General features: G+C 41.3%; 7 protein-coding genes across 9 annotated transcripts; 2 read left to right on the top strand and 5 right to left on the bottom strand.

The window, feature by feature from the left end:
• Positions 1 to 12,777: 12,777 nt before the first annotated feature.
• Positions 12,778 to 14,975, top strand: LOC308087793 (diencephalon/mesencephalon homeobox protein 1-A-like; the record flags this gene model as incomplete). The annotated part of the gene is made up of 4 exons (XM_080431959.1): positions 12,778 to 12,931; positions 13,478 to 13,656; positions 13,827 to 14,274; positions 14,551 to 14,975. 4 exons carry the CDS (start codon positions 12,778 to 12,780, stop codon positions 14,973 to 14,975), a joined length of 1,206 nt encoding a protein of 401 aa, XP_080288085.1.
• A 10,097-nt stretch (positions 14,976 to 25,072) lies between these two features.
• On the bottom strand, positions 25,073 to 58,822 carry LOC308086916 (uncharacterized protein). Its single transcript, XM_080430559.1, has 30 exons — positions 58,425 to 58,822; positions 57,879 to 57,992; positions 57,285 to 57,425; positions 55,262 to 55,395; positions 54,868 to 55,074; positions 53,836 to 53,876; positions 53,615 to 53,739; positions 52,649 to 52,774; positions 52,430 to 52,527; positions 51,575 to 51,674; positions 51,314 to 51,357; positions 51,168 to 51,207; positions 50,776 to 50,884; positions 50,295 to 50,440; positions 49,521 to 49,639; positions 34,009 to 34,219; positions 33,804 to 33,917; positions 32,567 to 32,707; positions 32,016 to 32,149; positions 31,290 to 31,496; positions 31,099 to 31,139; positions 30,860 to 30,984; positions 29,898 to 30,023; positions 28,588 to 28,685; positions 28,374 to 28,473; positions 27,866 to 27,909; positions 27,603 to 27,642; positions 27,216 to 27,483; positions 26,766 to 26,917; positions 25,073 to 26,433 (listed from the first exon to the last, which is right to left on the bottom strand). The coding sequence occupies exons 1-30, from the start codon at positions 58,629 to 58,631 to the stop codon at positions 26,302 to 26,304; spliced, it is 3,684 nt and encodes a 1,227-aa protein (XP_080286685.1). The 5' UTR covers positions 58,632 to 58,822; the 3' UTR covers positions 25,073 to 26,301.
• Positions 35,498 to 46,929, bottom strand: LOC308086548 (fatty-acid amide hydrolase 1-like). The gene is made up of 15 exons (XM_080430130.1): positions 46,525 to 46,929; positions 46,305 to 46,416; positions 46,082 to 46,222; positions 45,338 to 45,471; positions 44,696 to 44,902; positions 44,444 to 44,484; positions 44,209 to 44,333; positions 41,679 to 41,804; positions 40,198 to 40,295; positions 39,953 to 40,052; positions 39,637 to 39,680; positions 39,501 to 39,540; positions 38,642 to 38,750; positions 38,397 to 38,542; positions 35,498 to 37,187 (listed from the first exon to the last, which is right to left on the bottom strand). Exons 2-15 carry the CDS (start codon positions 46,311 to 46,313, stop codon positions 37,047 to 37,049), a joined length of 1,461 nt encoding a protein of 486 aa, XP_080286256.1. The 5' UTR covers positions 46,314 to 46,416; positions 46,525 to 46,929; the 3' UTR covers positions 35,498 to 37,046.
• A 1,871-nt stretch (positions 58,823 to 60,693) lies between the features above and the next one.
• uqcrh (ubiquinol-cytochrome c reductase hinge protein) lies at positions 60,694 to 63,991 on the bottom strand. The gene is made up of 4 exons (XM_080430910.1): positions 63,873 to 63,991; positions 63,571 to 63,612; positions 62,061 to 62,222; positions 60,694 to 60,956 (listed from the first exon to the last, which is right to left on the bottom strand). The coding sequence occupies exons 1-4, from the start codon at positions 63,915 to 63,917 to the stop codon at positions 60,924 to 60,926; spliced, it is 282 nt and encodes a 93-aa protein (XP_080287036.1). The 5' UTR covers positions 63,918 to 63,991; the 3' UTR covers positions 60,694 to 60,923.
• An 872-nt stretch (positions 63,992 to 64,863) lies between these two features.
• Positions 64,864 to 74,154, top strand: LOC308086915 (cytochrome P450 2J6-like; the record flags this gene model as incomplete). The annotated part of the gene is made up of 17 exons (XM_080430558.1): positions 64,864 to 65,076; positions 65,506 to 65,668; positions 65,826 to 65,975; positions 66,168 to 66,328; positions 66,477 to 66,653; positions 67,112 to 67,253; positions 67,871 to 68,058; positions 68,176 to 68,317; positions 68,474 to 68,596; positions 69,435 to 69,547; positions 69,737 to 69,899; positions 71,462 to 71,622; positions 72,136 to 72,312; positions 72,914 to 73,061; positions 73,231 to 73,418; positions 73,535 to 73,676; positions 73,973 to 74,154. 17 exons carry the CDS (start codon positions 64,864 to 64,866, stop codon positions 74,152 to 74,154), a joined length of 2,733 nt encoding a protein of 910 aa, XP_080286684.1.
• Positions 74,155 to 76,382: 2,228 nt separating this feature from the next.
• On the bottom strand, positions 76,383 to 98,414 carry LOC308086231 (uncharacterized protein). 3 transcript variants are annotated; one of them, XM_080429688.1, is made up of 22 exons: positions 98,346 to 98,414; positions 96,860 to 97,033; positions 95,955 to 96,021; positions 94,671 to 95,105; positions 93,112 to 93,231; positions 91,277 to 91,417; positions 87,154 to 87,279; positions 86,323 to 86,445; positions 85,735 to 85,857; positions 85,470 to 85,592; positions 84,883 to 85,005; positions 84,306 to 84,428; positions 83,951 to 84,076; positions 83,325 to 83,453; positions 82,982 to 83,074; positions 81,642 to 81,737; positions 80,105 to 80,200; positions 79,833 to 79,928; positions 79,364 to 79,465; positions 79,027 to 79,132; positions 77,970 to 78,086; positions 76,383 to 77,148 (listed from the first exon to the last, which is right to left on the bottom strand). In XM_080429688.1, exons 2-22 carry the CDS (start codon positions 97,022 to 97,024, stop codon positions 77,073 to 77,075), a joined length of 2,706 nt encoding a protein of 901 aa, XP_080285814.1. In that variant the 5' UTR covers positions 97,025 to 97,033; positions 98,346 to 98,414; the 3' UTR covers positions 76,383 to 77,072. The 3 variants fall into 3 exon arrangements, 2 of the variants coding, with proteins under 2 accessions (XP_080285814.1, XP_080285813.1); XM_080429687.1 differs by lacking the exon at positions 98,346 to 98,414 and adding an exon at positions 98,115 to 98,237; XR_013933232.1 differs by lacking the exons at positions 76,383 to 77,148; positions 77,970 to 78,086; positions 98,346 to 98,414 and adding an exon at positions 98,115 to 98,237 and having other exon boundaries at positions 79,097 to 79,132; positions 81,642 to 81,751.
• A 2,054-nt stretch (positions 98,415 to 100,468) lies between these two features.
• Positions 100,469 to 141,707, bottom strand: ghrhrl (growth hormone releasing hormone receptor, like). Its single transcript, XM_080431165.1, has 13 exons — positions 141,647 to 141,707; positions 128,366 to 128,471; positions 127,589 to 127,696; positions 126,335 to 126,426; positions 124,872 to 124,975; positions 121,632 to 121,764; positions 120,831 to 120,984; positions 119,395 to 119,455; positions 118,657 to 118,726; positions 107,990 to 108,081; positions 104,344 to 104,473; positions 101,947 to 101,988; positions 100,469 to 101,140 (listed from the first exon to the last, which is right to left on the bottom strand). Exons 1-13 carry the CDS (start codon positions 141,692 to 141,694, stop codon positions 101,039 to 101,041), a joined length of 1,242 nt encoding a protein of 413 aa, XP_080287291.1. The 5' UTR covers positions 141,695 to 141,707; the 3' UTR covers positions 100,469 to 101,038.
• Positions 141,708 to 144,179: the final 2,472 nt, after the last annotated feature.

Raw genomic sequence — 144,179 nt, 5'->3', positions numbered from 1 at the left:
ATCACTGATTGTGCAAACGACAATCAGCCTTCAGTATCCCTCAGTGGAAGTAATTGTTTCAGTTCAAATCATGGTATATTAACGACATAGAAACAAAAATGCATAGTATTTTCTGAAAATGTTATGGCCTCATCCTATGAAAACTGTGTCCTGGCAGCTATTCTCCCATTGTGTGTGTGTGTGTGTGTGTGTGTGTGTGTGTGTGTGTGTGTGTGGGGGGGGGGGGGGGGGGGGGTGCGTGCGTGTGTGTTGAGGTTCCTCAGTCAGTGGTCACTCAGAAGGTTAATGCTGAATGTAGCTCTGTGTGCTTGCCAGCTACAGCTTAAAACAGCATTTTTTGCAGAAGAAAAGCTTAAAACCCAGATTATAGGACAACAATAAAACAATCCTACAGTATATGTGTATTCTGTAATACACTGAAACACAAAGCTTATGGGTGAAGAGCTTGACTAAACAGGGCCTCCTGAGTGTCACAGTGTATGTCGTCCTACTGTAGGTCAATGGAGAGCCTATTCAGATCATTGAGCTCTAGGAACTGGCAGTTTAGAGCGAGGATTCATAGCTGATGAGTGAAGAGATAATGAGCCACTAATACGTGTGTGTGCGTGTGCGTGTGCGTGTGCGTGTGCGTGTGCGTGTGCGTGTGCGTGTGCGTGTGCGTGTGTGTGTGTGTGTGTGTGTGTGTGCGAGAGATAACCCAGCTCCATTCCCTGTGAGATGATAAAGCTTAAAGTGGTGTCAGGAGCAGAACTCTCTGTTCCTCAGCATGTACTGTATCCTGAAGGGAGAACTGGGCGAAGCACTTGGTGCTAAAGAGAAAAGAGGAGGAGAGTCCTCACTCAACAGTGACTTAATCTCAACATATGAGCCTGCAATTCTCTAAAAAGACTGGATCCAGATGACCTGCTGATGTTTTAAAGCAGTGTTGATCAGATTTAGCAACAAAAGACAGATGTTGGGGTTGTGAGGTATCCAGGGAGAAGGCTTTTATCACACAGAGAGGATGAGTTCTCTCCCCTCAACTCAACCAAACCAATCGGTTTAATTGAGAAAAGACTTAGAGCTGTTTCTAAGTGCTCCCAAATCTGATAAAACGGACTGAGAAAATCAACTTCTCCATGTAAGTGTGCTTTGCTCTGTGACGCTGATATGGGAGCAGAGAGGATTACTCCAGGATGGGAGGAAGGCTTTGGGGGGACTATGCAGGAGATGGGAATATAGAGTTTCCTGCTTTATGGGATCATGATAGTCAAATTGTGGATTGAATCCATTTGTCTGCAAAGTACGAATGTTCTTAAAGGGGAATGCCACTGAATTTCAGCAGTGAAACACAAGCATTTAGAGAGTAGTACGATCAGTGGCATCCCCAGGATTTACATTTAGGGCAGGTGAGATTCCCCCCCCCCCCTCTATTACCCCCCCAAAAAATGTTTCAACTCAATCGAAAATCGGCGATCGGAAATGTTTTGGCCATTATCTCTTGAACGGAAGGTCCAATCTGCTCAGTTCAAAGCATGTTGGATGCGTGACTTTGAGGACATTAAGCAAGCAATGACACCTTTTCGGGTTATTTGGGTTTTTAGGGGAGGCGAGATCTTAGTTGGGCAGGCGATCGCCTGCCCTGCCTCTACAGTGGGTACGCCACTGAGTACGATTATGTCTGACTTTTTTTTATCTGTAAACAATATAGGTTTAAAAGGAAGATTGTGCCATTCCCTAACCTAACACTTTCTCTGTCTGTGTTGGTGGTGCAACACCTTTGACTGAGCAGCTTTATTAGTTTTACTACTACTACTACTTACTACTGTCTTATAGCACTATAAGACAACGTGTGGTATGGTATCGCTCTGAGTGCATTTCTAATCATTTAAGAACTTGCTTTGGGCATGTTAACTGACATCAGTGATGACAGGATAGGTCAATAACAACACCTGCTATCAGCTTGGGTATAGCTGTATGGACAGGTTGTCCCAGGCTATACCCCAGGCACCTGCCAGTACGAGGCCCCAGAAAATATCAGTGGATATGCTATTATATTACTCTTAAAGTTTTTCATATAAGCCCAGGTGGGGGGCCTTAACTGGTCAGTCAAGTGGTGCATAACCCTGCCTGTTATGTCTGTGGATACACTTGACAATAGGTATTTTACAATTATTCAAATATGGGAGACTGTAATTGGTACTTGGTTTTAGGTCTAACGAATTGCGTCCAGAGCCATTGTTTAGATCCCGCCCCCTTGGGGAAAAGAACGTCCTCATAGAAGCACCAGACTTATATCCACGCAGTGATATAGTCTGGCTACGCGAGGCTAACTCAACCGTCCCCCCAAACTGCTGAAATACCCATGTGCAAGGCACTGAACCCCCAATTGGCCAACAATGTATAGGCTGTGGAGAAAAAAAATAAGATAGAAACCCTGTTCTCTTATCTAGAGCGACTTTCAAAGTGAGGTGATGCAAGGTTGGAGTAAGCGTCATGAACTGTAGCCAACCATCAACAGTGTAAGTGGTGAGTACTATGCAGTGGTGGAAAAAGTACTCAAATTCTTTACTTAAGTAAAAGTACCAATACTGCAATATAAAAATACTCTGTTACAAGTAAAAGTCCGGAATTAAAAATGTACTAAAGTACAAAAGTATTGGCATCAAAATGTACTTAAAGTCCCAAAAGTAAAAGTACTAAATATTTGTATTTTCAAATAGCCTATAGGTATAAAATAGGGCTAAAGTGGTTAATGTATGTTTAATTATATCATAGTTTATATCTGAAAAGTAACTAGTAACTAAAGTTTTCAAGTATATGTAGTGGAGTAAAAGTACAATATTTGCCTCTGAGATGTAGTGGAGTAGAAGTAAAAGTATTGGAAATTGGAATTACTCAAATAAAGTACAAATACCTCAAAATTGTACTTAAGTACAGTACTTAAGTAAATGTACTTAGTTACTTTCCACCACTGGTACTATGTGCTGCAAGGTTACTTGAATAACAAATACACTTCTAACCTGGCATAACGTTCAAACAAGAGGAAGCATTTCATGATGCTTCTTAGGGCACCACATTTGCTACAACTCCTCTCCCACCCCATCCCCTCCCCTGCCCACCCCACTCCACCCCACCTCACCTCCTCTGCTCCTCCTCTCTAATAGGTGAGAGTAGAACTCTGGGGTGCTGAAATTCCCAGTCCCAGTTCTTTCCCTGGTTGATGGTTAATTACCCCAGATAAATCCACTGGCAATTTGTCAGACTGTGCCAGTATCTCCTCTATTCTCCCCCTACACCACCTCAAACCACCATGCCCCCCCCCCTGCATGGTTCTAAGCTCATGTAATGAATCACTAATCACTCGGTCCCTGACGAGCATCCCCAGCCCATTATCCCTTAATTACCCCATATCAGAGGTCCTAATACAGGCCAAGAGGGGGCGCTCTGTGAAATGTAGTTTGAAATACATTGGAGGTGATTCAAGTGAATCTTTGTTGCATCCTTGTCTGTGAAATTGTTGTAATATCTGAGAATGTAAATTAACGTTGGCTAAAGATTGTTCTTTATGGATGAGCATAATGGTTTCTATGCAAGAGAAAGTGTACATTTTTACACAAAAAAGCTTCTTAAGATGATAGTGAAGAATAAAGAAAAACTGACAGATATTTTACATTGTACTATTTGATAATGTAATATTTGTCTGATGTTTAGTTATGTATAAGATACATCTGATACATCTACTCATTCCAGATAGTGGTGAAAAACACTGAAAGCCCCGGCGCTGACTGATGGTTTATGTTTATGTCATGGAGCCAGAGTGTGAACTAGCTTGTTCTCAATCTCCATTAGGCATTCTAGGATCCAAATGGTTCTCTTGTGGAGCATTTGTGCCGCAGCAGAAAATGGAACCTCTAACTCACAGAGTCATTTGCAGACGCGGCACTTGGGATTCGGAGTGAGTAGCCGCAGAGCAAAGATAGAAATTGGAATTGGCAGCCGACATGAAATGGGGTCAGGGGATTTGTCCCTGACGCACACACTGAACATGTGCGCGAGAGAGGGTCCTCTGATTTACAAGGGGGTCTGTTCAAACAATGGCACTGCAGATGAACTGTAGCTTACAACAGTGCTCCCACTATCTACCATGGGCTTACAGTTCTCATCTACAGAGCTCATCTGCATGAAATTAACAGTTGTCTTTTAACATTTCTTGGAGCATATCCATGCACCAAGTTAATCAAGATTCTTGCTATGGGTTCACGTGAACGTAAAATAGCCTCATAGTTCGCACATACTGTAGGTCAGGGTCAGCTGTGTGGTGTGATGGGGTAGACGGGGAGGTTGTGTGTGAGGTGGGAGATTCCCATACTCCCAGTCCCTTGTCCTAGTCTGAGAAAAGAGCAGAGATCACACACTTGTTGCCTGTTGCCTTAACCCAGCTAGATCAATCAGAAGCATTCTTAAAAATCCAAAGCTGACAGGTGCCCCCTGCCCGCTCTCCTGAATTGTTAATTTTCAGAATTGAATCTCTCTAATTTTCAGCATCTCATCTGAGGATCTTAAAGCTTAACTTTAGACTAAAAAAGAATCCCAACTATGGCCCTTTAGGAATCCTGGTGTCCGTTTTTTTGTCATTGCCTTGCTGAAAGCCTGTCAAAAATGGTTAGCTTCTCCAGTGAAACTACTTCTTTGCATCTTAGCTCCAGGTCTTGCCCTGTGTCTGCACAATTTCTTTCTATCCTCTTGTTTCTCTCCTTTTGTTTAGATAAAGCGAGGGATTAGGAAAGATTTGCCCCCATAAAGTAGTGGTTTGATGGGCTTTTATCCCACCATGTTGCTAAAGCTGTGTAGCCCGTGGATTAGGAGCTGACAATAGAAGCCCTTGTGCTGGGCCGCAGCCTGAGGGGCACAACCAAAGACTGGTTCTCAGAAAATGGGAGGAAACAAACCTGCCAACCTCGATATGTCAAGTCTGCCAGAGGAACCATTCAGAGGACGGGCTCATGGCTGCAGTGCGGGGCGACAGGGTTACAGAGCATGTACTGGGATAGCAGGAGGTGTTCATTTGGTTACATGTGTGCACTCAGAGTTTACAGACCTGCAAGGGTCTCCATGCTTCCTAAATATCAATAATTATAAGTATAAACTATGAGTTGCAAAAGGATACTGGTGAATTATCTGTGCAGGAGTTTAGATTGACCCTTTGGTGAAAATTTGGGATCCTCTTCTAACCATGTAGTTGCATGTCCATCACACTGTTCGATGTGTTCAAAAGTGATACAAGTTTGACCAATCTGCAATGCATTAACAATTTGCTGCTTGGTATAATGTGTTTGTGTATTCTCTCAGAATATTGTCAGTTTCATACCACAATATACAATGTGATTCACTTGATCGTATACTTTATATTGGACTGGCTCCTTCTATACCCAAATAGCAACCTGTATGTAGTACTGCACATGTGCTGAAGCTCTTTCTAAGCTCTGTGTGGGGGGATTTCAAGAAGCTAAACCCCAGCTGAGCCCAATTTAGACAGCCCACAGTTGATGTACTGTATAACTCTGTGGTCAGAAGAACTCTAGATGGCTCACAGCCATGACCACTAAAATCAGACGGACTAACCCCATTTCCCCTTGCACTGAATTTGCCCTAAAAAAAATCAAAATGGTATCATGCATGTGGAGAGAAAAGAAAACATGTGATGATGATCATGTCAAGTATTATACTCAAGCATAATATGTGGTCAGTGTGTCCTCAAGACATGTTTTTATTTGTGCAAGTTAGTGGTGTGTGTGTGTGTGTGTGTGTGTGTGTGTGTGTGTGTGTGTGTGTGTGTGTGTGTGTGTGTGTGTGTGTGTGTGTGTGTGCGTGCGCGCGTGCACACATCATGTATAAATGTAGCCATGTCCTTTGACACAAGGGAAGTGATTTCTGAGAATAGAGGGAGAGGAGAGATTTGTCCCATTAAGTCAGGTATCCGACACTTCAGAGGGAAGTCTTTGAGGTGAATGCCCAGCTAATAACATGGCCAGAGGATTGCTCGTGGCAACTTGCTTTGTTACAGCAGTCACACCAGTCCCCAGGTAGCAGTCAATGCTAAACCATACATCAAAATGATTAATTTCGTCCAAATGAGCACAAGCTAACCTTGACTAAGAGCATGTGTACTTGGTGCAGACTGCAGCGGCTGGATTGAAGCGTATAGGCTAACATATTCATGGAGTTCACCTAAAACGTAATGCTAAAAGTTAATGAGCTCTGAAGGCTGATGGCATTCAGGCACATTTCTCGCTTTGATGTAAAAAAATATATATTTTATTCTTTTATTTGTTAGTGCTCAATTTTCTTTGACGGGTGATGATTTACAAAGCTCTCGCTTGATTTCAAACCTGAACATAATTTAGGCCAGGGGTCTTCAACGTTTTTCAGCCCAAGGACCCCCTAGCTGAGAGAGAGATGAAGCAGGAACCTCCACTACATGTTGTATAAAATTGTGTTGCAGATTCAACTTTTTTCATAGATTTCATAGATAGCTCAGCTGGATTCATGTGTATTTTAAGATAGTTAACCTTTAGACCCTCAATATTTAGTCTGCTCGTTTTCCCTCTACACCTACTATCCAAAAAATAGCCGATCTACAAGCTCACAATGCCTACCAGTGTGAGCTTGTAGATCGGCTATTTTTGGCTAATGTTCCCCACCACACAAAGATGTGGCGGACTCCCTGTAGTTACTCTGAGGACCCCCTAGGGGTCCCGGACCCCCTGTTGAAGACCCCTGATTTCGGGTATAAAGTCTCACAGGCCTGCGGCGCGGCTTGATTCAGATTTCCAGAGTCTCGCTGCATGGATAAAGTTTGATTCCCTGAAAGTGGTCGGGCTTCACGTCATTTCGCGCGGATGATTGAGAGCAAAGACTATAATTCACACCCGAAGAAGCTAATTAATATGATAAAGTATGAATGCAGGCGGAGAGCATGAACAATGAGTGCGCGATCATCAAATCCATGGAAATCTGAGATGAGTTTGGAAATAAAGGGCTTAGAAAGTTATCCCAGAATGGGTGTTTAGAACAGAACGCGATGCTTATAATTATTTATCAGCATCATGATGCGAGCCTGCATGCAGCAGGGGAACATGGAGAGGAGATGAGTGGTGTGGGCCGGTGGCAGGCACTGTATGGGCTATAGCATTGTTTCTCAAACAGTGGGTCGGGGCCTTTTTGTGGGTCGCGGACACATTTTTATGGGTCACGAGTAAATATCCCTTTACTTTTTTGTTACCCAAATTTTTTTTAAATCATTTTTTTTAATCCCCCGCCAAAAAAAAACCAAACTTATTTTTCATGAATTAAAAACAAATGATTTATGAAAAGAATTTCATGAATAATTATTATTTTTTAATCCATTAATTAGAAAAAAAATTCTTAGTGAAAATAGCCGATCTGCTATTTTCACTAGCTTGGAAAGCCGGGGACACATCAAATTTCTCTTTTGGGTCTCGAGCTAAAAAGTTTGTGAACCACCATAGCCTGCGGGGCCTAATAGTGCTCTAATAGCGGTCCTTTTTGACACTGATGTTAAACCCATCAGCCGCGCTGGACATTAGCCAGCATTAAGTTCCTTAGAAAGCTGATTTGGGGAAGAGCAGCTGAGAGGAATTCCTTCTCGGTTTAATTGCTTTAGAAACGGTTCCCACAAAGAGACACTAGCCAGATTTACCTCCAGTTTAAGTTCTTATTTCCATCGGTTCACAAGTTAATCCGATTTTTCTCTCGAGGCCCGAGAATACTCAGTGCTATATTGTAGCCTGCTAACAATAGGGGAGAGAAACATAAGGTCGAAATGAAAATAATTTAAGGTAAAAGCCTATCTGAAAATTATTATAAATATTGTTAATATTATAATTGTATCCGAATATAATTATTGTAGCCTATATCATAATTATTTTGGATATTTATTTTTTATTGGTTACAAAAATATAGAAAATCTACTTATTTATTTATGATCCACATGTTGCTTTAAAATGTCCACTGTTTGGCCATTAAAAGCATCTGTTGATTTTGTCAAATAAGCCTATGTAAAGGCCTATATAACCTGTTTGCTAGAACCTAAAAAAAAACTGCCTGTACTTGAATTTCAACTGAATTTCTGGAAAGAAATACAAACGGAAAACAAATCCTTCAGTCAACTTAACTGCAATGAGTTAAGTTGGGCCTATGGTGGAGCTTTGTAAGCATCCTAAACGGCCTGAGCAGCACACAGAACCATTCTTTTCACACGGGGTTTTGTCAGAAGTCTAAGGTTCTGCGATTGAATGTGGCCAAAGATCAAATTGAGTTTAGGATTTTGTCCCCCCACCTCTCAACAAATATGCAAGCTTTACATTAAAAGGCTACTTTTCGCTGCCCCTAATTCCAGCCTAAACGGTTTTTCTCCGGGAGAAGAAATCTTTTCTAAAAAAAAAACCTTGAAGAAGAGAGGGGGCATTATTGTTTTAATCCTCTTACCAGCAGTCATTTTAAGACAGTTTTTTGGAGGCTGAAATGGCGTCTTGTCTCCCCAATCCTAACCTAAATCCCCCCCTGGCTATAAGGCAGTTATAGCCTGCATCTCTCCATCTCTCACCAACACAAAACACTTTAAGTAAAATAAATAAATAGGCGTAAATAAATAAGGCAAATGCAATTAGCTTTAACCTGCAATTCTCCGTGCTCGTGCACTGTTCGTTATCATTTGCATAAGATTTCCAGACCTCCTCAGAAAACTCTGAAATTATTTAATTTTAGAGAGTCTCTGCTTGTTTGATGTATAGCCTAATTGATGACATTTGAGTATTTGACATGCTGGAAACAATAAATACAAATAAATAGACCTATTTGTCTAACATTTATGAGGAAATTAACCTCAGATCACCTGACTTATCATTCTTGTTGATTTTTAGATAACATTGCACATGAGATACTGCATGCGTGTAACTTTTTATTAACAGATTGTTATTATTAGTTACTTGCCCTTTGACCTCACCTATACATCTGAGTGCTATACCATACACCACAGTCCTGTGTTTAATTTAATACAAATGTGCTGTGCACTGTCTGCACTGGATTCAGTAAAGATGATAAAGTGAATGAGTTAAAGGCCTTCCGTATAAAACAATGCCCTTGCACCTGCAGACATTGTATTACTATGTTCCCACAGTGTTTCCGCTGTTACTCCATTAACAAGCTCTTTTAATTGTATAGCCTGCATCCATCACCAACAACAGCCACAGTGAAAATAACAGCAGCAATAATCTTGAAAATACACTAATAACAATACTGGTGTTACATTATTTTGGCTACAAATGCACACTTCACATCAGATCTGAAACATGAAAATGGCATTTAATGTGTGTGCGAACTGGCAGCATGGATTATAGCAGTGGTTCACAAACTTTTCAGCCCAAGACCCAAAAGAGAAATTCATGAAATTCATGAAATTCATGAAATTCATTGATTTGTTTTTTTGATTCATGAAAAAAGTAAACATTATTTTATTTTAAAGTTTTGACATTTACTCGTGACCCATAAAAAAATGGTCCGTGACCCAAAGTTAGGTCCCGACCCACTGTTTGAAAACCACTGGATTATAGCATGGAGTATTGAGAAAGAGAAGGGGGGGTGTGCTGGTCGACCAGGAGAAAGCGATGTGATTGGCACAGCAAAAGAGCCGTTATAAATCCCGGTGTGACCTCACCGACAGCGCTTTAAAGCTGCTCCGTGTGCCCACATCACCCCCATACACCATCACATCCCATCAGCATACTGTCACCTCACTGCTGGGTCCCACTGAAGAGCCAGGGGACGGAACTTATACGGAATACATATACGGTCTGTTATTTATACCAAGGAAGGAAGCTCTCTTATAGTTATTAGCCTACAATGAACTGCAGCGGACGGAGTTTGGAAACGAATATTTAAAGCAACACTTTTGCAGCAAAACATCCCAACGGCTTCTTTGAGCAGAACTCGATTCGAAATCTATACAAGACTGCAGTGAAAGGTAAGAAAGAACTATTTTTTGGGGGAAATGGATCTCTCTCTCTCTCTCTCTCTCTCTCTCTCTCTCTCTCTCTCTCTCTCTCTCTCTCTCTCTCTCTCTCTCGCTCTCTCTCTCTCTGTCTATATATATATATATATATATATATATATATATATATATATATATATATATATATGCTACTTGTCGCGTTTATAATTCTTGAGTTCGCCAACCCACGGACTTACGGAAAACAGTTCAATATTATTGCATTGTTGTTGTAACTTTTTCGTGCTTTTGCTTTATAGTTTTTTTGTTGTTGTTTTGTTTAGTTTTTCTTCACCGTATTTATTTCCACGAAAGCCTATCCATCTGACTAGACCTAATCCAGAAACAGTTTCGAACTGATTAACCGAGTTTAACTTTAGATAATTCGATGTATTAACTCTGAATTATCCCTATTTCGTTTCATATATCAGCCCGACGCTTTCAATGCCCCGACTTGAAGTGATGCCATGCATGGTAGAGCATGATGCCATGGGCCTCCGGCAACATTTAGTCCTGCAAGTCATAAATCCATAACAATTAACATAATGAGGCTTAAATCATCACCCAAGGCTACCGTATATTCTTTGTCCCGAAAGACTGAGCATATGCTCAATATTATGAGCTACACGGTGTATCATATCATCATAAGTAAATAGCCTTCTCTTCTCAAATAAAAAGGACACATTGAAAAGCAATTTGTAACTTATTAAAGGCTGTTGTTGGCACACACACACACACACACACACACACACACACACACACACACACACACACACACACACACACACACACACACACACACACACACACACACACCTTTCACGTGTCAGGACTCAGGACTGATGATAAATTAATAGCCTTGTAATAGTTGAAACCTATTTGCACGTACATTAGACAGGAGGCCAACTGGGGACCCCCATGCATATTTCACTGAAGACTTACCATACATCTCCGATAGGCCCCCGGGCGTTCCAAGCCGGCCTGGGACCCACCACCATAGATTGAAATAAACGGCCCCCATTCATTCTGAAAGTAAATATTTTGCCCCCTCTGTCAAAGCTAATATAGCCGGCAGAAGTTTACGGGGTTCCCTTCCCACCCGAGGCTAAAAATATGTCCTTTAGAAAAATATGCTGACAACTATTCTCATATGATTTTAGGTCATGAGGTATTAAATGCACAATTTGCCAACTGCGGCGCTTTTGCATGAAACGCTTTAGTTCAATAAAGCCTCATGTTGCATGATTGACAATTAATTCCTGTAGGACGCTTTCCTGTTTTTTCTCCCAATAGAGGTTATTTAAAGCGGTAAAAAATATTGGATAGTAGGTAGGTCCTAGGTGTACCCGACGAAGAAACAAATATAATAATAACACTAAGAATAGCTTATTATTATTATTACTACACTATTTGTATTGCAATTTTAGACTATTTAATTTGATCCTGACCGTTCCTAACTAATAAATAGCAAATAATGATAGTACAATTTATGCCATCACTTTAACAACATATTTGTATGGCCTAACAGTGGCATGAAATATAGGCTGGCAGTTTGAAATAATGTAATAATAATAATAATAATAGTAATAATAATTTAAGATACTTTTGAAGGAGAATGAATACTGATCAAAATACAATATTAGGTCTAAGCCTATTGCGTTTTAATTTAATTACATTACAAAACAGTTTAATTTAGAAGTAAAATGGTTAGCCAAATCATCTGCTTGTCTACAAAGAGAATAAATGGCCTGTTATTCGTTGCTTGCGATTGCGAATGTATACAAGTTGTTCACTCATGGTCATTTTTGCAGGTAAAAAAAGAAAACAATTTAAAGACTCCATATCATTCTTTTTAGCCTAGCCTACTAATTTGAACCCTAAGACCCTGATCATTTCAGACGACCGTTTGACACTGACAGTAACATCCGGTTATTCAGTTTTAAATCTAATAATTTCTCATAATTTGTTTGAGCATTCTCATTTTATTACATGCTTAACTCAAGATTAAATGACCAGAAGAGAGTTTTATATATACAATTACCGAATGAGTTTGTGTACATATGCCGTTATTAAGAACTACCGTGCCTACCTGTTGCTTCTATTAGTGCTCAAAATTGACATTGAAAAACAGTGGTTCTCAACCTGTGGGTCGGGACCCCCAGGGGGTCCCCTCACATGATTTTGAGGGGGTCCCCAGATAACAGGGAAGTGACAATTTAAGGACTTTTTAAGACCATTAAAACATTTAAATACCTACCAAAAAAAAAGAAAGAAAAGAAAAAGACCATTACTGCATCAAAAGTAATCAACTAACTATTCTATAAAAACTGGTCAAACATTGGCCAAATTGTCAAATAATATAAGAAAGGGGCACATTTTTTGAAAATAGCTGATCTACAAGCTCACAACATGGCAACGCGACGCGTTTTGAGTTTGTAGATCAGCTGCTATTTTCACAATATTTAACACAATGTAATGCCTCAACTCCTATAATCCAAGTGCTTGTCATTTCAAATATGATTATTTTGCGGAGTCACGGCCTGAAAAGGTTGAGAACGACTGATTAAAAAAGTTTCCTCTTGTCTTGGTTTTATATAGGCCTATAATTACATGGCTTGAAAATGTACTGCTCCATAAATAAACACTATATGAAGGTATAGCAGGCCAACACCTGATATGATATTCACTGTATTTGTATTTCTTTTTGGATCTCCCCTCTGCAGTCAGTCATGCAGCACTACGGAGTGAACGGGTACTCTCTCCACGCCATGAACTCACTGAGTGCCATGTACAACCTGCACCAGCAGGCGGCGCAACAGGCTCAGCACACACCTGACTACAGGCCGTCCGTGCACGCACTCACCCTGGCAGAGAGATTGGCTGGTAAGAACCAATTGCTCGTTTATCTGTTACTTTACCTTGGTTTTCTGTTGTGTTTCTCTTGTGATCAACAACTTATTGTCTGTCTAATTCAGCCATTCCCAACCGGTGGGCTGGGCCCACTAGTGGTCTGCGAGGTTGATGCAAGTGCGCCCCCAAATGATTGGCAAAACACTAAAGATTTATTGATAATATAGCATTAATAAAAAAAAAGTAATGGTATTTTTTCATTAAAACCTTGAAAAAAATGTTTTCATTGTGATATCGATAAATAGGAATTAGGAACTAACTAAGTATATTACATTAGTTCCACTAATCCATAGAAAATTCACATGGCCCACCCATCTGACCAGATGACCAGATGGGTGGGCCGCGGACACTTTCGAGATTGTCAAGTGGGCCCTGATCCAGAAATGGCTGGGAACCGCTGGTCTAACAGATTTCAGTGAGCATTATTTTAGGACCATTGGTCTTGGCTGTTCTTTTTTCACTTGTCCCTCAAGTTAAATTGGCCATGTTTCTTTTCTTTCAACGGCTGCACATTTCAAGACATCATCCTGGAGGCCCGGTATGGCTCCCAGCACAGAAAGCAGCGGCGCAGTCGTACAGCCTTCACTGCCCAGCAGCTGGAGGCCCTGGAGAAAACCTTCCAGAAAACCCACTACCCTGATGTAGTGATGCGCGAGCGCCTGGCTATGTGCACCAACCTTCCTGAGGCCCGTGTGCAGGTGAGAACCCATAGTGATGATGAATACATGCAGTATAATATATTGTCTGGTCATTACGCTAAAAGATATATATAAATAATATCTATATAATATCAGGAAAGTAACTGAGAGTTACTGAGAATACACGACTCAAGATCTTATTTCATTATAATTGTATTCCTTGTAACCAGGTGTGGTTCAAAAACCGACGGGCTAAGTTCCGTAAGAAGCAACGTAGCCTACAGAAGGAGCAGCTCCAGAAACAGAAGGAGGCCTCGGCGGCTTCCGACGGGTCCCAGGATGACGCCAAGGCCGACCCCTCCGCCACCTCCACAACCACAACCTCAACCACCGCCGCCCTGACCTCTGAGGCCCGCACGCCTCCACCACCCTCGTCCTCCTCCTCCTCCACTCAGTCGGACGCCGAGAGGCTGGGAGGAGCGGCGGCGCGGCCCCAGCCGGGGGAGACGAGCGTGGAGGTGAACGTCACCTCCCCCGAGCCCTCGGACTGCGAGTCAGCGATGGAGGACAATGCAGAGGAGGGGTTAAGGGGGGAGACGAGGGGGGATATGAGAGAGGGGACGGCGGGGGAGCCAGGGAGTGTCTCCCCGTCCTGCAAACGCCTCAGCCCCGCACCAGGTAGGGATCTAACATGCATTTCATTTTGCTCTTTGTACATACCTCCGGAGGATATGCTTTCAGTGACTAGTTGCATTTATTTATCAAGTGTTTTAGTTTTCTTCTTTTCTTTTTTCTTTATTTATTAAAAAAAAAACATTTTACAGAGCTACTGATAGAGTGAAGGATTCAATTAAAAACAAGCATAGAAAAACACATTATATTTATAAGTTATGAGGTCAATGTGTTTGTGTGTGTGTATTTGGATTTCAAACCACTCCTCCTCCTTCCCGTCAGACTCTCCGCTGGGCTCCCCCACCCTCCCATCCTCCAGCAGCGTGACGGCCGGCCTGCCCCAGAGCAACTCCTACGCCTCGTCTCCCCTCAGCCTCTTCCGCCTGCAGGAGCAGTTCCGCCAGCACATGGCCGCCACCAACAACATGAACATGGTCCACTACCCTCCCTTCGAAATGAGCGCCCCGCCCTCGCTGCCCTACCTGGGCATGAACGTCAACATGCCGCCTCCGCTGGGCTCCATGCCCTGCCAGTCGTACTACCAGTCCCTGTCGCAGGCCCAGCAGGTGTGGAACAGCCCCCTGCTCCAGACCGCTCCAGGAAGCCTCCCGGGCAACCTCAACAGCAAGACCACCAGCATTGAGAATCTTCGTCTGCGGGCCAAGCAGCACGCAGCCTCCCTCGGCCTGGACACACTTCCCAACTGACCGCAAACCCCCTCCGAACCCATAGGTTCTCCGTCCACATCTCATGCCGCTCTGCTTACCCAACTCTTTGTCATCACAGGGGCATGAAACTCACCACTAGGAGGACACACCAGAATATAAAGTATATATCTCATCCCCGAGGCTGGATGGATGCACTTAAAGAAATGACCATTACTGGAACTTATTAGTTCACGCCAAGTGGAAAAGAAAAAGATACAATTTATGCCACCCAGACTGCAAAGACTGGAACATTGAACAGTGCTGCAGTTGGATACAGCTTGTATGTGAGCTTGTAACATACCGCCACCTCACTGTAATTTGAGCTACCTTAGTGAAGTCAGGGTCCAAGTCTTGAACTACTCATCTTATACTGGGACAGATGGGATGGATCAGATATTCTGGAGGGTAATTCTAACAAGAACTTGTGAACATGAACTTTGCATGCGCCCCACTAAGCCGTGGATTACAGCAGGAGAAAAAAGTATTTGTCACAGTATCGTCAGCAGACTACAGCCATATCAAATCTAATTGCAGAAGCATCTAATTGGCCAGTATAGTGCCAATCCAACATCAGAATATTGAGCTGGTTCTTCCTGTTTAACGTCATGACACTTCCAAGCTCCAAGAATCTATTCCGCATAATGTAAATACCCTTCAGTGTTTGTTCCCCATCTGCCTGGTTAGCAAGTAAGTCCATGTCTCCTTTTGTACAAAGGATTTAAGATGGAAACAGTCAAAAATCCATTTGAATTGCTACATTGCAACTTTGTGTAAAGGACCTGCAGTACACAATAGTACATTTAATGAAAAGTATCTGAGGGGAGTGCAAGTGACCAGTGGAAAAAAAACATTTTGTGGGTATCTGCCTCTGAATTCAATTACATAGTCACCACTTTTACTAAGCCTGTGGTTTAAGCAGAGAGAAAAAGGATGCACAGGCAAACGCTATGTATTATATCAATGTAGATCCAAGACAATGTATTTCTCAATTGTTTACCTAAATGTGAGTAATTTATCTGTTTAATGCAAGGGAATAAACCACACATAAGAATGATGTCCGTTGTCAGTGTTTTCTATAAATGATGTGGAAAGTGAAGCTTTACCATACCTTAATGCTGTCTGCTTATAGATCAGTTATTATTTTCCCAATCATGCAGAAATGTAAACTGAAAAAGGTGAGGGAAAATCAAGACACCGTGGACACGGTTTTGTTTGCTGAAAGCAAACCAAACGTGTTACCTTTACCTGTATACAGTAGAAGGACTTAAGGCATTGTGCTAAATAAAATAAATAGAGGGCAAGTGCTAGAGTTTTTAAGCCAATATACTGTAAATGTATGCTGCCCCGCCAAGGCAAAGTGCAGTAACTACGGAAAAAAAAATCACTGAAAAATTGGTTTAAAAGTGATTCAACTGGTCAGCCAAATGAGATCTCGGCATATAAGTGATATTACACTAATTGTACATCTGTTCTTGAGGTAATTGTTTATCCCCCAAAATCACAAAGGCTAATTTGACCTTTGGGATACACAAATAAGTCGGTGTGTCCAAAAACGTAGTTACTGCACTTTGGCTTGGCAGGGCAGTATGGCCCATGGGCACTATGGTAAAATGAACGGAGTCTGCCCTGTGTCAGGAGAAAAAGGAAAATGCAAAAAAGAGGCTTATGACACAGTGATTTACCTGAAGTGGTGACTGAGAATGTCAAAGCAGGACTGATAAGACTGTGTCAGCGAGAACAGTCCATCGACGACTACATAGAGAGGGATGTTGTAGTACGGTTGCAGTGCATAAACCCATTACAAAGACGACTTCACATTTGAGAGTATGTGTTGCAAAAATCACAGGCACTGGTCCACAGAGATGGTCAGATGAGTCATCCTTCACCATATTCTCCACAAAGTGTGCGAGTGCATGTGTGGCGTACACCAAGACAATGGTACAGGCCTGGATGCTTGACCCCGACAGGGAGGGAGTCCAGACGGTAGCTCTGTTATACTGTGGGGGCATTGTCCTGGCATGGTTTGGGTCCACTTGCCCCCTTAAGAGAGGGAATGTTAAAGGTAGGGTAAGTGATATTTTTGGGTTAAAACTAAAAGTATTTTGTTAAAAGGTTAAAGCACTATATTCTGATAGTAATCATTGCTATAGAGTGTTTGTTCAGTAACAGGAGTCTCCCCGTCTCTCCAGCTCTTTAATAAACAGAAAATACATTTTCCGGTATGTGTCAAAATCAGGAGAAAGTACCCATTTTTAAGCTTCATTTTTATAGTGTTCCCGTTCCAATTTTGCCTGCTCATTTCTTAGTGTCATCACTTCCAATTTCACTTGTTTAATCTATATCCTGATTGAGTTCTCTATCCTGATTGGATAAAATTGGAAATGAAACTGAAACTGAAACGAAAATGCATTTTCTGTTTTACAAAGAGCTGGAGAGACAAGGAGACTCCTTTTACTGAACAAACACTCTATAGCAATGAGTACTATCAGAATATAGAGCTATTTAACACTTATTTTAACCAAAGAAAATCACTTACCCTACCTTTAACTGCAAATCAATACAAAGTTATATTTTCAGTGATCACCTTTATCCTATTATGAAACATTCGTATCCTGATGGGAATGGTCTCTTGCAGGGTGACAATGCCCCCATCCATAGGGAACAAGGGGTCACTGAAACGTTTTATGAGTATGAAAATGATAAATAACGGTATATAACATGCTATGGCCTTCGCTGTCAAAAGATCTCAACCCAAATGAACATCTATATGTCCACCATCAAACCACCAAATGAGTGGATGTCTTTTGTTGGCGGTGATCCATCCCTCCAGTAGAGTTCTAGAGATGTGTACAATCTATGTCAAGGAGCATTGAAGCTGGTCTGGCAGCTAGTGATGGCCCAACACCTTACAAAGACACTTTGTGTTTATGTTGGTTTGTATGTCGCACCTGAGCTTCATGTCAGTCTTTTTATGGACCTTGTAATCACAACCTTGGTGGTCCAGGTACCATGTGAGGTGACTTCCCCCGGTCAGAGGGGCACCAAAAATCTAGTCTGATCCCAGGTGTGATATTGGCCTCCTCCCACCAGCCCACATGTGAAATCCCTTCCACAGCAGGGAGTCTGGCCTATAGCAAATAAATACAACCACACAAATGCACACATACCACATACACACTGATAGAAACATGGACGTAAACATGTATGCACACAGACGCATTGTCAGGCATACATGTGCATGCATGCATTTACACGCACACATGCACGCACACGCACACACATCGTGTGTGTGTGTGTATATATATATATATATATATATATATATATATATATATATATATATATATATATATATATATAATAAAAGTTTCTAGAGAAAGCAGAGGTTTTCAAATGACTTGAAAGGGATTAGTTTAGATTAGGTGTGCCAAATCCAAACACCCAAACACCCCTCCTGGAAGCAGATGGCACTGAGTGGGATCTGGGATTTGATTTCTCCAAACAGCTTTTTCAAACTCCAACAAGAAAAGTGATTTTAATAGGTTGCAGCAAGGAAATCACCGCAATGGACAAATAAATTGGACACAGGAGGACTGAGGAAGTGGTGGCTGTCCTCACCTGGGACATGAGCATGTGCACGCACGCACGAGCGTGCGCGTGCACACACACACACACACACACACACACACACACACACACACACACACACACACACACACACACACACACACACACACACACACACACACACACACACACACACACACACACACACACACACACACAATGCATTCACAGAGAAAGAGGAAGAAATGGTGAGAGATGTGGCATAAGACAGAGAGATCTGAGAACTGATATTGAGACAGAGGGAGAGACTGACTTACTTACAGAGAGACTGAACAAGAGACAAGAGAAAGTACGAGAGACAGACTGGCAGAGAGACGGGGGAAAGAGAGAGTAGAGAGAGAGACCTGACACTTGTTTGCCCGATGCAGAGTAACTAATCCTAAATGAAATGACTGAAGCAGCCCCCCCCCCCTTTCTGCCCCACCCGCCTCCCCCTGTCAGCCAAGGTTTGGCTGCACCGAAACAGAATGCTTTGCCATAAGAAGATTACCTTTGGTTGGGATATCGATGGATTAAGTAAGAATAGAAAGAGATGAAATAGAACTGAAAGGGGTTCCTGGAGTCAGCAAAGTTCAAACACCTGTTATTTCAGCGGTCTCCCCTTCTCTCTCACTCCACGACCGCTGAGATCAGAAATCTGCTCATTGACTTGAACTGCAGGGGTGCAGGTTGCATTGCATACAAATAGTCATGCCGTGGGGAAGGAAAACAACAGCAAATTCACATTTAATGACATGTCATCTGGGTTATTTTTGAACAAATAAATCCATGGTCAATGTGACAACATGAGCGCATGTGTTTGTGTGACTGGGAGCTCGGTATAAATATTTGTATATGTTTAAGTTAATGGGAATGTACTCTGTGTGTGTGTGTGTGTGTGTGTGTGTGTGTGTGTGTGTGTGTGTGTGTGTGTGTGTGTGTGTGTGTGTGTGTGTGTGTGTGTGTGTGTGTGTGTGTGTCTATGGCAGCTAAGCCGCTAAGGGTTTCCAGGAGCTCTTTGATGTGTATCTGGGCAATGCGCTATTAGAGGGATTTTCCTAGTTGACAGCTCGGAGAATGTGTGGAGGAATTGCGATGCCAGCGGGCTAAAAGAATGCTGGAAACAGGATTAGGATCATATTCTGGCAGCTGCTGTCACTTCATCAATGGGCTAAGGTTTCCTCAATGACAGCCCTCCTTCTCTGCCCAGCTAAAACCTTTAGTAGGACCATAAAAGGGGTGAGAGAGTGGAAAAAACAATGATTGAATAGTGCGCTATGATTTCTCTGCTGGGCTTGTTCAAGGGGCTTTGTGTTGGGAGGTCTTGGGGGGTGGGGGTGGTGGGTTGTTCATTTGGAAAGAGGGGTGGCTCAGGGGGGTGAGGGGGCGGGTGGGGCTTGTGGGGAATGACTGTGGACTTTTTTGGAGGCTTTGCCCCCAAATGTCATTGGCAGAGCATGAGAAGGGTTTTACACTGATGCTAGTGGACAGGGACCGCAGCACTGTGTCCCCCCAGGGATGACAGCAGCAGGTGGGGAGGGAGGATGAACATTGTCCTGTGAATCCTGTCTTCACGTGGAACCGTATTTGCCTGTTCTGAGTAGTAATGCGGTTACGCACCACTTGTCTTCACCGTGTAAAGTGAGACCTCTTTCACCTGGTGATGGTGCATCTAATGTGCAGATAATGGGCTCTTTGTATCCACCCAGATGTGTTGGGGCTTTTGAGGTCTTTGCAGGCCTCATGCGCCAGCTTCATGGTCAGTCTTGAGCTCTGAGCCAGTGGACTAGCGTAGACTGAAGGTGACATTTGGTTGCAGGTCCCTGCATCCACCCAGAGAGAGAAGGTTGTCTTGACATGGCTTACTGTGGTCTCATTCTGCAATGATGACAGTAAAATCGTTAATGTTAATTAAACCCCAAAGAGAGTGGCGGGTCCATTTGGTTCCATTTGTATATTCTCTGGAGTTCTTCCACACTCCACCCACCATGGAACCTCACCAAAAACTGTTTTCTCCAACACCGTAACTCCACTGTGTGCTCAGCCGTGTGAAACAATACTTTCACAATACCGCAGGAGTTTGATTGTTGGCGACAAGTTATATAATGCCAGGAATTACAGACTAGCATGCAAATGCTAAATCCTCCTCTCTTTCTCCTGAGAAGTGGATGAGACGGACTATATCTGCAGGCTTCACTCTGGCTCCCCAGCTTTGTGCTTGCAGAGACGCTCTCTCCTTTCTCCCCCTGACTTGGGTGATAATCCTGACACGCACTGTCTGCATTTTTTACTGTACGTGTTTAAGCGCATTTGCAGTGCATTTATCTCTCCAATGTAAACCAATTTGGCTATAAGGGCCGTGGGCCAAGCAAGGCGCCAGAGGGAAGAAAGGAAAAACTCAAACCTAGCAGATGCGCAGAGAAGGGAAGATGGAGAGCTGGTGAGGACGATGGGGGTTGATGATGAACAACTGAATGCAGCATAAAAAAGGAAATCAGGGAAGCAGAGCCGTTCAGGGAAAATGAAGAGTGTCCCTTGTCCAGGGGGTAAGCTTTTGAAACTTGGGATAGTGGCCCTTAAAGCCGATAGAACCTGGATCACCGAATTGTTGAGTCACAGAATCTGCGAAAATTATACGAAGCTCCCCGGATAATCCTGTCATAGTGAAATCGGCAGGCGTAGTTTTGGAGATCGCACCCTCCTCTAAGGAAATTGTGGCGCCTGCTGTATTGACAGAGCTGCTGTTTGATACCGCCTATACACCTGTATCAGCTGTCTGTTAATCTGCCATCCCCTCCTCCCACTGGTACCACGCAGCATGTCGCCTCCGCTGGAGAAATGGCTGGTGAAATGGACCAAAGTCCCTAAAAGCTGCCAATCTCCCTGCTTCTGATGTCTGCTGGAAGTGGCTCTTTGGTTGCAAAGGCAGAACTCGTCACTTTGATCATCTGGAAGGCAGGAGCCCCGCTGTGTCAAACATTACTACCTGCAATTCTATGGCACTATAAAGACTATGGGCTCCTTGGCCCCTGAAATGGGACATTAAGACAGAATCATCCTAGTTTAGTTGGTGGTGATGTCTAGGTGGTTTATTTGCAGTCACACAAGCAGGGTCTGAATGTGTTTGGATGGCTTTTAAAGTACCTGATCTTATAGCCTGAGGTTTCTGTAAATGAGGTGTTTGCTGCTCTTATCAATGAGACGTTACATGAGATGAGAAACCCTGGCTTGACACTGCTGTTAGATGGTCCTGGTGTAGTGTTTGTAGTGTTGCTTTGTAGCCAACAGTAACTCAGTTTCAAACTTCTCAAACTATTTATTTTTTCTTTAAGCATTTTTAAAGCCACCCAGGACATCTTTAAATTTCAAATTAGTTCTGAGAGAGTTTGCTGTTTGGTAGCATTTGTATTTTGTGTAGCATCATGTGATTACCTGAGATGCGATGCATCACGTTTATCACAAAGTTATCCTATCAAGTATAAATTGGGTTTTATATTGTTACTTTTCAACACCATGTGTGTTTCTTCTTTTTCTTCTTTTCTGTTTATGTGTATTATTGTTGCGTACTGATAATCACAGGTCAAGGGTGAACTTCTCAGCCTTGTCTACCAATACTCCATACTTCATTTGTAACAATTAATGTCATTATATTGTAACAAAACACTACTGTATACTTAGATGAATCAAAAACTTCTGTGCCAAATTTCTGTTTGGGAAAAAACATAATGAGGTGTGTGTGTGTGTGTGTGTGTGTGTGTGTGTGTGTGTGTGTGTGTGTGTGTGTGTGTGTGTGTGTGTGTGTGTGTGTGTGTGTGTGTGTGTGTGTGTGTGTGTCATTACTACTGCCTCAGATCCTGAGGGATTTGCAAACAATGTCAAGTTCCCTCAGAAGACCTGAGTCTCTTCACTGACTTTCAGAGCTTAATGCTCCCTGACTGAGTGTCACAGTTGGAGCCAGACGCCCTCTCTCTATGTGCCACAGATAATGCTAAGAACAACCTCTCAATTTCAGCTCTCCTCATAGACTAATGTACTTTCTTTACCCTACCACACACACGCACGCACGTACGTGCACACGCACGCACACACACACACACACACACACACACACACACACACACACACACACACACACACATACACACACACACACAAGCACACAGGCTATTTCCACTCAATGAGACAAGAAAAGCATGGGTGATTGTAATGGAAAACACTGACATTGTCCCTAATGGGTTCCCATCTCAGGAGAGTTTTAAAACATATGTAAATTTATGTAAGCCCAACAGAAACACATATTTACAATAGTTGAGGGTAATCACAATATGAGGACATGGTGCGCTGGCCTTGTAGATGGAAACGCCATGTGTCATTAGTCCCCCTTATCTCTTTTCCTGGTTTCTGTTGTGGCACCAATGCGGTAATCACTCACAGTAAGAATGAAAATTATCTGCACTCATCTGTGGCACAGTGTGCAGGGAAAACATGGAGGGCAAAGTATTATTGTATTTTTCATACATAGAGCTTCGAGATCATGTGAAAGTGTACTGCACAGTGCAAATGTACTTAATTTAGATTTAAAAAAAAACATTTCTCGCTTTATCCCAATTTTAGTCATCCCCAATTCCCACCTGTACTGTGGTCCCTGTCAATGTTGTCCTGGGGTGTAGGGTGCATCTTTTCACCTCGCCAGATGATTGGAGATCTCTGTCTACGATACGTCTGGTGACGTCTGAATTCAATACATTGTCAGAACCAATGCAAAGACCCTAGGGCAGTCCTTTATAATGGGACGGTATCAGGATTATTTCCAAAGCAGTAGGCATAGGTTAGCCTACGTTTTCTCCACTGTTAGATCCCCTGCCCGCTGCACAGGCACCGACCAACCCGCTGTGCAGCAGCAAGGACACAATCCCCTGCTGGCTTCCCTCCCATGAACACTACCAATTGTGTTTGTGGGTGCGCTGGGCCAAGCCAGAGACTCTGCTGCTGAGAATTGAACCTGGGCCTCCATGATGGTAGGCGACAGGCGAGAGTTTAACCCCTATGCCACCTAGATACCCTGAATTTACTTTAAAGGTGTCATGACATTCATTTTCACTTTTTTTATTTTCAATGTTTTATTTGGGGTTTTATGACCTCAATTACACCCAAAAAACCTGAACTTAGAACATTCAGTGGATTTTCTGTGGTCTGGGGTTTTCTGAATAATTAGGCTGAAAAGTAATCTGAGCTTGGCCCTTCGACAGTGAGGTCACAGTCGATTAATCCCGCCCACTCTCCTCCTCGCCCCTCCCCTCCCCTATCCTTTCCTTTGGGGGGGGGCGGAGCAGAGGCGATGATTGACAGGTAAAATCCCTCACCAGCGACACCCGCAGGCAAAGATTTCTTTTTTCATTGCAGTTGAAAAGGCTTTAGAAATGTGAGAGAAAAACACCTGCCATTGATCACTGGAATGGAATTTTCACTTAAAACTTTTTGTACACTTTTGAAGGACCAGGACAAAGACTTTGAATGTGGTGTAAAAGTGAATGTCATTAAACCTTTAAAACGTAATATTAGCCATCCTCTGGTTGCCAGGTCACAGCTGGAATACAACCTCTTGGTTGATCTTTTCAGTTGCTGGTTGGCCTCCCTTCCCCCAGACCACCTGTCACCAATGCTTTTGTAAATACACTATTCCATAGCATATCATATACAGACTTTGGTCTAAGAAGGTATTGGGAAGAATGAATGGCAAGGTGTAAAAGTAAAGGCAAAGCTTGATAGAGTTACAGTGTTTCATAGTTCTGATAATTTTTTTTATCAAAGCTATATTTATAGCTATACAGGTGAACTGGGAAATGATTGAACAAAAAGCTTGTTATTTGCAAGAGCAAACATTAGGAAGGTATTTTCTTATGGCCTTTGAATATGTCAGACAAATCACATGTGTGTGGGAGAACACCAGTGGTTCCTCCATGATCAGCCATGTATTTCATAACATTTTCAGCAATAACGTCACAAAGAAAACTGTACATTCTTGTTAAAGAGGCAAACATGAGAAATAAGAGACAAATATATCATTTGAAATTCCAATGTATCGCCATTTTCCATTGTGTTTTCATTTCTGATGTGTGATGGAGGTGCCTCTTTGCCTAATAGTAAAGAGAATTCAATTTCCAAGACTGTAGCTGTGCCCGTTCATGGTACATTGGCTGAGATATTATAATACTGCCAGTGATGGAAAAGTGGTACAAGGGCAGATACATTGCTACCGTATAGCTTAATTTTCATCACACTAATGGCAAAAGATCCATTCACCAAAGGAATCGTTAAAGTAATGAAATGTCAACGTGTCTGATTTGTGAGAAATTAAGATTATTATTCTTTACTATTCCATTAATGTAAACAAAGGCATGTCGGTTGAAAATTGAATATAAATGAACAAGACTTATTTTGAGTTGTGATTGAATAGAGTTTATTTAGGCTATTACAAACAATTAAAAAACAATTTCCCTCTGGGAGAAATAAGGGGCATCGTGAAATAAAAACATATTTCAGGATTCAACTGTTGTACAGTCATACAGCAAATGTGTTCCAGCTAAAGCGTGAGTTATACTTATAGTGCGATCTGCGATGTGCTGTGAGCTTGTAGATCGGCTATTTTTGGTGCACGACACTGGCGCGCAACTAAGTATAAATCGGGTATTAGTTGTCACCACTGTGCCACTAAGCAAGGCACATCATCCAATTGGTTTGGATCATCCCAATCTTGATTCTTTTTTTAAATGCCACATACCACACAATAGGTTGAGCATTGTGCAGGAGATCATCTGAATCCGGCCTCTATGAGGCCGCCAAGTTGGAACAGATCATTTTAAATGGGGTTAATACAATAATCAACATAGTAATAGTTCAGTTTGCACATTAGTAGCCTAACTTTGAGTTTATATTGTATATTATATATTTATGACAAGATTTATATATAGAACGTGTTGATAAAAAGTGAAATCAGGTAATGCACAGCAGCTCTAGGTGACTTAATCCAATGCAGGCAATTTAAAAACATCTTTTAAAATACAGGAATTTAGAGAATTGTGCACTCTAACACAGATTAGTTTGACTGTTTGACAGTTTGACTGCCAGTCAAATGGGGGCAAAATTGCCTACCTTGCCTATAATTTAAAGCAAATATATTTGTCATGCTACTTTTGTCTTTTTGATATACATCGCTTTTAGTTATTTTAGTTACTTCATAGTGAAAATAACTCAATTTAAGCTTCCATACTTGGATACGTGACAATATGTTCTACTGTTTTAGTGGGTACGTACATTAGCCTGTTACTAACTGTGTACTTGATTTGTGATATTAGGAGATGGTATGTGTATTCAATGATGATTGCACACTATTTTATTTCACCAATAAGGATTCTAAGCACTATACATCACTGTGACAAGCTGTATGCATATGCTATAGTATATTGATTTTTAGACTTCCCATTATACCTACATCATTACAGCAGCTCAGAAGTATGGAAAGAACATGTTTGGGAAAGTTAATTCAAAGATGGAATGGAACGGAACCTAACCGTAAAATATACACATGATCCCTTTTAAAGCAGCAAAGCATGGCTCTATACTGTGACTTTATCATTATTCATATATTACAAAAAACCTATAAACCACTGAGTGAAAAAGTCAGCATAAGCCTAAGGCCCAAGGCTGCCATGTTTCTCACTTAATTCTCGCTTATTTTACATTGTTTGACCAGCTGTTCCACCTCCTTCATAAAGCGTAGGCAGAGTTCATCTTGCCAGGGCAGAGCTACACACTGTACAGCCACAGGCAGCCCCTCACCTCCAGCAACAGCCTGCATGCAAACATAGATAGGAGTCAGTCAGTAGCCTACCATGCACATTTAGTACATCACCCCAGTCAGCATCACTGTACAGGATGGTGCCTCCACCTACTGGCCAAAAGAAGAACTTGTGATTCACAGATAAGCCGATTATTCATAAGAGTTTACTTGATGTAAGAGTTGCGTGAAGCTGATACAAAAGAGGTGAAACTGTTGACTCTCCATTGTAAGTTAACATTAAGACCACTGAGGATAGGATAGAGTAAATGTAATGATTATGATTGAATGAATGGTTTACAGCCTATTGACTGAACATGAAAACCTTACGTCCTCTATGTTCTTGCCTTTTTGAAGAGCTTGTCCAAGGGGTCCTGAAAATTGCCTTTATAGTGTTTAAGTTCCTCCTCATCCTTTGCAGTCACTGTGGAAACAGGCACCACTCCAGCAGGAAAGTTCAGCAGATTGTAGAGAATGGTGTAGGAAAGTGCAGCTGGTGCTACACATTAACAGATATACAAAAGTTAAGTAAGATCATTAAGATATCATATCTCTGCTGTCCGGCAGAAACCAGCTAACTCCAAAATGTCAATTTTTCAGGAAATGACAAAAACAAAATAAAAGTGGAGTTAGGAGGTTTTGTTCATCATTAAACAGCTGAATGGAACTCCAAGCTCACAATGAGGTTGGAGGTCAAAAGGGGGTGGAGCCTGGAGTCAGCAAAACCAGCTAACTCCACCCCCCTTTGGTTGAGTTAGCTGGTTTAGCAGAAAGTTCGAGAATCCAATGGAGTCAGCTGGTTTTGTCAGAAGCGCTTTTTAATACTTTTCCTTGGTTGTTCAATAGCACTGATTTATGTAAAAAATGCAAAAGCGGAAAAATTTTGTTAGCTGATTTCTGCCGGACAGCAACGATATGTTTATATTTTGTAAAACAGCAAAAATAGTGCACCGTACAGTTGAGCTTGCTACAGTAGGAAAGGGAGAAGGCTGGTCCGAGCATGGGGCATAGCAGCACGTCCATCTCACATCTCCTCCATTCAGCTATAGATTCATAAATGTAGTCCTAATAAGGAACACAAAAACTTCATTTCCCATGGATAACACGCATGGGAAATATGCAAACATAACTGGTTGAAAGACCAGAAAGCCGGGTTGTGACCCTAATGTCTATCTGTAGCCTACCTCCACATCAGCATGCTGTTTCCACAGAGCTTGAATGGAGCTGAAAAAGAGCAGCATATTTTGTCTCATGTTGGGAACAAAAAGTGGGCCACAAACTGCACCACACCACATCTGATTAAGCCTGATTTATACGTAGTTATGTGCAGGGGTTACACACCGAAAATAGCAGAGCTACAAGCTCACAACGCGCTGTGCTGTGAGCTTGTAGCTCTGCTATTTTCGGTGCGTGACATCCACGCGCAATAAGTAGTCTCTAGTCTCACCCAACTCCACAGACAGCGTCTATGATTTCCGCCATGCGAGGAAACTGGGGAAGAGATACTTAATGTCAAACATATAGTAAGCAACATTCTCAAAGTGCAGACCTACAGCTGACCCTGAGAAGATGTCTGTATACAGTAGAAGGTCAAAGCTGCATGTCATTTGTCTGTCTGCATGAACTTGTTCCGTGTCCAGCCTGATAACCCCTTGATGGCTTTTTAATGGCGTGGCTCTGCAGGAGGCCTTCAAGATTTATTTAATAGTGTGTGTGTGTGTGTGTGTGTGTGTGTGTGTGTGTGTGTGTGTGTGTGTGTGTGTGTGTGTGTGTGTGTGTGTGTGTGTGTGTGTGAGCTAATCTTGCAAACAGGGACCGATGAGTGCCAAAATTTGTATGCACAGTGCCAGTAGACCACATGCAGGTACACAAGTACCTCCACTATTTCTTCCACGTTTTATACTTTCTGTTACATTTCATAATGGGGCTAGGATTGGGCGAAACCTTGCACTCACCAGGGGTTTGAGCAGGCTAGAGATGAGTCTCTTCACTAATATTGGTAGACGGTAAGTGAAGATCTGCATTGTGATAGCTGGATCCACAGGGCCTTCCCTCCTGAAACATTATGTTTATGCACATTTTAAGCATCCTAATAGAAATGGTGATAGTAGCCCATCTGATTATATTCAGTTGTTTTAGCAAAGCATAACATATTGTGTTTGAACTCACATGCCACTGAGAAAGGTGATAGCACCGTCTGCAAGCATACCCCTGATAATCAGCTCATGCATGGCATAACTGAGTCTAGGTGGAGAGTAGCACACAAACTAGACGGAGAGAACAGACAAAAAAGAGACACTCGTTATTATACTTCATATTGTCACTGTTGGGCATAAAACCTTTATCTCCGTATTTCATTATCTCTTTCGCCCCTGTCTGTGTGTCTGTGCTATGTATCTGTGTGAGCAGCTAGTTTTGGACACCGCGGGACTGATCGGCATGAAACTTTGCATGCACACTCGTAAGTAGGCCAAGGAAAAACCTCCACCACAAATGATTCAAATCGGCCCCACAGGCCGCTTCACATTTTAGCCCATAACACTTGAACCTTAAGCCTTACAAAAAAAAAAAGTTAGGCCCTGGATTCCTTGGATCATGGCACAGCTCTTGACCATGAGTACCTCAGAGAGCATTGTCTGCTGATGGAGCCGCTCCCTCAGGAACATGAATGGGAAAAATCACACCCAGTGTGAAGTGGGCGGTGTGGTCACAGTGGTCATCACAGTGATGGAAGTTCACTTAAAGACAAGTAATATTGTGGACCAACCATTGTACACCCCTAACTTTAAAAAAAACATAAATGTGTTTTTTTTAAGTGCATAGTCCTATTTATAGGGCTATGCACATGTGTCATGTTTCACTAGCCAATCACAGTGCTGAATAGACTGTGATTGGCCAATCACGGTGCAGGGTTAGGGGGGTACACTGATGGCCAATCACAGCGCAGGATTGGGGGGTGCAAATATCCAAACCTCACATATAGGGGCGGTTTCACCGCCCAAAAAGCGTGAATGAGGAAGAGGAGACAGAAATGGAAAAGTGAAAGAAAGGATGAAGTAGGGGCCTGGCATGGCCTGACTAATATCACTGCGTATTCTTTTTTTTTGCACTGGCAGATTCGTCGGGTTTCCTGGCTAGAAGAAGGGGAGGTGGTGGAGTACAAGATAGAGTGCGAGCTAGGCTGTACAGTATGTGCTTCTCCTAATTCATATGAGGGGAGGTGTTGGTTAGCAGCCGTGGTCTTCAGCATGTGAGAATATTGATTGCTTCACTTGTAAAGGCGTGCTATTGGTATAAATCACTACCAATAGCACACATACCAATTATTGACTGAAATTGTGTTGCTCCTTTACAGTGGCGCCATCATAAAATGCCAAAATGTTGCCTGCATGCAGTATATGGGCGTGGCATATACAGTATGTGGTAGATTACATTTTATTGATCACTGGGGTGAAATACATGATGTGAGTGCATCTTACAGTGTGTCCTGCTTTCTCCAACAGAGCCTTGACCTCCCTGAAGGCTCGAGCCATGCTTGGAGATGGTTCCAGGTAACCATCGTTCTCATAGTAACCAATCCTCAACGGGTTGGAACTCTGGTACACCTACACAACAGGGGAAAATTCATAATTTCTATATTCTATAGTCAAGTATCATTCTCACTCCCCACATTCTGCCGCAGTCAGTGGTGTAAAGTTACTAAGTGAATTTACACAAGTACAATTTTGAGGTATTTTTTTCCTTTATTGGAGTATTTCCAATTTGTTGTCACACAGCGCTGCAACGCATTGTGAGCTTGTAGATCTGCTATTTTCAAAATATTTTTATACATTTGAAAACTTGAAATGGGACGTTCTGCATAATGAGTACTTTCTACTTTTGGAACTTAGTACAAGTACATTATGATACCAATACTTTTGTACTTTTACTCAAGTATATTTTGAATTCCAGACTTTTACTTGTAACAGAGTATTTCAATATTGCAGTATTGATACTTTTACTTAAGTAAACAAATGTGAGTACTTTTTCCACCACTGGCCACAGTCTGGTAACGCACACCATAGCACTCCATTTTTAGTATCTGCAGTTGTTGTCTATTTAGATCCTAGTTATGCTCTTCAGATGTATGTCGTTTACTTGTTCACACATGCTATGTACGTTAACATGTCAACATGCTATTCGCTTACTTAAAAGCTACAATAAGTAATTTAATAAATAAGTAAAAATAAATAAGCGCTTTGGATAAAAGCGCTATAAGTGTACCATTTACCATTTATTTAGACAGATACTAGGTTTGATGTCTACATACCTACTATTCCAATTTACTAATTTATATTCTTATCACTATTTACTTGACTGCCTACTCTGTTGGTGGTTCATACCACTTACTCCGATCTTGCTAAATTGAGCAGTAAAATGAACGGTAGAACAGTAGACACACCTCAAGGTTAAAAGGAATGGGTGGAATTGTCGGATCCAGGCAAAACATGTGGTTAGAGAGAAGAGCCTGCATACATAGGGCAAGGCTGCCCACATCTTTAGCCAGCGGCCCAGCAGATGAAAGCACTGAAGAAAGAACAAACAGAAAATCTAATCTCTTAGAGCACTCATATACAGTAGTTTTCACTTTTAGATGAGCCACATGTGACCTGAGGTTTACCCTACTTGATTTGGTCTTACCTGACTTTTGTCCCCGACTGAGGGTCTTTATGCCTCGTGCACTGAGGAGACACAAAGACATCCTGCTGTGTCAATAAAAATTATAACACTACTATTTCATGTTGTACCATTTGTATTATGGCTGACAGTACATGCAGACAGACAAATGACTGCAGCTTTGACCTTACTGTTACTACAACCCAAACACCCACCTCAGCCTCCCAGCAGTGGGCTTGAATCCACAGATCCCACAGAAGGCAGATGGAATACGAATACTGCCCCCTATGTCAGTGCCTATACCTAGCACAGAACCTCCAGCCCCGATGAGAGCCCCCTCACCACCAGTGGAACCACCGCTGGCCTTCTGAAGGTTGTGAGGGTTGAGAGTCTGTCCATAGATGGGGTTGCTGCAGTCATAACTGGAGAAAGGGCCAGGAGGGGGCCAAACAATGAAGCAATGTGCATCACAACACCCATTTCGGATGCTGTAAATGCACTGAATGGACATTATCACGTTTAACCAGACTAATGTTTGGTCAAGTAGGTGAGAAACTGACCTACCGACGGGGCGTTTTGTATAAAGTATAGTTTTGGACCACGACAGAGGCGTGCCGTCTCAAGCGAACTTGAGCCACGAGAGGCACCACCGAGCGAGCTAAAGCGGGCGAGTTGCTGTGCCGAACTTTGCGAAGTTCGCTTGAGCCGACTCAGCGCCGTCCAAGTTATGTACCGATAGGCACAGAATCGCAAATCATGTTTTGGGGTGAGCGTTTACCCCAACTTTCATCAACCCACAGAACAAAGACAAAACACCCACTGAGCCCCGTCGTTAGGTCAGTATCTCACCTACTTAGACCAATCAATAGTCTGATTAAACATGATAATGTCCCATTCAGTGCATTGACAGGATCCTGATACACAGGTTAACAACGAATTACCTTGAAAGACCTTGGGGAAGATTGGTTTTCACAAACGGAATTGCTCCTTGTCTCTTTAGCACTTCTACAATCACACTGTCCATCAGAGCAGGTTTGTCCAGGTTAGAGATCGCACCACATGATGTGTCATAACCCTAAGAAGAAAATACAACAAACACGTAAATCTAAAATAGTTCATCCAAACTGTATATTATGAGCAGTTGGCTGCAATAGGGACACTAAGGAAGCATTTAGGGGTTGTGTCTTGCTCAAGTACATGAAGCTACAACAAGCCAAGATCGAACTGGGGAACTTCCAGAAGTTCCCAGAGGGCAGCTTCAGATGACCACTATACCTCCTGAGCCACTGCCACATTGGTGCTTAAATCAACTGAATTAAGGTTGCATACTTCTCTCCACACAAAAAAGTTGTTTATTACGACACCATTTTTTTTTAATGAAGCATGCAACCGTCATTAATTTGAATTCATCTGATGGTTTGCTCTTATGGGTGTATACTGTTATGCTGAATAAAATGCTCTATTAACTGAACAATAAACCAGCACAAATTACCTTGCAACCTATATTTTCCTTGATGCTGACAGGAACTCCATATAAGGTCCCTTCTTTACGAGAGTCCACAGTTTTTAGCTGGTCAAAACTCTCCACCATAATCTCTGTGCAGCAGTTTACTCTTTTGTCCACTTCCAGGGTCTGTGAAGAAAACATGGATATGTTAATGTTATCTTCATCTTTTACAGACAAAATGTGTTTCATACGGTTATAGATAGCTCGCTTAATGTTACCCTAGTCTGGTAGGTGATCATCATTTTGTTATGAAGCTAAGATTGTCACCCCGTTGGGAGATCTCTATCATTTAGATTAAAAAATAAAGTGATTAAAAAGTGGGATTCATGCAATCCACTGCCCTTAATATGTAAGAAAACCTTTACGTAAAGATAGAAAAGATTATAAGCATTCCATCCCCTGCCCAAAGTAGAGTTGGTTTTGGGTCAGTATCTAATTTATTGGGGAATCTTGTACAATTTGCAGTAATCAAACATTCAGTAAGGAAAAGCTAAAGCAGTGTTTATCTAAATCTTTTGGGCCAGTGCCCTCTATCCAATATCCATGGTACCATGTTGTTTAATATGGTAACATATTACCATCCCTGTCACAGGGATGTCGCACAGTGCTGTGAGAGGGGCCTGATGTGACAGGGCCTGACATCCCTGTGACAGCCTCTAGAGACAACGTGCTGTTAATAGAGATTGAAACTGAGTGATATCAAGGGAGTGATCATTGATTGATTGAATACTTTATTAGACAGAAATGTAAACGGCACAAAGTACAGTCAGACATTTGGGCTAAAAGGATAACACAAAAATGTCCACAATGAGTTTGCTTTCTCTACATTTAAATTATGAACCACAGGCTATAACAGGGTAAACAGCTGTGCAACACTGTACACCTTTTTGCTTAATCATGTAGTTTGTAGAGTATAGTTATCATTGAGGTTTGCAGACCTGAATATCTGTCAAATATCCAATATGAATGAAGCTTTATTGCAGTAATCAACCACAAACCAAACCTGCTCAGCCAGGTTTGAGATCACACCAGGCTTTCCACTTCCACAGGTGAAAGATTTACTGTCCACTGCTCAGATCCGGTCCAGGACCCACTTAATTTATCCAGTAATTTGCACACACACTTGCATGCACACACATACAGACCGTTTCAGTGTCCGATCTAGACCGGATCTGAAATTGTTTTTCAGAATACTGAAAAGTGTTGGAAACTTTTTTCTTACCTTTTCCATATAGCAGTAGAACACATCTTCAGGTCTTAATGACCCTTCCTTCAGATGTGTTGTCAGCTCAGGTAGAGAAAGTGAGAGGATGAGAGAGGTGTCTGTACCAGGATGCTAAAAGACGCATTGTTAGTCCATTAGTGAAATGAGCACACAACTCGCGACGACATGTTATTACTATAACAAACAATTGGTGAAACTTTACCAAGTTTTTGTACTGGTGCACAGCCTGCTCTGCTTGCTGCAGTGTAGCTGCCCTGCGGTTTCTTGCTGTCGAGATTTTCCTTTTCACCTTTTGTTGACTGAACCATTTGACCAGCATGGCCAGTGTGCCGGTCCCACACAGTGTAGCGATCAGAATCGCTGTCCAGGTCGCTTCTGCTCCAAAATGTTTTTGCATTATCTTTTCCTCGACAGATTAGCTCAAGTACCAAGACAACAGCATTCAATGCTCGTAGTAGATCTACTGTAGAAAATGGAGACAGGCAGACTTGACATTTGATACTGTGAGCATTGAGCAACTTCCAACTGGAAATACTAGACCTACTGTCTGCCAATTTGGCCTGCAGGCTGCAGTATAATTAGTATTCATTACATGACTTTTTTTTCCTAGCCAGGGCCCACAAACTTTGGAAGGCAGTCATATACATCTTGATCACATCACCCCAGGGATTGTGTGCGCAAGAGGTGTGAGAGAGAGAGATAATCCTATATGATAGAAAGTCTGAAACCACAGACAGAAATACAGACAGACAGTCATGTAGGACAAGCGACCCCCCAACCCGACAAGCACTTAGAATTGTAGGCATTACGTTTAGTTTGCACTTTAGCACTTCTGAGTTTGTAGATCGGCTATTTTCACAATGTTTGCCCCTTTCTTATGTAATATTTGACAATTTGGCCACATTTGGTATTAACAAGTGTAACTTTAGAAATGTTCGAACAGTTCGATCCCGGGCTCCCCCAGAGTCAGTGTCGAAGTGTCCTTGAGCAAGACACTGAACCCCTAATTGCTCCCGATGAGCAGGTTGGTGCCTTGCATGGTTTCCTCCACCATCGGTGTATGAATGTGTGTGTGAATGGGTGAATGTAATGCACAATCTATGTAAAGCGCTTTGGATAAAAGCGCTATATAAATGCACCATTTACCATTTACCATTTTATATGATATAAAGGTTTCAGCATAATAATCTACATTTATTACAAGTTTTATTTCCGACAGAGACAATTTATATCTGATCTCTGGTAACCTTGAGGTCATTGACCAGCTCAGCATAGCATTTTCCAGTTTTTGTAGACATCATTCTCTGCTATAATCGTGTATACATTTCCAAAATGACATTTCTGTTCTAATAGTGAACAGCCAGCTGGGGGAGCCGTAATACTTCCTGTAAGATGCATGTACAACAAAGTCAAAGAGAAAGACTGTATTTTTGGTTCAAAAATACAAATGTATTCGAATTGAAATGAATTGAGATCAATTAATCTGAGATCAACTACCGGTAATCAAAAATTCATGTCTATGAATTGAATACCAAGGACCCCAATGGAAACAAGACCGCAAGGACTTTTTTGTACAGACCTTTTAGACAAAGTATTATAAATGTAATTGTGCTGTTTACATTTTTTGCCTAATAAAATATTCAATCAATCAGGTTCTTTATTGTGTGAAAACAGTAGTAGCTCTTTGAACACAGAAAATCAATGTTTCTAATTCAGAACATAACAGCTGTAGAAGAACACAAAATTAGATTCAACTGATCATACATACAGTACAGCAAATGGGGATAAATCAGATCTCATAGGAAAACAGGGGAACCAGTACAGTCACCAATATGGCGGGTGGGTGTTGTGACTGACTTTTTGTATTTAACGGGCAGGAGAAGCTAGGGTACACTACAGTATCTGTGGTGAGATGAGTTGGATTATGCTGAATTCGCCAAAGTTGGATTTTAATCAAAGTTTACTCACAGCTTTTTGCTGCTCCGCCTCCTGCCGAAGTGAGGTCACTCCTTGCTCAGAACGTGGAATACCGTCATGTTGTAAAATCATGCATCTCAGTGTAACCAGCTATTATTGGAAATGAATGACTGCCATTCACTTTGACTCTTGTAGTTTCTTTTGGGGTGAGTGCAGGGTTAGGCTAAATAAATGATCAGTGTGTGTGTTGTAGGTGGATTTAATCACAACAAATCAAATGATGGCTTTCATTACAGTACCTTTAAGCGCTATGCTCTGTGCTCAGTGCCAGGGTGTTATGTTCACAGTACCATGGGAAAACCAAAGCCTTGGAAACCAAATTTCACCCAAGAGCAAACTGCTGTCATCAACAACAAATCTACAGTACTTAAAACAGACTAATTATCTTGGGAGTTACATAACATATAATAACGCAGTGAATACATCTTACACTGGTCCTATGAGAAGAGTTTCTCAGTATAAAGCCCAGTTCATAAGCCCAATGCATATCATCAAACCACATGGCCGGACACAAAAGGTTACTGCTGCATGGACCTCCTTTTGGGACAATGGGTAAATATGATAGCAAACCGTGGGCAGAGTTCCGCATAGAACACATTTTTTTCTGTCCATGTGTACCTGTCTGTGTGATTTATCCATCAGAAGTGCTGTTTGTAATGGGGTTGGTACACTCTGAGTATGATTCCAGTACACTAACACTGGACAATTAGTCAAACGTCTGTGGACAGTTCGCTGGACTCTCCGTCCATGTACTAAGAAGGGTAGACAGCAGTAGACCTAGTATAAAACTAATACAAATAACACCACCAAAAATGCCAAAATCATATCATGAGAGAGCTCAAACCTTGGACCATGGGAACATATTCAATTCAGATGTTACAACTGCCATTGTGCCACTAGCAAGCGCATAAACAAGTTTGGACCATTTATAATTATCTTCTGCAGTTTTAGCCATTTGTGAGTATGTACATTATCCTGTTGCTTTAATTGTGATTAGGAGATAGTGTGTATGATGATTGCATGGAATACACGGCGTGTTTCTTGGCTCTCTCCTGTCTCTCTTAACTCTATGAAATAAGAAAGGCTTAAAAAAACCTTCACATTATACCTACATCATTACAGCAATTCAGCTAAAACACACGTGTCCCTTTTAAATTTAAAGCAGTAACAATCTAAATATTTTCTATAATTACTGATAGATTACAGAGGACCTATTAACCACTAGGTTTGTGGACCTCAAGGCAAATTCATCTTAAGGCACCTCTAAGGTTCATCACTCTCGCTTATTTTACATTGTTTGACCAGCTTTTCCACCTCCTTCATAAAGCGTAGGCAGAGTTCATCCTGCCAGGGCAGAGCTACACACTGTACAGCCACGGGCAGCCCCTCACCTCCAGCAACAGCCTGCATGCAAACATAAGAGTCAGTCAGTAGTACAATATACATGTATTGTAGTACAGCATCACTGTGTACACTGATGCATACTAGCGATTCCCTACAGGACTTGACTGAGCTGAATGAACACAGGATGTTACTGTGTACAAAATGGCACATAACACTGTTAAATAAATCTTTTGGTGACTTATATGAGAAGACATTAAATTGATATTTGGATTATTTTGATTTATAGTTCTCATACCTAAACCATTATTAAATGTCTTTTGAAGTCCATTCTTAAAGTCCTCCTCAATTGTGTTGGTCATTTTGTGACCACCACGCACGCACACCACACCACACCACACTAGCAAACAAGCTATACTTGAATAGCAATGCCAGAGTGGAGGGGGACAGGGCTTTTTGAGTGGGTGCTGTTTCCACAAGGTCCTGGACCTAAAGTGTGCCATGTGTATAAACAATTTAAAGGTAGGGTAAGTGATTTTCTTTGGTTAAAATAAGTGTTAAATCGCTCTATATTCTGATAGTACTCATTGCTATAGAGTGTTTGTTCAGTAAAAGGAGTCTCCTTTTCTCTTCTGCTCTTTATTAAACAGAAAATGCATTTTCGTTTCAGTTTCAGTTTCATTTCCAATTTTATCCAATCAGGATAGAGAACTCAATCAGGATATAGATTAAACAAGTGAAATTGGAAGTGATGACACTAAGAAATGAGCAGGCAAAATTGGAACTGGAACACTATAAAAACGAAGCTTAAAAATGGGTACTTTCTCCTGATTGGCTGAGATTTTGACACCTACCGGAAAATTGATTTTCTGTTTATTAAAGAGCTGGAGAGACGGGGAGACTCCTGTTACTGAACAAACACTCTATAGCGATGATTACTATCAGAATATAGTGCTTTAACCTTTAAAAAAAATACTTTTTGTTTTAACCCAAAAATATCACTTACCCTACCTTTAATTAGTATCAACATTGCCGGGAACATTACATATCACTGCTCAATTTGTAGTGGCCATACAGTAAACCCTAGTGGGCATTGGGCATATGGCTGCATATCATTTAACATCTATGACATAGATGAGGACAGGGCAATATAACAAGCAATGAGCAAGCAACAGCCTTCTTACTACAATGTATAGGCTATATTCAAAAGTGACACAATTCACAGGTTATTGACTGAACGTGAAAAGGATATGTCCACTTATACTCTCTTACCCTTTTGAAGAGCTTGTCCAAGGGGTCCTGAAAATTGCCTTTATAGTGTTTAAGTTCCTCCTCATCCTTTGCAGTCACTGTGGAAACAGGCACCACTCCAGCAGGAAAGTTGAGCAGATTGTAGAGAATGGTGTAAGAGAGTGCAGCTGGTGGTACAGAGTTACAGGCATACGAAAGGAAGTAAGTCCATCAGTATGTTATTTGCTATATGTGTTACTAACAGAGAGCAGAATAGTGCACCGTACAGTTGATCTTGGTACAGTAGGACAGGTTGTAGGCTGGTCCGAGCATGGGACATAGCAGCACGTCCATCTCAAGTCTCCTCCACTCAGCTATAGTCTCATGAATGTAGTCCTAATAGGGGTGAAATGATACAGTAATTGATGCGATGCATCGATTTCGAATTCCAACAATCCAACTACAGTACATTGATATGTGAACTGCAGCTACTACTTCTATTGTCGATCTATGGTCCTTTCGTAATGCAAAAAATTGATTGTATCGATACTAAGAACTTGTGCCTTGTACAGTATTTAGCAACGTTAAAACAAGAAAGAGGGGTTTAATTACTTAACGCTTGGTTCCATATCGCTACACTTCATCTACGGTATCTATAAATGAGAGGAATCTCTCTGTGTGACAGCACGTGTCTCAAGGTGCAAATGTGTCCATATGTGTTCAAATAAAATGTCTATATATTTGCCAGTGAATCATTGTGTATACTTATTTATATCCATAATAATACATTTTCTCTTAAACGACAAGTCCTGCACAATTCACATATTTGGTTCACACAGATTGAAATTATGGATAAATAGTTACCGTACTATATCGGTTTTAAATCACTGAAACGTATATCGTATTGCTATAAATGAACGAATATCATCCATGTATTGTATCATCAACCACGTATTGTGATGCGTATGGTATCGCTGTTAAAATGTATTGTTACACCCCTATGTCCTAATAACACAAAGAAAATACATTTCCCATGGATGCCACGCTGCAAATATGCAAGCATTAATGGTTTAAAGACCATAGCTGGTTTGTGACCATAATAATAAAGCTCAATGGTTGTGACCAGAATGTCTATCAGTAGCCTACCTCCACATCACTATGCTGTTGCCACAGAGCTTGAATGGAGCTGAAAAAGAGCAGAGAGAGGGAGGATGTTTACTCTCATCATGCCATAGGACGTTAGGTAGCACAAACGTGCAACACCATGCAAGATTATTCTCACCTAACTCCACAGACAGCATCCATGGTTTCAGCCATGCGAGGAAACTGGGAAAGAGTCACATAATAGTACGAAAAAGATTTGGCAATAATGTAGTAACTTAATAAAAAACTAAAAAGATATGACCACCTTTCAAGTCACATCAAATCACAACAGAAGACTATCAGTACTTAATATAAGTTACCATAAAATCTTTATTAATATGTACATATGTAGCCTGATTTATACTCCATAGTACAACGGTCTCGCTTGTCAACAAGAACTATTCCGTCAGTAGACCCTGCATATCTACCACTTACAGAACAGAGGGAGCACTCACTAGGGGCTTGAGCAGGATAGAGATGAGTCTTTTCACAGATTTTGGTAGTCCATAACTGAATGTCTGCATGGTCAGAGTAGAATCCACAGGGCCTTCCCTCCTGAAACATCATAGTGACTGGTTGTTCTCAAAGAATGTCATTGCAACATTTTGCAATGACATTCCTTTGGAAAATGGAAATTAGGATTTTGATAATTTTTCAAAAGTTGAAATATTGTGTGGCTCAAAGGAAAGTTTTAACTCACAAGCCACTGATAAAGGTGGCTGCACCGTCTGCAAGGATACCCCTGATAATCAGCTCATGCATGGCATAACTGACCCTAGGTGGAGAGTAGGACACAAACTAGATGGAGAGAAGAGATGGAAAAAGAAACATTCATTAGTATATTTCATAATTATACAACATATATTAACCCCTTAAACCCTCTTTAGCTACTTAGTGAAACGGACCTGTGTTGGCTCTGTACTTGGTCTGCTCTCGTTTCCTTATAGCCCATCTATGCAACGCGTTGTGAGCTTGTAGATCGTCTATTTCTGATAAATGTTCCCCCAGAATAGGGGGAATAGTTAATGCATTTCAGTCAGGACAACTCACATATTGATATAACAGGTATATACAATAGGTTTTGTTTTGGGCACTAGAACTGCATTCTTGGCTTGCTGCTGTGTTCATAGAAGGAAATGAAAAGTGACATGCACGGTGCAGACCGTGCAGCAACGCCCTGCACATAGACACACACAGACAGACAGACACACACACACACACACACACACACACACACACACACACACACACACACACACACACACACACACACACACACACACACACACACACACACACACACACACACACACACACACACACACACACACACACACACATTAAAATCAGGGAGTGGGAGCTGACCAGTACAACTACAGTGCACTGGTCCACTGGAGCAGTTGGGGGTTCAGTGCCTTGCTCAAGGGCACTTCAGCCCTCAAGCAAGCTGGCTCAAACCAAGGGGCCAGCCTGAGATTTTTACAGTGACGCCAATACGGAAGAGACAGTTCATATGAAAGGCCTGTAGTTTCGCTGTTTTACCCCTGCGGGAGTCAGAAAGAATTAATTTTAACGCAAGCGGATGGGTTTTTGACAAACTTTGACAGACTCGATTTTCTTACCTTAATAAAAATTGTCATAAATACTATATGCTTCCAGTCGCTAGTTTAAAGTCTCCTTTCAATCATCATGATATGCGTTTTGGTAAACTATGGTCCCATTTATTTTAAAATCAACGATAAAGTAGGTTATGCTCTGGGAGGGGCGGGATGATTTGATTGACAAGCTACACAACCAATAGCATTCATTCCCCGCCCCCGCTTTTGATTGACAAGCTACCCAACTAATAATGGTCTGGTTTCATTCTGCAGGATATGATGCGATATGACGCGATATTGAAAGATGGCGGATTGCACACAGCTGAACAATCGGCTTCATTTATAGAGTCTAGGGGCGTAACGCTGTCCATTCATTTTATACAGTCTTTGGCTTAAACAAGCAGAGAGAGGCTGTACATGGTACTGTAGATTACTCATGACGGATTCTTAGGTATAAATAATTTGTGTGTGCGTGCGTGCGTGCGTGCGTGCGTGCGTGCGTGCGTGCGTGCGTGCGTGCGTGCGTGCGTGCGTGCGTGCGTGCGTGCGTGCGTGCGTGCGTGCGTGCGTGCGTGCGTCTTACAGTGTGTCCTGCTCTCTCCAACATAGCCTTAACCTCCCTGAAGGCTCGGGCCATGCTTGGAGATGGCTGCAGGTAACCATCGTTCTCATAGTAAACAATCCTCAGTGGTTTGGAACTCTGGTACACCTAAAGACAAAGCCCAAAAGAATCATTTCTATATGGTATAGTAAAGTATTATAATAAGTAAACATAGAGAGAAATCATGTGATTGATATGACTTTTGATCACTAATCCTGTGTTAGACGCTATTATTTACAGACTTTCTACATAGACTTTTGACTCATTACATGTGTACAAAATACGAAACACCCATGGATTCTACAATCAAATCCACCAATTCAGTATGTCTCTGCTAGTGGTGATCTGGTCTAGGAATTTCTTGAAGACATTATGAAGTATGCTCTGCTGCCATACAAAGCCTAGTGCAAATGCATATACACCATGAATCAAACTGGAAAAAAGATGTGTGTTTCAACTGGCCAGCCAAATGTGTTATATATGTGGTAAGTGACATTGCACTAATTGTCTCCGCCAGGCCGAAAGGCATGGCGAGAGAGTATGTTTTGCCCCCTGTCCGTCCGTCCGTCCGTCCGTGTGTCCGTCCGTCCGTGTGTGTGTGTGTGTGTCATTATGTCTGTGTACAGCTAATCTCCGGCACCGTTGGCTTGATTGCAGCGAAACTGTGCACACACACTCCCTGGATGCCACAGCAGAACCTCTGCCCCAAATGTTTCACATGGGCCTTTTATAGCGCCACCAGGAGGCCAATTTGTGCAAAACATATTTTTTGGCAGTACTCCTACAGATTTTGTTCAAAAATCCCGCAAATCGGTACACGATATCTCTATAGTCATTCAACAAAACTGGTCTTTCAGATTTTTCATATCCCATCCTGATTGGCTAAAAATGGCTTCCAAAGTTTGCAGGAGTGCTCCGTTTTGAACAAAATGCCTCAAATCATGAGGATGCAATTTCCGTGAAATTTTGCACGCACATTCACATTAGGCAGAGGAAAAAATGACACTTGAAAATGTTCAAATCAGCCTCATGGTGGCGCTATTACAGGCCGATTTGTGTTTTTACCTATAACTGCACGATATGTGTAAAACTTTGTATGTGCACTCTCTAGAGGTCAAGGAAAAACCTTTGCCCTGCATTTTTCACATCTGCCTTTTATAGCGCCACCAGGAGGCCGACTTATGTAAAACCCTTTTTTTATATTACTCCTTCCAATTTTATCCAAATTTCACGCAAAACGGTACACATGATCTCTACAGTCATGTGATCAAGACGGATGTGTTTGATTTTTCATATTCCATCCTGATTGCCTAAGATTGACATCTAAAGTTGCAGTAGTGGCTTGTTTTGAACAAAATGCCGCAAATCATGAACGCAGCGTCCGATTGCGATCACACTTTGCACGCACATTCACACTATGTTGAGGAACAAATGCCATCCTTTTAACATTGGCCTGTTATAGCGCCACCAGCAGGTCTAATTTAGCAAAAAAAAAATTTGAACAAAATGCCTCAAATCACGAATGCAGTGTCCGATTGCCGTGCAAGGCCTAAGAAGAAAGGCACCCTTTCCACACTGGCCTATTATAGCGCCACCAGGAGACCACAATAACCTACCTGACCTGGTGGAGCCCTGTGCTCCGAGGAGCACTTTTTCTAGTTGTTCATGTATTGATGAGGTAATTGTTTATCCCCCAAAATCAAGATGGCTGATTTGACTTTGAGACAAATAATTAAATGTTGACCAAAACTGTAGTTACTGCACCTAGGCTTGTTTAGCTTCAGGAGAGAATTGCCCGCATTCACAAAGTTTCCTAAGCTGGATAAAGATTGTACAGCTGACAAATGGATTTTGTTATGGTGTGGTGTCTTCCCATGACTATATGCAATTTATCATTTGTTGCATCACCATTGCTTGACGGAAATCATTGATGTAAAAAAAATTAAAACGTATCAAAGTAACTGATGTTCACCTGAAAAACATTAGATAGCATCAGTTATCATGTCGTGCAATGTGCAGTTAAGTATAAATTAGCCATTGGCTTGATTACTGTAACTCCCTCCTTGCTGGTCTGCCTGCATGCTGTCTCAAACCTCTATCACTGATCCTGAATGACGCGGCATGCCTATTCTTCAACCTCTCCAAACTTTCACATCTCACCATTCCCGCCCTCCCTTCACTGGCTCCTGTTTGCTGCTCACATCCAATTCAAAAGATTGGTGATGACCTACAAGGCGATCAAAGGCACCCCCTTACTTTCTGGACATGATCCATCACTACACCCCTTCCCACTTAGATCATCTAACACTGTCTGTCTCTCCTCTCCCTATGACACCCTGGCCAATGCTTCACGCATCCTCTCTTCTGTCTCCCAAGCTGTGGAATGACCTCACCCCCCAGTCAGTACTGCAGGCTCACTCCCCATCTTTGGCCACAGTCTGAAAACTTTGCATTAATTGTTAATTGTAAATTGGACTGAGCAGTAACATGAATCGTAGAAAGGTGGACAAACCTCAAGGTTAAAAGGAATTGGTGGAATAGTCGGATCCAGGCAAAACATGTGGTCAGAGAGCAGAGCCTGCATACACAGGGAAAGGCTGCCCACATCTTTGGCCATCGGCCCAGCAGATGAAAGCACTGAAGTAAGAACAAACAGAAAATCAAATCTCTTATGGCACTCATATAGTTTCAATTTTAATGACTAGATGAGCCACATGTGACCTGGGGACAACTTTATTCAGTCTCACCTGACTTTTGTCCCCGACTGAGGGTGTTTATGCCTCGTACACTGAGTGAGACACAAAGAAATCCTGTAAAATGTAACCTGGCTGGCATACAACCTCAAGTGTCATTGATATAATCTAGCTCTACAGTTCAAGATCAGGTCAAGATAACCATACAATGTTATGTTGTGCTTTAAACTTTAAACTTGTGGCTAGTATTATGACTGTAATATGTATTGTTACTCTTACAACCCTGATTGGAGTTAAAACACCTACCTTAGCCTCCTGGCAGTGGGCTTGAATCCACAGATCCCACAGAAGGCAGCGGGAATGCGAATACTGCCCCCTATGTCAGTGCCTATACCCAGCACAGAACCTCCAGCCCCGATGAGAGCCCCCTCACCACCAGACGATCCTCCGCTGGTCTTCTGAAGGTTGTGAGGGTTGAGAGTCTGTCCATAGATGGGGTTGCTGCAGTCATAACTGGAGAAAGGGCCAGGAGGGGGCCAAACAATGAAGCAATGTGCATAAAAAACGTCTCTTATGATGATGCATTCCTGCAGTGCTGGCACTAACTGAACTTCTATATTCATTCAATGGTCAATTCATTGACCATCATTTGAAATAATCACTTATTGACCCTAAGATTTTATTTAACCACATGAACTGCTAGGATCCTTATTCCGGGGTGAAAATATCAGATCTACTGTACAAGCTCACAACACGTAGCCTTTGCGATGCATTGTAAGATCGTAGATCAGCTATTTTCGGCAAAGAGATTTGCTGTTGAGGGAAAAAAGGAGCGGACCTAGTACAGTATAGAGTCCTGGGGTACCTTGGTCAACTATATAATATAGGGTTTAATTGCATGGTTAATACAACACAACTAACTGATAAAAAAGATGAATAATGAATTACCCTGAAAGACCTTGGGGAAGATTAGTTTTCACAAACGGAATTGCTCCTTGTCTCTTTAGCACTTCAACAATCACACTGTCCATCATAGCAGGTTTGTCCAGGTTAGCAATCGCAGCACATGATGTGTCATGACCCTAAGAAGAAAATGCAACAATTAAAATAAGATTAAATAATATTCCACCAGATGCAATTATATGTAAGAACAGACACTGAGTGCCAGGATAGGAATGAACCCATGCTTACACATCATGAGTGCAGAAATTGTATTATTGGTGCTATGCTCTGACTAGATTAAATGGTGCATTAAATTAAATGAATGAAAGTTATACATTTACGTCAATGTATTAGTAAATCCCCACTTCTCTACAGGCGTTCTCAAAGTGGAGTCCGGGGACCTCCAGGGGGTTCCAGGGGGACCCCAGCAAAATGAGTAAACATATAGCATCAAAATCTGTTTAACCCTACATGTATATACACTGGCTATTTGAAAATAGCTGATCACCAAAAGTATTTTTGAAACATTTTACGAACACAAATCTTGTATTGGGGTCACTGACACAAAACCGTTGAGTCAGGGACCGGCAAAGAAAATAATTATTTGGGGGCTTGACATGAAAAAACGCTGCTCTACAGAATACAGAGAAATGTGCAACCTTCATTCTTTTGATTTAGTTGAATCAATTGTGTTCATTTCTGCTGAATGAAATGCTCTGCTACCTGAACAATAAACAAAGATTACTGTACCTTGCAAGCTATATTTTCCTTGATGCTGACAGGAACTCCATATAAGAGCCCGTCTTTACGAGAGCCCACAGTTTTCAGCTGGTCAAAACTCTCCACCATAATCTCTGTGCAGCAGTTGACACTTTTGTCCACTTCCAAGGTCTGTGAAGAAAACAACATGGATATATATGTACACACAACACAACACATAAGCATGTACGTTCAAAGTTAACTTGTTTCATACCTTTTCCATATAGGAATAAAACACATCTTCAGGTTTTAGTGAACCTTTCTTCAGGCGCTTTGTCAACTCCGGTAGAGAAAGAGAGGATGAGAGAGGCGTCTCTACCAGGATGCTGAAGACACATTTGTCAGTCCATTAGTGAAATGAGCACACAACTTAGTAATAAGACGTCAGTTAGTGAGTAATAAGATGTCAAACAATTGGTGCAAAACAACTTTACCAAGCTTTTGTACTGGTTCACAGCCTGCTTTGCTTGCTGCAGTGTAGCTGACCTGCGGTTTCTTGCTTTCAAGATTTTCTTCTTTGCCTTTTGTTGACTGAACCATTTGACCAGTATGACCAGAGCACCTGTCCCACACAGTGTAGCAATCAGAATTGCTGTCCATGTCGTTTCTGCTCCAAAAATAAGTTTCATTTTCTTTTCCACAACAGGTGTCTGTCTGTGTGTTTCTATGTGCAGGGCGTTGCTGAAAATGAGCACTTGCGCTCAGCTACTACCCTGGGTAAATTAAAAAACAAAAAAACAAAACAAAACAAAAACAGGTCAACTGTCAAATCACCAAAAGCAGTTGAGATTAGCTAGGCCACGCAAACAAGTACATTAAATGCCTGTGGTAGGTAGGTCCTACACCTCGTTTGCCTTTCAATAAAAGAAATGTAGATAGAAGGACCTAAAATGCTTTCATGTCGGCAGCCAACAGGAAATAAAATAAAAACGCCCATTAGGCATCGCCTGCCAAGTTGGCTTGTAGCCAACAACTGCCTGATTACACTTTCTTTTCCCATAACTTATATTACTACTGTATGTTATAGACCTATATACACAACCGTTCTGTATAGAACGTTCTGTCAGGACGTGGCAACTAACGATAAACAAAAAGTAGACAGGCAAGGAGGTTAACTAGTACGGTCTACAAAAAAAAAAGAATTGTCCTAAACAGCACAATTGTTTTGCAATAAATGAGTGACTGGACTGGAGTAAATTTAGCTTTAGGCCAATAACTATTGGATATAAGAAATGTGATCATCAAAATGTACCAGAATTACATTACATTATATAAAAAACTATATATAATATTAGTTCAAATAATATTTGAAGTAATATTATATTTGAACCCTGACAAGCACTTGGAATTGGAGAAGTTATCATTATTTAGTTTGACCCGTTCCGATAAAAATGACTTTTGACGCAGTAATGGTGTTATTTATTATTATTCATTTTAGAGGTAGTAAAAAGGTCTTAAAAGTTCTTAAATGTTCACTTTAGAAATGTGCAGAAACCCTGTATACACTTATACTGTGTGTTGGTTTGTTTACTGTTGAGTGAGAAAACAATGTTGCACATTAAGTGAATCATCTGGGAAACCCCTGGGGGTCCCGACCCACAGTTTGAGAACCACTGATCTAAAGCATCTGCACTATGGCATCAGTTATTTCCAATTTTGGGCAAGCTCAATCCAATCTCCATTGTTTCCAGTATAAAAGTTCCAAAGGTCACCAGGTGGTACTGAGATAAATATGTCAAAGGCGTCAAGATAACTTTCACATTATTTGGTGTTGACATCCAGCACATTGTGTAGTGTATGCTGCAGGTAAAGTGTGTGAGTCCTTCGGCTTCCACATTAGAAGTTGAAGGCTGGTCTGAGCTTGTTGGGACACAGCAACGTTGTGCCACTCAGAACAGTCTCATGTACTCCTTATAAAAATACAGAGAACAAAATGTGTCTTGTTTCTACAAAGTGCATGTGCTAAAGCATGCATGTGGTTAACAGCACACACAAAGCAGGTTATGTGAACAAAAATCACTATGTCAATATTAGCATTTTGTTTCAAGAGATCTTGAATAGAACTGCCACAGGGAAGGAAGTTTTGAGTCCATATGTACACTCTCAATTAAAAGACAATAATAACGCACATCCTCCATCTTTGGTGCTGAGCCAAACTGCAAAACAGCAGAATCAAGAAGGGGACTCACAACTCACTTTGATAATGCTCACATTTTATTCACAGCAGCATCAGAAACACTGTTGCAAACAACACAACACAAAACACAAACAAATCAATCAATTAAGACAATCAAAACAAAGTGTGGGAAAACAAAAAAGAAATATAACACAGGCACAAATATATTTTGGCTCCTACCACATGTATTTAAATTATCAAGGCACAGTAAAAGCATGTCCACCAATGGAGATGCACACTTTCTCTTCCCATACTGGACGTGCAAGTATAACAGTGTGGATATGATACAAGTTATTAGTTTTATGATCATTATTCAATATAATGAAAAATATATTGAATAAGCAAATTCAGTATAATCAAATTATGGTTGAATTCATCAAATGTGAGGTGCAGTGCCGACACACTACTTTCGGACTGAATGTCAGTGCAATTTGAGTCTGTCCAACATTCACCACTTTTAAACAAAATAAATGTGTGTGGTGCCTTTGATGAGTTCATTTCATTAACCCATTTAGACCTGAGGCCGATTCTAAAAACGCCTTCTAAATCCTAACGTTTTCTGAAAAACGTCATATTTCATTCAAAAAAAAAAAAAAACCTATGTTGCTATACTGTACATAGCAAGGGGTTCCCGTCTTGAAAGGTATAGTTACAAATAGGGGTTCCCGCCCTAAATGGGTTAAGCTATTATTAGCCTAAGACTGCTTTAAATAACTTTATGTTGGCAGAAACATCTACATCAAATACAAACAAGTATTTTTACTCATTTTAAGTATTTTTACTAAATGTATTGACTTTTAAATACTTTTACTCACTTAAGTTCTTAAAATACTTAAAGTACATTTACTCAAATTGTAGATCTGTCATTTTAGTGTGTGTGTCTTTAAGTGGTGCATGTGTTGCATGTTTGAGCTGCAATCAGCTTCAGCTGTTGAGGCCGTGCTCAAACATACGGACGGACGGACGGACGGACACCCGGACACACACACACGGTCAAGTGTATGAGTGGTTGGCACCACTCAATAATGTGTTACTAGAACACCAATCATGCGACCATGTATACAAAGACTTTCATGGTCTCAAACTGACTACCGTTCTTTTTCACCTTGAAAATGTGCATCTTTTGCTAAATCCTGTGTATTTACAGTGCATTATATGTATTGTTCATTAAAGGTGTCCCTCCCAAATAAACAAATAAATGACAACAAAAAAAAAAAGACTTGGTGGCAGTAAACTTTACCCAACACTGCTCACTCTCTATTCCGTTTGACCAGCTGTTCCACCTCCTTCATAAAGCGCAGGCAGAGCTCATCTTGCCACGGCAGGGCAACACACTGTATGGCTACAGGCAGCCCCTCACCTCCAGTCACCGCCTGCACACAAACACAGGAGTCAGTCAGGCACCCATCATCTTGCAATCACTCTCCAGGCTACAAACTTCAAGTCCTTAAGGAAAGTCTTGGTATTGAAGAGAAAATTCACCTAATATAGCACAACCTAACTTAAGGGCTTCATTCCAAAAGTAACAAACAACAATTTTTCCTTTTTCTCCCAATGTAGAAATTATGCCAATTCCCATGTTTCTGTCTAGGCCCTGTCTGACCCCTACAAGTTGGCCTTGGGGAGAGCTGCAGACGTGTCTCATCTGATATACACGTATGTGATGCCACCACTCACTTCTTTTTACCTGATGGTGAGGAGTTTCACCAGGAGGGTGTAACACATGCAGAGAAACATGCTATCCCTCTCAGCTCTGCCTGATGCTGAGCAGGTACCCCGACCAACCTGTTAAGAGTCGCTAGAGCAGCAAAAGAGACCGGCCTAACCACCAGTGAACACAGCCAATTGTGTTCGTTGGAACACCCGGCCAAGCCGGATGCACCATGGAGGATTCAAACCGCTAGTCTCGATGGTGGTGGGCAGGACCTTTACCCCTGCGCCACACGGATGCCCATAAATCAGTTTTGACTGTTTCGCTTGTCCTAGAATCTGTTGAACAGATGTGTCCATTTATTTATTTATTTTTACCTTTCTAAAAAACGTGTCCCAGATGTCCCGAAAATTGCCTGTGTAGTGTTTGAGCTCCTCTTCGTCATCTGCCGTCACTGTGGTGACAGGTACAACGCCCACAGGGAAGTTGAGAAGATTGTAGAGAATTGTGTATGAGAGTGCACCTGGTGGTACAGAGTGACAGGCGAGAAGGACAAGGAATATGTCATAGGCATCAAGACATCTTTAACATTTATATTTGGAGGGGCGCAACAGTAGCCAAACTAATCGATGTAATTGATTATAAAGAATAATAGCTTTAACAAAATAATCAATATTCCAAAATAGCGAAAGCAGTAAGCAACACAGTTGTAGGGCAAAGTACAAAATAAGGCTTAAGTGGTTACATCAGACTAATCGATGTATTAAAAAAAATCTATTCAACGTCATCAATAGAATAATCGCTAAGAAGATAATGGATAGTTGCAGCCCTATTTGGAGGCAGAATTGTGCAGCGTACAGGTAAGCTTGCCACAGTAGAAGAAGTTAAAGGCTGGGCCCAGCATGGGACACAGCAACACGTCCATCTCACAGCGCCGCCACTCAGCAATAGTCTCATGGATGTAGTCCTGTTCATGAAAACATAGAGGGCTACATTTCAGCATAACTGGTTAACCACTTAAATCCTCTTGACTTAGTAAACTGGACCCGAGTTGGCTCTGTACCTGTACCACCTTTTTCCCCCTCTACACCAAGTAGCCGATCTACAAGCTCACAACGTGTCGCAATGTGCTGTGAGCTGTAGATCGGCTATTTTTGGCTAATAGTCCCTCAAGAATATGGATGCTGGGGTTCAAGTGGTTAAACGCACACACAAAAAAACGTCCTCATGGCCAAAAGGTCAGTCAGTACCTCAACATCAGCATGTTGTTTCCACAGATCTTGAACAGAGCTGTAAGCAGAACAGGAAAGGGTTAAATGTTAACCAGCTATGTCATTAGATTTTAGACACAAAGATGATGAGCCAATTGTACAAATCATTTCTAGGTTTTCCTCACCTGACTCCACAGATGGCACTTAAGGACTCAGCCATACGAGGATACTAGGAGAGAGACATAACATGAAAACATACTTCAACAGTCATTATACACAGAAGAACTACGGCATTGTACTTTAACCATCATTCCGAAAAACCATAAAAACTGTGTAGGGTTATATACTGCACAATATATACCACACCTCTTGGTGTCAGTAAAATATTGTGTCTCAGTAGACTCTGAATACTGTATCTACCTCTTGCAGAACAAAGGATCACTCACCACAGGCTTGAGGAGGACGGAGAGGACTTTTTTCACTGATATTGGTAGACTGTAAGGTAAAGTCTGTGCGGTAAGGCAGGGGTCCACTGGCCCTTCCTTCCTGAAAGATCAGGATCAACAGCGGATTCATGATCAATCTGGTTCCGTTTTGGTGGGTCAATGCATTCTTGCAAAGCAGTGACTTGTAGGGTAATAACAGAATAATCGAATATTCAACTATCAAACCACTATTCGATCACTGTACATCAAAGTCAAGTTTTGTTTTTTTATTAAAAAAAAATAATTTCAGTGGCTTTTCTACAGCAGACACGCAGCTGTGAGCTCTGGTGCTGGTAGTTTTCCTAATCCATTCATGGTTGATTGTTGTCAAATCTTTTCATACTGTATGTGAGGTTGTGTGCTACGGCTGTCCCCTAAAAGTCGACGCGTCGGGCGAGGAGCCTGATGTCGACTCGCATTCCTTGAGTCGAGTCGTCAATGCCATTGGTCAAAAAAATAAAATTCGATTAATCGAATATTCGAATACTTATAGGTCGAATAAATCGAATGCTAAAAATCACTATTTGTGAATGCCCTAGTGACTTGTAGATTGTATTGATGTTCAATAATGGAAAGATTTCCCGGGTATGGCAAGCAAACAGGAAGTCGCTCTTCATTAAAATTATGAATGAATCATTTAAATACATTTATGAATCAATACAATAATAGTTAGATCAATAATCAATAACTTAATAATAGTTGGTAGCAGCTCTGTTTAAAAGATACATCTGGTTTTAAACACTTCATAGGGTTTTCCTTGTTTGGAGAAAAATACATTTGTGTTAAAACTGTGTAAAAAAAAAAGTTTAAACTCACAAGTTGCTAAGCAGAGTGGTAGCTCCATCTCCTAGGATACCTTTCACAACCAGTTCATGCATGGCATATCTGATCTTTGGTGGAGAATAGGGCACCAACTAAATAAATACGAAAGAAAAAGAGACAGAAAAAGAGACATACAGGTCATCATGAAAAGCAGGTGAGGTGACTAATTAGCTTATAATCAGGCTTATGGCAATGCAACTGTGCACGACTTACAGTGTGTCCTGCTCTCTCCAACATAGCCTTGACCTCCCTGAAGGCTCGGGCCATGCTTGGAGATGGCTGCAGGTAGCCATCGTTTTCATAGTAACCAATCCTCAGTGGTTTGGAACTCTGATACACCTACAGACGTGGGCAAAAAGCTTTATTTTCATATTCATTGAGGAATATCAGGGTATTGTGTAAAAGTTAAATTAACACAATAGACAATTCACAACTGACTTCATATAAAAAAAGGAACACCTACAGTAAATAAAATACAGTACTCATGGAATTAATATAATCTTACAGTTTGGTCATTAGTTGTGTAGATAAATATTTCCTGTCTGATGTTAGACACTGCACAATGAAAGCCTCATGCTGTGTTTACACTAGCGACGTCAAAGGATACAAAACGGCCTAGTGTGGCCAGCTAGATTGCTGCAGAGTCACTATTGCAGTGTTGCTCAAGCCACGCTTTGTAAAATGAGGGTAGGGTTAAATAGCCCAGGGAAGTGGTTAATGTTTTTCTTCCTTTTATGGAACGGAGCAGAAGAGAGAAGGGGAGTGGAAATGGTGAAACAAAAACATATGATTGACTTCACTGTGTCATTGGAGTTCTGAGAAACGCTAAGACAAGCTCAATTTGTCAAATTGTAGCGCAGTATGTGGCGACAAGTGTTTGGTATCAGTTTGTAGCTTAAATTCTCTGGCTTCCATTGAAACTGACTTATAGCCTGTTGCTGTGTCTCCACTGAATGCAGCATCAGGGTTAATTTAACTCCAAAGAGTATACAAAATAAACTAAATGGACCTGTACGGATCCATTTGGTTCCATTCATACACTCTTCTTTCAAAGTAAAACTGGAGAAACAAAGTTAACTATTAATCATATTTATATATAACATGGACATAACCGATGACCTGCATGCCCCCATACTGCTGTAAAACCCCTCTGTTAAATTCATAGGACAGTCAACAAACCTGCATGTTAAAAGGAATTGGCGGGACAGTTGGATCCAGGGTAAACATGTGTTCAGACAGCAGTGCCTGCATACACAGAGCCAAGCTGTCCACATCTCTGGCCATGGGCCCAGCAGATGAAAGCACTGAAGCGAAATCAAAGACAGAATTGTTTAATGGCTGTGTTATGCACGGATTGTATAAGTCATGTGCACTGATGAGGCAATAGTATTTCTTCATACCTGACTTTTGTCCCACGCAGCAGGAGCTCAAGCCTAGTGGACTGACGAGACAAATAAAACACAATCATTTTTTAACCAGCACTGGGAAACAGATCTCAGGTCGCAATTTTAGTACACAAAGGAACTATATGAAATTACAAAATCTGAACCTGAAGAAAATTCAAGATCTTCATCTGTTTAAAATGATAAGTAACGGTATCATCGTAATTTTAACACGCACAATAATAACAAACAGTGGATCAGGGAGCATACCATTCAGATCTTCATCCTAATTAAAGTTATTTCCAAAAAATGCTTTGTGATTTTATACATCGACATAATCCACTTTTTTGATGTCCATTTGTGTGTTAACCCATTAAGCGGAAAAGCATCTGTGTCATTTTAGATTTTAGCCATATTTTATACTTTGGCTATTCAAAAATAGCTGATATACAAGCTCATAGCGCGTCACTTCGTGCTGCGCTATGAGCTTGTAACACGCTATGAGCTTGTAGATCTGCTATGAACATTTGTGCAAATCATACATGTTTTAAGGTGATATTTGCTTCTGGGGATCCCTGGAACAACATATTTTGAGATGGGGGTCGGCAGCCAAATACATATCATTTTGGGAGTCCTTGACATGAAAAAGTTTGAGAACCACTGATATAGCAACATGCGCTTTTCGGAAAACTGTTTGTCAGACATTTGTAGAATCGGCGTCAGGTCTTAATGGGTTAAGTGTGACTTTAAGGCCTGTTTCACCATGCGATATAAGTCAATGGGAATAATATATTATTGGATCATCCCCTTTTAGACTACAGAGCAACGGTTGAAGAAATCTTGCCAATATTTGGAGTTACCCGATGGCAAGGTAATTACACATCACAAACCTTTACCAAACTTTTATTGCGCTTTAAAACCACATCAATGACACATCTCATCTGAAGAAATTGTAAAAGTCAAGTAAATGTCTTGTGACATTATTGTGTGTCATCTAGTTATATGTGGGACTATAAAGCATACCGCCACTTTTACGACCATGATGCCTACCTCAGCCGCTTAGATGTTGACTTGAATCCACAGATCCCACAGAATGCAGAGGGAATACGAATACTGCCCCCTATGTCAGTGCCTATACCTAGCACAGAACCTCCAGCCCCGATGAGAGCCCCCTCCCCACCAGACGATCCTCCACTGGTCTTCTGAAGGTTGTGAGGGTTGAGAGTCTGTCCGAAGATGGGGTTGCTGCAGTCATAACTTGAAATGGGGCAAAGAGAGGGACACGCATATTTAAACTAAATGATACGGGTCATTACTCAAGTGATGGCACACTATTGTGGACACTCAACACAAAATAATGACATAATCGTGAAAAATAAAATAAAAACTCCATGCCTAAAACAAAGACTTAACTGTATTAATATCTGATAAATTAGTGAATTACTTTAAAAGGCCTTGAGGTATATTGGTCTTCACAAAGGGAATAGCTCCTTGTTTTTTCAACACTTGAACAATCACACTGTCCTCTGGTGCAGGCTGGCCCAATTTACAGATCACACCACATGAAGAGTCATGGCCCTAGGAGCAAAAGAAACAAGTAAAAAAGGATGAAACCTCAAATTGGATGAAACATTCACATACACAGCTGTGGAAACATATACAGTAAAATCCTGAGTGTTGATTCAACTCTTGGAGTGTACAAATGGATAAATTAACAGTTGGTATTTACATTTTTACTGTGTAGAGAATAACCTTTATTTAGTCTTTGGTGATCAAACTGAGGGACTGAGAATGCTGATTTACCTAGTTCTTTCTGAGCACAAGGGATCTTAAGCATTAATAAGTCACCCGGGCGGGTCAGATAGGGGTCAGAGCTTCATTTCCACAGTGAGTAAACACCATAAGGAGGGTGCACCTCTCTGACAGAGAAGAGTACCAAAATAATTAGTGAGTGCCTGTAGTCGTGGCCTTGTGGTTAGAGTGTCCGCCCTGAGATTGGGAGGTCGGGTTCAATCTCTGGCCGAGTCATACAAAATACTATAAAAAAATGGTAGGCTACCCAATACCTCCCTGCTTGGCATGCAGCATCAAGGGCTGGATTGGGGGTATGTCCCTGTGACGTACTAGCGTCATGTCCAGGGGGTGTACTTGTACATCAAGCTTCACGCTACAGAAATAGGAGATAGGCTCCTGACCTTTCGGTCAAGCCTCTGGGTAACATGGCTCGGGAACCATTGGTTCAAGCATCCTGGGGTGTGCCATTAGCTGAGGAGGGACATGTGTGTATTTTTATTCTATTCATTGTGTTACTGTGTTATTATTTGTCATTTGCATTGGGGGTATGTACAATATGTATATAATACGCACAAGACATATAATACTATATGTCTTGTGCTTTTGGTAAACATCATGAGCGATAGCCCCCTCATTCTGTCATTAACCTCTGAGGTGGTTTGGTGGTTTGTTAGCTGATCACTGCAAATAAAAGTGTTTCTATTGAGAAAAGTTGCCATGCTTCATTGAACCCACAGTTCTAATTGACAAACGATAAATCGATTACAAAATTGTGATTGATAAACGTTCAGTAGTTTCAGCCCCACTTGCAAGGGCGTATCGTCATAGAGGCCAATGGGGCCATGGCCCGGTCTGGAAAACTCTGCTCCCCCAGGGGAAAAAAAAAAAAAAATCAACATAACAACATTAGCACCCCCTCACCCTATTCTCTTGTAGCCAACCACAGAAATTCGCCTTTGTTTTCAAGTCGGGCTTATTTGCATTCGGCCGAATTGTTAATGGGTGGCCATTAAAAACCGGTTTCCCCGTCAAACCGGTTCTCTTGCCAGGTAAACAGTATAAAGCGGGTCCAGAAATTTGACACACTAATTAAGGTTTTGGATGCGTGCCCAGCTAGCACCTTCTCCAGTGTCCGCTGTTTCTTAAACGCATTGATAACACTGCCAATGACCACATGCACCGTTGAACGCCTATTTTCCAGTGTAGGCAGAATCAAAAATGCATGCAGAAGTTCAATGACAACCTCTCGCCTAAACAGTTTATGTCTCCTGTCCTTTGAGAGAGATTTAACTAACCGTTTGGACCCAGATGAGGTTATTGACATGTTCAAGTGCAAGCCCCATCGTATTAAGCTGTAACAGACTAGGCTGCTATATGTTTGCACTGCAGTGCACTGTATTTGATTTGTTAACTTTGCTGTTGTAAATACACTTTTGAGAATAAAAAAACATACATTGATTATACTTGCATATTGTGTTTTATTCACGTTTCTCTCTCTTGCATTAACGCTGATGGTAATTCTCAATAGACTGTCACTTATCAGCCATCGTTGCGCGAGCCCCCACCCCCCCCCGCCCCCCGCGAGCGGGGCGGGCGGGGGGGGGTTAAGAATCTGGCCCGGTCCACGTTAGAACCCACCATATGCGCCTGCCCACTTGTCTGCACAAATTTACCTTGTATCCAATGTTTTCCTTGATGCTGACAGGGACTCCATAGAGTAGCCCTTCTTTACAGGTGCTCACAGCTTTCAGCTGGTCAAAGCTCTCCAGCAAAACCTCAGTACAGCAGTTCAGCCTGTTGTTTACCTCCAACGCCTGAGGGCACAGGGCAGTTAGTACACACAGGCTTTTTCACACCAAGAAAAACTTTTATGGAAGGCTAATCTCTCAAGACAGATTCAGCAGCCAGACATTGTTTTTTTTCTTGTTTTTAACGATGGGTTGAATGGGTGACTCATTATCATATGGTAGTGAATAATACACTGACAATGGGGCCAGATTGACAACGTGTATTGTTTGCATTGACTTGCAGCAGTAACACTTGAGGTCAAAGTTCTTGTGTAATCCCATACCTTAAAATTGCTTTTGTTTTGTACTCCCGAGTGTGGTGGAGTTGAGTAAATCAAATTGAGCCTTTTTGGTCTGGAAGTGTACAAATGGAACCAAATGGTCCATTTGTACACTCTGAGTTTCATTCATTAACACAGATGACTTAAAAGTGTAGATTGGGGTGAAAGAGATAAAAAATAATCTTGGCAACATCTTTACCTTCTCCATGTAGGAGTGCAACACATCACTGGGGCTCAGAGATTCTTCCTTCAGGCGCTTGGTCAACTCCAACAGGGACAGAGAGCGGATGAGAGCGCTGTCTGTCCTGGGATGCTTGGAGACAAGTTAGGCTATTATAGCAGTGGTTCTGAAAGTGAGTTCCGGGGACGGTGAGGGGGGTTTCAGGGGGTCCCCAACAAAATGTGTTTATATAGCATCAGAATCTGTTTTACCAATGTAACCATGCTTCAGCGATTCAAACATCTCTGATCTACAAGCCCACAATGCCTACTAGTGATGTGACACATCATGAGCTTGTATATTTGCTATTTAAAAAAGCTTGGATTAATGTTGAACTTTTTTTTTTACACAAATCTTCTTATGGGGGTTCTTGACACAAATCTTCTTATGGGGGTTCTTGGCACAACATATTTTCAGATGGGGGTCTTTGGCCAAATAGCTATACAGTATCAATGTTGGGGGTCCTTGATGAAAATGTCAACCCAAGGACCACTGATTTATCCTGACAAAAACAATGAGCCTCACCTTCTCTCTGTACTGACGGACAGCCTCCTCCGCCTGTCTCACTGAAGCAGCCCTCCGGTTTCTTGCTTTCTGTATCTTATCCGTCGCTCGATTTTGGCAGAAATATCTGATCATAATGAGCAGCGCTCCTGTCCCACACGCTGCCGCCGTCACAACGGCTTTCCAGTTTAAAGTCTCCACTTCAAAAAGTTGGTTTAGCCTTTCCATTGTAAGAAGAACTCTCTTCTATGTCCCAACAGATTAGCTGAAGAGGCTAGCAAGAGCAGTTAGCTGGTTCTTTTTTCTTTACAGATGTCTTCTTCGATCTGTGTGGTTTTCGAACCAGATGATGGACTGAAGTCACTGAACAATTTCGTTCTGCCCGCTACACTGCCTGCTGTGCGTTTCAAAGCATTATGGTGACCATGGGGACTATGGTATTGTATTGGTAGTAGTTACCAGTGTTGCCATGTGAGCTTATTATAAGCGGCTTTGGGCTTCTTTTTCTGTAAAGTTGCTTGTAAATATTGGTAGTTTTTGGGCATGTTTCTAAAGTGTAATTACTTATTTAGGCTTGCTTCCAAATGTAATCATTTGAACCAGTGGTTCTCAAATATTTTCATGAAAATGTTTTGTGCCAGGGAGCATTTGTGTTGTTAGAATGTTTAAACAAAATATTCCAAATATTCCACATTTTATTGAGTTTTTGAAAATAGAAGATCTACAAGCGGCGCGTTGTGAGCTTGTAGATCGGCTGTTTTCAAATAGCCGATGTCGGTAGGTTTAAACTAAAGTGCCTAGACCTGGTTGCTTATTTCTCTCACAAAATATGGCAACACTGCTAGTTACCAAGGAGTATGAACCATGGTATGAAGAAGGAAGGGTCAAGCGATCTCAGCAAACTGGAGCCGGACGTTTGATCGTGAGAGATTGACTGACTGTCCAGTCAGAACCGTATGTGTGCCCTCAAGAAAAACGTGTGCACATCGGGGGGACAAAAGTGTGATAAGTGTAATCTTTTCCTGGGCCGATTATTTGACAAAGGTCACTCACTCACGGTCACAGTGGCTTGAACTTGACGATTAGAGCTTTCCTTCTTTACATAGCCTTGCTATTTACCATGAAGTGTAAGCACGGAACGCCCAGATCAGCTGTTTTTACGAAGCAAGCTTCATATAAGTTTTATTTATGTAACTAAATAGTTAAGTAACAATAATCAATTAAACCACACTGAATTCATGCCTAACTAAACTAGCTTTTTAAATCACACGAAACAAACACCGTGTTTGTGTTATTGGTCGGAGCGAGGAGGTGTCGGTCTGTTTCTTCCGTTCTGACATCTGGCATAGTATTGACCACAAGGGGACGCTACACTAGCCTGGTATCCAGCCTGCTTCGCTACGTTCGGCGGATTTTTTTTTCTCTCTTCGATAAGCGAAGAGAGAAAAAAAAATCCGCCGAACGTAGCGAAGCAGGCTGGATACCAGGCTAACGCTACACGCTAGGCTGACTGAAATCCACAGCCCTTGTAGTACAACCAACAGTACAGCAACAGGTGCTGAAAAAATAAACGATTATACTTCCCACTTCAAGTGACAATTATTTCGTCTCAAATACCGAAGATAAAAGCTAAGAGATAGGATGCGCACCACTACCCTGCCCACAATTTCTAATCTACTGTCTGTTATACTCAATTCTTGACTGAAATCTACACTCAATCAGGATCAGGTCCTACTGTGTATTCTCTAACATGCAGGATAGTAGGCCCTAAAGGTAGGGTTAGTGATATTTGTAGTTAAAAGTTAATACACTTCTGATAGTAATCATTGCTGTAGTGTTTGTTCAGTAACAGGGGTATCCCCTTCTCTCTAGCTCTTTAATAAACAGAAAATACATTTTCAGGTGGGTTGCCAATCAGGAAAGAGTACCCATGTTGTGTTCCAATTTCGTCTGCACATTTCTTTGTGTCATTACTTCCCATTTTACTTGTTTAATCTGTATCCTGTGCGAGTTCTCTCTCCTGATTGGATAAAATGGGTATCCCGACCTGAAAATGCATTTTCTGCTTACAAATGAGCTGAAGAGATAGACAGGTAGACTCCCGTGACTGAATAAACATTCTTTATCACTGAGTACTATCAGAATATGGAGCTATTCAACACTTATTTTAACAAGAAATGTCACTTGTCATGCATCTGCTGCATGATGACTTTATAGATCATTACATCCTTATCCCAGCATTTTTTGGTATATGATATACCAAATATATATAATATTATAGGACAGAGAATTCATTTTAAGACCAAGAACATTGTCCAGTTTATTTAAATGCTCACACAAACAAATATTTGTTTTCAATACTTAATGTACAATTTATTCACATGGACAAATACAGTGTGCACTTGTATCATACACTAGATCCGCAGCCAGATCTTTCTTAAAACCACAGAATTGTCATATTTCATCACTTGAAGAACAATATATTGAATCAACTGCCATCACTGCAGACCAGTAAGGACTTCATTTGACAGTATGGAAGAGCTTGTCTGACACCTAGAAGGAAAGGTAAAGATAATAAGGTAATATATTAAGTCATATATTATCGGTTCTCAAAAGAAAATCCACTTTCAACATTATTGATAAAGTTGCAACCAATGCATCAATGTGACACTTAGTGGGGGAAATAATTATGTAAGCTTAAGTCAAAATTATGAAAGATTCTAAAACTCACAGCATAATTTATAGATGGACTTTTGGAAAAGAAATGAATCTGCAAAATCACCTGGATTCATCTACTACTGCACTGTCATTCTATAGCTCAATGATGGCAAGTAACCACAGTTGGATTATTTTCGTTGTCTTTGATGTACTGAAAAATACTTGGGGTTGCTTAAATATTCACAAGAATAAATAATCATGAAAATAAATTGGCCCTACTATTAAGTTTACATAAACAAGTGAAAATAAATGTTCTTATTGTTAAAGAAATATGTCAGTCTCTTGTACCTAATCAATTATATTTATTGGAACATCCTTGTGCTTCAGTACTTTCCTCTAATAAGCTTATTTAGTGCAAATCATTATTGCAATATTATGCTGAAGCAGAGTTGCAAGTCTAGTTAAAGAAATAATAAGACCTTGGCAGTTTGAAAGCAAAGGATTCATAAATGTGAATACTTGGCAGTCACCTGTTCAGAAAAGTGCTTATTTTGAGCTAAAGGAGGGAAAAGGCAAACAGCATAATACACTATACTGTATGCAATGTGTCTGGAGAGGTGGCAGAATCACTAGCAAAAGATTATTAAAGGGATACTTCACTTTCGGGCCGGGGACACATTTAAAAAAAATATTAAAAATAAATGAAAAAAGTTATGGAAAATTCATGGCCCCCTCACGACACGCAGTGTCCTACTAATGTGTGAGGGGGCCATGAATTTTCCATAACTTTTTTCATTTATTTTTAATATTTTTTTTAAATGTGTCCCCGGCCCGAAAGTGAAGTATCCCTTTAAGACCTTAGGAGTATCGTGTCAGTATCAGCTGATACTCGTTGTGATACTGGACATTAAAAGGCAGATATCATATACACAGTGGTCCCATATGGCAGATATACTGTATACACAGTGGTCCTTGCTATAAGGCAGATATCATACGTACACAGTGGTCCCGAGCATGAAGGAAGTCAAAGAGCTCCTCGGTGCAGTCCTCTGTGGTTGCGGAGCGAGAGCCAACTCTGGTCGCACACTGCTCTAGTTTCTCTTTATATTGGACACAATGATGCGTCCCTTCACACTTCTGCCTCATTCCTTCAAGAGGATCCTACAACAGGAAGTTACATTTAGCAAAGGCCATTTGATGGATCATTCAACCATTACCAGCAGTGTATTCGCTTAAACTAACTAAAAGGGAACTCTGCCGTGCCGTGAAACGCATTTCACGGGTCCTGGATTTGTTTCCATATGCTACAGCTTGGTTTCAGGTTAGGTTCTCAGAACCTAATTTGGGTCCTGCTCATGAGGCAGCACTAACACTATGGGAACCCAGAACTACGAGATCTATGAGCTCACAACGTGTCGCCGCTAGATGAGCTATATTTGGTTTTTGGATATAATTATGATAACCAGAACGGTTGGCACCAATACCTAGTACTCAACACAATTTATTTTTTCACTCGGCAAGGCGAAACACTCGGCCCTCTTGGTGAGAACAGACTACAGTCCCTGTTATTAAGTTAGGAACTACTTAGGCAAAAAAAAAAGACGGAGGCACGTCATCTGAAGCAGACTTGAGCCACGAGAGGCACCACCAAGCGAGCCGTTAGGCGAGCGAGTCGCCACGGTGAAGGTTGCAAAGTCTGCTTCAGACGACTCAGCTGCGTTCCAAGTTACGTCCCGAAAGGGACAGAATCGTAAATCATCGCCCTGCTAGTCTCGGTACCCCCGAGACGTCATACGTTTGCCGTCCTGGGAGTGTGAATGCGTTGTTCCCGGGGAAGAGTAGGTTCTGGTACCCAGAAATACCTGGTGCCTACAGTTCCGAGTCGCCGGAATTTGCCTGGTGCTGAGTAGGTATTGGTACCGAATACAAGAACACTCGCCCCAAAACACACTCGCCCTGGGTCAAATCCGGCGACCTCGGAATGGTCGGACCCACGTATTTCTGGCCACCAAAGTCCAAAGTGTAGTCTGTTCTCACCAAGCGGGCTGAGTGGTCCGCCTCGCTGGGGGCAAGCGTTCTGCGCCAAGCGAGGCAAGTGGTTCCGTGCCAAAAATGGGGGCAAGTGGGTTTTGGGGCAAGCGTTCTGGTTACCTTGGTGATGACCATTCTTGTATTCCTAATTATAACGGAAACAAACAAAAACATCACAGAACTTAACAGGTTCTGAAAAGTTTCAGCCAGGTTATGGAAGGTTCCCTTTGTAGTCGAACATTTGCAATATGATTGTATGGACAAACACGCATAAATTGACCCAATGACATTGACCTAAAGTACTATACACACACAGTACAATGCATTCATTCATAAAGTAAATTATATTTGTTTAATCGAGTACTAAGAACTGAACACCTTGTGATTCAACTTTGCGGTAAGATAGTAAACTGGCAGTAAAAGGGGTTCCTAATGGGTCAGGAACATATTATTATTTGAAATTAGTTTATGAACATACCACCATGTCTGCTTCTTCCTCCTCCTCCTCCTCTTCCTCCTCCTGAAAATATAAATTCACAATCTTAAACCTACAAGATTCAACGACCATGTAGTTTGTGAAAGGAGTAAACAGAAGCACACCACAATACCAAAGCAATATGCTTACTAACGGATGTAGCATAGGTTAGCTACTGTAGCTAATGTTGCCTAGCTAACATTAGCTAGTTGTGTGTTGTTAATGTCTAGTTAGGGTCATCTAGTCCATCTATGAAGTGCATCGTTAACTTAAATACTGGCTCAGTATATAGACAGGCGTCTTACATCTTCAGGCTCTCCGTTCAGGATCATCTTGTCTTCGAAACCCATGATTTTGATGCTCTTGTCCTTAGGTGACCTGCTGTCAACACTGCACAGTCTACAGAGGACGCTTCTGTCGCAGCTGGTCAAACACTTCCTTTTCGACAGCCAGAGACATCTGTGATTGGCTAGTCTGCTGCCAGGTTGCTAAGCAACAGCTGACGCGTTGGGGACGACAGCAAGCCTTCTATTGCACTGTTTCCCAAATAGTGGTTCGGGACCCACTTGTGGGTCGCGGACACATTATTATGGGTCAAGTAAATATCCCCCTTTTTTAATTTCCTACATTTTGTTTTTAATTATAATCCCCCCCCCCCATTTATAATTGTCATGAATTAAAAACAAATTCAGATTATTATTTTTTTTAATGCCAAAAATCAAAGAAATTCCATAAATTGTAGTGAAAATAGCCGCTCCACAAGCTCACAACGTGTCGCAATGTGACGTGTTGTGAGCTTGTAGATCTGCTATTTTCACTAGTTTGGGTCACTGGGAGACATCAATTTTTTTGGGTCTCGAGCTAAAAAGTTTGGGAACCAATATTTCCTTATGTGAAACTATACTGCCACCGTGTGTTTGGAATGTGTAATACGTTGAGAGTATACAACTTGATTTGCTTTTCCTTCTTACATTTTCTTTTCAATGTCCCAAATATATTACATGCTTTACAAACTGATTAATCTTTAATCTGAACTTTTCACCCTGGGAAATATGATATCACCTATCATTAAATGTAATTGTCTTTAGGCTGAAGGGCAAATCAACAACCTATGATTTTCGTGAATAAAGAGATCAAGGTCCAGGATAAATAGCCTAGTGTTTGATTTGCCGTGGATTGTGCCAGCAGCAAAACATCAAGCTTGCCTTCCTCTCATGCTGACGGACAACAAAACATAGTTGTTGTTGGTTGTTGTTTTTACGTTTAAATTGGGCAGAGGAGCTTGTGTTTATGAAAATGGGTTCTGACTCTCCTGCACCTGGGTCATCGTCTTTGTGGCACTGGTGGGATATTCAGAGTATCCTCCTCTTCACTGTGTCCTTCTTAATATTTGCAGACTACTTCAAGAATCGTCGGGCAAGCAGCTTCCCCCCTGGACCCAGGGCACTGCCTTTTGTGGGCAACATATTTACTGTTGATTTTAACAGGATACATTTGAGTCTGACTCAGGTGGGACATGTTTTTGTGTACAACTGAGCCACAGCCACCATACTGTGTATTGATGGGGTTATTGAGCTACTTACTTAAATGTATGCTTGTATTATGCTTGTATTTCACAACATAATGTTTACATGCTTCACTTGTCTTAAACCCTTTCTGCTTCTCCATATTTATCATTACCATTAAGTTTAATGGCCTGTGGTGGGCTGTGGCCATTTTAAACCTTTATGTTGTTTTTCTTATGTTTTACTACATTTGTTACCTTGTGTGTGCTCTGCTAATGAGAGCAGCTGTGGTTTAAAAATTTCCTCCGGGGATTAATAATGTATTTCTATTCTATTAGCCCGTCAACGCAGTTATAGAAATGGATACAACAGATTACAAAACAAAAAATGAAGAATAAATGTACAAAATGTATAGCTGCTTTTCTCTTTCCAGTTGTCAGAAACATATGGGGATGTGTACAGTGTGAGAATGGGTCAGACATGGATGGTGGTCCTGAATGGGTTCAAGATCCTGAAAGAGGCTCTGGTAACCCATGGAGACAGCATGGCAGACCGACCAATACTTCCCCTCCAGGACGACATAGCCCACAGTCGAGGTAAGTGAGAACAGCACGCTCATCAATCAAGCACAGTGAATGCATAATGAATGGGTGCATGGATGTTACATGGATCTGTCCTAAATGATTCAGACCTATCATTTTATCAATTTCTCTCAGGAACTGGTTTATTCTCTTAATTGATGTATCTCCTCAGGTATAATTGCCACTAATGGACACATGTGGAAGCAGCAGAGGCGTTTTGCTCTTTCCACGCTCAAATACTTTGGAGTTGGTAAGAAGTCCCTGGAACCAGCCATCTTGGAAGAGTTTACACATTTAGCCAAAGAATTTTCTGACCAAAAAGGTAAATACTATCAAAAGCCTTCTTTCATGGGAGCTGGTGTACAAGTTGCCAAAACTTCTTTGACACTGCAAATATAAATATGGATGTGTGCAATTGGCACAGTTGAACAGGTATAAATGAATGAATGGATTAATGAATGAATGAATGGATTAATTAATTAATTAATTAATTAATAAATGAATAATTGTTTAGGTAATCCATTCAAGCCTCATTTCATCATCCACAATGCTGTCTCCAACATCATCTGTTCCCTGGTGTTTGGTCATCGCTTTGACTACAGAAATGAGAGGTTCATGAAACTGATGGAGAAATTTGACCGTGTGTTACAGATCGAGGGTTCCATATGGGCACAGGTAGGCGCTGTGTTCAAACTCACTGCACTATCTTTTATATTCGAAAAAAATTCGGCTTGATGCATAAATTAACATTTTTAACTGTATACATTTTCAGTGGAAAAAAAGGGCCACACAGACTAAATGTAAATGTTACTCAATCATGCAGCTTTACAACTCTTTTCCCATGCTGATGAGACGTTTACCAGGACCGCATCAGACAGTCAAACACATCTGGGATGAGGCAATGGAGCTAATGAGAGAAGAGATTAAAGAGCACAAGAAGGACTGGGACTCCACAGAACCCAGAGACTACATCGACTGCTACCTGACTGAGATTCAAACGGTGACTGAAAGCTTCAAATAATAAGGTCCTAATGAAAAAGTTATGCAAAAGTTTGCAAACAGTCTACCATTGCTTTATGAGTATGTGCTCCATTCACACATGTTTGTGTTGATGTACAGTATACAATCAATATCTAGGACAGTTGCGTGACATGCTGTAGGTAGGTTAAGGGTCAAGGTTCCAAAGTGCATTTCTGGTATGTATGTCCTCTCTTTGAACTCATTTTCAAGCCATTAGCCTTACCTAATATACCCTGTCCCTGATAACTTGGAGCCCTCTAAGATAAAAGATATGTAACCATGTTGTGAAAGCAAATTAGATATAATTATCATCAACATTTTCCATTTATTACTTCCACCAAGGATGTTATGTTTTCAACCCCATCTTTTTGTCTTTGACTAACATGCAACAAAAAAAAGGCTTAAATGGTTAATATTGCATTTATTTGTCATTCTTAGAATAAGGGGGATGCAGAGACAACCTTTAATGAGGACAACCTGGTTATATGTACCCTGGATCTGTTTTTGGCTGGCTCTGAGACCACTACCACCACCCTGCGCTGGGGGCTCCTCTATATGACCAAGTACCCTGAAGTTCAGGGTAAGATCAACAGGCTAATACTGACACGTTTGTGTGGCAGGTTGTGCACAGCACTGCCATTATTACTGCAGGAAAGAACTAGTCTCTCCAGTTCCTTTTTTAGATTAAAGCTGAATCTTTGCTGCATATTTAAATCAGATAGACAGGTGTTGCTTGATTGCCACTGTTTTTCACTGGGAATAGTTTAAAAGTAATAAACATGGGGGCTCAGCTAGTTAGTGCACGGACCATATGCTCCTTGTGAGTTGCTCCCTTTCTATGCTGTAGGTTTCCTGTATATCTACATTTTCCGATCCAAATAAAGCATAAAAGGTCAAAAATTCTCTTAAAAAATAATTACTATTATGACTCATATCACTCAAGTTAATGACAGGACAAAAATATGTTTGATAAATTATTCTTCCCACATTCTCTCAACTCTTTGTTCATCAGCTGATTACTTAAAATACTGAAAAAGTATTTCTGTCTGTGTGTCACCACACAGACAGAAATGTTTTTCAGTTGAAATATACCTAAAAGTCACTGTTAGATAATTTGCCTAAATAGTTGCGTCCTTTGCTGTTCTGTTCCGCAAAATGTATACTTCATTACTCCAACTATCCTTCCCTGTCCAACAGAAAAGGTCCAGGCTGAGATTGACAGAGTGATTGGACAGTCCAGACAGCCATCCATGGCAGACCGAGCCAACTTGCCGTATACTGATGCTGTCATCCATGAAATCCAGAGAATGGGAAATATAGTTCCTCTCAGTCTACCTCATATGACTACTAGGGATGTACAACTTGGAGGTTACACTGTCCCGAAGGTCATTCCCAATGTTAATGTAAAAAGCAAAAGTCGACAAAAGCTCTCGTAACATTTATACATGATACAATATATTATGGTGTTTTTGAATGATTTTTGATTGTAATCTAATCAACAGGGTGTGATAGTAATTCCCAATCTGACTTCCGTGTTGTTTGACAAGAACGAGTGGGAAACACCAATGACCTTTAACCCTGGACACTTTCTGAATGAGGAGGGAAAGTTTGTGAGAAGTGCTGCATTTCTTCCTTTCTCTGCTGGTAAGAATGTTGAGGATTGATTCCTAAAGTGTGAGTTATACTTACTCTAGTAGGAAATAGCAGATCTACATCTACAAGCTCTCAATGCGCTACTGTGTTATATTGCATTTCAGCAGCACACCTAATAGGACAGCTGATTATGTTATTCTCTTCTAGGTAAGCGGGTATGTCCTGGGGAGAACCTGGCCAGGATGGAGCTCTTTCTCTTCTTCACTTCCCTCATACAGAGGTTCTCCTTCTCCATGCCTGCTGGTGTGAAACCTGTGCTAGACTATCTCTGTGGGCTCACCCTGGCACCGGTCTCTTATGAAATCTGTGCCACCCCGCGTTAATAGTGATTATGTACAACGACAAGTCCTTCAATAGACAACAATAAACATTTCCTGTAACCAATGGTGATTGGTGACTGTGTTCTTTGGCACCCTTCTAAATCTCATATGCTATCAATGGGACCTTAAATGGATCTTATATTGTAATATTATTATTACATTAATAAATAGCATTATTATTTCTTGACTTGATTTCCGAGTGTGTGTGTGTGTGTGTGTGTGTGTGTGTGTGTGTGTGTGTGTGTGTGTATCCGTCCGTCTGTCTGTGAGCAGCTTATCTCCTGCACCGCTGGACAGATCGGCGTGAAACTTTGCACGCACATTCCTTGGAGGCCATGAAGTAAAAAACCTCTGACCTCTGATCTTGTTTATTGTGATCATGTTACATTTTAGAAACCGAGCACAATTCTCAAACACAAATATTTTGCTCTATCCTCTATTTGCCTTGTGTATTAGAGTCAAACATTTGTTTATGCCTAACCATTAACCACATAGTCTATAGTAGACTAGTGTTATTCAAGCACATTAAGAGCTACAGTATGAGGACAGGTCGAAGCTCAGTCACAGGCCAATTTTATTGGTCTGTTGCAGTTCAGATATGCATATAAGGGCAGAGGAGTGTACTTAACTTTACATTAGTAGAAAAGTTCATCTCTCCAGTAAACACGGACACACAACTACGTTTAAACTACATGGTCAAAGTGAAAATATGGCTGGACTGTCTCTGTGGCTCTGGTTGGATATCCAGGGATTACTTATCATTTCTTTAGTGGTTTTATTATTTGCAGACTACATCAAGAACCGTCGACCGAACAATTTCCCGCCTGGACCACTGGCAATGCCATTCGTGGGGAATATGTTCTCTGTTGACTTCAATAAGGCCCATGAAAACTTGACACAGGTAAGCTTACTTCTACAAGATGTTCTGTTTATAAAAAATAGGGTCGCACATAAAGAGAAGAGTCTCGTGCGATGTTGGCTATAGGCATTCCAAATTCAATAACAGAACAATCAAGCAACATGCAGGTTAATGCATTAAGACATTATTAAATCAATAGTTATGTCTTAAAGTCTATTCGTCTGCTTGCAGTTGTCAGAGAAGTATGGAGACGTGTACAGCCTGAGAATGGGCCCCACATGGATGGTAGTGGTGAATAGACTAAAGACCTTGAAAGAAGCTCTGGTGACCCAGGGAGACAGTCTGGCAGACCGACCAATGATGCCCCTCTCAGATGAGTGTTCCCCTAATCAAGGTAGATTTCTTACCCACCGTGTGGAGTCTAGAGCAGTCAGTGGTTGGGGGTCCAGGGACCCCCAGAGGTCCTTGAAGGGGTTCCATGGGGTCCCCAGAAAAACTAGTATTGCATCATAATCAGTTTAAAGGATGACCATTTTCAACCTATCTTCATATAATTGGTCCTCACTAATGCTCATGTAATGTTACCATTTTCTTCTACTTGGTTTGTGTCTCTTTGGAGGACTGTGGACATTTCAGAAACTTGTCTACCAGTGTCGTCATCATTAGGCAGATTGAAACAATCAAGATTTTTTTTTATTTTTATTAACGTGAGAACAATGGCTTCCATTATACTTGCTAACTATCCATGAATACCTGCAGTTTCTATTAGCTTGGATTTCCCATCGATGATGTCACTGAGACACAGACAGGGTAGACAAAAATGGTACAATATTATACTGAGCATTAGTGAAGACCAATTATTATATGAAGATGGTTGAAGTCGTCCTTTAACCACTTGAGTTTGTAGATCTGCTATTTTAGAATTTCTCTGAAAAATCTTGAACAAATGTGGAATAATTTAGAATTCTTTTAACACAAATCTTCTCTTATGGGGGTCCCTGGCACAACATATTTACAGTGAGGGGTCTGTGGCCAAACATGTCAATTTGGGTGGGGGTCCTTGACACAAACATTTTTGAGAACCACTGGTCTAGAGGTTCAAATCCACTGTAGTGCATCCGTCTTGGTCGCACGTCTATACAGACAATTGGCTAGTGCCGGGAGAGGGAAGCTGGTTGATATTTGTCACTATTGTCACTACACGCACTCCTACACGCTGGGGTGGTGCCTGTCAGAAGGGAATGTTGAGCGGGAATAGTAGGAAGAACTTCAGGCTCTGTCTTCTCTGTGAGTGCTCCTCACTGGCACGTGAGCCAGTAGGGTATAGCAGTGGCAAGCAGTGGGGAGAATTAATTGGCAAAACAACTAAATTGTGGAGAAAAAGGGGTCAAATTGATTGGACTGTGACTAACTTTTTAATTTTACTATTCTATTCTTATTCTCATTAACAATAATGTGAATTTATGGTCAAACCAGAAAGAAAGTGTCTACTATTAAATATGACTGGACTATTCTACACATGTACCTTTCTGCAACAAATCTGAATATGTATTATTATTTATTAATTCTGTTTTTTAACAGGCATGTTAATTACCAATGGACACATGTGGAAGCAACAAAGGCGCTTTGCACTATTCACTCTCAAATACCTTGGAGTTGGCAAGAAATCCTTGGAATCTGCTATTGTGGATGAAAATATATATCTGTCCAACGAAATTGCTGATTATAAAGGTAAAACGTGTATGCAAAAATAATTTGCGTTTACAATATGAGGATGCCTCCTATAGGATACAAGGCATTACCTGTACATGACTTTTGAGTTTTTGGTATATACAAAAACATTGTGAAAAATGATCATATTTTAGAAGAATTACTATACTGTATGTTAAATACTACAGAGTATGATATTTGGAATGGAACCCAACATAGCTTACGATTGCTTGTCTAACTGTCCAGGACGGCCATTTAATCCCCACATGCTCATCAACAATGCTGTTTCCAACATCATCTGCTCCCTGGTTTTTGGTCATCGCTTTGACTACGATGATGAGAAGTTTGTGAACCTGTTAAAGTGGTTGGACCAAGCTATGCAGATTGAAGGCTCCATTTGGGCAGAGGTACTGTACTGCAAAGTTATTCATGAATCATCGAGTTTGTTGTGTGGTACGGATCTCATATGTGTGACAATAGTTTTTGTTACTTTTTTCTTTCTTCTTCTTTTGTGTAATACAGCCATTCAATATTATAGGAAATGACACATTTATGCTGGAACCAGGCTACATCAATACATTGCTTCTAATGTTATACATTGTGCTGTTTAGAATAAGCACCTATACTATATATAGAATCCTGACTTGGATATCAGAGTGTAAAAATGGTCGAGACAATAGGTAGGCTATGTCACTGGGGTTATGAAGTATCATTTCATTAAAATTAGGCCCATGATTCCTCCAAATGGCTCATCAGTGAATTCTGATGCACCAGAACCTCCCTCTTCTATACTGGCTATCAAACATATTCTCCTCCACACAACACTGACACTGACCGTACCACTTTACATACTGTAGGATTGCAACCTATAGCCTACATCTTTCCTAACAAACAAGCTCACAGTTATCTTATCTGTGCAGATGTACAACTCATATCCTACGCTGATGAAGTGTGTTCCAGGCCCACACCACACGGTCCAGACAATTTATAGGCACATGATGGAATTCATGAGAAGTGAGATGGAAAAGCATAAGGAGGACTGGGACCCCTCAGATCCCAGAGACTACACCGATTGCTACCTAACTGAGATTCAGAAGGTAGGTACTGTAGGACAATTGTTCTTTCCTCAGTGCATAGAAAAGCACCCTCCATTTGATGATGTCGCCACTTTCCTCCTTCGTTCTCTCAACACTTCTATTATACATTTGCCTGATGCTCTTATCCAGAGTAGGTTGCAATGAGTGCAACAGTAGAATAAGCTTGAATGGTTAGATCAACAAAGCATCCGGAGGTGGGTAATTCAAGGGTCAGAGCCTCAGTGTAATGAAACTGTAGACAGGAAGAAATCTGATATGACAACAAACAGCGAGGACATTTACCGGTATGTACAAATGTATGTTTACTATTTAGAAATGTGATTCACTGGAGGACTAAAAGGATCATATTAAGTAAATCTGTAGTTTTATGCAGATCTGTTGAAATGCAACGATGATTCGGTTATGCTTTACTATCCACACAACTCATGCAATTGTCAAGGCTAGACATAGTTACTGTAAATTAGGCTACCTTTTGATTTGCTCAGAATGCTTCTTGTCTAATTGTGATTATACATGTTACAATTGTGAGAGCAGTCATTAATGTAACATGACAACATTCTGCATCATGCAAAGTTAAAATATTAGTTTTTTCCTCTATCAGAGTAAAGGTGATGCTGATGCTGAAGCCACTTTTTATGAGAATAACCTGGTGACTTGTACACTGGATTTGTTTGTGGCTGGGTCTGAGACCACCTCCACCACCCTGCGCTGGGGTCTCCTCTACATGACCATGTACCCCAAAATTCAGGGTAAGGGGAACATCCACAAATCAATCCAGGTTGCATCAGAAATATGGTCACAGAAAGCCATGTGAAAGTTGTTGCTTGTGGAAATTGTTGTGCACAGTACTTATTCAGTGAAACCAATCTTGTTTTTTGTCTGTTCTTGTGTTCCTTCCTTTATTGAGCTGTTCCACAGAAAAGGTCCAGGCTGAGATTGACAGCGTGATTGGACAGTCCAGGCAGCCATCCGTGGCAGACAGAGCCAACATGCCCTATACTGACGCTGTCATCCATGAGATCCAGAGAATGGGAAACATAGTTCCTCTCAGTCTACCTCATATGACAACTAAGGATGTACAACTGGGAGGTTACACTGTCCCAAAGGTAATTCCTTAATCAACATGTTCATTAATTCCAGAACTTTTATAATAATATTTGTACATCATGTATCATGCATTGTGTGCTAAATGAATTACTTTTGACTGTAATGTGACCAACAGGGTGTCAGAATAATTCCAAATTTGACCTCGGCGTTGTTTGACAAAAACGAGTGGGAGACGCCCTCGATTTTTAACCCTGGACACTTTCTAAATGAAGAGGGCAATTTTGTGAAAAATGCTTCCTTCATCCCTTTTTCAGCTGGTAAGAGACTGGGGGAAAGGCAGTTTACCCACACTTTAGCTCTCATTTATCAATCTAGACGTAGAAACCAATGCAGGAATCATCTCCCGAGTGTTTGTGTGTGCAAATTTGTATCATAATAGGGACAAATGTAGATATAGATGTAGATACCAAAATGTATTACAACCACCGATATTACAAAGAATTGTATTGATCTATTGTACTACATAGTATAAGAGTTAGTTATTAGTTTATTATTTATCATTCATTTTTATTTCATCGAACATAATGAAAACGATGGACAAATTCTCTTCTAGGCAAACGAGTATGTCTCGGTGAGAACCTGGCCAGGATGGAGCTCTTTCTCTTTTTCGTATCCCTCATGCAGAAGTTCTCCTTCTCCATGCCTGCTGGTGTGAAACCTGTGCTTGACTATCGCTTTGGGCTCACCCTGGCACCGGTTTCTTATGAAATCTGTGCTACTGAGCGTCAAGCGTGATTCAAGTTTATGGTCTGCTTGGTGGACAATTGTTTTTACCATCAACCACAATGCTTGCCATTAATCATAATAGTCACAGCCACAATTAAACCACAATCAACCACTGTAAACTTAGACAGTTATACATACACTTATCACTGTATGATGTAATGTACATTATATTATCTTAGTGGTGGTGATAAGGTTTCTACATTTTTATCAATGTGTTCTGACTGACCTTGACAGTTTCATTGTTAGAAGTTTGTGTGCTGACAATCTAAATAGCTTTGTGGGGAATATTGTTCGTTGAGTCCCTTCCACCAGGGTGTGCACAGATGTTATGTTTAGAGTTGCCTGCATAGGTTAACTGCTGTAAATGTTTCACTGTTGGTAGGTGGTATATTTATATATATTATACTTACTGTTGATTGACTGTACATACAGTATATTATCCATAGACCCACTGTGTTTTCTGACTGACACTACATATATCAGCCTCATATCTAATGTAAATACAGTACCAATATTTATTAATACACTACGCCAATCAATCCAACCCTGTCTGTCTGTCTGTCTGTCTGTCTGTCTGCCTGCCTTATCATCGTGTAATGCCAATGATTTGATGGATAACCATTCCATTATTAGGATAACAGACCATAAGCTCAGAATAAAGTGATGTCTGAATAGAGCTAAGTGTGCGGAAATGTCTTTTTGTCATTTTGTGAGGGTCTATGGGATAGCAAAAACAAATGCGTTGGGCACGCAGAGACTGCCATATGTAAAGATACAAAAGAAATATCACATTTAATAACATTCAGCTGCCATATGCAAACATAACATACAATAAACTCAATAAACATTACGGTTCTGCAATATACTAACATACAAGTGTATTAGAAATCACAGGGTGTAAACCGATTTGGTTGCATAGAGTCAAAAGTCTCTAATCTCTAAATCATTATGGGTCTGTGTTTGACAAATACATTGGAATACCTTCCAATGTATTTAAGTTTGCTACACTTCTAAAGCCTAATTCATATGCAACATGTTGTTCATGTTGATAAGTGACATGAAGCTTATCACAAGTATCTCTGTAAAAGGCGCCTACAACAGCGTCTACTTTTTGAGTGTTCAAGGTCAAACAAACACTGTGTAGGTCAAAAGGAGATACAGTATTGTTCTCATAGCTGCATTTCATCAGTTTTATAGGACAGATTTATCTCTGTTTTGTTACATTTAGACATCCATTCTTAACCCATTAAGACCTGAGGACCCGATTCTACCAAATGTCTTCTAAATCCTAACAGTTTTCAGGAAAACCTATGCTGCTATATCAGTGGTGCTCAAACCTTTTCATGTCAAGGACCCCCACAATTATATGTATTGGGCCGCAGACCCCCGTCTCCAAATATTTTGTTCCAGGGACCCCCAGAAGCAAAGATTTGAGATAAAAATGTTCACTTCAAAATACATATAGTATATATATTCAAAGATTTGCACACATTTTCAAGATTTTTCTAGAATAGCGGATCTACAAGCTCATAGCGCGGCACGAAGTGACGCGCTATGAGCTTGTATCTCTGCTATTTTTGAATGACCAAAGTATAAAATAATGGTTCAAGTGGTTAAAATCTCAAATGACACAGACGCTTCCCGGTTTTAATGGGGTAAGTGGAGATGCCTACACAGTGAAACTCTGTTTTTAACTACTGACCTCTTACTGGGTACAATACAGACACATTCTGCCCAGACAAGCGACTAGTTTCTGTGTATTGTACAATGTATTGAACAATACACAATCGTGGAGGTTCAATTGTACTGAGTAAATTACACCATTATACAGAAGAAAAAAATAATTTGTATATGAACTAACGTAGTAACAATACTTTTGGTCGTAAAAAAAGATAAGCTCTTTTTTGTTATGCTCAGTTCAACAACTGCCCTACTGTCTTTTTAGGGTGCCTTGTTTTTTTTTTGGTATTCCTTCAATTACAGAAAAACATCAAATAATAGTAAAAAGACATAAAAACATAACAGGGGGGGTGGGGGGGGTGATGGACATTCATGAATGTACTGAAATATGTTGCTTGATAATGTGATATATGAACCCCTGCACTGTGACTGTAACTGAAAATCTGCAAATAAAAATTAAGTAAAAAGAAACATAACGGGGGGGTACACTTTTAAGTTATAGTAGTCTTTGGCCTTTGGGTGTATTACTATTAGGTCTATGGATTCCTTATAATGAAGTTAGAGAACTTTCAGAGCAATTGCTCTTTAACCACTTAAGCCCTGTATGCTTTGTCGTAAGATAAATAGCAAAAATAGCCAATCTAAAAGCTCACAACATGCAATGTGAGCTTGTAGACCTGCTATTTTTGAACATGTTTACTTTTTTAGAAAAAAAAATACATTTCTGGAAAATTGTCGCCTATAATGACTGGCCCAAAATAGGGACGCCAGGTTGAAAAGTGGTTAAATGGTCCATGACATACAGCCCACATCGTTAGGCCATTATTACTCTGTTATGTTGGCCCAGGTGTGGTGTGAGTGTAACACTGGACTGTGGTCATGTTGCGTTGTGGTCTACCTGAATTAGTACATTAAGTACGATTTTGAGGTATTTTTTTACTTTACTGGAGTATTTCCAAATGACAATACTTTTACTTCTACTCCACTACATCTCAGAGGCAAATATTATACTTTTTACTCCACTGCAATTATTTTTGAAAACTTGTGAAACGGGACATTTTGCGTGGTGAGTACTTCTACTTAAGTATATTTTGATGCAAATACTTTTGCACTTTTACTCAAGGAAATTTTGAATACCGGACGTTTACTTGATCAACATTGTGGAATTGATACTTTTACTTAAGTAAAAAAATTTAGTACTTTTTCCACCACTGCTTAGTGGTTATACAAGGCTTGTATAATCATATTCATCTCCCCTTCTCCGGACACTGGACTTTGTAGCCCACCCTGTAGGCCTGCAGGTACACACGAGCTTGGTTTATCCTGCATACAAACAGAGAGAGTATTATTGTAGACCTGTCAAAAAAATAGAGCATTTTTTGGACATGTCATTTCTATTAACCCATTATGACCTGAGGCTGATTCTACAAATGCCTTCTAAACCAGTAGTTCTCAAGACTTTTCAAAAATGTAAAAAAAAAAGAAGCAGATGTACAAGCTGATGTACAAGTGACGCCTGTGAGCTGTATCTTTTGATAGCCAACGCAAAAATCTAAAATGACACAAATACTTTCCTGGTTTTAATGGGTTCTAGTATTAAGGAGTATTAATTCATTGTAACCTGTATTCTTCTATTTTTGTGACTGAAGTACTACAACCATAACATTTTTTAAATGTCATTTCTTCTGTTGTCCACAGACTTTACATTTGAAAGATTAGATAATAAAAATACAATTGGGAAATATCAAATATGTACACAAAACAATGAGACATGAGCCACAAGAACTGAGAGTAACTAAATACATAAATACATAAATGAATAAATAAATAATGAACCAATGCAGTTTATATCAATAAAACATGATAATCAATATCATCCTCGCTTCTACAAAAACTGACCTTACATATTTCAACCAATTAAACCAGAATTGGATTAATGTAGCTTTCTGTCAGAGAGAGAAGGTAATCCTTCCAGAACATAGATGTTATTTACAATATCGAAAACCTGCATTTTGTGCCTGTACTAGTGTGTGTGTGTGTGAGTCTGTTTGTGAGTGTGAGAGAGAGAGAGAGAGAGAGAGAGAGAGAGAGAGAGAGAAAGAGAAAGAGAGAGAGAGAGAAAGAGAGTGCGAGAGCTATGTTACCTGTATTTCGTGCACAGCTGAACTCCCAGAGGGCCACAGCGGTCAACATAACTCTCCCTGAAGCCCTTCCTTACAGCCCGAGCCATGCTGACAACCGTGGTTACCACGGGGCACGTCCTAGCGCGCATGCACACAGAAAATGGATATTGACAGTTGCGCTTCCTCTGAATGCTTTTTTAAGCAGTGCTCAGGTACAGAAACAACTAGTTACAAAAAAGAACCACGTACACCACGGTGGAAATAGCGGCACTCCAAGGAATGCAAAACGCACATTATTTTATTAAAAGGGTACAGTGTTTTGGCCTCAGCCCTTCCTCAGAGCAAGTTAAACAGTGAACAGTGCCCCTCATTTTGTATCTTACATGTATGTATGTAATCATCCCCACCTGTGTCGGGGGGAGGACCTTGCTTAAGAATCAATCAATTGACAATCAGTTCACAATATCTCAGACACTGAAGGTATTTGTCAGATAACATCACAGAGTACATCATGATCAGGAATAAATAAATAAATAGATAAAGCCGTGGTAGCACAGATGAGGGTGAAAATCAGGAACTCCAAAACACATTAACACATCAGATGAAATTACAATACATAAGTACACTATTGAAACATACACAATGACCTCGAATAATCCAAAACCACAACATTGTACAAGTCCAGTAGATGTCTTTGTGGGTTTCAATACCTACAGGGAAGTGGACGTAACAAGACAGAGGGTGTAATCTCCCTAAATTGCTATCTCAGTTGCTACCTAAATTGTAATCACCCTAAATCTATATCTGCTATCTAGAGAAATGTTCTGGATTTATCAACTGAACACTTTGCAAGTTGCAACCACAGGGACTAAATGATGATTTAACCTACAAACCCTTCATATAAATGGAAGTAATGTGTACTGTCACTCATGTATTTCCCGGCAGAATAAATAAAAGGAATACTTAATAAAAGAATGAGAACTGAGCCCTCGTCTTGCATCCCTTCTTTTTTGGAGTGCCGCTATTTCCACCTTGCCGTTTTCTTTAGTTTGTCTGTTGTTTGTTTGTTTGTACTTACAGTTTCTCACAGCGTAGACCAGCTGTGCCCTCTGGACAGGTGCAGGTGTTGTGAGGACTGCATGTGGCACCATGCTGGCACGGGGGCACACATGGAGTGGTCACCGCTAAAGACACAATTCACACCAACACAATTAATACTTTTGTCATCACTGTAACACATGCACACATATATGTCATTCATTCATTCATACCTACGAATGCAACACATTCATTCAACACACACACACACACACACACACACACACACACACACACACACACACACACACACACACACACACACACACACACACACACACACACACACACACACACACACACACTCTTAGGCTGACCTGTTTCACAGAGACTCCCAGTATAGCCACTTGCACAGCGACATCTGTTGAGGCCCACACATACACCTCCATTTTTACATGGTTTCTGACACTGCACTGGCTCTGAGCAAGATAAAGGGAAATGTGCACATTCAGTGTGTCATACAGCAGCACTAGAAGTACACTAGTTACTAGAACACTGCTTTGTATTGTGTTGGGTGGGCGGAATAATGGCAAAAAGTGAAAAGGATTGAAGGTATTTGCATTATTTTGAGATGACAAAGTATATGAAGTGGCTGATTTAGTTTGTGGTGTCAACTGTTTGGGCTTCAGCACATCGGACAGTCAATTGTGCATCTTGTTCTCTAATCAACATCCAAACGACAGCACATACTTGCCGCTTCAAACTAGTTAAAAAAAACACTGATAGTTGCATTCAAGTAGGAACTTGGTCCGGACAGAAAACACATCAAATTGTGTGTCATGTTACCTATCTGACAGCGAGCTCCCTGCCACCCTCCGACACACGTGCATTTGTTGACATCTGCACACCTCCCCCCATTTTGACAGGCTGGTGTGCAGAGAGCTGTGGAAGAAAATAGCACATTAATAGATCAGCGACTTCTCCCAGAGTTGCGGCCTTTCATTTAACTCTGAGAATGGGAAAATGTACCCAAATGGTCCTGATAAGGTAAACATTGACATCCTCAGGAGTTCATTTAACACTGAGGATTTTACTGCGTGGAGATACGTGGTACTCACGTGACAGGCACTGAGGGCCAGTGTAGTCAGAGGGACACTGACAGGAGCCGGGCCCCACACAGCGGCCACCGTTTGCACACGGCAACTCACACACCGCTGAGAGAGAGACAGGGGAAACCAAACATCAAAGAGGTAAACAAGAAATGAACGAAATGTATTTATAAAGATATTCAATAAAGATAAGTGACTTGAGAAGACACAATGACAACGGTGGGAAAGACAGATGAGTGACTGAATATTGTTGATATATTGACCAATTTTCGGAATCAGAATCCCTTTTGTTTTCCAGGTAACTTTACACATACAAGGGATTTGACTTGTATGTGTAAATAAATATACATACACACAGACACAAGACAACACAACACAACACATGATGAAATAGACTAAAGGTTGAAAAACAATAGCCTGATAAGGTGCAACAGGCTATAAAGCTATAGTTGGTGTAGAGATACTAGCTGTGCAGCAGTAGGTGCATGTGCACATGACAAATACGGTGGCCATTTCTCCACTACCTGTGTATGATGTTGTTGTGGAAAACAAAATAAGGTTTGAAGCTGTTGCAGAGCCATTTGCTCCATGTCAGGCCTTAAACTATATTAAGATCATTGCAACATGATGACACAATCTTGCAGCATCACACTGACCATTGAATGGACAGGTCAGAAGAGGTCGAGTTAAATGAAGACTGAACAGATAAGGACATGAAACACGATGATCTGATTGTGAAATGGTTCTGATGCTATATAAGTAGGAAGCTGATGCTCCCAGTCAGCTAATGTGCAGGATGCAGTAGGATTGTAAGAAGGACTGAAAGCTTATTGCATGGCTCATCTTATCAATAAAAGACCTTTAATATAATTTGTATCTAGTCTGTCATCTTTGAGAAATTCCACCACAATGTAACAGCAAAATGGCCACCGTAACTATGAACATGGTCATTGTGGTAAATTGCAGAACAGAAAATACATAGAGACACTCTAGCTCACAAGTGATCTTTCACAAGTACATAAGCTCTTTTTCAGACTTTGAATGGTAAATTGGCACATTACCAATAAAGTAAAAAAAATACGTACTTGAATTGGACATAGTATTTCAACCAGATTTTGAGTGACTTTTCAGACTACAACAACAGCGACCTCTGCTGGAAAGCTAAGGTCTTAATGTGATCCAATCAACAGGATTCTTTGTTTCATTGGTATGGTTTGAACAGCAGGTTTCAACTATGCTTGCAAGGACTACAGCTTCCTCTACAGATGTATATGTCCCAGCCTCAAAATACAAGTGCTGTGTACAAGTACTAACATGGTAGACAGCCATTAATTGAGCCGAAGGACAACTGCACTAATTATAAGGGCAGATTATATCGTTTTCATGCATGGCACTAATTTCAAAGGTTGGAAATGCTGCTTGCATCACACTAGTAACTGCTGTTACTAGTGTGTGTGTGTGTGTGTGTGTGTGTGTGTGTGTGTGTGTGTGTGTGTGTGTGTGTGTGTGTGTGTGTCTTTTTGTGAGCGGATGCACTGTACAGTACCTGTGTGACAGCCAGTTCCTGTCCAACCGGGAGGACACAAACACATGTTCCAGCGCATACAGGTACCTCCATGGGCACAGGGTGGTGAGCACATGGCTGAAACACACAACCTAACATGTACGTCATGTATAACTGAGACATTGCATGCTAGAGACACAGAATTAGCACAATATCTTGAAACCAAGGTCAAAATCACCATTGTAATTTATACATTGACATAGAAACATAAGTTTTTCAGAAAACTGTTAGGATTTAGAAGACATTTGTAGAATCGGCCACAGGTCTTAAAGGTTTAATGACATTCACTTTTACACCACATTCAAAGTCTTTGTCCTGGTCCTTCAAAAGTGTACAAAAAGTTTTAAGTGAAAATTCCATTCCAGTGATCAATGGCAGGTGTTTTTCTCTCACATTTCTAAAGCCTTTTCAACTGCAATGAAAAAAGAAATCTTTGCCTGCGGGTGTCGCTGGTGAGGGATTTTGCCTGTCAATCATCGCCTCTGCTCCGCCCCCCCCAAAGGAAAGGATAGGGGAGGGGAGGGGCGAGGAGGAGAGTGGGCGCGATTATTCGACAGTGACCTCACTGTCGAAGGGCCAAGCTCAGATTACTTTTCAGCCTAATTATTCAGAAAACCCCAGACCACAGAAAATCCACTGAATGTTTTAAGTTCAGGTTTTTTGGGTGTAATTGAGGTCATAAAACCCCAAATAAAACATTGAAAATAAAAAAAGTGAAAATGAATGTCATGATACCTTTAATGGGTTAACCAGCTACAGGATCACGTTCAGGTCACTTGTACAGATTCCAGTCCTAAAAATCGAATATGTTTCATGTCGCGGGGCTTTGACTAGATCCTGAAACCCCTGCACACTACAAGATAACGTGTACCAACCGTCTATGGTGACCTGCCCTGTTTACCAACTGTCTACATTGGTGACCTGCCCTGTTTACCAACCATAGTGACCTGCCCTGTTTACCAACCATCTATGGTGACCTGCCCTGTTTACCAACCGTATGGTGACCTGACCTGTTTACCAACTCATCATGGCCTAATCAGGCTTTAACCACTTAAATCCTATATACTTAGTTAACCGGGGACTTAGTTAACTCGTCTGAGGACAATCTAGAGAGAGGACACCAAGGGCTCTATACCCTTTTCCCTCTACACCAAATGTCTTTGCCGAAAATAGCCGATCTACAAGCTCACAATGTGTTGCATTGTGACGTGGTGTGAGCTTGTAGATCTGCTATTTTCATCCTGCGTTTACCCCAGAATAGGAAAGGACACTTGGGTTCATGAGGTAAATGATTAAGATATTGACATTCAGTATGTTTGTACCTGAGCAGCCCAGACCAGGGTAGCCCGGAGGACAATCACAGGTGTTTGGACCCACACACACTCCATAGTTCTGACATGGTAGATTACAGACCGCTGCAAGGATGAGAGGATGGATGAAAGAAGAGAAAGTAAGAGTTAGCAATGAAAAAAATAGATGAAAGTAGCATGTCAGATGGTTGACAACAATAAACCATGTCCCCTTATTTACTGGTAATATCACACATCAACAGTATTGATGAGTCAAATAGAACTTTACTGTTCAAATAGATCAGTAAAGGTTTTTTGGTCATGCATTTGTGGCAACAACTACATGATTACGGACAGATATGGAATAGTGACTCACGCTGGCACTTGGTGGGGTTATCAGTACGGATTTCATAGCCCTCCCTGCAGGAGCAGTTGAAGCCACCAGGATGATTCACACACAGCTGCTCACAACCTCCATTTGTGAAGTCCCCACATTCATCCACATCTGAACAACGAGGGAGGGACAGAGTGAGCGAGCGAGGGAGGAGTGGAGAGATAAAGAGATGTGTAGATGGATGAATGAATGCTTATGACAGACGGACTGTAGGGCCAGATTGACAAGAACCTGGTGATACGATAATCATCAAGATACGGGGGCCACGCGACGTCCATTGCATCATGATGCAATCGCGAACCAATTGACATTGCGATATATTGTGATCATATCATGTCTACCTCAATACACATAAAAAGGTGAGTAAAACTGTTTTTGCAATCTGCAAAGAGCAGAATTCACTCAATAAGGCTAATCTATGATTCATTTTAAACTGCCATGTTCTGTAACCATGTCTAATCTATTAGTACAAATGTAATATAACATGCTTGTGAATTGACCCAGTATTTTGAAGGAAAAAAAATTCTTTAACCCTCCAACAGACGGAGTGACAGAAAGACACAGACATTACTGGCGGACTGACCGATCAACTAAAGATGGGGACTCACCCACACACGACTTCAGGTCCTTGTCCAGCTCCCATCCTGGCCTGCAGCTGCAGTGGAGGTGTCCCTCAGCCCTCATGGTGCAGACATGTTCACAGCCACCGTTTCGCTGCTCACAGGACGTTACATCTACGCAGGAGGCAATGAACCACATGGCCATTAAGAGAGAGATGCTGTAACTGTACTGCACACAAGTGAGCAAAATATTGGAGAATTGGGGAATTGAGCTTAATCTATGATACTGATCAGTTGTTTATATACGCTAGACACAAGCATACTACCATACAGATATGGGTATAGGTGAGAGGGTCTTTTCCATATAAAGTGACTGCCAATAATGGAACATACTGGTACATACTAACACAGCGGAGGTTGTCTGTGTGAAGGAGTAGTGGAGTTGTACAGTGACACGTGTGCCCTCCAGGTGTGTTGGTACAGGTATGGGAGCAGCCGCCATTCTGGAGCTTACACTCGTCAATGTCTACATGCGCACCCAACACACACACACACACACAAGACACAATTAAGACCTGAGGGCGATTGAAAATGTTTTCTAAATCCTAACAGTTTTCTGAAAAATGGATGTTGCTATATCAGGGGTGCCAAGGACCCCCACAATTATATGTATTTGCCCGCAGACCCCCATCTAAAAATATTTTGTTGCAGGAAACCCCAGAAGCAAATATTTGAGATAAAAATGTTCGCTTAAAAATACATATATTCAAAGATTAGCAAAAACGTTCAAGATTTTTCAAAAAGTAGCAGATCTACAAGCTCATAGCGCTGCACGAGAGCTTGCATATCTGCTATCTTTGAATAGCCAAAGTATAAAATAATGATTAAAGTGGTTACACAGATGCTTTCCCAATTTTAATTGGTTAACTTGAATCTAGTCTGAAGCGGATCCACACTAATTATAATCCCGGGTTACTGACCCACACAGCTGCGGCCATCGATGTGCAGCTGGTATCCGGCTCTACAGGAGCACAGGAAGGAACCCTGGGTGTTGGAACACACCTGAGCACATGTTCCGCTCAGAGCCAAGCACTCGTCCACATCTGAAGGACCGGAGTGAGGAGGGAAGACAAGTTGAGTATTTTATCATGCATGGTATGTATGGGCCCATCTGTTGCTCCCTAATAGATCCTTTTTTACAGCAGCTATTTTAATGGGTAAACTCAACTGAAGATTAATGGTGGGTGTGTTTCATTTAGGTGCTATTTGTGTGCCATCATGGAAAGCACCTGAACAGTTCATGCTGGCATCACAGAAACACTGTTAACTTCATGCTGGCACAGAGAAACAACTAAATAAAATTAATATTAATGTTGCTTCAGTTGCATTTACCTGTCACAATGTCTGGAAAGAGTCTAGCCTGATCTGATGCAACACGTTCGCACAACAAAGTATAAATGGCCTTAGAGTGACATTCTCACTTCATTGTTACCCCCTTTCTTTCTTTCCTACCTTCCTTCCTTCCTTTGTAGGAAAAGGACCTGACGTGATGATGTGTTCACCTCACCTGTGCACTTGTGTCCGTTCTGGTCCAGCTGGTAGCCAGTGTTACACAGGCAGCTGTAGCCTCCAGACTCGTTGGTACAGTTGTGTTCACAGTGACCGTTGTTCACTGCACATTCATCAACATCTGAACACAACACATTAACCTTTTTATTAACCTGTATTATCAACATTATCTGGTAATAATTGGCAACATGTAATGTAAATTATTACATGTATGTATCAAATTACATGGTAGACACACAAACAGACACAGTCTTCTCACACACCGAAACAGGAGTGTCCGTCTCCATTAAAACCCTGGTAGCATTGGCAGAAGTAGGAGCCAATGATGTTGCCACAGCGAGCATTGGTGTCACACCCGTGAACACCCGATGCACACTCATTCTCATCTAGAAAGAGAGACAGATACATAGAGATACAGATAGATAGACAGAGACAGATATACAGTATATTCTTCCCGTTTTCTAATATTTACAGATAATTCTACTCTGTTCTGTTCTACTCTTAAAGAAGTAGTTCACCCAAAACATTGTTTATTTTCTATCACTTACACACCCCTTGAATTCATGGAGATTTTTTTGTTTTAGTCACATTCCTAAGCCAATAATTTGATCCGACAGTGTGGCTGGTCAGTACCGGAGACTCTGCTGGTCAATAGTCATCAAATTATTGGCTCAGAAATGTGACAAAAATAAAATAAATCTCCATGAATTCAAGGCTTCATGGGCTGTGTAATTGATAGAAAATACGATTTTTGGGGGGTGAACTACTCCTTTAACTTTAGTTATCCTCACTGTGTAATTTCCATGGCATGAGGCTTCCCATAGAGGGAGGGCTAATTGTTAATCGCTTACCTTCACAGTGTGTGCCGTTACCGCGGTAACCTGGCCTACAGATACACTTGTAGCTCCCAAGAGTGTTGTAACACACGCCTTGACCCTCACATACCCTGGGACTCTCCTTACATTCATCCACATCTAGGACAGAAGAGGATGGGGGGGAGAGAGAGAGAGAGAGAGAGAGAGAGAGAGAGAGAGAGAGAGAGAAAACCTCAGAGTTAAATGAACACTGAGGATTTCACTGTGTGTAGCCGTAGGATTTTGTCTTTTACCAGGCAGGGTAAACAAAGTGTTCTCATATTTAATTGCAAAGACGCACACACAGATTGATTAGAATACAGCTAGAAAAAGCTATATTTATCAAGCAGGGAATGGGTCATCATCATACCTTGGCACACCATGTAGTCTGGACACACAGGACCTAAGACGGAGCAGAAACCAAAACACAAAACACAAAGGAGGAAGTGGGAGAAGATTATGGAAAGAAATGAGTGTGCTGAGAACCAGAGAGAAAGTGCAGTCCATCGATGGAAATGCGAAACAGAAGGGAAAAAAACCACAGGATAAGAAAAAACGGTGGGTCAAGGTTAATTGGTCCAGCAGAGCATTCAGCCCAATCAGCAAAGCATTAAGCTCATGTACTGTATAAATGCCGAAGGCAAGGCAAGGAAAAAGGAAACAGATAACGCCACACTGCATTATTGTTTCATTAGTGGTTTGCTGATCGATGTTGTGACCTTGTCTGGTACGTGTTGAACATCCAGAAGAACTTGCTCACCTCAACAGATTAAAGCGTTGACATTAGACTGGTTCTAACTGGGTGTAAAGCTTTAGTGTTTCACTTACCGACGCAGGCAGGAGATTCTGCTCTGAATCCCGGCTGACACTGGCAGATAAAGCTACCGTGAGTGTTCACACACACATTGCCCAGCTCCCGACGACACTGCTCTTCAAAGCTGCACTCATCCACATCTAAATGACAGACAGAAAGGCAGCCCATTACAAAGAGAAAGATCCCTCTCTGTTAAGCTTTAATTTATACTTATGCTTTGAACGCATTTCCTCCAGGAAATTAACAGATTTTCAATTGGAAAAAACTCTGCATTTCCGCATTTCAGCAAGCAACACTGTTGTGTAAGGAAGCATAATTAGGCTTTACGCTACAAATATGTTTTGTATTTCCAGATGTGCATTGCAACACAGCTGCATCTACTGTATATTCCAACTGTCATACCTACAGAGAAGAGTAGCCGTCTTGTGAGTATAAGTGACCGCTTCAGACTAATGCTTAATTCATGCTCCGTAAAACTAAAATAGCAGATCTACCAGCCCAAAACGCGTCACATCTGTGACACATTCTGAGCTTGCAGGTCGGCTATATTTGGTGTGTGACACCGTCATACGATGAAGTATAAATCTAGCTTAAGACTGTTTAATCTGTGTATATATACTGTATTAACCATGCAAAAGTATTGCTGTATTTCTAGCTGGGCTGCTTAAATGTTAAACGTCTCATCACAGCATGAACACTTCCAACACTGTTAACAATGGGCAGCTCAAACTGCTCATACCTGGTCTGACCCTGTCGCCCTGCCAATTTTTACAGCATGGCTCTGTGTGTGTGTGTGTGTGTGTGTGTGTGTGTGTGTGTGTGTGTGTGTGTGTGTGTGTGTGTGTGTGAATGTGCGTGTGCGTGCGTGCATGCGTGTGCAGTGTGCATGCATGCCTGTCTGCAGCTAATCACGCAAACCACTGGAGCGATCGACGCCGATCAGTCATCTATGACTGACGCCATAGATGACTGACCACATGGTCACATAAGCAAATATCACTGGGACTGGTATTTGATTGAAATAGTCAAAGAGACATTGCCCTCAGGTGCCTCAACACCCTCATACATGTCGAACTACTTCTCCAAAGTGAGTGACATCCACAACACTAGAGGGAGCTGGTACCACCCACATTTAGAACAAACAGGAAAGTGGGAAAGTTCTCATTCTACTGCTCTGCTAGCCTGGTAAACTATCCCGGTCGCTGAATTCACATTTCATTTTCATTCAGCAGACAAATGTGAATTCCGCAACCGGGATGGTTTACCAGGCTACTGCTCTGCCACCAAAATGTGGAATGACCTGACACAATCCATTAAAGGATGTGTAACACTGGTTTCTTTCAAAATTGTCCCGAAAAAAACATCTATCAGGAGACCAAAAGGGGAGGCAAATGTAATTTTCCATTTATTGTATTGTATTTTTGAGTGGTGCCAACCACTCCTACACTTGACCGTGTGTGTGCGTCCCGTGTCCGTCCGTTTGAGCACAGCCTCAACAGCTGTAGCTGATTGCAACACAAAGATGCAACCAGTTACACTAATTAAACACAAACAGGAGTGCAACACATGCGCCACTGAAAGACATGCACACACACAGGCTGGCTTCATGTGTGTGCGCGCGTGCTAAAATTAGTAAAAATACTTAAAAGTCATCAAAGTCTGTAAAAAGTAACTAATTTAAGTAAAACCACTTGAAAGTTACTAAATTGCATAAATATACTTGCACACACACACACACACACACACACACACACACACACACACACACACACACACACACACACACACACACACACACACACACACACACTAAATTGATCCATCTACAATTTGAGTAAAAGTACTTTAAGTACTTTTAAAGCAGTCTTAGGCTAATAATAGTTTAATGAAATGAACTCATCGAAGGCACCACTCACTTCACACTGGGTGTGATGTTTTTTTTTACATATAGTGTTTGTATTTGTTGATGACATGTGTAGGAGCCAAATGAGGATTGTATTTGTGCACTGGATTGGATTATTGATGGAGGCACCTCATTGGCACCTTGTTGGTGGGTGTGCCTTTGTGGGTGGCCTCCGGTGACTAAAAATGTGGCTCTCACCTGCTCACCTAGATTAGTTGGTTTGCCCATGGAGGTAGGGTGAGCTAACCTGACTCCGTCAGATGGAAGAAGCTTGCGACACACATTTTGTTTCACAGCCTACTTCCATCTGAGACTCCGGTAGCAGAATCGATGACAAACAACGTTTCATTTTTTCAAGATACTTGGCAGGTGATTGGATGATCCCGCCCCTAGCAGCCGCTGATTGGTTCGCAAACGCAGCGACCGGGCAGCTCTACTCCCTGTGCAATCCCAGACTCCTTCCTGAAATCAAATGCAAATGAGATTTCCGGAGGGAGGGGGGTTTACCAGGCTAAGGGTGAGCTGTATTATTGGTTATTGCTCACTGTTTAAATTATTCGATTTCTTGGCACATATTTATTACATTATTTATTCATTGTAAATTGTAATAATTGGTGCACTGAACTTGAAAGTAAAGCATTTTAAACTTGAGCATTTGTTTGGAATTTAATCTTTTAATGCGCATCATACAGTTTTAAATCTCCCAGGCTTAGCCTGCCGGCTGATCATTTATTGGGAATGTTATCAGCCGCAACAACATGTATTATTGTGTTAAAGTGTATGCTATGTTGATGAATTTAATACATAGGACCACAATGGAAACAAGTCCCCAATACTTTTTTTGTGTTATCCTCTTAGCTTTAATGTCTTACTGTACCACGTGCTGTTTACATTGCTGACTAATATTAATAAATTATTCAATCAATCAAAAAACAAGTCCAAAATCTACATCAGAGTTATGGTAGGTCTGAGATCCACATTGGAGTCACGCCGTTTCTATGTGGATCCCGAGATCCACATCATTTCCTTTTTTATATTGTATTACTTGCTGTAGGCTATATAATGTTTCTGTGACCTAGAGACCAATGCCAAGTCAAATTCCTTGTATGAGAATATACAGTAATTGGCCAATGACAGATTCCGATGCATAATTTACTGGGGCTGCAACTTATTAGCTACAAGCAAACACAGAAAAGGACAGTGATTGTACTGGACAGCTTGCAGGTATGAATAAATGCAGTATAGTTACTGTATGATGGCCTTTGTTGTTGAAAAGAAATCCATATTTCAACCTTTTATGTTTTTTTGGTAAATGAATGCCCTTCTTTGTCAGAATCCAGTGTCACACAAAAGTAGCAAAAAAATAGACAATCTACAAGCTCACAATTGTCTGCTTTAAGTGAAAGTGAAAGTGGTTAACACATAGCAGGCTATAGCAGTTTTGTAGAATGAGTGCCATAAACGGCTATAGCCGTTTTTTCCTCTCTTTTTTCCCCCACAAGGGGCGCTCTCACGCAATTTAGGAATGATCCTAGGACCCTGTCAAATGGAATGGACGGATGTGAATCCAGTCCAAAAAACTTGACTTCAGTCCGCTCCAATGATCTTGAGAAAAAGGTCCTTATCTCCATACTTTTTTACCGTGGTGAAAACAAGCCATTTTCGACACGTGATCACTCTGCAATGGCGGATCGCGCTAGAAATATTATTGTTCCAGGCGTTAGTCGGGACCCTCGACCATTGCGCACGCACCCTTTGTTTACACCCGGGTCCTCGTGGAGGCTACTACAGCTCTAAAAACACCGCCAAGTGTGTCTGTGGGTTTTATAAAAAATTAAACCAATGAAAAGTGCAGTATTAACAAGAGCTTGTGACTAAATAATAACTGCATTGGATGCATTGGAGCGCAGGTTCTTTTTGTCTATTTCCTGAAAAGTGACTGTTTTGGACATACAAGGTTTCCACCCGACAGCGACGATATACTGCACTCAGCTTAATTCGGTGTCATTTCAGATTTTTGTGTTGGCTATTCAAAAATAGCAGATCTACAAGCTCACAGTGCGTCACTTTGTGCTGCGCTGCCAGCTTGTACATCTTCTATTTTTGATTTTGTTTTGGAAAAATCTTGAAAGTGTGAGAACTTCTGATCTGGAAGGCATTCTGTAGAATCGGACTCAGGTCGTAATGGGTTAAGAGGAAGAGGAAAAGTAAGGGTTAAAAGTCATAAGCCTCACCAACACAGTCCTGTCCATTCAGAGCCATGACGTAGCCCAGTGCACAGGAGCAGGTGAAGGAGCCTGGAGTGTTGGTGCACACCGCATCCCCCTTACAGGCCTGGAGACCTGTTACTGCAGCCAGCGCACACTCATCTATATCTGCTCCAACACACACAACAAGGATTGGGATCAGAGATGTATCATGTACCGATTAGGGATGGGACGATATGAAAATTTCATGTCACGATTATTGTGACCAAAATAATTGCGATTTACGATAGTATCGGTAGCTTTTCCGATACTGATATCGGTATCGGAACAACTCTAATTGGGATTAGGCTCTGTACCATACATGCACTTACCAGTGGAACAATGGAGGGTTTATCACCTGTCATTCCCACTCCAAAAAAAATGTGTGCATAACTATGCACACACACACACACACACACACACACACACACACACACACACACACACACACACACACACACACACACACACACACACACACACACACACACACACACACACACACACACTTTTATTACTATACAAGTAAAGAAAAAGTAACCAATACAAATTTTAAAAAAAATACAAAACATTTCTGCGTTAAAAGGAAAAATACAAATTCACAAAAAAAAAACTTTGAATGTTTTTGAACAATTCAACAAAGTGTTTGAAGTGCCTGTTTCACCCACTTCCGGGGGGCGGAGCCAAAATCCGAGCCCGAAGTATTTGTTCGTAGACCCCCACTTAGGGGGGGTAGAAAAAGTTTCGGAGCGATTAGGGGCACTTTTCATTTAACATGGGGTTTCAATGGGGAGTTTTTAGGAGCCTTCTCCGGGGCGTGGCTTCCGGGGGAAGGGGCGGGCTTAAACGCAACCTTGACAGGTGTGTTCAGTTTTCAAAGACCTTTCATTTGATGTATGGTACGTCTATATTGGACATTTACTTGGCTGCACACAGGCAGTGCACACAATAGTGCACACAGAGACGCAGAGACACAGAGACACACACCCACAAGCCGAGCACGGTTTCATAGTAAGCTCCACTTGCGCGGAGGCGCGCTCCTTCCGCTGCGTTCGCAACTAAAGGACATGAACATTTAGAATGGCGATTTTATTAATGCTGCTTAAAAATAATTTGTGTGACATTTTTTACCTTAAGCCTAACGCAGAAAATAGCCAATCTACAAGCGTCGTTGTGCGACGCGTTGTGAGCTTGTAGATTAGCTATTTTTGGTGTACATTGGTGCACAACTAAGTGTAAATTAGGGATAACTCCAATCCCAACCCCTAAACCTAATGCACTTTTGAGTGGAATAATGGAGGGTTTATCACCTGTCATTCCCACTCCAAATTAAATTGGTGCACACACACACACACACACACACACACACACACACACACACACACACACACACACACACACACACACACACACACACACACACACACACACACACACACACACACACACACACACACACACACACACACACACACACACACACACACACAGCGGGGTGGGGGCGGAGCGGGGCGACAGTGGCTCAGGGGTAGAGTGAACTGGAAACCGCAAGGTTCCTAGTTCGATCCCGGGCTGGGGCGCTCCCCCAGAGTCAGTGTCGAAGCGTCCTTGAGCAAGACGCTGAACCCCTAATTGCTCCCGATGAGCAGGTTGGTGCCTTGCATGGTTTCCTCCGCCATCGTTGTATGAATGTGTGTGTGAATGGGTGAATGGCACAATCAATGTAAAGCACTTTGGATAAAAGCATTTACACACACACACACACACACACACACACACACACACACACACACAGTGTCTCTCTCTTTCAGAGGCTCACGTACCATGGCATCCTAATGCACCCATCAGGTAACCACGGAGACAGCGACATGAGTAGGAACCGGGTGTGTTAGTACACCCCGCATTGGGACCACACGCTCCTGGCTTTGTACACTCATCCACATCTGCCAAGTAGAAATATGTCATTATGCCGTAATACAGTACACAGGTTCTCGTCCTTTTTCATGTCAAGGACCTCCAAATTGATATGCCCGTATATGACCATGGACCCCCATCAAAAAGGATTTTGTGCCAGGGACCTCAGACTGTGACTGAAAGGTTTGATGATCTGCAACGTCCATATGTCCTCTTGGAGCAACGTGACTGATCATAATTTGAAATGTAGGCATGGTATATTCAGACAAACTACAAATAACAAAGACTGGCTATAGAGCAGTGGTTCTCAACCTGTGGGTCGGGACCGGGGGGGGGGTCCCCAGATGACAGTAAAGTGACCATTTAATGACTTTTAAGACCTTTTTTATACCTAAAAAATTTTTTTATGACATTTTATTAAATGAAAAAAGTCCATTAATGCATCAAAAGTAATCAACGAACTAAATTGTGAAAATAGCTATTTTCAGCTATTTTCACAATATTTATCTGTGGAACCGAATCAAACTAAATGTTATGCCTACAAAAAAAGTGCTTATCAGGGTGGGGGGTCCCCAGTTCAAATATGATTATAGTCTGACATCACTGCCACTAGAGGGCGCTATCCCCCTGGGTCACAGTGTTATTTTTTCTCTATTCCATAAACAAATCAGCTGGGAGATTTCATTCATATGAATACGAAGTATCAACTGACTGTGAAAAAGTACAAATTTATCCACAGGGAAAGAAAAACATATTTCTTCTCCACACACAGTCGTTATCAAATGTAACTCAATATCATAAACGACACAGCGTCACATACCTGACAAAATCGCCGGGATGGTTTGTTTATTTTTGGAACACAGTTATTATATGATGCAATCTAAGATTTCTCTATGGGATTTGCAAGAGAAAAAATAACGGCGTGACCCAGGGGTAGTGGGTAGGAGTGACGTCAGGACCTCAGTACCTAGAAAACACGGAGCAAGCAGATTGCTCCGTGATTTCTTTGTTTTCTAGGTTGTTGTTTTTTTTGGGCCAAGGGTAGAGAGAGAGGAGAGACATGCGAGACAAAACGGTGGTCAGGTTGGTGGTTCAAACCCAGGTCCTCGCCCTCACAAAGACCATATCGTTTTTTTTCCCAAGGGGGGGGGATCAAAACAATGGCCCTCGACGCAATTGGTTAGACCTACAACCAACTACCAATTACAGTCTCCCATATTCGAATACTGGGCCCTGATTGGTCACCCACGTCTCCTGGAGCAGGAAATGGATTCTCTATGGAGTGGTGTCAGACCCAAATCGCAGAGTGCAATTTTTTTTTGCACTCGCAGATTCGTCTGGTCCCAGGCTAACAAGGTACCCCCTGCTTGTTCATTTTAACTTAGCTGTGGACAAACCCATGAGCAAAAGGAAAAACAAAACAGAACATTTCGATGTTGAAGATTTCTGTCTTTATGTGGAGTCTCACCCTGACACTCTGGGCCGTCCTGCAGGGTGAATCCAAGAGGGCAGCTACAGCTGTCACCATCCTTCACCAGGCCAAAGGGACAGCTACAGCTGTCACCATCCTTCACTAGGCCAAAGGGACAGCTACAGCTGTCACCATCCTTCACCAGGCCAAAGGGACAGCCACAGCCAGCATCCTCTCCAAGCCTCACCTGGTTCCCTGGGCATGATGTCACGGTAGTGGGCCCAGGGTGAGGACTGGGGCCTGGTGGAGCTGTACTGGGACCTGTAGCTGTAATGGGGCCTGGAGCTGTACTGGGGCTTAGGGCTGTACTAGGGTTTAGGGCTGTACTAGGGTTTAGGGCTGTACTAGGGTTTAGGGCTGTACTAGGGTTTAGGGCTGTACTAGGGCCAGGGGCTGTGCTGGGATGAGGGGCAGCTGTGATGGTGCTGGGGGCTGTTGAGTCAGGAGAAAGGAGGATTGTAGAATGAATTCATTTTATGATGAGTGAGTTCAGTTGTCAGTGTTAGTCTGATACAGAGCTTGAAAACCTGAACACACATCAAATATGTACGATGAGAAAGATCAAATGGCGGGTGCTGCACTGGGTCTTAGTGTAAAGGCCACACGTGTTCACTATGTAAAACAGCGGGATGGCCAATACAAGAAACAAGAGAGAAAAATATTAAAAACATTTCCAACTTGATTCCAGCAGTGAAGTGTAACAGTTGAGAAGGAGAATCCATGGCACTCCGGCGTAGAAACAAATTCAAAAGCCTTTCTTCACTTAACTCATTTAGACCTGAGGACGATTTTAAAAACGCCTTCTAAATACTAACCTAACTTTTCAGGAAATGTTCTATTTTATATTTAAATCCTGTTGCTATATACATATACATATACATATATACATATAGCAACATCTAAAATGACACAGATGCTTTCCCGGTTTTAAAGGTATAACAACGTACAGGCTTTCCCGGTCTGACACTGTCATACGACAAAAATAGCTGATCTACAAGTTCACAACACGTCGCACAGTGAGCTTCTAGATCTGCTATCTTCACTGCGCAACACCTACGTACGACGTGTATAAATTCATCATATAGGCCTAGGCTATTTTTCAGAATTTTTAGCTACAATGACACGCCCATCATATGGACGCCATGGTGGATAGGCAACAAATGTGTTTCAACTCTAAAACGAGGCTTTGTCTCCATTAAGTAAGAGAATTATCATTAATCCTTGACAGTATGCACACATCCCAGCACTTACTGTATAAGCCAGGAGAACAAATAAACTCACGTGCAGTAGGTTTTTGAGTTGTTACGCTGACACTGAGGTTCCCAATGGCATTCTCAATCTCTTGGTCCTGAAACAGAGGAGAGGCTGCTGTAATACAGGGACCCAAAGGATTATTTTTGGTGTCTCCCTAGGACCCAGACGGGACCCTAACAAAATAACATTATGAATTAATAACTTAAGCCATATTAAGAAAACATATAGTGAAAATAGCAGGTCTACAAACTCACAACGTGTTGCTATTTTGAGCTTGCTATAGTTGAAAGGGGGGGGGGGGCATTGTTTGGGAAACACTGCTATAATAGATTTCAGATTTGTATTGAAGGGATAGCTATATTATTACACCAAATAAATGATTCTCCTTATGCATCCATTAGCTTGTATGTGTTAGTTTTGTGTGTATTTTTATCACTCTTATCACCCGGGTGCTCAAAACATAAACACAATGCAAAAACCTTTCATTCATACGAACATGTAAACACTTCACCTTGCCAGCCTGCCTCCAACACACTTCTCACAAAGACGCTACCATACCAGGGACCGGTGCGCAGAACACACTGAAATATATACTTCCTCTTTTGTTGATATCAAAATCTAAGCCTGTGCACTATAAAGGACTGGCGCAGAAGTCCTATCAAACATTGAAAAAAAATCTGAATGAAGCAGGCCCTAATAAGTTACCATAGTGAACATAATATGACCATTGTGGTGTCCTACAGTATCGGACCAATAGCACACAACAAACGGTCAAACAGTTAACCATGAACATTTTGTTCATTTTTGTTGTCACGGTCTTGTGGCCCCCGACTTCAAGTCATTTTACAATTATGGCCCCCTGCCTAATCTAGTTGAATACCCCTGGTGTAGACAAACACTGTGTAGACAGACATGACACCATCATCAATCACCTGCATGTTGATGGCTGTCTCAGCACCAATGTCACCCGCCTGGTTGATAAGCTGTGTCTCGCCCTGTTTGAGGACCTCATTCTCACTGTCCTGGGGTCTGGTCAGAGGCTCTGCCATAGATAGAGCCACCAGCAGAGCCCAAAGGAGAGACTGAAAGTGTGTCATCCTCCAAATCTATGTGGGGGGGGGGGGGGGGGGAGAGAGAGAGAGAGAAAGAGAGAGAGAGAGAGAGAGAGAGAGAGAGAGAGAGAGAGAGAGAGAGAGAAAGAGAGAGAGAGAGAGAGAGAGAGAGAGAAAGAGAGAGGGAGAGAGTGTGAGTGAGTGAGTGAGTGAGTGAGTGAGTGAGTGAGTGAGTGCACGCGAGTGTGTGTGTGTGTGTGTGTGTGTGTGTGTGTGTGTGTGTGTGTGTGTGTGTGTGTGTGTGTGTGTGTGTGTGTGTGTGTACACACATGCCCAGGGGTAAAGGCAAGCAGAGATAGAAAGAAAGACAACGAATACAACTTTTTGGTGATACTGCAAGATCAATGAGCTCACTGAAATTCTACCCACATCATGCTGTAAACTGAGGCCCAGAGAGTCACCACATTCATGTCTGGACACGTAAAGAGACAGTGAGATGAGATGAGGGGTGGTACCACTACCCTGTCATTAAGTACAACATCTCCAACCCCCTGTCCTGTCCTGTGCTGTCTGTCTGTCTGTCTGTCTGTCTGTCTGTCTGCCTTCAACAAAAGAATCCCCCACACATCTGTGGGCGCTTTAATTAGATAGCAATCTATCAGTGGTAGAAAAAGTACTCAATTGTTTTACTTAAGTAAAAGTATCAATACGTGCAATGTAGAAATACTCTGTTACAAGCAAAAGTCTGGAATTAAAAATGTACTTGAGTGAAAAGTATTGGTGTGAGAATGTACTCAAAGTACCGAAAGTATGCATTATGCAGAATGTCCCATTTCACAGGTTTTCAAATATACACAAATCTTTTGAAAATAGCAGATCTACAAGCTCACAATGGCTCACATCGTGATTCGTGAGGTATTGTGAGCTGGTAGAACAAATGGCCGAAATGTCCAGGGCTGAAGTGGGTAATGTATATTTTGTAATAATAATAAAACTCTACAAAGTAACTAGTAACTAAAGCTGTCAAATAATTGTAGTAGAGTAAAAAGTATGACATTTGCCTCTGAGATGTAGGCTAGTGGAGTAAAAGTAAAAGTACTGAAAATTGGAAACACTCCAGTAAAGTAAAAAATACCTCAAAGTTGTACTTAAGTACAGTACTTGAGTACATGTACTTAGTTACTTTACACCACTGCAATCTATGAAGTTAAACTCGTCGCCAGAGACAGACAGACACTACCACAGTAGTTTATTGAACAGTTGTTGGTCGAAAGGTCGATGGCTCCACAGTCTGTAAAATAAACACAGATAAATACATGAATTAATAAGTGAATAAAAAGTGAGGCTAAGCAACCGTTTCACTCACCCGTGTTAACTTGATCACTACAGTCACCTGGAGGTTAGTTTAACAGCTCTATTCCTCCTCTGTCTCCAGATGCGGTCTTACTGTGGAGCAGGAGCAGTGTTGCCAGGTTTCACGAGAGAAACAAGCACCCAGGTCTATGGAAACAAGCCCAAAAGAAGCGACAAGGCTGTATGATAGGTCGGCGATCTACATGCTCACAACGAGCAAAATCTTTTTAAAAAATGGGATATTTTTTGAAACATTTTAACAACACAAAACTTGTATGGGGGGGTCCCTCTTCCCTGGCATAAAATATTTTCATGTGGGGGTCCTTGAGAAGTGGCAGCGGTGGCCTAGTGGTTAGAGGGGCGGCCTTGATACCGGAAGGTCCCTAGTTCGATTCCCCAATTCATCACATCAATCATGAATCACCGCTGAATAGCCCTTGAGCAAGGCTTCCATGCAGGGCCTGGCTGTAAATAAGTGTTAACTTAGTCCAACACCCTGGGTAAACAACAAACTTTACTTGAACATGTTTGAGAACCACGTGGCTTAAACAACATCACACAGCAAGGCCAAAATAAGCAACTACACTTTAGAAACAAGTCAAGCCCCAAAAGAACGCAACCCGCAAATGCCAATATTTACAAGCAACTTAATACCAGAAAAACATGCCTAAAGTCGCTTATAATAAGCGGACATGGCAACCATGCTGTGGAGCAGGAGCTTAAATCTTCCAGCTGGGGGGCTGTAGGCTAACTGCTCCAACTCCACTGATTCACAACATCCTGTCAGTTCAGGAACTCTGACTGTAGCTACTTCCCATTCCTTTACATCCCCTAAGGAGCAGGAACAACAAACCCTACAAATCCCCTTAAATCCCTGTTATAACCAGCTGTCTGGGAGGAGCAGGGAGGCCGAGCCGTGCCCTGGCTCTGAACCAAGAGGTCATAAACCAGACAACCAATGGTTCTCAAAAAAAATTTCAAGGACCCCCCAAAGTTATATTTGTTTTCTCACGGACCCCCATCTGAAAATACTTTGTTCCAGGGACACCCATTGGAAAATAAATTGAAAACGTGCAAAATTATTCAAAAAATTACAAATTATTTCAATAGTTAAAAAAAAAAAAAAAAGTCTGCAAGCTCACATCCGACCCATGGGTGTCCCCTGACCCCACTTTGAGAACACTGTCATAAACTACTCACAGTGAACAGCAGGGTTTCGGAAAAACAAGGGTTGAATGAAGCATTTCAACAAGACATAAGGGAATTTACATAGGTCGGATGTCCCACCAACTCCCAAATCAACTAAAAGAAGTCATTTTAACACATGGGAGTAGGCTACCCAAATAGCCATAGGTCATGTTGTTCTCAAAGTGGGGTCCAGGGACCCCCCATGTGCCCCCTGGGGTCCTTGAAGGGGCTATTTAGTTGGGTTTATAGCCTATACAGCTAAATGACAGATAGTTAGGAACCAAATGAACCCTTACGCGGGTCTGTAACTCTGAGTGTACAAATGCAACCAAATGGACCTGTACGAGCTAGTCCATTTGGTTCCATTTATATACTCTGAATTATGGAGGTCTGTGGCCTAATAATGCATACCAAACTGGGGGTCCTAAAAATGTTAAAGTTTGAGAATCACTGCTATCGGTTATACCGCCCCCCGCCCCCATGTCAGTCACATCCAAGTATTTATGCAGCCACACTCACAAACAACGTCAGCCATAGAAACAGCTTTATTGGAATTCCTCTGAAAACAATGGCATCAGCATATACTGACGTAATAATATAGACCAGATGGCATATGCAGTGCTCAAGCCTAAGCTATGATTGTTAATTTATGGGTTTGTAGCTGCCCACCTGTTTTAAACCCATGCTTGCATGAGCCAGAGAGAGACAATGAGGACATATAAATGCTTGAACTTCAGCAGAATCCTTTATTAACTACTAAGGCATATGGAGCAACATAGAGGCACTATAAAGCAGCAACAGCAGTTTACACACACTGTCATACATTAGAATTCTGTATCAATTAGTAATTGTTGAGGAGTCAGAGACACTTCACATTATAAGACAGAAGTTTAATACACAAGCTCATGGGAGAAGTACATTATACATTTAGGGTGGTGGGTGGTGGTACAGTAATTCTCAGGGAAAGAAGGGAGAGAGCCTAGTTATATACAAAGATAAGAGGGGAACTGCTTGTGCTGATTTAACTCAGCCCAAAATACAAAATAATAATGTCAGAGAACATAGAAGGCAAAAGGCGAATAACATAATAACATAATATAATAACAATATAGGTATAATCCTACCACAATTCCTCCTCAACACCAATCGAGAAATATCTATGAAACAAAGTCATGGCATCAATATGCTCTGTTCTATGAAAATGTGTGGTTCTCAACGTTTTCCGAAGGGCCCAATTGAAAATCTCAAAAGCGTTTGCGGCCCACCCATCTGGCCACTTAGCACAGCAGCCGTTAAGTGGTCACATGGGTGGGCTGTGTGCATTTTCAGAGCATGTTTATGTTAAAGAGATATCTCACTGAAAAAAGTGAGGTTGGACTTTTGTCAGAACACATGAGCCACTTTTGGGTGCAGTCCTACTGTTTGAGACACACAGCTTTACAGGAAGCTGTGGCGAGTGGAGTTGAATCTCAGAGATGTGCTGAACAGCTGAACATTCTTTCTTTAGTTTTAGTGGGACTAAAACGGTGTATCCATCTGACTGCCCTTGGCTCCAGGCGAGACCACGCCGTAGCTGTTCTCCTGCCACCGCAGCCACTGCACGTGTATCTCTTTCTGGACCTGTCAGAATAAAAATAAATAAAAGAACAACATATCATTAGACATTTTCAAAGAGGTAAACCGTTGCTAAGTTCCATCATTTGCTTTGACAGTAAGGTCTACAGTTGAGGGCTGCTGCCTCTTGAAATGGACTATTCTGTTTTGGGATTAGAATAGAACAAGATTTTAGTAGACTGGTAGACTTTAGTTTTGATTTAGACATTTCAAATAATACAATAATCCAAACAATAGAATCATTCACAAATTAAATATGATGTACATTTTTGCAGATTTGTTGCAAATTAGTATTTCTCAAATGTTTTTACAGGGAGAAGTGCTCAGATCACACTAGCTTAGAAAACAGTCAATGAAATGGGTGAATTGGTTAGTTGATGAAACCATTTGGAAACTATTTCAACTATTTTATCATTTTGAATCAATGAGGTTGATGCCTTAGATTGCTCATAGTGATTACATAATGTAAGCACTTCCTTCATATAATGAGTACATCTGACCTACATATATGAGGGATATGAAACACTCGACTGTGCAACATTGTTCATTTCTGAGGTGAGAGGTTTTCATTAAACCTTGTGTTGTCTTGTTTTTTTACTTTACTTACATAAATATATAAGATATTATAGTTATTATTCACCCCCACATTCCCCTCCATATTCTTTCACTCTACACATGAATGCGACTAAACTATCTGGATACATTAATATAGAAAAATCTCCTGAACATTCTGTAAAGCGACAGTGAATAGCAGTGTGTTAACTTGTGTTGTTTGTTTGTGTGCTCTGTGTTCTGATGTTTCTTGTACTGACCTCTTGATTGAGAAAGCAATAGAGAATGGCAACAATAAGCCCCTGAAAGAGAGACAGTGTCAATGTCACATCCTGGAGATAATGCATGAAAAGGTCAGCTGTCAAATACAATAAGTAAATCATGGTTAAGTAAGCTGGCATTGCCAACAATTCAACAATATGTGTTATTATTCATCTATTAATCATGCTGCCATCGCTAAAAGAGCTAGACAGAATACATTTATAAGTTGATAATGATCTTGCCATGAGCTACAAGCAGATGAGAAACTGCCTTGATGATAAATCTGTAGTCTGCATCTCCTCTCCTTTCATCTCTAAAATGCAAGATATGGAATGAAAGTCATCCTAGGTCTCACTCCCCTTTTCACGATTAAAGAATTAGCAGCTAATCATGCAATTTCTTAAGCCTTCAAAAGGCCTAGTGGTGGTTATCAAATATTCATACTCATTGCCGTGAACTGAACAAAAGGTTACTTGGTAGGCCTAAGTCTCAACTATATATTTTTTTGATTTATGTAGCTGGATAGAAATGTAAAGAGACAGGAATCTGAGGACAGAGAGGGGGAAGGACATATAGGACTCCAGTCAGAATCGACACTTTACCAAATTGCGGTCGACACACTATCAAGGTCGTCGACCAGGCCGGTGTGCCGTAAAAGCTAATTTCATACATAATGTAACTAGAGCGGTGGTTCTCAAACGTTTTAATTTCAAGAAACCCCATAACTCTGAGAGTGTTTCAAGGAACCCATTTGTACTCTCCCCACCTATACACACACACAACACTGCTGGGTCCATTGCCCATTCCTGAGAAGACTTGGGTCATACTCATGTAGCTAATTGATCTCTGTTGGGTGTGTTAACAAGGCTGTTGATGACTCATTATCCTGGTTAAATATCTATGAGTGACCAAAAGTACACCAAAAACAAACTTCCCCAAAACGTCCCAAAAATATGGAACATAATTACGAAAAACAGGACTAGGTTCATTAAGTGCTCCAACCCCAGCTTTATTTACAGTACCAGACTGTTCAACTCTTCCTCAACCTGTATCAAGGCCTGGCTCAGTGACAATAGTGTGATCGCCTTTTGGTTTATTTGAGGAATCGAGCGAGAGAGAAAAACAAGGTGAATAGACATTCAATCCATGGCCAGTCATTCCATTCAAGCACCTGATGGATTACTTTAGAATTGTTTATTATCTGCTTGGCTGGATTAGTTTCCAATCAATTTCTTGGTCTGGATATTCATTTGGTAAATGAGATTATGGAGGCAAATGTGCTGAAACAGAAAACTGACTACATTAATGTACTATAACTCAGAGTGATGACATTGTATGCATGAATGCCCAGGAAGTATTCTGATATCCAAAGCCGACCCATAAAGTTTTTGTTGAAAGTTTGTCCTGTAAAATGAATCTCATTACTTATTCCCTCGGTTAATGTATTCCCATTATTACCTGCACTTCAACCTTGTGAACGGTTACACACATTTCAGCTGTCGGGCACATTAAGAGCAGAACTGAACACATTATCGTGTCTGTTTCTGTGTTTCATTAATGTGAGTGTGTGTGTGTGTGTGTGTGTGTGTGTGTGTGTGTGTGTGTGTGTGTGTGTGTGTGTGTGTGTGTGTGAGAGAGTGTTTCATTAATGTGAGTGACTGAGTGTTTGTGTCAGAGAGAGAGAGAGAGTGTGGTGTGTGGTGTGTGGGTGTGTGTATGTGTGCACGCGCGAGCGCATAAACAGAAGCGCTGAGTGAAAAAGGTTAGAGCTGGCAGGAGTGTAAGCACCAGATAGGCTACTGACAGGATATAACTTATGTATTATTATTTTTAATTCATCAAGGGTTAAGGTCCTTAAGGGAGCGTTCATTGATTTTTTTCAAATAAAATCCTCTATGAATGAGGCATCACCCAATTAATAGTTTGATGTATACTAGTATTCGCCAACACATTTTCACATCGTTCATTGGCATATTAACAAATTTTGCTTTGAACCCCCAGGAACAAACCCTCAAGGACCCCACTTCGAGAACCACTGCTCTAAAACATTGATTCTCAACATGGGGTCCGGGGACCCCCAGGCGCACTTATGGGGGTTCCAGTGGGTCCCCAGCTAAATGTTCGATATTTGGGAACTAAATGGACCCTTACGGGTACATAACTCTGAGAGTGCACAAATGGAACCAAATGGGTCCATTTGTTCACTCAGAGTTAGATTAACCCAAATTCCTTCTAAATCAGTAGTTCTCAAACGTTTTGAGCCAATTAAGGACCACCAAAATGTTATGTATTTGGCCGTGGACCACCATCTGAAAATGTTTTGTGCCAGGGACCGCCATAAGAGAAGAGAAGTGTAAAAAAAAAAAAGTGTTAAAGGTTGAGAATAAGTCCAGTACCTGAAAGGAGCCTATGCAGAGCTCGATGTAGTCACGCAGGTTCACATTGATGTAGTCTGGCAGAAAGTTAAAGAACATATAGTGGGTTCCAAACAAAGGGATGAGGAGGAGGGTGGACTTAGTCAGACGTCTGTTTGGACAAAGAGAGGAAAGAAACAGGTGAGGAAAGGACCGGACAGGGGACAAGGGAAAGAAAATAAAGAGACAGAAAGGAGCAAGATGAAGGAGAGCAGTGGTGGAGAGTAAGTACATCTGCTCAAGTACTGTACATCTAAATCAGTGGTTCTCAAACGTTTTCCTAATTCAAAATTATTCAACATTTTTCAAACACTTTCAAGATTTTTCTAAAAATAGCAGATGTACAAGCTCGTAGAGCTCGTAGAGCTTGTAGAGCTGCAATTTTTGAATAGCCAAAGCAATCTAAAATGACACGGATGCTTTCCCGGTTTTAATGGGTTAAGTACAATTTTGTGGTACTTTTACTTTAGTTGAGTACTTACACTTCTACTCAACTACTCGAGGTAAATACTGTACTTTTTACTCCACTACAGTTATTTGAACATTTTAGTTGCAAGTTCCTTTGCGGATTTATTTTATAAATACAAAACATACATTAACCACTTAAGTCCTATTTCGGCTATTCGAAAATAGCAACGTTGTGAGCTTGTAGATTGCTATACATTTTTTTATTGGACTCATTTTGAAGGATTTGAGTATTTTTACTTTTGGTACTTTAAGTATATTTTGATGGCAATACTTTTGTACTTTTACTCAAGTAAAATTACAGGACTTAAAAGGATAGTTCATCCCCAAAATGACTTTTTTTCTATCGATTACTCACCTCATGGAGCCTTGAATTGATGGAGATTTTTTTGTTTTTGTCACATTCCTGAGCCAATAATTTGATGACAGACGGAGTCTCAAATAATCTCCATTGAGTTTCCTACTGGAGACTCTGCCGGTCATCAAATTATTGGCTTAGAAATGCAAAAGAAAAATGAAAATTTCCATGAATTCAAGGCTTCATGGGGTGTGTAATGGACCCTTCGCTAAACCCCACCCCAAAAGCGATTGTCCAATGCCACCTTAGCAACCGTTGTTAGCCTGGCATAGGTCTGGCAAACTTTCGTCACCTGCCATAGCTGTCAATGTTATTTCGCCCGCACACACACAATCATTTGCAACATAATAGCAAGAATAGGAATACCACGATAACGCAATGGTGACTATGAACCACGTACCCAAACCCGTTTGAGGCTGCTTTTCCCAAGCTTAAATCTGCACTTAAACTGCAAGGCTGAATGGCTGTGTTGTTGAACACATACACAGCTTCTTCAGGAAAGTTACACGATACGACTCACTCGCCCAGGTGGTGTCAATAATAGGCTACTAATCACTGTAATCGTAACAAAATTCAGAATCACAGCGCTGCCTGCTTCGGATTCCGCACGTTAAAGTATATTAATTCATTTGTTCGTCTATTTATTAACTGCTACTGCAGTCTTACTCTGCGGTACATGAAAACTCCTGTTACAGTCATGGATCAACTTTAACCTGGTGTTTGCACTTTCTCCATTTACGGTCCGTACATCTATATACTGTAAACGTTCAGATTTCAAATATAAAGTGCTTACCCCATGGCCACGGATGTTGAAATTATGCACGGGACTCTCAAAAGTACCCGTATATTCTGTATTGTTCAATAAAAAGCATTTTAATCCGATCAGTGGCCATTTTCTCATAATGTATCAGAGTGCAAACACCTACAAACCGATAGGGTCGCTAGTTGAAAGCGCATGGAGAAAATGGCCACGATCAGATTAAAATGCTTTTTATTGAACAATACGGATGATACGGGTACTTCTGAGAGCCCATACATAAATGTAACATCCGTGTCCATGGGATAAGCACTTTATATTTGAAATATGAACGTTTATGTAGATGTACGGGCCATAAATGGAGAAAGTGCTAACACCAGGTTGAAGTTCATCCATGACGGTCGTGACAGTCGACCGTCGTGTATCCATGGCTATTACTCCCTCTAACATTTCCCATGTTTTTAGTTTATTGAAATAATGTCATGCACATTTGTCCAGTGCATAGCCTACTGCAGGCCTTGTTGACTAGATTTAGAAGAGATTTTGAAGCTCTTGCTCCTGAAATGATCGATTATTTTTAAAATGAAAAGCCATCATTTAACATGCAAGTCAATGGGTGAGAAGCAAAGTTTGCCAGGCGCTGCCAGGCCTGGGTGTGACTAACTTCGCACCACCAGTCACAGAGTGGAGTGGGTGGGGCTTAGCGAAGGGTCCATTGATAGAAAATAAGTCATTGTTTGGGTGAACTATCCCTTTAAGTAAAACATCTGAGTACTTCTCCCACCACTGACAGAGAGAGGCAGAGAGGGGGAAGTGAGGGAGGGAGAAAGGGAAAGCGAGAGAGAGAATAAGGAACAACAGTGTTTACATCTCATTAGTGCGTTGTTGTTGCGTAACATATTTCCATACATTAATCACCGTCTCAATCTAATGGATGCTTGTGTGCATTCATTATTCTGTAAAATCTAGTGTAGATTTCTCCGTGAGAGGAACACTTGAAGCGGCTTCAGGCTCTGCGTGTGTGTGTGTGCATGTGTGCGTGTGTGCGTGCGAGTAGGTGCGTGCGTACAGGTGAAATGTCTTTTTAAGTAATAGAGGTTCTAATCCAAGAATTGGAATTAATTGACACAAATGGAATTAATTGACACATCCACTCGAGTTAACTTATTTGGCACGTCTTTAATAAGCTGTGAATTATGCATGTGGTTGCTGGGCACAGAGTCAATTAGGCGAGTCTGTTCCAATAAAGGATTCCTGTCATAAGCTCCTTAAGATGTGAAGTGCTGTGGAGGTGGTCAGACTGACTAATCATTGGTTCCATGCATGCTGAAAAAAACTACTTATACCCACTGTAGCCCAGAAGGCAATCAATCTGTGTGTTCTCAACATGGGGTCCGGGGACCCCCAGGGGTCGTTGAGGGGGTTCCAGGAGGTTCCCAGCTAAATGTTCGATATACTGTAGGAACCAAATGTAACTCTCAGAGTTAAATTGACATGATATAAAATGGGGGTCTGTGGGCTAGTGTAAGTAGTTAGCCCGCAGTAATGTAGTGTCGGACTGAGGTAATCTGTGATCATGAAACTACTCTGATGTAGTCAACCAAGTGAGCATAATCTTTAGAAAGCATTATTTAAGTAAAAAGTCCTCAAAAAAAGAGTGCTGAAACACATTTAAGTCTATTACTTTAGTATTCAGGTATAATTTTTCCTCACCATGTACACTAAAATATAGTTTACATATTTTTCACCTCCTTTTTTAACTCCATTCTAGATATTAACTCATTGTTGCAGCCCACTCACATCCAAAATGACAGTAAACCAGTGGTTCTCAAAGTGGGTTCCAGGGGGTCCCCAGCAAAATTAGTAGTGGTAGATCTGCTATTTTCAAAATAATTCAGGGGGGGGGGGGGGAATGTGGAATAATATTTAAACGTTTTAACAACACAAATCTTCTATGGGGGTCCCTAGCAGTAGCACAACATATTGTATAAATAATTTGGGCATCTTTGACATGACAATCTTTGAGAACCACGTTGGGAATTGATTACCTGTACTGATCGGAGTTATTGAATTGGATGAGACGGGGGTTGAGCTTCTGAATGAGAATCCTAATGATGTTCATGAAGAGCATGAAATTGACCTGTTGATAGACAAGACATTGTTGTCGGGCAGAAACCTTGTATATCTATATTTCAACTTTTAATGTTTTTAAAAGTGACGTGCAAAAGTAACGAAAATAGCAATCTACACAGTATAACAAGAGCTTGTGACTAAATAATAACTACATTAGATCAGTTGGAACACAATTTTTTTTATCCATAAGGTGTCCACCTGACAACAACAATATGGAATAAAGAAGAGTAAAAGAAGAATAGAAAGTAAATGTTGAGCTTTTTCTATACAGACTTAACCACTTTCAACCTAACATCCCTAGGCATGTTTTGTCAGGCGTATTCAAAATACATTTCAAAAATGTAATAATGTTTTTATATATATTTTTTAGGTTGTAGTATTTTAGAAAATCTCTGAAAGCATTAAAATATGGCTTGAGTGGTTAAGGATAGTTTAGTATGTCACAACATCTTTTCGCCGAAGCATAAATTAGGCTTCAAAGACTTAAAAAGTGCCATAAGAAATACATTATTACTACTTTGCTAGGCTGAAAGTTAGAACAAAAAGCACAGCCGAGTGTGTAATGGACTTGGACTGGAGCAAAGTACGTTTTGGAATTGCGGGTCTCAATGCATATGTAACCCAGGTCTAGAAATGGGTTAAAATAGACAGAATCACCCTTTACAATGAATAAATAAATAGCTGTTAAAAAGTCATCAAGTGACAATTCATTCAGTAATATTCCCTCACTACCATAAAAGATGTACTGAAAACCCCTCAGATCAGTTCATTATATCAGCTTGATTGACATTAAGCTGTGGTCCAATTAGATGAGAGACAACGCCCTGTCTGAACAAGGGCCTGTTGCCTGTGTGTGCAGGGACAGCAGGTGGAACGAATTCCAGCTAATCAGAGTGAGAGCAGAGAGGAGCCACTTCAGCAAACATTTGCTTGGGAACAGTCTCCTTGTCTCTTGCACCAGAAAAAGATTAAGTTTAAGAAAATATAGAATAATCTCAGTTGTGTACACCAGAACACAACATTAATGACTTAAGCTTGTTGTGAGAAGCAACATTGAGTCATCTAGACAGCCCTGATGTGCTGGTGCTGATTTCATTTGCAAACCTTGGTGAGTGACAAACAGTGTTTGGATGCATTAGCTGCTAGGTGGCTAACATGTGTTAAGAGTGTGTAGTCACAATGTGTAGTCCCAGCACTGCTGGTGACTAGGCTGTTTGTTTAATGAACAGTCAATTTAAAGTTTATTTTGTGTTCAGCTAAAAAACGTTTTGCACCAAGTGTATTATAATTTCATTCAATCAAAAGAATGTGTTCTCAATGTCACTCATTTTTTATTTATAGTGTGTCACTCACATGGTATTTTGCTGGACCCTGCTGTTACTAATTTGAGTGTAAGGAATACACCACCATCGGTCAGGTTTTTTGTTTGGATACATTTGTTCTGATTCAGCCCGACTCTGGTCCACCAAGGATGGCGAGCTAACCTAACCCATGAAGATTGGAAGAACCCAGAACGTGATAGATATCTCCTTGGACAGACCCAGAGCCGTAGCCTTGACCTCAGTGTGGTAGGGAAATTGTCACACACACACTGCCCTGCAAGGAGCAGTGCAGTATTGAGCGGTGATACACACATACAGAACCACACACACTCTTCTGCCCTGCCAGTAGTGCAGAACTGGACATTGACACACGCATACTCACCACACCCTCTGCCTTGTGAGGAACAGTGCAGGACTGGACAATTAGCTCCAACACACACACACACACACAACTCTCTGCCCTGCAAGGAGCAGTGCAGATCTTGACAGTGGACACTTATACACACACACACACACACACACACACACTAAGGGTCAGACACCTTGTGTCCTTGGGACTATTTTGTAGCCACTTAGTGGTGTATGGGTCACAGTGAATGTGTGTTTTGATTTATTGTCCTGGTTTATTGTTTATGTGAAGTGCATTATTTTGGATTCAAATCCTAATTGTATATTTGATTGTGAAATATTGGAAACTGAACTGGTTCAATACTGCAACTAAGTTGCATACAGTTATTCAGTCAGAGTAGTTGGGTGCACCCTAAAGATTTAGAGATCCATTGATACCAAGGTATACCTCCCTCATTCATTGCCTATTGTCCTACTGTATGTTTGTGCACAGTGTTTTGTTTGTCTTCATATTACCTATTTCATTCAATATAAAATTGAGCCGGCCAACTCAAAGTGATTTGCATCTGGTCTCATCATTTACCCCTCTGGCTCCAGTAGACGAACCTATAGTAACTAGTCCAACTTCTAACCCTCCATTGTAATTAGGTAACTGTCTTACATTACCTTTTCGACACAGGTGTTACATAAGCTATTTCATGGCGAGCTAGCCAGGAGCTGAGTGGGTATTTAATGATCACCAATCACATTTTGAAAAATTAATTTCTGAAAAAAGAAAAAAAACTAAACGCAAAAATGGAAATTGTTATGAGCGAGTCAATCAAAATTCCCAATGCAGTCATAATAAGTGGCCTTACACAAACAGAAGTAGATATTGAGGTTGAGAAACACCTGCAGACCTATGGGTCAATAAATAGAATCCTAAAAATAGACAGCCCCAACTCTGAATTTCACCAAAATACAATCGTTGAATTCACTCATGGTGCTGCACTGGAGTCACTGAGACCTGAGTTGCCACTCAACTACAAGAGCCCCTCCCAAGCTGATGTCACCTTTCAGGTGAGAGCCCTTGGCATTGTATACACCCCAACTGCCAGTAACAGCGCCACCCAGTGCTATCTGGTGGAATTGCAAAACATTGCAAAGTTGAGTGGAATGTCCTTACAAGATTTGCTTCAGGGAGAGCTATTGAAGCTCCAGTCACCTCCCTCCACTTCAGCAGTCAATACTGCAGATGCAAATGGAGAAATACAAAATCCAATTCAAACGTCTGGTGTTCAAGTGACTATGACAAACCCTGCTGACACCCACAATCCCTCCCCCAGTCCCCTGACCCAGTCATCGCAATTTCCCTCAGACAATTTGACTAACCTTCCCACTGAATTCAAAAACCTGACCGATGTTTACACACCTGTCCCCCCCACAATGAACAGATACCCCCCATTGACAGAAAGTGACTTCAATCCACCAGCTGTGCAAAAAGTGGTGGTGGAGCACATTGTGAAAACCGAAGAGGCTTCACACTTTTATGCCCCAGTACGCCTGAGAATATTCTCCGGAAAATGTCCACGTCCAAATAATGAAGTGGACTACGACACGTGGCGTAACAACGTGGATCTCATCTTGAAAGACCCAGCCATTTCAGATCTGAACCGAACAAGGAAAATTCTTGACAGTCTTCTTTCTCCCGCTGCTGATATCATTAAGCACCTAAGCCTCCAAGCGTCACCCTCAGTTTATGTGGAACTCCTTGACTCAGCTTATGGTACAGTGGAGGACGGAGATGAGCTGTTCGCAAAGTTCATGGCTACAATGCAAGATAATCCTGCTGGTGAAAAACCATCCACCTACCTTCAAAGACTGCAAATGGTGTTAAGTGCAGCTATGAGAAGAGGAGGAGTACCACCAGCTGAGTTTAACAGACAGTTATTGAAGCAGTTTTGCCGTGGCTGTTGGGAAAATACCCTCATTACTGACCTTCAGCTTGAGCGCAAAAAGGATCCACCTTCCTTCGCAGAACTTCTGCTCCTTCTCAGGACAGAGGAAGAAAAACAGGCCGCCAAGGTCTCAAGAATGAAGCAGCATTTTGGTGCTACCAAACAGAACCCCCCTGTTGCCAAGCAACGAATTATGTCTCATCTCCAGAGTGTATGCCCTGAACCCAAGGCCACACCTGAAACAGACAAGCTCAAGAAAGAGATTGCTGAGCTCAAAACCCAGCTTGCTAGTCTTAAGACACAGACCCAACCAAAAAGCAAGGCAGCACGCCCCAAAGACGTTGCTGCTGAACCCGAAGTGAAACATGTCAAACAGACCAGCGTGAAGCAGTCTAACCCTGCCAACAGGCCTGTCGGAAAACCTCGCCCATGGTACTGCTTCCAGTGTGGTGAAGACGGACATATAAAGCCCTCCTGCACTAACGAAGCAAATCCCACACTGGTTGCAACAAAGAAAAGAACACTGAGAGAGAAACAGCTCCAGTGGGAAACTCAAAACCCTTCCACTGACGGCGAACAGTTAAACGATTAGAGGTTCCTGTTGCGGGGCGAACTGGAACTGAGGAACAGCAATGTCCCACTATTACCAAACGTGTCTCAAGTAAGCAAGCCAATGCCAAACAATCAAAAGGGCAACTGCCAAAAGGCTTGGTGGGAGCCAAGTGTACAGCTCTAGTGTCTATTGCAGGGGAGGAAGTCAATTGCCTCCTAGACACTGGTTCTCAGGTCACCACCATCCCTCGTTCATTTTATGATGCTCACTTGAACAGTCTCACCATTCATCCTATTGAAGACTTACTGCAAGTTGAAGGGGCCAATGGCCAAGAAGTTCCTTACTTTGGGTACGTCAAGATGAGCATATCCTTTCCCAAAGAGTTCTTGGGTACTGACATCGAAGTGCCAACATTAGCATTAATAGTTCCAGATCTGCGTGCTAACGCTCAGGAACAAGTCCTGATCGGCACCAATACAATGGATGTCCTTTACTCAGAATATGCTGAAGAGGGCCCCGACAAGTATCAGCCGATACCCTATGGCTATCAGGCAGTGTTGAAAACCCTGGAGCTCAGACAGAGAAGAGCCACTGATGGTAACCTTGGATGGGTGAAACTGGCAAGCAAAACACCCGAAGTCATTCCAGCAGGCCACGCAGTAGTCCTTGAAGGACTGGCCTATGTGAGTGGTCCACTCACTGAAAAATGGGCTGTCATCGAGCCCTCACCGACTTCCTTACCTGGTGGTTTGCTAGTAGCCAGTTCTTTAATATCATTACCCTCCAAACAATCTGGCAAGTTGCCAATTGTATTGAGAAACGAGACCCACCATGACATAACCATACCACCGAAGACGGTGTTGGCTGAGGTCAATGCTGTTCAGCAGGTGATTCTGAAAGAGTGCCGTGTTACCTCTGCTGATGACACTTCTACTTCACAAGAGTCACCGCCATCCTCAAAGCTCAGCTTCGACTTCGGCAACTCTCCTCTATCGGCGGAATGGAAAGAGCGAATAAAACAAAGCCTCCTCGCCAGGCAGGAAGTGTTTGCACACCACGATCTTGACTTCGGTCACACCGGTAAAGTCAAACACCACATCAATCTTAGTGATGCAACTACCTTCAAGCAACGGGCGAGGCCTATTCATCCTCTTGATATTGACGCAGTCCGCAAGCATCTACAAGAGCTGTTGGAATCTGGCATTATTCGTGAGTCTGAGAGCCCTTTCTCATCTCCTATAGTGGTCGTTCGCAAACGAGATAATTCTGTACGTCTCTGCATCGACTACAGGAAGCTTAACTCCCAAACTATTAAGGATGCATATGCACTCCCAAATCTGGAAGAAAGCTTCTCTGTCTTAACTGGTTCCAAGTGGTTCTCGGTCCTTGACCTTAAATCAGGCTACTACCAAATTGAGATGGAGGAGGCGGATAAACAGAAGACGGCTTTCGTGTGCCCTTTAGGTTTCTGGGAGTTCAACAGAATGCCCCAAGGTGTCACTAATGCACCGAGCACGTTCCAGCGCCTTATGGAACGATGCATGGGAGATTTGAATCTCAAAGAGGTCCTTGTCTTCATAGATGATCTAATCATTTTCTCAGACACCATTGAAGAACATGAGCACCGACTGTTACGAGTCTTGGATCGTCTCAAAGAATATGGGCTCAAGTTATCGCCAGCTAAGTGCAAATTCTTTCAGAAATCAGTGCGGTACTTAGGTCACATTGTGTCTGAGCACGGTGTTGAGACAGATCCTGAGAAGCTCCAAGCGTTGAACACCTGGCCAATCCCAAAGACCCTGAAAGATCTCCGTTCATTCTTAGGCTTCTCGGGATATTATAGGAGATTCATCGAAGGTTACTCCCAAATAGTCAAGCCACTGAATAACCTCACAGCTGGTTATCCCCCGCTCCGTAAGGGCAGCAAGAAAAAGAACACCTGTGAGTCATATCACAACCCCAAGGAGCCTTTTGGGAGTCGTTGGTCACCCTCCTGTCATCAAGCCTTTGACACAATCATTGAGAAGCTTACTTCTGCCCCAGTCTTGGGTTTTGCTAACCCTAAACTACCTTACATCCTCCACACGGATGCGAGCACCACAGGTTTGGGGGCTGCACTTTACCAAGAGCAGGAGGGAAGTAAGAGAGTAATCGCTTATGCAAGCAGAGGGTTATCACAAAGTGAAGCAAGATATCCTGCTCATAAAATTGAATTTCTAGCCCTAAAATGGGCTGTCACTGAGAAATTTAGCGACTACCTTTATGGAGCAGAATTCACCGCAGTCACAGACAGTAACCCATTGACCTATATCTTAACGACTGCCAAACTTGATGCCACCAGCTACCGATGGCTGTCAGCTCTGTCCACATACAACTTCAAGCTGCAGTATCGAGCTGGTAAGCAGAACATTGACGCTGATGCCCTGTCAAGACGCTCACATGGTGCTCTCAACGATGACCTCACCTCACAGAAAGAGCGCGAGAGAATAAGTCAGTTTGCAGTCCATCACTTGGCAGAGTTCGACAGTTCAGAAGGAATTAGTGAAGATGTAATTCAAGCCATCTGTCAAAGACATACTGTACACTTCTCTGACTATGACCATGACACCTCTCAGCCTGTGATTACGTTGGTCGAGTCTCTAGCCATTCATTCAGATTCCATACCTGACACGTTCCAGCTGGAAGATGACCAAGGTCTTCCTGTCATTCCACACTTCTCAGAGCAAGAACTGCAGGACAAACAGGAAGCAGATCCCATCATCAAACATGTTCTCAACCAGATGGTGTCAGGAGAGAAACCACCTCCTACTCTTAGGAAAGAACTTCCTGAAGTAGCCCTGTTGCTAAGAGAATGGAATAAGTTGGAGCTGAAGAATGGAATCCTGTATAGGAGAAGGCAAGACCAAGGAAACATCACTTATCAACTAGTGCTCCCAGAGGAGTTGAGAGTTGCTGTACTGAGAAGTCTGCATGACGATATGGGCCACATGGGTGTCGAACGTACCCTTGACTTGGCAAGGTCCAGGTTTTATTGGCCTAAGATGTCTGTATCCGTTGAAGAAAAGATCAAAACATGCAACCGCTGTGTGCGAAGAAAGTCGCTTCCAGAGAAAGCTGCCCCTCTTGTGTCCATAAAGACTAGCAGGCCCTTAGAACTAGTCTGCATGGACTTCCTTTCTTTGGAGCCTGACAGAAGCAACACAAAAGACATACTTGTCATCACAGATCATTTTACTAAATATGCTGTGGCAATCCCCACCCCAAATCAAACAGCGCGTACAGTAGCCAAATGTCTGTGGGACAATTTCATAAGTCACTATGGTTTTCCGGAACGTCTCCATAGCGACCAGGGAAGAGATTTTGAATCGACAACTATCAAAGAGCTTTGTGCAGTTGCTGGTATCCGCAAGGGTAGAACTACTCCCTACCACCCAAGGGGTAATCCAGTTGAACGCTTCAACAGAACTCTTTTACAAATGTTAGGTACCCTTGAAGTTGAAGACAAAGTGCACTGGCGTGACTTCGTCAAGCCACTTGTACATGCCTATAATTGTACGAAGAATGAGGTCACTGGGTTCACGCCATATGAGCTCATGTTTGGCCGACAACCAATGCTACCTATAGATTTAGCATTCGACTTACCACTCAACAAACCCCCTGTATCACATTCAAAGTATGTGCAGGATCTGAAAAGCCACTTGGAGGAGAGCTATAAGCTTGCAACCCAGAGTGCTTCCAAGTCAGCGGAACGAAATAAACGTAGATTTGACAAAAGGGTCACTGAGTCTACTTTGGATGTCGGAGATCGTGTCCTAGTGAAAAATGTTCGCCTTCGAGGAAAACATAAACTAGCCGACAAGTGGGAAACAGACATCTACATAGTGCTGAAGCGAGCAGGGGAACTCCCGGTGTATACAGTAAAGCCTGAAGCAAAAGATGGCCCAATTCGTACACTGCATCGGGATCTCCTGTTGGCCTGTGGGTTTCTGCCAGTGACTGAGCCTGACCAACCAGTACCAGCCAAGACTGTCAGAAGACCACGCACACGCCAGAATCCTTGTGTTAATAATGATGATGGAGATGAGGTATTCTCTCAAAGTGATGATGACCTATTGCCAACAATGTCCTTGTTGTTTGAACCTGCTGGATTCACTCAAGTATGTGAAACACGCCAGTCGAGTCAGCCTCCTGGTATAACCTCTGCTGAAATTCACCATGACCCAAGGCATGATGTCCCTTTATTGCCTACTGTTGATCTGCCTTGTTGTGAGAAGCAACATTGAGTCATCTAGACAGCCCTGATGTGCTGGTGCTGATTTCATTTGCAAACCTTGGTGAGTGACAAACAGTGTTTGGATGCATTAGCTGCTAGGTGGCTAACATGTGTTAAGAGTGTGTAGTCACAATGTGTAGTCCCAGCACTGCTGGTGACTAGGCTGTTTGTTTAATGAACAGTCAATTTAAAGTTTATTTTGTGTTCAGCTAAAAAACGTTTTGCACCAAGTGTATTATAATTTCATTCAATCAAAAGAATGTGTTCTCAATGTCACTCATTTTTTATTTATAGTGTGTCACTCACATGGTATTTTGCTGGACCCTGCTGTTACTAATTTGAGTGTAAGGAATACACCACCATCGGTCAGGTTTTTTGTTTGGATACATTTGTTCTGATTCAGCCCGACTCTGGTCCACCAAGGATGGCGAGCTAACCTAACCCATGAAGATTGGAAGAACCCAGAACGTGATAGATATCTCCTTGGACAGACCCAGAGCCGTAGCCTTGACCTCAGTGTGGTAGGGAAATTGTCACACACACACTGCCCTGCAAGGAGCAGTGCAGTATTGAGCGGTGATACACACATACAGAACCACACACACTCTTCTGCCCTGCCAGTAGTGCAGAACTGGACATTGACACACGCATACTCACCACACCCTCTGCCTTGTGAGGAACAGTGCAGGACTGGACAATTAGCTCCAACACACACACACACACACACAACTCTCTGCCCTGCAAGGAGCAGTGCAGATCTTGACAGTGGACACTTATACACACACACACACACACACACACACACACTAAGGGTCAGACACCTTGTGTCCTTGGGACTATTTTGTAGCCACTTAGTGGTGTATGGGTCATTGTCAGTGAATGTGTGTTTTGATTTATTGTCCTGGTTTATTGTTTATGTGAAGTGCATTATTTTGGATTCAAATCCTAATTGTATATTTGATTGTGAAATATTGGAAACTGAACTGGTTCAATACTGCAACTAAGTTGCATACAGTTATTCAGTCAGAGTAGTTGGGTGCACCCTAAAGATTTAGAGATCCATTGATACCAAGGTATACCTCCCTCATTCATTGCCTATTGTCCTACTGTATGTTTGTGCACAGTGTTTTGTTTGTCTTCATATTACCTATTTCATTCAATATAAAATTGAGCCGGCCAACTCAAAGTGATTTGCATCTGGTCTCATCATTTACCCCTCTGGCTCCAGTAGACGAACCTATAGTAACTAGTCCAACTTCTAACCCTCCATTGTAATTAGGTAACTGTCTTACATTACCTTTTCGACACAGGTGTTACACATACAAATGAACCTAAAAGTTGGCACAACAACTACTGTCATCTTTTCCATGGAAAAAATGAGCGTCACGCTTGGCACAGTCATGCGCAGAGCAAGTTCTGCCAGGGAAATCGGTGCAGTTATTGGTTGGCCGACCATTAGACCGCCTCAGCTCCACCTCCACGTAATATCTTATCCTTCGTAAGTTGTCTTTATCCATTCATGAGTTGTCCTGACAGAACTAGTATATTATGCATATGTATATATATTCTGTAGTGCAAATCAAATAAATCAACTTCTCAAACCATACACTTCTCAAAAAGCGCCTTTCAGTAGCAGTTAAAGGGATATTTCACTTTCAAACATGCTTGGGGTCATTTTAACATCTACTCAGGCTTTTGTGAGCACCCCAGACAGTTTTTAGTTGCTTGATTCAGTATTTAGATTAGATTTTGATATTCATTTTATCAGACACGCTCCTTTCCTATACAAACCCATCGTAACTTCAAACTCAATTTTAACCATGATAGATTCATCGAAAACACCCGTCCTTGGTTTTGGTGACTCACACTGCGACATCCACAAAATATTTCTGTCATATATTTATGAACAAGTTGTCCACCTTTTTGTTGGATTTCTATTTGGTTGCATCTCATGAAATCAGCATCTCTCAACAAGCCAGACAACTATTCAACAATCTTCGAATGCTACAGTAAATAGAGTCTGTAATTACCCCCCCTAAAAGGCGCAAATGGAAGCTGACATTTCCGTAAAAATATATTTTTCAGCGTGTCACACAGAATGTATGACAGAAGCATTTGAAAACTGTGTGAGTCTGTCTGTAGAGACTACCCCTATAGAGACCACGATTGGTCCTTTGATGATCCACCAATAGGGTGAGTCCTCATGGATGTCCCAACATCTGTATGGGAAGAGGACAGGAAGTAATGAGAAGGGAGGGGAAAGGAAGGCAAGAAGAGCAACATGGATACTTCATTCATACATACTGTAGAAGCTTGTCAGTTCAGTTCTGTTATCGCTGCCAACCTACGCAAAACGGCACGTTTTGATTAGGTTTACGTAGGCTAGCAGCAATTCTCTCTACATAGAACACACTGGGAAAAGTATGTCAGATTTTCACATATTCCTCCCACAATTAGTCTCGCGTTGCCAGACGAGACAATCAGAGATCTCCACCTACCGATACATCTGGGGATTTCTAAATATATTTGTTGAACAGCTGCTAACAAAGCTGCTAACAAACCTACACCCACTGTTTTGGAAAATAATCCCGTCATTACCCCAATATGAAGGACCACCCTAAAGACTTTGGATTGGTCCTGCAATTCAGTTTTTAAAAGCTCTGTAATTCTATCCACCCAGTTTTACTAAACCCTAAACCTAAAGCTGGGAGATTGTTTTAAGTCTCAAGCTGAGCAAAGCGTTTAGAGACTGACTTGGATGTCTATCTCACAATACATTGACAGAATTCAATCTGTTGTTAAAGACAAGCAAAGGTCCACTTTAAGTACATATATGCCTGTATCATCATGCAAACAAAACTGTAACTAATAGCAAATTAATACTTACTCAGTGTCCTCAAAGTACATCCTAAATGCCATCCACAGCACTATGAAGACAACAGGTACACCTATATAGACAAAACATTAAACATGAGTTAAACATGAGATGATGATGATAAGGAGAGAATTTCTAATGAACACAGTACAAGCCAACTTGCCCCTTTGAGAATAATTAATATAAATACCATGCCCACTGCCTGAACATCAGTGATTACTACTGTATGTTGCAACCCACAGAGTCAACTTCCATATACAGTATGTGCAGATACTGTATATTTGGCCAATAAAACAGACACTTTCTGGGTTAAGTCAGGGGATATTAAAGGGGTGGTGCCATGGTTTTGCACCTTTTCTGTTTTTCACGTGTCTATGAGGTTGATAGAATTTCATTAAGCCCCCTGGTGGTGTTTTTATGGTGTTTTATGTCTTATCTGACTATTTTGAGTTTCTTCCTGGAGGCTGAAACCTTGAGGGTCAAACGTGCCAATAGAAAAACAGCCATTTAATGACAGTAAAAATATACCCTCCCCCTCATTATCATAACACAACAGGTGTGGGCATGAGGAGGAGGAGGGACTAGAACAGGTGGGTGGTGCTAAGGTGGTGGAGGAGGTGCTAAGGTGAGAACCAGGTATACTTAATTAACTGGAGGCGTGCCCACATAAAAACATAATTTTAACACTTTCTGTACACTTTTTTGAAAAAAATCTTCCTCCTAGTATAACCATAATACCTGATGATTATGTTTTAGGGGGGGAAATTTCTTCACCAATGTGTTTGTAAAGGTGTCTAGTAACACTAAAAGTTGGGGTACCCTTAAAAAAAATATTTACAACTTTATTTGTGATGACCTGGAAAAGTGGCTATGGCCGTCCTTTGCCCAAGGAGTGTTTTTCGTGCAAAACAAGGTTAAGAGTACCCCAACTTTCAGCAGCTGTCACAGATTCCCCTGGGGAAATGTATTTGCAGTCTTTGTGAGATGTGTTACTAGACACCTTTACAAACACATTGGTGAAGACATTTCTTGAAGTTCATGAATAGCTATGGGGCTGTCAAAGTTAAACCCAATTTGTAAAGTAATTATAGTTTAATCCACTCCGTGAGAGTTGGTGGAACATGTGGAAATAATAAACTGGAGATGTTGGCAGATGGTTGGTTGTCTGTCCCTTGTGCTTTTACATCCTACTCTGTGAAAATCATTTTGAACAGAGACCACAATAAAATATTAGTAATGCTACTAAAAGCATCATGAAAGCATCAAAAGCATCAAGCATCATCATCAAGATTCATGTTTTATTTCTCCTTTCCTTTCCTTTCCTTTCGTTTTTTTTTGCAAGAGTAGTGGTCTTATGTTCCAAATACTCCTGTGGCTATAATTGTGCCTGAACAAAACACTTCAGACTCAGAGAGAATTCAGAGAAACTAGCCAGTCCACATTCTCACCCCAGCCCAGGAAGCCAAAGCCCCACAGACAGCGGCGGCTATGGTAGAAGGAGGAGAGGAGCAGGGAATTGAGGTAGAGTGCCTCCACCATGAGCCAGAAGAAATTTGTCATCACAAAGTACTGTAAAAAGACCACAGAGGCCTTACAGGCAAACTGGACAAAGAGGAGATAAGGGGGAAGAGAGACACAGAGTATCAAAGATGGTTGAACAGATAAAAAGGTAGTCAGCCAGACAAGAGAGAGAGAGCGAGGGAGAGATTAACGATCAATATTGCTGTCTGAGAGACAGCGACAGTGATGCAGCAAAATGAAAATGAAGGGTAATTGTGTGAGAGGACAGCGACAAGATTTCAGTGGAGTGCATAATGTCACTGTCGGGCAGAAACCTTGTATGTCCAAGACTGTTACTTTCCAGAAAATTGTGAAATAGAACCTGTGTTCCAATAGATCCAATGCAGTCATTATCTTGTCACAAGCTCTTGTCAATACTTTTCATTGGTTAAATAATTATAAATTATTGTAATGTGATTACAGGCGTCCACCTGTAATCACATGCCCAAAAATATTTTCAAAAACGTCGTCAATTTATAGAGAAAATAGAAAATCTACAAGCTCACCGACATGTCGGTGAGCTTGTAGGCTATATTTGTGCTACTTTTACGTGAGACTGTACACCAAAGTAGGGCATTCATTTATGAAAAAGATGAAAAATGGACAGTGGTGGTAAGTAAGAGTAAGTAAAACATTTAAGAAAGGGGAATTTCAAAAGCCAACAAAATGCCGCTTTTCCTCCAGCTTACAGTGGAGAAGGTGCAGTGATCCATGTCTTCGTTGGAGAACAGAGTAGCATCCTTAATGAATACCCCCACAGACTTCAAGACGAAAGTGATGAAGAGTTGAATGTGGATGTAATTCCTGGCACAGCGCAGCCTCCTGTTCAAACCAAACCAGAAACACAAAATAGATCAAAGTCAAAGTACAAGAGGTCTATCAGTGTTAAACATGCAATTAATAAAAAATGGACAACACCTTTGAATCAAAAAAGCATCTTTTGCAATATGTGAACTTTCTGACCACCCATACAGTAGTTGTATAATCAAGCAGAGAAGGTGAATGCAGGGGGCATTTTATCCTGATGGAGACGAATGGTAAATTGCCTAATGGATACAACTGGATGAGCTGAAAGGGGGGATCAGACTTGTCTTTTTTTGTAATCTTTAAGACAACAAACAACAGCATGGCCTACTCTGACTGTGACAGGTAGTCATACTCAGTACTGCCCCCTTTGGACCTATGAGGAAACTGTTCAATGCATTTCATTGATTGATTGATTGATTGATTTAATACTTTATTAGACAGAAATGTAAACAGCACGAGGTACAGTCAGACATTTGAGCTTAAAGGATAACACAAAAAAGTCGTGGGGACTTGTTTCCATTGTGGTCCTAAGTATTCAATTCATCAACATAGCATATAACCAAAATACAAAGTAGGAAAAAAAACAAAGAAACTGTCGGCAGTGAATGCCATCACCTTTCTATGGGAAAAGTGAGTTTATCTCCCCTTTTGGTCTCCTGAAAGATGGATTTTCAGGCCTGTTCAGTGTCAGGGTATTCCACACTTTGGTGGCAGAGCAGGAGAAATAAAGAGAATTTTCCCATGTTTGTTCTATAGGTGGGTGGTACCAGATCATTGTTGTCGCTCCTCATATTGTGGCTGTGGGTGTCACTCACTTTGGTGAGGTAGTTAGTCAGGTATGACGGTACTGAGGGCATTGAGGGCAGAGCCCCTTTGACTATCTTGAAAACCAATCCCATTTTAATTGCTTAACCCTGTCTTCTACCCTGTTGTGAGAGGACAGCGACAAGATTTTAAATTAAATTAAATGGGTCATGGGCTACATGCCGAGATGTAGGTCGAATCCGATTTTATTGGGAGGTCTGAAGCTGATATTCGTTTGACATTGGCATGTTGGAGAACCAAGAGGTGCAAGCATAGTCAAAGTGGAGGGCGGACCTAGCGGCCAACATCCTGTTATCCACATTCTATTGGGAGGTCCCCCCAGAGTCAAATAAACAGCAGAGGGCACAGTTTTTTTTTTACTATGGATTCCTAGATTGCTATATTGTATATTCAAAAGAAAAACCGTCTCCTATATTGACGTTAACTTGCTGATTTGAGTTTTAAATGGCTTTTTGACAGCATTTATTGTTCCATTCTCTGAGCCCATGAGTGAGTCTGGCATCTGTGGATCTGTCCTTTGGGAATGGCTTTGTTTTCCAATAGACTAGAATTATTGTACTGATGACTAAAGATGTCTACAAGAAAAGAGGGCATACAATAATGCTCATATGATATCAAGGTCTATAAGGCAGTATCTGATTAAAAATAACTAATAATATTTAATTGGCATCCTAATATATACATTTTATCCTATTATCCCTTGACATATAAATGACGTCATCACGTCTTTGGCTACTGATTAATGAATGGCAAAATAAAATACAGCCTGACTTGAAGTTATTATGAAAGTCAGATGTGCCATAGACATTGTATGTGCTGTTTCTCTGCATGAGTTAGAAACGTGTTTAATCTCTACATCAATAATTTTTCTTTCAACAATTCAGTTTTTTAAACCTGGGCCATATTTCTAGATAGGCTAAACACTAAATAACAAACTCTATTGCTCAGAACCCCCACTCCACTTCCAGCAACACAACACAACTCAACTCCTGTGGGACGTGAGAGCAAGAGATACCCCAGGGACCACTGGAATAATGTGTTCAGACAGATAAGAATAAGCCTATTTGGCACAAAAAGACATTAACAGCTTGTCCATCGGGAAACGGAATGTCCAGAGGCAAAGAAATGGACCAATTCCAATAATGTTTATACTCCCCTAATGTTTGTGGTCCAGATGATCTAAAAATACATGTAGGGTCCTGGTAAATATATATATATATATATATATATATATATATATATATATATATATATATATATATATATATATATATATATATATATATATATATATATATTGGGAATCCCCTTAAGCACGTTGTTTTAATGAGGCAATGTTCTCAACTACTTTTGGAAAGGCAGAATTACAGAGTAGTCTACACTACAGTTATGCCGTTAGCCTAAAGCACAAACAGCACAAACAGAAGGATATTCAATTTAAGTTTGCTTTGAACCGCTTTACCGTCATAAGGCAATCTTTGAGAAGGCTTTCTTATCATCACTTTGGAGAGCATCATTGAATTGGAGAGGGATTGGTTGGTAGGATGTATTCATATTAAAATGGTTACGGTGGCTCTTTCACAATGAGTAACTACTTACTTCATTCATCAAAAGAGCTACAGTACGTACTTTGGTCATTTAATTGAGTTGTTTTCAGCACAAACTCTGACTTCTGCTTGAGTAATATTTAAGTGAAACAACAGTACATCTATTAAATAGATGTACTCAAATAAAATAGATTCTATTTGAGTAGGATATCGTTGCTGCTGGGCAGAAACCTTGTACATCCATATTTAAACTTTTTAGTTTTTTCCGTTGATTAATGCCCTACTTCGTCAAACTACAGTGTCATAGAAAAGTAGCAAAAATAGCCGATCTGCAAGCTGCGATGCGTTGTGAGCTTCTAGATCTGATATTTTTGATATTTCAGAATTTTCTTGAAAGTGGTAAAGTCTGTCTGTTGGTTTTATAAATATTGAACATGGTATGGCAGGGGTCTTCAACGTTTTCAGGCTAAGGACCCCCTAGCTGAGAGAGAGATGAAGCAGGGACCCCCTCTATATTGTATAACATTTAATTTCTGATTAACTTTTTTACTTGGTCTGCTCTTTTTTCCCTCTACACCAAGCCATTACTCCTCAGAATAGGGATGCTAGGGTTCAAGTGGTTAATGTAAAACATAAAAATCATATCACACAAAGATTTGGTGCCCCCCCTGTAGTAACTCTAAGGACCCCCTAGGGGTCAAGGACCCCCTGTTGAAGACCCCGGTGGTATGGTATATGGTATACTCATACCTGAACAGAAGCAGGATCACCACAGCAATGGAGAGAAAAACCAGGGAGGTTCCATAGCCAACAGAGTAGATCAGTTTCACCGTGGCAAAGTATGACTGTTCCGTCTTAAAGCAAGAGAAGAGGGAAAACCTTAGCAAAGGGAGATTAACCCATTAAGACCGGGAACGGTCTTAATGGGTGTCATTAAGTCATTAAGATTTATTTGGCTATTCAAAATTAGCAGATCTACAAGCTCATAGGGCGGCACCAAGTGCCGCGCTATGAGCTTGTAGACAGGTGTCAAAATGTATCTAATGCAGTGGTTCTCTCTTTCATTTCAAGGACCCCATAACTCTGAGAAAGTACAAATTGAACACTTTCGGGTCCATTTATCCATCTGTAGGCTATACGCTCTCAGTTACAGACCCTGTAAAAGTCCATTTGGACCCCCTCAAGGAACCCTGAGGGTCCCTGGACTTTGAGAACCACTGATCTAATGTCTAAAAGGAGGCCAAATTGCATACCATACAGTATGTGGACTGCATGCATAGTAAGAGAGTCAAGATTTCTCTGTAGTCTCATTATCTTTGTGTTTGATTTGTGTTTAGCTTATATTAATTCACTTGCGTTGTTGCAATTGCTATATAAATAACGTTGCTCATCATCATTAGATGATAATATGTCCACATTCTGAGCAATACTGTGACAGGAGAGGAGAGTCAAATTAGACTCATATTTGCTATCTAAAATTGCCTTGCGGCAAATATTAGTGGTAATATGATTTTTATAGCATTACACTATGCTAACTTAAGTTTTTTTTAAGTCAATAGTATTTATACTGCTCCTTACACACAGATTAATATCTAGCCTGCATAAATGACACCACTAGCGGAGGGTGACAGAGGCCGTCTGGGAGGTGGCATGTTCCCGGTTAGATCCCCCGCTCCTCCTAGCTTCGTGTCAAAGTGTCCTTGAGCAAGAGACTGAACCGCTAACTGCTTCTGATGAGCAGGCATTCTAAGTGCATGGTTGCCTCTGTCTCAGTTTGTGAATGTGTGTGTGAATGGGTCACTGTAAACGCACATTATATAAATCGCTTTGGATAAAGGGCGCTATAGAAATGCAAACAATTTACTTGTCCAATCAATAGCTATCTCCTCCTCAAGGGTGGAAAGTAACTAAGTACATTTACTCAAGTACTGTACTTAAGTTACATTTTGAGATATATTTACTTAACCTGAGTATTTCCATTAAAATAAATTGAATACAGGCCTTTTAGTTCTAGCAGAGTATTTTTATATTGTGGTATTGCTACTTTTGAAAAATGTGAGTACGTACATCTTCCACCTCTGAATTTCCTCTAATAGTACTGCTTTATCCCAACGTCTGTCCTCTCAAACCAGAGGCTCCCTTTACCCCATAGTGTCGTCCTGAACTCTCTCCCACCCACTGCCTCTCACCCCAAACGGAACAGAACCACTCACCTCGGGAATGTCATCATCCACGCTGCAGGCGATGTGGTATGGCGGTAAAGGACCCGACCAACCACTGGGGGTGCAGTTCCGCCTCACTGACCCTGAGGTGAAAGGTCACAAGGATCATGAGATCAAGTCAACCGTGATGTGAAACGCAGGCTTTGAGGTTTGAAATGGTTAAATCGTCCACCATATTATTGTTGCATTATGTGATGGTGTTCTATATGAGATCATTATTATTGTATTTATTATAGTTATTATTTATTCCCAAGCTCTTGTTAATACTTTAATACTTTTCTATTTATAAAATCCACAGACATGTCATTATAAGCAAGAATTTCCAAAGATTTCCAAAAACTGCATAAGTAGCAGATCTACAGTATTACACGCACATCAATGCGTTGTGAGCTTCTAGATAGGCTTTTTTGGTTACTTGAGACTGTCATACAAAGAAGGCATGTAGGGGTAATGATAAGTAAGAGAGCAAGTAAAAATGTTTGAATGTAAGGAGGGAGGAATTTCATAAGGCAAGCAGAAGCCACTTTTCCTCCTGCTTACAGTGGAGCGGGTGCAGTGATCAGCGTATTCCCTGGAGAACAGAGTAGCATTCTTAATGAACACCCCCACAGACTTCAAGATGTCTTGAAGTCTTCATCCCTTCCATCTTTAAGATAGAAGGGATGAAGAGTAATTGTGAAATTCTACATGAAGTGAAACGCCAGCTTTGGATATGAGGTTTGAAATAGTTAAATCATCCATCACGTTATGTAGTCTGGAATGCAATTAATGTAATTTGCATTATATGTTGGTGTACTATGAGATATGCCCATAGCAACATCGAACAGCACAAATAAAGTTAGCTTCATCTCCTAGAATATTCACGAAGATATTTTAAATTCAGATGGCATCTTTAGTTTCACTGCAGTTCCCCCGTGAGATTTTGGCAAAACTCCATATGACAGACACTGCTTGCTTGCTCACAGATACTGTTAATAATTAGCTTGGTTTCACCTTGAGTCACTGTTGGTGGATGCTTCATTAACTTGACCTGAAAGGCCTCACAGCATCAGTCACTTAAGCCCAACTGTATACTTTCTCGTACGACGGATAGTGAAAACAGACACTCTAACTAACAGCTAACAAATGCATTGTGGCGCGATGTGTTGTGAGCTTGTAGCTATTTTCATTTTTATGTTTTGACCTTTTTGACAATTCTCACCTATATACACATGCCCAAAATAGTATTGCCAGGGTAAAACGCACCTGTACCATTCCCGATGAGAGAGAAGACAGCAGGACAGGATTTGAGGACTGTCTCCCCCAACGTGGCATTGGGCCAGCATACCACTGCATCCCAAAAGGTCGGACAACCTTTCAGGTAAGATGGGAAGGGGGAAAGGTATAGAGAACAAAAGGTGTATCGAGAGACCAGTAAATCAAGAAGAAGTAAAAGTAAGAGGCCTTAACGATACATGCACAGTATACAGGACACTATGCTATTCAAGCAGTAAAATGACACCATGACACACACATGCACTCGGGCGTGGAGGGTGACATTTGTCACTGCATGTATTCCTACGGGCTGGGGCGGCAACTGTCAGCAGGGAGTGTTGGGCGGGAGGAGTAGGACGAAGGCCTTACGTCCTCCCGGTTGGGGCCCCTCACTGGCAGGTGAGTCAGTACTCAGGATACAACAGCAGTGACAACACAGTGTGGTGTGGGGTGGAATTAATTGGCTACTCTAAATGTAATGACAAAAGATTCTACCAGTGTCCTTTTTCCTCACTGCAAGCACAATGACAGGTCCCTCCATGCACATCTATTCTCCACAAGGACACTCTGGCTTAATATATGTCTTCACAGATTATGATTCACTATGAAGCATCCATTTCCCTCCAGACTCTTGCATTTAATGTGAACATACGTGGCGCTCTATATATCATAACACAACTGGGTCTGCTGTTGAATCTATATGAGCTATAACCACAAGGGGAATGGAAGGCAGGCAGTATTTGAGAGCAGAAGAGATAATACCTTCACCTTCTGCACTGCTGTTGGCCTGCTCTGCAATGCTCTGAAGACAGTGGCGTTCCTCCTTTTCTAGTTGAAATATGTATTCACACTCTGGGTGCAAGATGGACAAAGCCTGGAGGGAGATGATTAGCTTTTGGGTCAAAAACATCAAATGACATGTCACAATCAAGGCAAGATTAAAATTACATTACCACTGGTATCAGATGGAAATGTCATACAGTATATTGACAATTGCAACGTGTTGGCAGAGGCATGCACTCTACTGAGTGCAATCTTTCACATTTACGTAAGGAAATGATTAATGAATAGATAGTTTCCATATCCAGTCACTCTTTGATAACAAGTACTCTCGTACACATATTGAAAACCTGCTGCTCACACTTTTGTGCATTGAAAAAGGTTTGACAGTCTTAACCACTAAGCTCTACTTTGTCATACAGGGCATCTCGCTGTGACGTGTTGTGAGCTTGTACTGTAGATCTGAACAATTTCTTTCGAAAACTTTCAGTTAAAATGACATGCCCAAAATTAGGGACGCCAGGCTGAAAGTGGTTAAAGTGTAGTGAGCCATTTTACCCCGTTGTGATACTTTAAGTGGCTAAAGTGGTTATCCTTTAAAATTGCCAGCTCGACAGAACACGACCATTTCCATTGAATGTGTTAAGTGGAATGATACGTCAAGACTGTACGTACTGTATGTAGCAAGGGTGCAGTGGGAGATTTGTTTAAAGTGAGTTTGCTCCAAAGCAAACATCCATTTTAAATCGGGGTATGGGTCATCGTCTTGAATCAAATAGAAATAGAAAATCCTGATTTGCATCTGACATCGCTGTCATTCACCCCTATCTGAGACAGACAGAAGGATCCCGTTTCGGATAACGGAGGAAGGACCGGGGTGGGTAGGGTAGGGGTGTATTACACAAAAGTTGATTGATTGGAGGCGACGAGCAATACAAGACCACAGGAGTGCTGGACACCTGCTGGGCGGTCGTCATTCTGCAACAGTCATCTTCTCCGCTGTACCTCAATAAGTGAAGGAGATTTGGGGGAAGGTTTGACAGACGGAAGCCATCAGGGCAGCAAAAGGATGAAAGAGCAATAAAAATAAGCAGTAGACAGAGGTCATGATGACTTAGGCAGAAAGTGCTTTTATGTCAACTTTTTGACTTAGGCTGATGATTTTGAATGTAACAAGCATTCTGATAGGCTGAGGACATAGGCAGCAAGGCAGGGTGAATCAGCATTGTTAGGGGAGTAGAGTTAAATATAACAGGTATAAATAAAGGCAGATAAACAAGACTTGGGCAAAATTCGTTTTTTACTTTCATCAAGGTGACTTGCAGAAAGTGTTTTTTTTTTTTCGTTTTGTCTCTCCTGAAAACCTTAAAAATATGAGTTAGGCAATTATGCTATGAGGCCAAGGATATTCTCGGGGGAACATTAGCCAAAAATATACAATCTACAAGCTGACAACGCGCAAGAGCTTGTAGATCAGCTATGTTTGGCAAAGAGATTTGGCGTAGACGGAAATAAGCGGTCCAAGTAAAGTACAGAGCCTCAGGTCCAGTTTACTAAAGTCTATGGGGTTTAAGTGGTAAAAACTGCAGACACGGACTTAACCATGCAATCATTTTCTTGATAGCCTTAATAGCCATACTACCGATGTGTTTGTCCTTAACTCAGTGGTGGAAAAAGTACTCAAATTCTTTACTTGAGTAAAAGTACCAATACTGCAATATGAAAATACTCTGTTACAAGTAAAAGTCCAGAATAAAAAATGTACTTGAGTAAAAGTACAAAAGTATTGGCATCAAAATGTACTTAAAGTATCAAAAGTAAAAGTACTAAATATTTGAAAATAGCCGATCTACAAGCTCACAACGCGTCGCAGCGACGCGTTGTGAGCTTGTAGATCTGCTATTTTCAAATAGCCTAGGTATAAAATAGGGCTCTGAAAAGTAACTAGTAACTAAAGTTTTCAAATAAATGTTGTGGAGTAAAAGTGCAATATTTGCCTCTGGGATATAGTGGAGTAGAAGTAAAAGTAATGGAAATTGCGATCATAATGAAGAAAAAAAATGAGAATTTTTATATAACTTATATATAAGTTATAAAAAACACTAAACCGCTGGCAGTGGGCAAACACAGCCAGAAATAAGTCTGGCAGGGAATGAACTGGAGGCATGTCCACATAAAAACATAATTTTAACACTTTCTGTACACTTTTTTGAAAAAAATCTTCCTCCTAGTATAACCATAATACCTGATGATCATGTTTTAGGGGGGGGGAAAATCACGGCAACCCGTGATTTGCAGTGATTTGCAGTGATTTGCAGATCTACAAGCTCATAGCGCTGCTATTTGTTGCCAGACCCAGGGGGTCGGGCCTACATGAGGCTTTGTCGGTCCCCCTTTCGTCCATACATGGGCATAAAAGAGGTCTGTCTTCTGTTCGGTCCCCCTCTCCAAACGTTTTCGGCCATACATGGGCATAAAAGAGGTCTGTCTTCTGTCCTCTTTTTGATTGGACAAGCTTAGCGTGACGTAGTGCTCTGATCTTTCAACCACTAGGGGTCTGGCAGTACCAGGTCACCTGGTTCCCTTTTTCTATTTTTGAATAGCCAAAGAAATTTCAAAAAAATCACACCCAGTGTGAAGTGAGCGGTGTTATTTAAGGTCATCACAGTGATGGAAGCTCACTTAAAAAAAAAAGTATTTTTTTTTAAGTGCGTGGTGCTATTTATAGGTTATGAATTTCATCATGCGTCTCGCTAGCCAATCACAATACTGAGCAAAGGGTCTGAATACTTATCAGCCAATCACAGTACAGCGAAAGACAAATTTTCACGACGGATGGATTTCATGGGTCCCAACCCCACTTATAGAAGCGGCTACACCGCTCAAAAATTACACATAGATGCGTTCCCGGTGTCTCAGAGAAAAATATTGTACTGGCAGAGATGTGCGCTCCACTGAGCATGTGAACCTTTCTAGTAGTTTTTAGATCCCACCTGATGTCGTGAGGGAGTTCTGACTGCTCCACACCGTACTGAATAACTACTAGCTTGCATAATGTCTTCAGTGTTGGACTTAAATCTAAGATGTACAGACCATCAGAGAGAGTGTAGTCTACTTGCATTTTCCTATCTCCAAAGAGTATGATACGAATACGATCTCCCACCATGCAACAGCACATATAAAACGTCTGAGAAGGGCCGTTTCCCTTGAGTTCAACCTTATTCCAGGTGAAGGTCACTGGGTTGAATTTCCACACATCATTTAAGTATTTCCCGTTGTAGCCACCATATATGTACAGCTCTCCATTGTAGGCAAAGGCTGAATGACCATAGCGTCCTTCTGGGAGAGGCTGTGCAGGAGGTGTGTTCAGCCAGTTGTTGGTCTCTGTGTCAAACACTCTGATGTTGTAGACGACTCCCTCGTCCCCATGGCCCCCAAATACAAACATCTTTGTCCCGATGATGGTGGCAGAGTGACAATATGAAACAGGTTGGTGAGTTCCTCTGGTGTTAATTAAAGCCCAGACCATTGTGGTGGTGTCCAACTTGTACATGTCATTCGTCGTCCGGTCCTTGATTCCTCCATAGATATACATGACCTTCTCCAAGACACAGGCTGTGTGGTAGGACCTCACCTCTGGAACGGTTCCAGAAATCTCGGGCTTGAACCATCTGTGGGAGTCGACATCAAATCCATAGAGCAGGTTGCAGCAAGGATACCCTCTCCAGATGTAGATGCACTCTGCAATAAGTACAGCTGTGTGGCCCCGGCGCCTGGAGGGAACATCAGGGGGACATTCTCCTCTTCCATTTGTCCATGGGGGCAACTTCCTCCAGCGCAGAGACACTGTGTTAAAGATATGGACTTCCATTTGAACACTGTTCTTGTAATAGTTTACTTCAAATGAGTACACCTTGTGTCCGACTACCACAGCAGCTGGGGAGTAATTATGATGTCCTTTCAGATGTATCGTCCAGTGAAACATTTCACACACCAGCACCACTGTGAATCAACAGCAACTAATTTACAGAAAAGTTGTTAGAAGCAGGGCAATTTATTTCCAGAAGAAGTTGCTGAATGTTGTGTTTGAAACTACAATAACGACATTTAAAAGGACAATTACATCTGATATAATAATGATGTTGTGATATCATTGCGTGATGACATCATTATATGGAATATCTAATGACGTTACTCAACCTGAATGTCTATTTCAGCTAAATCTATGCAGCGCGACGCGTTGTGAGCTTGTAGATCTGCTATTTTCAAATAGCCTAGGTATAAAATAGGGCTAAAGTGGTTAATGTATGTTTAATTATATCATAATTTACATCTGAAAAGTAACTAGTAACTAAAGTTTTCAAGTAAATGTAGTGGAGTAAAAGTACAATATTTGCCTCTGAGATGTAGTGGAGTAGAAGTAAAAGTAATGGAAATTGGAAATACTCAAGTAATGTACAAATACCTCAAAATTGTACTTAAGTACAGTACTTAAGTAAATGTACTTAGTTACTTTCCACCACTGTGTCCCATTTCAATCTCCCTTTGAAAAGAATCCAAGGCCAGGAACGGAGAACACAATTCATAATTCAGGAGGATGATCAACTAAATTCCCCATGGAGTATGGATTCACTCTATATTCCTATAACAACCAACAAACCCCCCCACCCAGGCACGTTCTCCTCCATCAGTTGTTTTTATTTTTTCTCCCCAAATTAGTCATCCTTCTCACATATATATATACACATATAATAGTACATTCCGATATATTGAGATAAAGATTATAAGCGACAACAACACTGTAAAACAAACCTCACATCCTTCAAAGAGTCACTTCTAACTACTGTGATACGAGTAAATTCTCAAATTCTCATTGAGGAGACAATTCTATCCTCATTTTAAAAAGTCTCGGTTACAATTCTTATCACTAACATTACTAACAAACCGAGTTACAAGATGGTGTGCTTTACAGTCAATATTGACATGACAGTGATGCGATCAGGTACAGGGGCGCTTGCGGCAAGGCCAGTAGGCATCACTGAAGTGCCGATAATAACATAAAAATGTATTCATATTGTGGGGCAATGCGCTGTCAAAATAAACAATGTTTTGCTAGTGTTATCTCCTTTTCCCTCGAAATACATAGGGTCTGGGTGAAACCATTTCTAGTCCCCGTTAGATCAACCAGCTAATGCTTTCCAAAGATCATGATTTCTCAAACTGAATAAATACCCTGTATATAAAAACCCCAAACTGCATTGCTAGTTCAGTCTTGTTAGAGATATTAGCTTATTTTTTTACTGCCAAAGGACAGATTTAGCTGCTATATCTGTGAACTTAACATGTAACGCCATGTCACTCACTCGCTGGCATAGCTTGGGTGATGCCAGAATGGGAGGAGCCTCTAGTAATAGTAGGCTATATTCTGAACAGTGGGCTATATTCTAATTCTAATACATATTGGTGGAATCATATTTATATTGATGAGGTATTTTTTCCTTTGAGCAATGCTAGATGTGCTTTTTCATGGTTTGTGCACAGCTGGAGAGCTTATTTCGACCAATCAAAATGCTTGACCGGAACTAGCCATTGTATAATTAAGTTTACAGTAGTTACAAAGTAGTTACAATCAAACTTTGACCGCGCTATTGATATTGAATTAATGACTAAAGTACATATTTACACTACTATATAATAACTGAGGTAAATTCGCAATTCTCCATAAAAAAATCCATCAACCCATTTTGGAAGAAAGTGCTTAATACTTTCAGTACTTGGTACATGATATACTGGGAATGAAGGTTTAATAGATTTCTTTTGCAACAAGAATGCATGCAGATTTCTTTGTGTTGATTCAGATGACACAACTTGACAGTTCATCCAAGAATATTAGTGGGAAATAAAGTAACCCTGATCATTCATGCCAGCTTCTTGACATGAAAGATGACCAGTATGGAAGCACAGACACCACAGCAGCCGTGGCTTATACACAATAACATATTTAGATAAAAAGTTTGTCCTGGAAATGCTGTTCTCTAAATTGAGCTATCAGCATGCAGACATTCACTCACCTCAACCTTCTTTCATGACGCCAATGTGTCTCTAACCGCACACACACACACACACACACACACACACACACACACACACACACACACACACACACACACACACACACACACACACACACACACACACACACACACACACACACACACACACACACACACACACACACACACACACACACACACAGCGTTAGTTCATGCAGGACACGGAAGTCGTGCACGCCAAAGCTGTAACCAGCGGTCAGTCAGCTGATGTGAACATCAGCTTTCTATTCCTCATTCCACAGCACTGCCGGTCATTACGTCACACACTCATTATCCAATCACAGCTCACGCATGAGCAAAGAGGTTCCTTTAAATACGGCTTCATATTCTCTAGGTCTTTCTTGGTTGCTGAACCAATGGATTTTGCTAGCTCCTCCTCCACCCCAGCCTCCACCTTTTGATTTAGTCTGGCATAGGCTCAAATACTTGTGATTATCATGTATATCTGCTTTGTTTAGAGTCTGGCATATGGCTCAAATACTTGTGATTATCATGTATATCTGCTAATTCTAAATAATATGTCAATATACTGCTTATTGTTGATATATCCCTATGGGGGATTTGCTTAAGCATTCTCGGAATATATGCTTAGCAGGCTGCTTCGACAAAATTCAGTGAATATTCTCCCAAGAGCAGAGCTTTAACGCCAAGCTTAACTGTATTCCATTTGTGGCAATAAATGATCTTTATCTACTAAGACGAGAGTGTTTCTGATTGAAATGTATCACACACAATCACACACAGAGAAATAATGGAATCTGTGGAAACCACCCTGGTGTTTGCAAAAAATAATGAAGTCTTTAAACTAACAATGTCACAGGATACCAGCAGTGGATGAATTCAAAAACAGGCCGGAGGTGGAAGTCAGTGAGAACTTCCCTGACAGTCAATAAATCATTGCATCAATTGGTTTTCTGTGTGTCTTCTCCAAGGTGCCACTGTGAGCTGGAGATACCACAGCACAATGATAGAAGTGACAAGTGACTGACAGCCCATGTCTGGAGCTCAGATTGAAAAACTAATCCCACCTTTTCCCACAACACATTTCCAACTCTCCGGAAGTAACCAGGCACATTTACAGCACCCTCTCTCTGTCTCTCTGACAGACAGACGCAACATAAGACCTACCTAATCTATGACGAGAGATATCATTGACCAATTTACACACAAGTGCAAGTATAGGAAATTAATGGCCAGAGGGAATGGGCAAAGAAACTATGCTTTGTAGTGGGAGGTGATTTTGCATTTGCAAACATGCTTTGCGATGTAAAGTACGTAGTAGCACATCATCTTCTGAGCTGTGAATGGACTAAAAGAGGATCACACACGTTGTATGTAGGCCTATGCCCCCACAGCACGCTCAAATGGGGATTCAACAAAGACAACTAGTGTCTAGTTCCCCTGCAGAAGAAGGGGGGGGGGCAATAGCAAAAAGAATAGAGACAGCGTGACGGTGAGAGTACCATGGGGATGAAGCATATGGTATGATAAAAGAGACAGGGATAAAGAGAGGGGAGTATGAGGTCCGTCAGGATGCTGTGAGCTCTGAAACCACATACGGTACGTAGTCACAGGCCAACTCTACACAACCAGGTAAGTGGTCTGATGTCAGAGAGAAAAGAGAAAAAGGGTTCTCAGAATAAGAGCTGAAATGCCATTAACTGCTAAGTGCTAACTACCCAAAAAGGGGCCATCGGATTGGGCACACTGCAGATGATGCCATCTATTTTCCAGGAACAAGGGGAAGTAATGAGGCAGAGAGATGTCCAACACATGTTTAATCTGCCAGAATACACCAACAGGTATGTCCAGTTTAGCCACACAACATATTGTTTGACACAGTGTCAAATGTGTGTACAGTATGACAAGATATTATCACAAATAAGCAAATCAACAAACTTGTTGATTTCTTTTAGCCCCGTTTCCCACCCCCTCAAGAGGCATTGCCTTTTGCCAGGCTGCAGCTCTTAATCTTAACTTGCCTGGTTAAACACAGAGATATAAAATAAAATAAAGTCCACATATGCGCATGGACACGGGTGCATGCACACAAGCACCCACGTTGTGTGCTTGCTTGCAGAGTTTGATTGTGTGCGCTTGTGCCCAAACAGTTCATCACGATTCTTCATGGTGGGTCTCCCCGTCTCTCCATCAACGCAAACAGAAAATATATTTTCAGACTGGTAGGCTATATCGATTTCATCAAATGAGACTGGGATGCATCAGGAGAGAGAACTCTGACAAGATACAGGATAAACAAGTGAAAAGTGATAAGACATAAAAATGATGGGTTATCTCCTGATTGGATGAAATTGGTAACCCATCTGAAAATGTATTTTCTGTTTATTGAAAAGCTGGAGAGACGGGGAGACCCCTGTTACTGATACTCTATAGCTATGATCAGAATATGGAGATTTAACTTTTTAACAAACAAAACATATCACTTACATCAGCACCTTTAAACTAGTAGCCTACTCTATGTACTAACCAGTGAATGGGAGTGGGATGAAGGCAAAAGAAAGGGTCTTCTCCATCTCCTGGCTCTAGAAGTAATTTGTTTGGTCACCACAATGGTTGTCACCCCTGCCAGCACAGTCCTCATATTTCTAATTAGTTGCGGAAATGAGAAGGCTGGTCATGTTAAAAAATAGGCTTTAAAGAGATAGTTCACCCCCAAAATGATGTTTTTTCCATCGATTAGTCACCTCATGGTGACTTGAATTCATGGATATTCTTTAGTTTTTGTCGCATTCTTAAGCCAATAATTTGATGACCGGTTCCAGTAGGAAACACAAAGAGTCTCCTTTGTGTCTCCTACCGGAACCGCTGCCTACCAGTCTGCTGGTCATCAAATTATTGGCTTAGGAATGCGACAAAAACTGGCTCTCGGGTGGCGCAGTGGTTAAGTCACTGCCCATCAACACCATGGAGGTTGTGGGTTCGAATCCACCGTGGTGCATCCGGCTTTGTCGAGCGTCTACACACGAACACAATTGGCCCGTGTTGGGGGGAGGGAAGCCGGGCGGGGAGGGTGATATCGGTCATTGCACGTACCCCTACGGGCTGGCGCAGCACCTGTCAGCGGGGAGTGTTGGGCGGGAGGAGTAGAACGGAGGCTTTACGTCCTCCTGGTGGGGGCTCCTCACTGGCAGGTGAGGATATGACAGCAGTGCCAACACAGAAATGTGTGTGGGAGGAATCAATTGGCATAACGACTAAATTGGGGAGAAAAAGGGGTAAAAAAAAAGAATGACTACTCTAAATTTAAGAAAAAAGGAATGCACCAAAAACAAAAAAATATCCATGAATTCAAGTCTCCATGGGGTGACTAATCGATAGAAAACAAGTAATTTTTTGGGTGAACTATCCCTTTAACCGATTAAAACCGGGAAAGTATCTGTGTCATTTTAGATTTTATACGTTGGCTATTCAAAAATAGCAGATATACAAGATCACAGCGCGTCACATTGTGCTGCACATCTGATTTTTTTTTTTTTATCTTGAAAGTGTGAGAACTACTGATTTAGAAGACATTTGTAGAATCGCCCCTGTGCATTGATGCCCAGTGTGTGTGTGTGTGTGTGTGTGTGTGTGTGTGTGTGTGTGTGTGAGAGAGAGTGAGAGAGTGAGAGAGTGAGAGAGTGAGAAGGGGTCATAGGGGGTAGTGTGTTAATTAAACTCACTTGTCAAGTATGACTTCATAAGTCAAAATATCTCACTGTGTTCTCTGTGTGTTTGTGTTTGGTTCTTAGCTTAGAGGTGACTATACTGAAATATATCACTTGCAACCCACAGAGAGAGTCTGAGTCACTCAATCATAAAATTAGTTATTGATTGATATATGTTTTAAAGTGGTGTGTTTGTCTTCAAAGCAATTGGCAAAAAATAAATACTACATGTACATGGTACATTCAGAGAAATGTGGATAAATGTGGAAAAATGCAATATCGCCTGTAGGCCAGTGGTGTAAAGTAACTAAGTACATTTACTCAAGTACTGTACTTAAGTAGGCTACAATTTTGAGGTATTTTTTACTTTACTGGGGTATTTCCAATTGTCATTACTCAGAGGCAAATATTATACCTTTACTCCACTCCTAGTAACTTTGTAGATTTTGATTATGACAAAACATACATAACCCTCTTCAGCCCCATATACATTTCGGCCATTTTAAAATAGCTGATCTACAAGCTCACAATGCGTCACGAAGACTCGCGATGCTATGCATTGTGATCTTGTAGATCTGCTATTTTCAAAGGATGTTGTTTATACATCTTATACATTTGAAAACTTGTGAAATGGGACATTCTGCATAATGAGTACTTTCTACTTTTGGTACTTTAAGTACATTTTGATACCAATACTTTTGTACTTTTACTCAAGTAAATTCCAGACTTTTACTTGTAACAGAGTATTTATTTCTATATTGCTGTATTTATACTTTTACATAAGTAAAAGTAAAACTTTTTCCACCACAGCTGTAGGCTAGAGTAGTAATGAGAATTTAAAGCGCAAAGTGTCTATGCAGTAATTACATAGGCAGCGCAGCCTATGTATTTACTTTAATCACTGTGCCTAGATGATAGACTACACACGCACCATGCAAGCTGTAAGGAATAGTTGACAATTTGGATTTAAAAGATGATTCATTTGCTGTGGTATTAGTGTCTTCACAGATTGGACTCATGGGAGAGTCAACAATATTATGGTTCATTCATACCCGTCGAGATATGAATCATGAATAAAAAATCACACCCAGTGTGAGTAAGCGGTGCCTACTCTGTTTGATGAGTGTGTGCTGTCATTCAGGCGGTACAAATCTATTTTATGTGTGGGCGCTGGCATTCAGACGGTACTACTCTATTTGATGTGTGGGTGCTGGTATTGAGGCGGTACTAAAAGAGTATTTGTACAGTTTTTATCAACTTTTTAAGTATTTGTACTCATTTTAACTATGTTTAAGTATTTGTACTCATTTTAACTACGTTTAAGTATTTTTACTAATTTTAACAACCTTTAACACATTGAATGCCAAAAACGGTCCGGACCGTTTTTGAGGGTCCAAACGAGAAGTGCCGAAAACGGTCCGGACCGTTTTTGACCCAATTCTATTTTTATACATGTGGGCCACGTGGGGCGCTAAAACGAAACTTTGACATCACCCAAGCAGTTTCTGAGAAGAAGAGGCTGGATGTGGCTCCATGTCAAAAATCCTTCCGGTCGGCGTTTTCAATGTTATCTCCTTGATTAAAAGCTTAATATCTCCATTTCTTTTTAATGTGGTGGAAACGAGCCGTTTTCGATCGGCGATCACGCTGCAATGGAGGGTCGCGTTGGAAATATTATTGTTCCAGGCGTTAGTCGGGACCCTCCGCCGTCTCGCACGCACGCTTTGTTTACATGCATTTCCGCGTCGGGGCTTCTCACAGCACGAAATGTATAACGCAAGTGGATGGAAGAAATGCTGGCACTCAACGTATAATATTTTAATAAACCTCTGGCACCCAATGTGTTAAGTATTTTTACTCATTTGGTGCACTACTGAGTATTTTTACTCAATTTAAGTACTCTTAAGTATTGTTACTCAATGTATTTACTTTAAAGTATTTTTAGTCACTTTATTTACTTAAAGTATTTTTTACTAATTTTTACAACTTTTAAGTATTTTTACTCTTATCAACTTTTAAGTATTTTTACTATTTTTTTCAACTTTTTAGTATTTTTACTCATTTTGAATACTTTTAAGTATTTTTACTTGATATAAGTACTCTTAAGTATTTGTACTCAAGGTATTTACTTTTAAATATTTGTACTCTATTTACTTTTGATAATTTTTACTCACATTGCAGATCGGTTGTTTTAGTGTGTGTGTGTGTGTGTGTGTGTGTGTGTGTGTGTGTGTGTGTGTGTGTGTGTGTGTGTGTGTGTGTGTGTGTGTGCATGTCTTTAAGTGGCGCATGTGTTGCACTGTGTCCTGTTTGTGCTGCAGCATGCCGTGCTCGGACGGACGGGACGGACGGATGGACACGCAAACACACATGGTCAAATGTAGAGCGGCTGGCACTAGAGCAGCACAGCGTGCATGCATGTGTGTGCTGTGCACGCAACCACACGGACGCGCAAAAGCGCATGCACGCGTGCATTCCAGTACCCACTACTAGATCTTCAAAATAAAGTAACATAATCCAAAAAAATATAATTAAAAAATCAGTATAGACCCCTTAACAGACGACGTCACACTGATAAGAACCAGTATGCGCGCAATGAAACTCATTCTGTCAGGTCTCGCTAGGACGCGCCTCACTAGCCAACACACAAGAGGGGGTTGAGGTGTGCTGAAACCAGCGCACCCGAAAACAACAGGTTGGGAATTGATTGCGTGAAACAATCACCTGTGCGTCCAGTCTCAATGTTAGTAAACAAATAATTGGTGGTCTATAAAGGTCAGAATAAAGACTATAATAACAAAATGACCATACGAAAATACATATTTTTTTTAGAAGACTAGGCCTACTTACTGAAATTTAGACAGAAGGTTATTGTTTGTTTGTTGACTTATGAGGCGAAATGCAGACAAACATTCTTGTCGATCTGTTGCTATTTTAGACGGAAAGGCTGCAGGATAGGTGGGCAGTCTGGCCATAGGGACATCTGGGCACCTCGATGTAAAATTGGCTGTTTTGTCCAAAATGTAAAATTGTAAAAATGGTCTTAAGTAATGTATAGGCTAAGTAGCTATACATGATGTGAACATGCACGGTACCTCATTATCAGACTTAATTTTATCCTCCAACTTTATGCCCCATAATGAATGACTGGATATACAGGTTTTGTAGCAATTTGTAGAAATATTAGACTTACATTAAACATTAGAATGTTTAAGCATGTTCTAATCATGTAGGCTATACTTTACTTTACTTAAGACCATTTTTCTAATATTTCAAATAATAATATTTTGAACAAAATAGCCAATTTTACATCGAGGTGCCCAGATGTCCCTAAGTGCCCACCCATCCTGTTATCATTTAGACTATTTGCTTTATCATCAAACAGCTCTTTCTTCTCACATGCAATAAAGGCACGCGGTTGCAAGCAGGCTCTCAATGTTCATACATTTCTAGTAAATTATGTTAAAGCGAGAAAGACAGTCACTCACGTATGGCGTCAACAACACGACCAAAAGAACCTCTTGAAGAGCGCACATCTTCTTGGCTGTTCCTCCAGTCAGTGACAGCTGACCATGTGGAGCTGTAATGCTGTGGGACTGTCTGTGGAGCGGTAGGGGCGCGCGTCCCGATGGTGCGTGTTCACGCTGCTGTGACTTCTCAGCAGTGGTGGAAAAAGTACTCAAATGTTTTACTTAAGTAACACCACTGGCGGACTGGGAACAAATAAGTGTCGAAATTGTATCTAACAAGCTAGACGCAACCAGACTAGACAGCTAAATTGATATATGGAATTACATTATTTGCACTAAGGGACCAGTCGAAATTTACATAAGGGGGGGCATGGAGGAAATGTATGTGCCCTGATCTAAAATGCCATGACCCTCCCTTTGACACAAAAAAAAATCAATGACCCTCCCCAAGTGATTACAAAAAAAAGAGTAACCCTCCCCGCCTAGAAGTGTCACGATATATTGTGTCATGATATAGCCTATCGTGGTATTAAAATGTGATGATAGGTATTGTCATGATGTCATACTGTATCGTAGTATTTTTTTAATTAAAAAAAAACACTTTCTTTTTTTTTGCCGGTGAAAGTTAGGAGTTTTTACTGTATGATATGAAATGTAAAGCTTATCATAATCATAGTAATTATTAATCATGTCCTCCATCATATTCAAGGTATTTTGGAGAGAAATGAAACAGACTCCAGTCAGTCACTTTCAGTTTAAAGCACTGCAGAGGGGAGGTGTTGTGTGTCAGCTGATGCTCGTTGACGCTCGTTAATGTGACATGCATCTGCACTCTCAAATAGGCCTACATCTAATCTAAGATTGTATTATACTGTATCTGGTATTATAGATTTTTTTTAGCTGTTGGAAATAACTAGGCTGCACTTGGTTGGTAAAGTCCTAGCCTGCTGCAACCCTCCTGATTTCGTGTATAAAGGGGCGTGTGTATAGAGCCGGCGAGAGACGGCGCCTGATCCCATTGGTTCACCGATCTGTCCGTCAACCCCCGCCCCGTTAACACAACATTACGAGCGACGCCCACTGCACTCTGGTTGGTTGGGAAATGAAACACTTCCTCATACCCAGTACAGGCTATAGTTGGGCCAGGCTTTTATTTTTTAGCAAAACTAAGCAATAAAAGCCTGGAGATCGAGGCTAGTAAAGTCCAGATGACAAAAATATGAGGTTTGTGGAATTTATAGTTATGCAGTCTTATATTATATTATATTTGTTATATTAGTGTCTATCTGTCCTCTGAAACAATGGGTTTATAGTTAGTGAGAACTTCACTTCTCCATTAAGCTTGCACAAATGTATTTATTTGTGTGTACAAAGCACTTTGTAATTGTTTCTAACTTGCTTTATAACGTTATTTATAAGATGATGGCCAATGTTGATGATACATGAGAAAAGAACATTAATAATATATCATATCGATATCATGCCCAACATCATGTATCGTATTGTGAAATTCTTGACACCCCTAACCCTCCCCATCAAATACAACATGACATTTAAAACTGATATGTCCAATGTTTTGCTTTCCACATTGATTAGAACATTGCTGTAGTGTAGTCAGTCTTGCTAAATGCACAGTGTATCTGTAGTAGTGGTAGCAGAATGGATAGTGTTCTCATCTTACATGTGGGAAACCCATTGAATCCTGGTCAGATTGAAGAAAGTTGAATATTTGGTAACCAGTAGTTTAAAACTTTTGTCACTCTGCCCTTTTAATTATCAACTACAGTGACTACAACTACACTGTTGCCTACATAAAACAAATTAGGCTATCAATTATGGCCTGATGCTTCTGGTTTTACTTGTGGAGCTAGGCATCTATACACAACTGTCCATATAGATCCACATTAATCACATGCACAGAATTACTTCAAATGATTATGAATATCCAGTTATAGTAGGCCTATTTATAATGCATCTCTCCAATAACGCCTGTTGAAGTTTTGCTTAATTGTTCAACCACCATCGTTAAGACGCTGAATAGATTTGACTGGGTCGTTCACACTCGCTGTGCGTTGATGGCTTGTTAACGACCGTCATTGATTCTAAATAGACAAGGTGTTACTTGATTTGAATTCTTTGTATCCTTTGAAATGGAGAGGGGATATTGACCACTGTTCTGCTGTACTAAAAAGGTATATAAAAAACGGACTATTTTATCAATTCAAAATTGCATGGCCCTCCCTTGGATTCAAAGTAAAATTAGCTGACCCTCCCTTGGACCAAAATTAGAAAGGCATGACCCTCCCCTATTTTCCTCCATGCCCCCCCTTATGTAAATTTCGACTGGTCCCTAATGCACATGGCTGCACTTTCTGACTTGGGGAGCACAACACATGGGCTGTGATCTGTGATGATGAGCACGCTGAAAAGCAGTGGTGTAAAGTAAGTAAGTACATTTACTCAAGTAAGTACAATTTTGAGGTATTTATTTCTTTACTGGAGTATTTCCAATATTCAGTACTTTTACTTCTACTCCACTACATCTCAGAGG

Source organism: Gymnoscopelus braueri (assembly GCF_963280865.1).
Source record: "Gymnoscopelus braueri genome assembly, chromosome: 6".
Lineage (NCBI taxonomy): Eukaryota > Metazoa > Chordata > Actinopteri > Myctophiformes > Myctophidae > Gymnoscopelus > Gymnoscopelus braueri.
Note: the sequence above shows the minus strand (reverse complement) of the source record. Positions and strands in the feature narration are given on the sequence as shown.

Excerpts from the sequence above, each read along its gene's own strand:
- LOC308086548 (XM_080430130.1), bottom strand. Across the intron at positions 41,805-44,208 it reads CAATTCCTTTTAACCTTGAG|GTGTACCAGAGTTCCAAACC; the intron begins GTTTGTCCACCT and ends CTTTGTCTTTAG. Across the intron at positions 37,188-38,396 it reads TGGACAAGCTCTTCAAAAGG|GCTGTTGCTGGAGGTGAGGG; the intron begins GTAAGAGAGTAT and ends GTTTGCATGCAG.
- LOC308086916 (XM_080430559.1), bottom strand. The coding sequence starts at position 58,631 with ATGGAAAGGCTAAACCAACTTTTTGAAGTGGAGACTTTAAACTGGAAA. Across the intron at positions 52,528-52,648 it reads TGGAGAGAGCAGGACACACT|TTGGTGCCCTATTCTCCACC; the intron begins GTAAGTCGTGCA and ends GTATTTATTTAG. Across the intron at positions 51,358-51,574 it reads CCGTCCTCCTCAAGCCTGTG|TATCCTCGTATGGCTGAGTC; the intron begins GTGAGTGATCCT and ends TCTCTCTCCTAG.
- uqcrh (XM_080430910.1), bottom strand. The coding sequence starts at position 63,917 with ATGGGTTTCGAAGACAAGATGATCCTGAACGGAGAGCCTGAAGAT. Across the intron at positions 63,613-63,872 it reads TGAACGGAGAGCCTGAAGAT|GAGGAGGAAGAGGAGGAGGA; the intron begins GTAAGACGCCTG and ends TTATATTTTCAG. Across the intron at positions 62,223-63,570 it reads AGGAAGAAGCAGACATGGTG|GATCCTCTTGAAGGAATGAG; the intron begins GTATGTTCATAA and ends TTCCTGTTGTAG.
- LOC308086231 (XM_080429687.1), bottom strand. The coding sequence starts at position 98,150 with ATGTACTCAAGTACTGTACTTAAGTACAACTTTGAG. Across the intron at positions 85,593-85,734 it reads AGACGGACACTCCTGTTTCG|ATGTTGATGAATGTGCAGTG; the intron begins GTGTGTGAGAAG and ends TGTTGTGTTCAG. Across the intron at positions 84,077-84,305 it reads AGACAACCTCCGCTGTGTTA|ATGTAACGTCCTGTGAGCAG; the intron begins GTATGTACCAGT and ends CCTCCTGCGTAG.
- ghrhrl (XM_080431165.1), bottom strand. The coding sequence starts at position 141,694 with ATGTGCGCTCTTCAAGAGGTTCTTTTGGTCGTGTTGTTGACGCCATAC. Across the intron at positions 126,427-127,588 it reads TCTCATCGGGAATGGTACAG|GGTCAGTGAGGCGGAACTGC; the intron begins GTGCGTTTTACC and ends CTTTCACCTCAG. Across the intron at positions 108,082-118,656 it reads CAATCGTGGTCTCTATAGGG|GTCAATTTCATGCTCTTCAT; the intron begins GTAGTCTCTACA and ends GTCTATCAACAG.